Here is a 144,179-nt window from a genome sequence, read left to right as displayed (position 1 = left end):
AGGCCTGAAAAATTGCCAAAGAATCCAGCCACCCAAGTCATAGACTGTTCACTTTGTTACCGATCGTCAAACGGCACCGGAGCATCGGCTCTCGGACCAACAGCTTCTACCTCCAAGCCATAAGTTTAAATAGCCGGACTGCTAAATAGTACATCTATGGTCCCCAAACTATAAACACACACCGTAGACTATATACACACACCATATACACACACTCTGTAGATTATATATACACACCATATACACACTCACTAGACGATATATATACACCATACACACACACTCCGTAGACTATATACACACACACCATATACACACACTCTGTAGACTATATATACACACCATATACACATACTCTGTAGACTATATATACACACTATATACACACTCACTAAACTATATATACATACACCATATACACACACTCTGTAGACTATATATATACACACACTCACTAGACTATATGCAGTGCCTTGCAAAAATATTCACCCCCTTGGCATTTTTCCTACTTTGTTGCATTACAACCTGTAATTTAAATGGATTTTTATTTGGATTTCATGTAATAGACATACACAAAATAGTCCAAATTACTTCTAAAAAATAAAAAACTGAAAAGGGGTGCATGCATATCTAGTCACCCCCTTTGCTATGAAGCCCCTAAATAAGATCTGGTGCAACCAATTACCTTCAGAAGTCACATAATTAGTTAAATAAAGTCCACCTGTGTGCAATCTATGTGTCACATAATCTGACACATGATCTCAGTATATATACACCTGTTCTGAAAGGCCCCAGTGTTACGGTTTTCTTCTAACTCCTCCTCTGACGAAGAGGTGTAGCAAGGATCGGACCAAAATGTGGCATGGTAATTTTCATGCATGTTTAATGAACGAATAAACACGAACAATACAAAACAACAACATAACATGAAAACCTAAACAGCCTATCTGGTGACAACAAACACAGAGACAGGAACAATCACTGACGAAAGAACACTCAAAGAATATGGCTGTCTAAATATGGTTCCCAATCAGAGACAACGATAAACACCTGCCTGTGATTGAGAACCACTCCAGACAGCCATAGACTATGCTAGATACCCCCACTAAGCCACAAACCCAATACCTAACAAAACCCCAAGACAAAACACACCACAATAAACCCATGTCACACCCTGGCCTGACCAAATAAAAGAAGACAAAACCAATATACTTCGACCAGGGCGTGACACCCAGAGTCTGCAACACCACTAAGCAAGGGGCACAACCAAGCCAGCGGCACCATGAAGACCAAGGAACTCTCCAAACAGGTCAGGGATAAAGTTGTGGAGAAGTACAGATCAGGGTTGGGTTATAAAAAAATATCTGAAACTTTGAACAACCCATGGAGCACCATTAAATCCATAATTAAAAAATGGAAAGAATATGGCACCACAACAAACCTGCCAAGAGAGGGCCACCCACCAAAACTCACAGACCAGGCAAGAATGGCATTAGTCAGAGAGGCAACACAGAGACCAAAGATAACCCTGAAGGAGCTGCAAAGTTCCACAGCGGAGATTGGAGTATCTGTTCATAGGACCACTTTAAGCCATACACTCCACAGAGCTGGGCTTTACAGAAGAGTGACCAGACAAAAATTTGCAAACATGTTTGGTGTTTGCCAAAAGGCATGTGGGAGACTCCCCAAACATATGGTCAGATGAGACTAAAATGTAGCTTTTTGGCCATCAAGGAAAATGCTGTCTGGCGCAAAAGTGAAGCATGGTGACGGCAGCATCATGCTGTGGGGATGTTTTTCATTGGCAGGGACTGGGAAACTGGTCAGAATTGAAAGAATTATGGATGGTGCTAAATACAGGGAAATTCTTGAGGGAAACCTGTTTCAGTCTTCAGGAGATTTGAGACTGGGACGGAGGTTCACCTTCCAGCAGGACAATGACCCTAAGCATACTGCTAAAGCAAAACTCGAGTGGTTTAAGGGGAAACATTTAAATGTCTTGGAATGGCCTAGTCAAAGCCCAGACCTCAATCCAATTGAGAATCTGTGGTATGACTTAAAGATTGCTGTACACAAGAACCCATCCAACTTGAAGGAGTTGGAGCAGTTTTGTCTTGAAGAATGGGCAAAAATCCCAGTGGCTAGATGTGCCAAGCTTATAGAGACATACCCCAAGAGACTTGCAGCTGTATATGCTGCAAAAGGTGGCTCTACAAAGTATTGACTTTGGGGAGGTGAATAGTTATGCACGCTCAAGTTTTCCATTTTGTTTTTGTCTTATTTCTTGTTTGTTTCACCCCAAAAATGATTTTGCATCTTCAAAGTGGTAGGCATGTTGTGTAAATCAAATGACAAACCCCCCAAAAATCAATTTTAATTCCAGGTTGTAGGAATACTTTCGCAAGCCAATGTATGCACACCATATACACACACTCACTCACATCGCATTGAAGTTCTGGCCTGGTTTAGATCTTATCTGTCGGAAAGATATCAGTTTGTCTCTGTGGATAGTTTGTCCTCTGACAAATCAACTGTACATTTCAGTGTTCCTCCAGGCTCCATTTTATGACCACTATTGTTTTCACTACATATTTTACCTATTGGTGATGTCATTCGGAAACATAATGTTAACGTTCACTGCTATGTGGATGACACACAGCTGTACATTTCGATGAAACAGGTGAAGCCCCAAAATTGCCCTCCCTGGAAGCCTGTGTTTCAGAAAAAAGGAAGTGGATGGCGGCAAATGTTCTACTTTTAAACTCGGACAAAACAGAGATGCTAGTTCTAGGTCCCAAGAAACAAAGAGATTTTCTGTTGAATCTGACAATTAATCTTGATGGTTGTACAGACATCTAAAAAAAACTGTGAAGGACCTTGGCGTTACTCTGGACCTTGATCGCTCTTTTGACGAGCATATCAAGACTGTTTCAAGGACAGCTTTTTTCCATCTACATAACACTGCAAAAATCAGAAACCTTCTTTCCAAAAATGATGCAGAAAAATGTATCCATGCTGTTGTCACTTCTAGGTTAGACTACTGCAATGCTCTCCTTTCCAGCTACCCGGATAAAGCACTAAATAAACTTCAGTTAATTCTAAACACGGCAACCCAAAAATTGTATCATATTACTCCAGTGCTAGCCTCTCTACACTGGCTTCCTGTTAAGGTAAGGGCTGATTTCAAGGTTTTACTGATAACCTACAAAACATTACATGGGCTTGCTCCTACCTATCTTTCCGATTTGGTCCTGCCGTACATACCTACACGTATGCTCCGGTTACAAGACACAGTCCTCCTTACTGTCCCTAGAATTTCTAAGCAAAGGCTGGAGGTAGAGCCATTTTTATTGAATGGTCTGCCTATCCATGTGAGAGACGCAGACTCGGTCTTAACCTTTGAGTCTTTATACTCATCTCTTCAATAAATACTAATCTCTTCAATAGGTCCTATGATTGAGTGTCGTCTGGCCCAGGAGTGTGAAGGTGAAAGGAAAGGCACTGGAGCAACGAACCGCCATTGCTGTCTCTGCCTGGCCGGTTCCCCTCACTCCACTGGAATTCTCTGCCTCAAACCCTATTACAGGGGCTGAGTCACTGGCTTACTGGTACTCTTTCATGCAATCCCTAGGAGGGGTGCGTCACTTGAGTGGGTTGAGTCACTGACGCCCTCCCTTGGGTTGTGCCATGAGGGAGATCTTCGTGGGCTATACTCGGCCTTGTCAAAGGATGGTAAGTTGGTGGTTGAAGATATCCCTCTAGTGGTGTGGGGGCTGTGCTTTGGCAAAGTGGGTGGGGTTATATCCTGCCTGTTTGACCCTGTCCGGGGTTAATGTCGGACGGGGCTACTGTGTCTCCCGACCCCTCCTGTCTCAGCCTCCAGTATTTATGCTGAAAAAGTGTATGTGTCGGGGGGGATAGGGTCAGTCTGTTATATCTGGAGTATTTCCCCTGTCTTATCCGGTGTCCTGTGTGAATGTATGCTCTCTCTAATTCTCTCTTTTTTCTCTCTCTTTCTTTTCTCTCTTTCTTTCTTTCATTCTCTCTCTCTCTCTGAGGACCTGAGCCCTAGGACCATGCCTCAGGACTACCTGGCCTGATGACTCCTTGCTGTCCCCAGTCCACCTGGTCGTACTGCTGCTCCAGTTTCAACTGTTCTGCCTGCGGCTATGGAACCCTGACCTGTTCACCGGATGTGCTACCTGTCCCAGACCTGCTGTTTTCAACTCTCTAGAGACAGCAGGAGCGGTAGGGATACGCTGAATTATCGGCTATGAAAGTCAACTGACATTTACTCCTGAGGTGCTGACCTGTTGCACCCTCAACAACCACTGTGATTGTTATTATTTGACCCTGCTCTTCATCTATGAACATTTGAACATCTTGACCATGTTCTGTTATACTCTCCACCCGGCACAGCCAGAAGAGGACTGGCCACCCCTCATAGTCTGGTTCCTCTCAAGGTTTCTTCCTAGGTTCTGGCCGTTCTAGGGAGTTTTTCCTAGCCACCGTGCTTCTACACCTGCATTGCTTGCTGTTTGGGGTTTTAGGCTGGGTTTCTGTACAGCACTTTGTGACATTTGCTGATGTAAGTCGGGCTTAATAAATACATTTGATTGATTGGTTGACACTCACACATAACCTATACACATACACACACACACACACACACACACACACACACACACACACACACACACACATGCCGACACAACAAAAACACACATACATATGCACTTTTACACTCATCATTTGCTGCTGCTACTCTGTTCTTTCTTTGACTATTCCATGCGAGAAATTGCCAAGAAACTGGAGATCTTTACTTTAGGAATTCAAAAGTACTATTCTTGTCTCTCATGATTTGGTCCGATATACTTGGATGTGTAGTGTCAGCGTTTGTTGCTGGCATGTCATCCCTAAATTTGCTTATCTTGCCAATGAAAAAGTTATTTGAAGTAGTTTACAATATCAGTGGGCTTTGTGATGAATGAGCCATCTGATTCAATGAATGAAGGAGCCGAGTTAGCGTTTTTCACAAATATTTCATTTAAGGTACCCCAACGCTTTTTACTATCATTATTTATATAATTTATCTTTGTTTCATAGTGTAGTTTATTTTAATTTTAATTTTGTTTAGTCACAGATTTCTTAATTTGCAGTACGTTTGCCAATCATTTGGTCTGCCAGACTTAATTGCCATACCTTTTGCCTCATCCCTTTCAACCATAACATTTTTCAATTCCTCATCAATCCAAGGGGATTTAACAGTTATTACAGTCATTTTCTTTATGGCTTATTAGTAACTAAGTTGTATTTGGCGCATGTGACAAATACCATTTGATTTGATGTGTGCGTGCATTCTTTCTGGTTGCCTCAGTGGGGTCTTTACTCCACAGTGTGAGAGCTACTGCAAAGAGCTAATAGAGTCAGTGGACAGTTGTGTTCCCAGCCGTGTCTCCTGAGATGTGGGTGAGATGGTCACTACAGCAGAAGTGCAAAGGGCTCTGATTACTCCCTACTCCCCCATCTGCGTCACAGTTATGACAAGCTTGCTCTCTCTCTAGACCGTGAGACCCTAACTTCCTTCTCTCTGCGGGCCCGCAGGAGAAAAACAAAGGCTCTGAGAACCTATTACCCCCACAGAGAAGCCTTAGCAATCCTCATACAAAACGGTCAATACTTTGGTCACATAAGAGCAAAATAACAGAAAGACTATGCCAGATACTAGCAAGCCCATAAGACCACAAAAACATATTACCAAACACAATTCATACCATTCCACTTTTACATGTCTAACAATAAGTCAACTTTTCCAAATACGTGATGTCGAGCCAGGCAATTCAATTTGAGGTAAAGAACTTGTCCCCCTCCACCAACCCACTAGAGTGAGATAATCATTTATCAATCTGCCCTGATAGGCAGTCTCTTTCCAACTTTACATTAGGTTATTTGGTCAAAATGGGTAAATAGTTCCATTAGACCCACAGGGGAGGCATTTCTCAGGCTGCCTAATTGAGGAGTGACAGGGCAAATGACTCACGTCCTGTAAGGGGATCCCAGTGGTGCCGTTAACATCCTCATTACAGTTGGCAATGCTAAGTGTTTCAGTCCTTCGGTTCTGTAAGCATGTCCAACCTCTGCCCTGTTTACATGGGACATAAGGAGTTACCTTGTTGTTCACTTAGAGACATTCCTAATAGTACAGTAGGGTATAGTCAAGTCAAATATCGGTATGAGCAAACTGATATACTGTGTAGGCCTATTTGCTTGACGTTTGTAAATATATAAATCAATACTAAAAACAAGAAAATCAATACATGTCAAAAGCAGAAGCACGAGAGTTTCTCAACAGCTTTTACAGTTACCTGCACAGATACAAGACAAAAAACAAACACGAGAGGGAGTTAAAATCCTGTGAGAAGTAGAGATTATGGGGAGAGAGGGCGTGAGAGGAGGAGAGTCTCCTACTGTCTCACTGTTTCCAATGGGGGTTCATTCATCATTCTGAGAATCCACATGCTCAACACGTTAGTCGTGGAAATGTAGCCATGTCTGGATAGATCTTGATGGATTACCTGCATACTTCAGATCTGGTCCAAGCTGAGACAGTTCAGTGAACCCCGGCAGACCAGGCAAGCTTAATTATTGCAAATAGTATTTGAACCCAGGACTGTTCACCGGCAGTTGTGTTTCACTCAAAGTGTGAAAAACTCTCTGGACACACCCTGAATACACTGTTTCAGTAGGAATGTAGATATGCCATTAGTGAATACAGTTCTGGGATTCTATTATGGTAGCATTCTGTATTCTACTAAGCAACTAACCCATCAGTGTGCCTCATCGTAGGCTACCTCATACAAATACCCATACAATCACAATGTCTTTTAGTCAACATGTTCAATCAAACAAATCTTGACCAACAAAGTGCTGTTTATGCAAGAGTTTGACAGACGTGTGCTTGTGTTGTCCAACAAGCTTTTTACATGCCTGCAAGCACCACTTAAGTTATCTATAATAACAGTCAAGAGCTGTCATTACAATGGGCACTCAAGATCATGTGCTGTGAAAATCACAAGGGTGTGAGGTAATATACAAATCAAATGCTATTTGTCATATGCTCTGAATACAACAGGTGTAGTAGTCCTTACCTACAAGCCCTTAACCAACAATGCAGTTTTAAGAAAAATAAGAGTTGAAAATATTTACTAAATAAACTAAAGTTTAAAAAAATGTGTTTAAAGTAACAATAACGAGGCTATACTATATACAGGGGATATGTGAGGGGGTACTGGTTAGTCAAGGTAATATGTACATGTAGGTAGGGGTAAAGTTACTATGCATAGATAAACTGCGAGTAGCAGTAGCATAAATCTTGTTTTTTAAATCATTGATATGTTGGATTTACGTCTCTATCTCAACCAAGAATCAAAGTTAAAGAATATAATTAAATCAAATCAAACTTTATTTAAAGTGCATTTAAATTTTGATTTGATTTAGTCCTATTTTTTTACTCGGTTGAGATGGAGACATGAAACCAACATATAAATTATTAAGCTGTAGACAAACTGGAATTAAAGGCAGATTAAGTCACTGGCACAGATGGAACTATCCAAGCAGAAGATACAACACCTTCAAATGTTGATACTCGGCTGCGTGGACGACCAAACACAATTCAATATCCATTTAGTCTACAAATGAATATGTTGGATACGTGTCTCCAGCTACACCAAATATCAAAGTTAAAGACTAGGACTAAATCTAAGCAAACTTTAAATGCACTTTAATTAATTTAGTCCTATTATTTAACATAGATTCTTGGTTGTGATGGAGATGTGAATATAAAAGACTAACTTGAACTCAACCAAACCTTGAAACCCAAGGGCCTAAGCATATACAGTGCCTTCAGAAAGTATTCAGACCCCTTGACTTTTTCCACATTTTGTTAGGTTACAGCCTTATTCTGAAATGTATTTAAATAGTTTTCCCCCTCATCAATCTACACACAATATCCCATTATGACAAAGCAAAACCAGGTTGTTAGAAATATCACATTTACATAAGTATTCAGACCCTTTACTCAGTACTTTGTTGAAGCACCTGTTGGGTATGATGCTACAAGTTTGGCACACCTGTATTTGGGGAGTTCCTCCCATTCTTCTCTGCATATCCTCTCAAGCTCTGTCAGGTAGGATGGGTAGCGTTGCTGCACAGCTATTTTCAGGTCTCTTAAGAGATGTTCGATCGGGTTCAAGTCCTGGCTCTGGCTGGGCCACTCAAGGACATTCAGAGACTTGTCCCGAAGCCACATCTGTGCTGTCTTGGCTGTGTGCTTAGGGGTCCTTGTCCTGTTGGAAGGTAAACCTTCGACCCAGTCTGAGGTCCTGAGCGCTCTGGAGCAGGTTTTCATCAAGGATCTCTCTGTACTTTGCCCGTTCATCTTTGCCTCGATCCTGCCTCGATCCTGCCTCAATCCTGCTTCGATCCTGGCAACCCCGTAGGGATGGTGCCAGATTTCCTCCAGATGTGACGTTTGGCATTCAGGCCAAAGAGTTAAATCTTGGTTTCATCAGGCCAGATAATCTTGTTTCTCATGGTCTGAGAGTCTTTAGGTACCTTTTGGAAAACTCCAAGCGGGCTGTCATGGGCCTTTTACTGAGGAGTGACTTCCATCTGGCCACTCTACCATAAAGGCTTGATTGGTGGAGTACTGCAGAGATGGCTGTCTTTCTGGAAGGTTCTCCCATCTCCACAGAGCAACTCTAGAGCTCTGTCAGAGTGACCATCGGGTTCTTGGTCACCTACCTGACCAAGGCCCTTCTCCCCAATTGCTCAGTTTGGCCGGGTGCCAGTTCTAGGAAGAGTCTTGGTGGATCCAAACTTCTTCCAGTTATGAATGATGGAGGCCACTGTGTTCTTGGGGACCTTCAATGCTGCAGACATTTTTTGGAAACCTTTCCCAGATCTTTCCCTTGACACAATCCTGTTTTGGAGCTCTGCTACAATTCTTCGACCTCATGGCTTGGTTTTTGCTCTGACATGCACTGTCAACTGTGGGAACTTGTATAGACAGGTGTGTGCCTTTCCAAATCATGTTCAATCAATTGAATTTACTACAGGTGGACTCCAATCATGATCAATGGGAACAGGATGCACCAGAGCTCAATTTCGAGTCTCAGAGCAAAAGGTCTGAATACGTATGTAAATAAGGTATTTTTGTTTTTCTTTATGTTTAATACATTTGCACACAAAAAAACAACCACATTTTCACTTTGTCATTATGAAGTACTGTGTGTAAATTGCTGGGGATTTGTTTTCATTTAACCAGTTTTAGAATAAGGCTGTAACGGAACAAAATGTCGAAAAAGTCGAGGGGTCTTTCTGAAGGCACTGTATGTATTGTCTACTTGTAGTTGAACCTTGGATTTTTGTTTATTTTATTTTATTTCACCTTTATTTAACCAGGTAGGCAAGTTGAGAACAAGTTCTCATTTACAACTGCGACCTGGCCAAGATAAAGCAAAGCAGTTCGACACATATAACAACACAGAGTTTCACATGGAGTAAAACAAACATACAGTCAATAATACAGTAGAAAAATAAGTCTATATACAATGTGAGCAAATGAGGTGAGATAAGGGAGGTAAAGGCAATAAATAGGCCATGGTGGCGAAGTAAATACAATATAGCAATTAAAATACTGGAATAGTAGATTTGACAGTAGATGAGTGTGCAAAGTAGAAATACTGGGATGCAAAGGAGCAAAATAAATCAATAAATAAATACAGTAGGGGAAGAGGTAGTTGTTTGGGCTATTTATAGATGGGCTATGTACAGGTGCAGTGATCTGTGATCTGCTCTGACAGCTGGTGCTTAAAGCTGGTGAGGGAGATGTGTTTCCAGTTTCAGAGATTTTTGTAGTTCGTTCCAGTCATTGGCAGCAGAGAACTGGAAGGAGAGGCGGCCAAAGGAGGAATTGGCTTTGGGGGTGACATGGGAGATATACCTGCTGAAACGCGTGCTACGGGTGGGTGCAGCTATGGTGACCAGAGATAAGGCCGGACTTTACCTAGCAGGGTCTTGTAGATGACCTGGAGCCAGTGGGTTTGGCGACGAGTTTGAAGCGAGGGCCAGTCAACGAGAGCGTACAAATCAAATCAAATCAAATTTTATTTGTCACATACACATGGTTAGCAGATGTTAATGCGAGTGTAGCGAAATGCTTGTGCTTCTAGTTCCGACAATGCAGTAATAACCAACAAGTAATCTAACTAACAATTCCTAATCTACTGTCTCATACACAGTGTAAGGGGATAAAGAATATGTACATAAGGATATATGAATGAGTGATGATACAGAGCAGCATAGGCAAGATACAGTAGATGGTATCGAGTACAGTATATACATGTGAGATGAGTATGTAAACAAAGTGGCATAGTTAAAGTGGCTAGTGATACATGTATTACATAAGGATGCAGTCGATGATATAGAGTACAGTATATACATATGCATATGAGATGAATAATGTAGGGTAAGTAACATTATATAAGGTAGCATTGTTTAAAGTGGCTTGATATATTTACAACATTTCCCATCAATTCCCATTATTAAAGTGGTTGGAGTTGAGTCAGTGTCAGTGTGTAGGCAGCAGCCACTCAATGTTAGTGGTGGCTGTTTAACAGTCTGATGGCCTTGAGATAGAAGCTGTTTTTCAGTCTCTCTGTCCCAGGATGCACCTGTACTGACCTCGCCTTCTGGATGATAGCGGGGTGAACAGGCAGTGGCTCGGGTGGTAGATGTCCTTGATGATCTTTATGGCCTTCCTGTAACATCGGGTGGTGTAGGTGTCCTGGAGGGCAGGTAGTTTGCCCCCGATGATGCATTGTGCAGACCTCACTACCCTCTGGAGAGCCTTACGGTTGAGGGCGGAGCAGTTGCCGTACCAGGCGGTGATACAGCCCGCCAGGATGCTCTCGATTTGCCTCTGTAGAAGTTTGTGAGTGCTTTTGGTGACAAGCCAATTTCTTCAGCCTCCTGAGGTTGAAGAGGCGCTGCTTTCTTCACGATGCTGTCTGTGTGAGTGGACCAATTCAGTTTGTCTGTGATGTGTATGTTGAGGAACTTAAAACTTGGATTTTCCACTACTGTTCCATCGATGTGGATATTTTATGCTTTTCAAGTCCACAATCATCTCCTTAGTTTTGTTGACGTTGAGTGTGAGGCAATTTTCCTGACACCACACTCCGAGGGCCCTCACCTCCTCCCTGTAGGCCGTCTCAAATATGTCGTTGTTGGTAATCAAGCCTACCACTGTTGTGTCATCCGCAAACTTGATGATTGAGTTGGAGGCGTGCGTGGAAAAATAAGTCGTGGGTGAACAGGGAGTACAGGAGAGGGCTCATAAATAGTGGGGCCCCATGTTGAGGATCAGCGGGGAAGATGTTGTTAAAACCCTCACCACCTGGGGTGGCCCGTAGAAGTCCAGTACCCAGTTGCACAGGGCGGGGTAGACCCAGGGTGAGTGATGCAAAGCTAGAAATTATGGTGAATGCAAAGCTGTAGTCAAAATTCTCACATAAATATTCCTCTTGTCCAGATGGGTTAAGTGTGCAGTGTGGTTGAGTTGCATTTGTGGACCTATTTGATAAGAAATTGGAGTGGGTCTAGGGAGTCAGGTAGGGTGGAGGTGATATGGTCCTTTACTAGTCTCTCAAAGCACTTCATGATGACGGAAGTGAGTGCTACGGGCGGTAGTCGTTTAGCTCAGTTGCCTTAGCTTTCTTGGGAACAGGAACGATGGTGGCCCTCTTGAAGCATGTGGGAACAGCAGACTGGTATAGGGATTGATTGAATATGTCCGTAAACACACCAGCCAGCTGGTCTGCGCATGCTCTGAGGGCGCAGTCATGCCGTCTGGGCCTGCAGCCTTGCGAGGGTTAACACGTTTAAATGTTTTACTCACCTCGGCTGCAGTGAAGGAGAGACCGCATTTTTCCGTTGCAGGCAGTGTCAGTGGCACTGTATTGTCCTCAAAGTGGGCAAAAAAGTTATTTAGTCTGCCTGGGAGCAAGACATCCTGGTCCGTGACTGGGTGGATTTCAGCCTAGTCCGTGATTGACTGTAGACCCTGCCACATGCCTCTTGTGTCTGAGCCGTTGAATTGGGATTCTACTTTGTCTCTGTACTGACGCTTAGCTTGTTTGATAGCCTTTGGAGGGAATAGCTGCATTGTTTGTATTCAGTCATGTTACCAGACACCTTGCCCTGATTGAAAGCAGTGGTTCGCGCAGTGGTGGGTAGTATATGGGGCCTTGGTGACAAAACGGATGGCACTGTGATAGACTGCATCCAATTTGTTGAGTATGGTGTTGGAGGCTATTTTGTAAATGACATCTCCAAAGTCGAGGATCTGTAAGATGGTCAGTTTTACGAGGGTATGTTTGGCAGCATGAGTTGTTGCGAAATAGGAAGCCAATTCTAGATTTAACTTTGGATTGGAGATGCTTTATGTGTCTGGAAGGAGAGTTTACAGTCTATCCAGACACCTAGGTATTTGTAGTTGTCCACATATTCTAAGTCAGAACCATCCAGAGTAGTGATGCTGGACGGGCGGGCAGGTGCAGGCAGCGATCGGTTGAAGAGCATGCATTTAGTTTTACTTGTATTTAAGAGCAGTTGGTGGCCTGGACAAGGCCCTCAGATTTGACACACTGAACTCTGTCGGAGAAGTAGTTGGTGAACCAGGCGAGGCAATCATTTGAGAAACCAAGGCTGTTGAGTCTGCCGATGAGAATGTGGTGATTGACACTGTCAAAAGCCTTGGCCAGGTCAATGAATATGGCTGCACAGTATTGTTTCTTGTTTCTTCTTCTTCGATGGCGGTTAAGATATCGTTTAGAACCTTGAGAGTGGCTGAGGTGCACCCATGACCAGCTCTGAAACCAAATTGCATAGCGGAGAAGGTACGGTGAAATTCGAAATGGTCGGTGATCCGTTTGTTAACTTGGCTTTCGAAGACCTTAGAAAGACAGGGTAGGATAGATATAGGTCTGTAGCAGTTTGGGTCAAGAGTGTTCCCCCTTTGAAGAGGGGGATGACCGCAGCTGCTTTGCAATCTTTTGGAATCTCAGACGACACGAAAGAGAGGTTGAACAGGCTAGTAATAGGGGTTGCAACAATTTCAGAAGATAATTTTAGAAAGTAAGGGTCCAGATTGTCAAGCCAGGCTGATTTGTGGGGGTCCAGATTTTGCAGCTCTATCAGAACATCATCTGACTGGATTTGGGAGAAGGAGAAATGGGGAAGGCTTGGGCGAGTTGCTGTGGGGGGTGCAGTGCTGCTGACCGGGGCAGGTGTGGCCAGGTTGAAAGCATGGCCAGCCGTAGAAAAATGCTTATTGAAATTCTCAATTATAGTGGATTTATCGGTATGTGACAGAGTTTCCTATCCTCAGTTCAGTGGGCAGCTGGGAGGAGGTGTTCTTATTCTCCATGAACTTTACAATGTCCCAGAACTTTTTGAGTTTGTGTTGCAGGAAGCAAATTTCTGCTTGGAATAAGTTAGCCTTGGCTTTTCTAACTGCCTGTGTATATTGGTTGCTAACTTCCCTAAAAAGTTGCATTTCACGGGGGTTGTTCGATGAAAATTTAGAACGCCACAGGATGTTTTTGTGTTGGTTAAGGGCAGTCAGGTCTGGAGAGAACCAAGGGCTATATCTGTTCCTGGTTCTAAATTTCTTAAATGGGGCATGCGTATTTAAGATTGTGAGGAAGGCATTTAAAAAAAATATGGGATGAGGTCGATATCCTTCCAGGATACCCAGGCCAGGTGGATTAGAAAGGTCTGCTCGCTGAAGTGTTTCAGGGAGCGTTTGATAGTGATGAGTGGAGGTTGTTTGACCGCTGACCCATTACGGATGCAGGCAATGAGGCAGTGATCGCTGAGATCTTGGTTGAAAACAGCAGAGGTGTATTTAGAGGGCAAGTTGGTTAGGATGATATCCATGAGGGTGCCCGTGTTTACGGCATTGGGGTTGTACCTGGTAGGTTCATTGATCATTTTTGTGAGATTGAGGGCATCAAGCTTAGATTGTAGGATGGCCGGGGTGTTAAGCATGTCACAGTTTAGGTCACCTAGCAGCACGAGCACTGAAGATAGATAGGGGGCAATCAGTTCACATATGGTATCCAGAGCACAGCTGGGGGCATAGGGTGTTCTATAGCAGGCAGCAACGGTGAGAGACTTGTTTTTAGAGAGGTGGATTTTTAAAAGTAGAAGTTCAAATTGTTTGGGTGCAGACCTGGATAGTAGGACAGAACTCTGCAGGCTATCTCTGCAGTAAATTGCAACACTGCCCCCTTTGGCCGTTCTATCTTGTCTGAAAATGTTAGTTATTGGTGGTCTTCCTAAGCCAGGATTCAGACACGGCTAAGACATCCGGGTTGGCAGAGTGTGCTAAAGCAGTTAATAAAACATTAGAAGGAGGCTTCTAATGTTAACATGAATGAAACAAAGGCTTTTATGGTTACAGAAGTCATCAAAAGAGAGCGCCTGGGGAATAGGAGTGGAGCTAGGCACTGCAGGGCTTGGATTAATCTCTACATCGCCAGAGGAACAGAGGAGGAGTAGGATAAGGGTACGGCTAAAAGCCATGAGAATTGGACGTCTAGGATGTCCGGAACAGAGAGTAAAAGGAGCAGGTTTCTGAGGGCGATAAAATAGATTCAAGGTATAGTGTACAGACAAAGGTATGGTAGGATGTGAATATAGTGGAGGTAAACCTAGGCATTGAGTGATGATGAAAGAGATATTGTCTCCAGAAACATCATTGAAACCAGGTGATGTCATCGCTTGTGTGGGTGGTGGAACTGAAGGGCTGGATAAGGTATAATGAGCAGGGCTAGAGGCTCTACAGTGAAATAAGCCAATAAACACTAACCAGAACAGCAATGGACAAGGCATATTGACATTAAGGAGAGGCATGCTTAGCCGAGTGATCATAAAGGTCAAGTGAGTAGTGAGGTTGGTTGGGGACACGACGATTCAGACAGCTAGACAAGCCATGGGTAGCAAGCTAGCAGAAGATGGAGGTCTGTTTTTAGCCACCCGTGCATTTCCGTCGGTAGATTAGTGGGTTCCGTGTGGTAGAGGGAACCAATCCAATTGTCAAAATAGTTATAGTTATAGTGACCCAAGAAGATTGTTTGATAGACCTGTTCAGATAGCAGCCAATATGCTCAAGACAGCTAACGATTAGCGGGCCGCAGTTAGCAGATGGACATTCAGGTTACGTCGCGATGGACGGGCCAGTTGAATAACTCCCTCCGGCAGATAATGTTGGCATTCCAGTCGTGAAGGCCCGGTGGGGCTCCGCATCGGCAGTAAAACGGGTCTGGATAGGTGATTGTAGCCCAGTAGTGGCTGATGGAACTCTTCAGCTGGCTAGCTCCGGGATAATTGGAGTTTGCTCCGGAATCAACGTTAGCCAATAGTCACTCGGATAGCAGCTAGTTAGCTGCAAGATCCAAGTGTAAATGTCCAGAGCTTGTGGTAGAAATCCGGGGATATGGAGAGAAAATAGGTCCGGAATGCTCTGGTCTGAGTCGCGTTGTACAAAACTGGCGATAGCTTTCCGAGCTAAAGGATAGCTGATGACCGCTAGCTATGGTTAGCTGAATACTTATGTTGGCTAGTGTTTTGAAGTTGAGTTTCTAGAAAAAATATACAAAAAGATATGCAAAGAAAAAAACAAAAATAAATAAAATACATACACATGGGACAAGACGAGGACAAAGGACGTCTGACTGCTATGCCATCTTGGAAACCTTGAAGAAGCTATAGAAATAGAATATAAACGCAATAGAAGCGTTGTTTCTTGTACTATTGTCTCTTGTGTCTTTCGAGGACTGTTTCACTTTGATGTCCTTGTTCTTCTGTCCTTATTTTGTCTTTAATTTCTTCTGTTAACTAGATATTCTTTGTTATTCTTTGTTAGCTAGCTAGCAATAGGGTTGAATTGAAACAAAAGTTGTTGATGACTTGTAACTGCTATAGGCCTAAATAGTATAACTGATTATACATGACTTTTAAAGTATGGTTACATTTCATTTGCTCTGTTAAACCTACCCCTTGGAATGACTTCAGTAGCAAAGGGGAAAATATTGATTTTAGTAGCCCTTTCCTGCAGTCAAATGACCTAGTGGCCTTATGGATGGAATGTTAACATTTATCATAATTAATAAACAATTTATATGTTTTAAACGCTGGAAATCTGCTATCTGTTATATTTCAGTCTTCTGTGATGTGTAAATTGTAATGCAAACTGGGATGCAAACTCAAAATTGAATACATTTCAACTCTATATCTGGCATGGCACAGATTTATTTTTGTTAAGCCCATAACCATGTGTGTGGGGTGTATACTTTTGTTTCAAAGTAAATTTGTTTAAGACTACCAGGAAACACTCAGTGACCCTGGTTTAACCGACTGCAGTAAAAGGTTAAGAGATCTCGCAATAATCATTCTCATGATAGCAGATTGGTAGTAGTCAGTGAGAAATAACCAAACAAAGCAGGGCTTGGTTTAAACCTAGGATGAGAGACCAAGTGAATAGCTGTAGGTAGATCAACTCTCCAGTAGGAGGTGCTTCCCAGACTATTACATTTTCTTCCTGATAGTGGAAACAAAGTTGAAAATCTGATGTTGTTTTAAATGTACAAATTCAACACATTTTATACAAGGTACAGTACCATTCAAAAGTTTGTAGACACCTACTCATTGAAGGGTTTTTCTTTATTTGTACTATTTTCTACGTTGTAGAATAATAGTGAAGATATCATAACTATGAAATAACACATACGAATCATGTAGTAACCAAAAAAGTGTTAAACAAATTCAAATATATTTTATATTTGAGATTCTTACAAGTAGCCACCCGTTGACTTGATGACAGCTTTGCACACTCTTGGAATTCTCTCAACCAGCTTCACCTGGAATGCTTTTCCAACAGTCCTGAAGGAGTTCTCACATATACTGAGCACTTGTTGGCTGCTTTTCCTTCACTCTGCGGTCCAAATCATCCAAAATCATCTCAATTGGGTTGAGGTCGGGTGATTGTGGAGGCCAGGTCATCTGATGCAGCATTCCATCACTCTCCTTCTTGGTAAAATAGCCCTTACACAGCCTGGAGTTGTGTTGGGTCATTATCCTGTTGAAAAACAAATGATAGTCCTACTAAGCTCAAACCAGATGGGATGGCGTATAACTACGGAATGCTGTGGTAGCCATGCTGGTTAAGTGTGCCTTGAATTCTAAATAAATCACTGACAGTGTCACCAGCAAAGCACCCCCACACCATCACACCTCCTCCTCCATGCTTCACGGTGGAAACCACACATGCAGAGATTATCCGTTCACCTATTCTGAGTCTCACAAAGACCAAAAATTGCACATTTGGGCTCATCAGACCAAAGGACAGATATTCACCGGTCTAATGTCCATTGCTCGTATTTCTTGGCCCAAGCAAGTCTCTTCTTATTATTGGTGTCCTTTAGCCGTGGTTTCTTTGCAGCAATTAGACCATGACGGCCTGATTCACACAGTCTCCTCTGGATAATTGATGTTGAGATGTGTCTGTTACTTGAACTCCGTGAAGCATTTATTTGTGCTGCAATCTGAGGTGCATTTAACTCTAATGAACTTATCCTCTGCAGCAGAGGTAACTCTGGGTCTTCCTTTCCTCTGGCGGTCCTCATGAGAGCCAATTTCATCATAGCACTTGATAGTTTTTGCGACTGCACTTGAAGAAACTTTCAAAGTTATTGAAATTGTCCGCATTGACGGACCTTCATGTCTTAACGTAATGATGGATAATTGTTTCTCTTTGCTTGTTTGAGCTGTTCTTGCCATAATAAGGACTTGGTTTTTTACCAAATAGGGCTATATTCTGTATACCACCCCTACCCTGTCACAACACAACTGATTGGCTCAAACACATTGAGGAAAGAAATTCCACAAATTCACTTTTAACAAGGCACCCCTATTAATTGAAATGCATTCCAGGTGACTACATCATGAAGTTGGTTGAGAGAATGCCAAAAGTTTGCAAAGCTGTCAAGTTTAACACTTTTTTGGTTACTACATGATTCTATGTGTTATTTCGTAGTTTTGATGTTTTCACTAATATTCTACAATGTAGAAAATACAAAAAAATTAACAAAGACCCTTGAATGAGTAGGTATGTCCAAACTTTTGACTGGTAGTGTGTGTTGAAACCATGTTGATTCAACAAGTTTGTGCCCAGTGGGAATACTCTCAGGCCATTCGTAACCATGGTACCAACACACCAACACAGTCACTGCTGAAGTCATAGTACACAGAAACCTTGATTCTTCTATTATGAGATGAATATCAGTGTTCTCTGTGTGCTCTGTTTTAATCTCAATGTTATGTTTTGGTTTACAGGGATTGAGTCACCATAAAAGACTGGGCCTAAAGAGCTGTGGTCTTTGCTCAGCTCTTCAGTTGCTTAGAACAAAAACAAACATCTATGATGAAAACAAAACATTGACACGTACAGTATTTCATCACCCCCCCAAAAAAATGTGTCCCCTGAGACCGTCTATGACAAGACTGGCAGTCTACGAAGAGAGCTGTCAAGTGCAAAGGATGTAGACACTACGTTCTTCTGCAAGCTTGTGTGGTTATATTCTCAACACAACATTTGTTTTTGGAAGATGTCAAAGCATAGAAATCTCGTTGGTACTGATTGTTGAACCCAATAAACCAATGATTGGCAGTCTTGAGTTGCCAGTGCACATACATTAGGAATTTCTGAATTGTCTTGGTAATTTTGACATAATTAACTAATGGCAATCAACAGAGGAAAGGATATCTCTCGCAACCATATAAGAGGGAGCATAGCACCAATCATGATAAGGCATAGGCGGGGGTTAAAAAGCCAGGATTCTGTTTGAATGTGATTACGCAACAAGGAAATGAGCTGAATTCTACTGAATTTAAAAAATGATGGTGCATAATGCCACTGCTCATTAGAATGACTTCAGAGTGAGCTATGTCAACAAGGCTGCACACAATTGATGCCCAGATATGTATTTATTTTAAAGTGAATTTGGAACAAGCCTTGAGCTTCATCCCACATACAACATTCGCAGTCAGCAAGGCTGTGCCACAGACAGCAATGGGCAGGAAATGGAAGAGCAGCTTATGAATCATAGGGACTATACAGCCATATGACTATCTTTCATAGCATGTTCAGCCAATTAATTGGGACCTCGAGGCTCATCTCAAGAATGGGCTTTGATGCATGACCCTTTATGACCCTTTAAGGATCAAGTCATCATGAATACACTAATATTGTCACATGCAGTATTTTTCACATTTTGCATGTAAACGTATTGTTTTGCCGTTAAATCAGATATGGGTCAAAGATATGAATAGCTAAACTGTTAAGCTGTAGGTGTACTATTTGTGCCGCACATGTGCTCCAAATAAGCTCGACACCAATGACATCATACCAGAATGCCTGTGTTGCATCCCATATGGTTCCAACAAGGTTCTGCCCAAGAGCAAAGGGGTGTCACTTCATCCGATGGAGAAAGAAATATAGAAATATATTTTCTGTGAAATACATTTCCTGTGTTAGATTGTGTTAGTTCACCATTTCTATCAAATCTTAGGTCAATGTCTTGTAAATCTTCCACAATGAATATTTAATGTTAGTGTGACTTCCTTGAACTTGTGCAGACGAGAATGTGGCCTTCGTGTCTGGACATTATCCAAACATGCATGAGTGACCCCACCTGGTACCGCTTACAAGCCTTAAACCCAAACATGAATTTATAATTGGGTAGGCACTAACACCTGGCATAACCAGTTCAGCTTATAAACAGCAGGGGAGAACTAAGCGATCAGGTTTTTATTGCTAACACCTGCCCCTTATGTGCCAGAGGTGCAATAAAGCACAACACAATTAACCTGTGAAATATGAGCCCTGTTATGGCAACTATGTTACGACTCTGATAGCTCAGCTCCTCATTTGTGAGTAGATTCACTGTAATGTACAGTAGGTTCATTTTTCTTCTCAATAAAAAATGAAATATAACAAATTGACTTACTGTTTTATATGGTGCATTACTGTTAACTTAATCTAATCGATTGGTAAACACTATTTTATACATGATAGTACATTGATGTACTTCGGCAATTTCAATAAAATGACATAGTAAATGAGTGGTTTTTGTTATTATATACTGTATATACTGTATCAATGGAATGGGGCTGTCCTCAACTGAAGTACAGTACTATGTAACTAGACTGAGGACTCACACTAAATTCTTCAACTGCTCTGTCGCTCACTACACACTTTAATCTGAGACCATCATTGAAGTTATTTGTGGTGACGAGGGGCGTTGTACATAACAAAGTCATCAGCGATTGGATAGTCTAACCAATCAGAGCACCACGTGTGTTCTGGCTCTGGCCTAACTGCCAGGTCGCAGTTGTAAATGAGAACTTGTTCTCAACTGGCCTACCTGGTTACATTTTTTGGACCAGTCAGACGTCCCCGAATGTGTTCGCAATTCAGTGCAGGGACGGGGAGGTACACAGATCCATACTCATTGCAGAGAAGAAACTAATGTCTGTGGGTGTGGCGTAGCGTTGGCCAGAGTAAGGAGTCTGAGTAGCCAGGCAACTATCAAACAACATGTTAATACAAAACTGTTACAGTGCTAAAGTGTTACCCAATTACCATACCATGCACTTTCAGTCAGTCTTGGGGGGGGGGGGGGGGGATCTAAAGATAACCTCTTCTAACAAAGCTTCCTATCGTTACAGGGAGACACTACTTCTTCACTCTTAGGAAACATTTGCTATCTAGAACAGATAGGAGAACCTTTTGAAGAACCCTTTTTGGTTCCAAGTAGAACCCTACTGAGTTCCATGTAAAACCCCAGAGGGTTCTACATGGAACCCAAAAGAGTTCTACCTGGAACCGAAAATGATTTTTCAAAGGGTTCTCCTATGGGGACAGCCAAATAACCCTTTTGGAACCCTTGTTTTCTAAGAGTGTACTGCCAGAAGTGAGTGGCGAAAGGAAGGTAAAATGAATCATAGCTCGAGGCGAGGCCATTCTTAGACTTCACAGAACAGACATTGAGGGAGTGTGTGTGAGATTGATCCCAATTGCAAGCCTTAGCATACCTTTAGTGTTCAGTCAACAGTGAGAGCTCAGAATCCCACTGAGGCTGAGAGGAGGAAAGAGAAAAAAGGCTTTGGTTTCAAACAGTTTGTTAAAGGACGACTAGAGAATACACAACCTCACTGATTAACCAAGACAAGAGTTGTATTAGTGTGTATAGTCCCACTATGGTTCTTTAACGCTACAAAGCTTTAGTCTCTAGGTTTGAAGTACTGAATTCATCCAGGCCCAACATCAAAACCAGAACCATGTTTACAGAAGCACATTGCAATACAAATTCCAGGATATATCTATTGGTACAGTATGGTGAACAGAATATCATAAATTGTAAAGAGGGATAACATTATAAATAGGCCTATATGAATAGACACATATAATATGTTTTTTTCCAAATATATAGTATTCAACACACTCATAAGTGGAACATTATGAAAAAGGATAAGACAAACTTTTAAATTCAGACTGTAAACAAGATGTATCTTGGATGTTGAGGAGTATACTCTTAAAAAATGGTGCTATCTGAAACCTAAAAGGGTTGTTCAGCTGCCCCCATAGGATAACCCTTTGAAGAACCCTTTTTGGTTCCATGTAGAACCCTTTCCATTGAGGGTTCTACTTGGAACCCAAAAGGGTTATACCTGGAACCAAAAAGGGTTCTACTTGGAATCAAAAAGGGTTCTCCTATGAGGACAGCCGAAGAACCCTTTCGGAACCTTTTTTTCTAAGAATGTAGGCCAGTGGAACGTTTTAAAGACACAGCGATGACTCCAGTCGACACAGTTTCCACTCTGGGCTTTTCCATTTGAAGAGAACATGATAAATGGGTGGCATTTTGCAACACTTGGCCCATACATCACTGACAAAACTTATGTTACTGTATTTGAGTGTTACCTGAGTGTGGGCACGTTCAGGATGTTCCATCCCATTACTTTGAAAAGCTTCAACTTACATTTCTCAAAATGACAGTGCTGAGAGTGAGAAATGGTGTCCTGGAGCAGATCCAGAGGGAGTGTTGTTTCAGGCTGGTGGAATCTTACTGAACTGTGAAATGACGTACAGGGGTGTACATGCCTGATAGGACGTCACTGGTGGCCGAACTGTTAAAAACATTCACATAAATGGAACTAGCTCACAGGAGGCTCAATCAACATATTGGAGCCGAGACAATACTGAGAAATGTTCAACATTCCAGGATGCCCAAGTAATTTATCAAACCTGGTGAGCTGTTCATTTTAAATATGGGAATCTGAAATGTGTTTTCAAAGAGATGTGAGCACTTTGAAGATGATTTCATTACCATTGGAATTTGTTCCACGTCAGCAAAGATTTGAGGACTCAACAGGCCCTCACTTGCTGTACTCCACTGATACTCCACTGATACACTCACAGATTCCCATGTACTGTACTGTTTTGCTTACCAATAATCTTTCAATTCCTCTCCTCTGCGAACATGGGCCAGATCCACTGTCCGAGACAAACAATGTTCCATACAGAAATTAGATATTAGTTTGGCCTCCAAAGACAGTGTAATGTTGCTTACATCCCCATATGCCTGTCAAAAGTTGTCAAGGATCCCCTGGTATTGCTGCTCGTTCCCTTCATCAGCTCTGGAGGTCTACGTTACCAGCCTTCTAGGCGTCACTGAACTAGATTCATTACCACCAACCCCGGGCTGTCTTGTCTTATTACGCATACCTGGTTCCCATTCCCCCTGATTAGTATGTGTATATATGTGCCCTCTATTCCCTATTGTCGGTTATTGTTACCATGTCCGTTGGTCTTGGGAGCGTCTGTGCTGTTGTAGCGGCTTCCATGCCACGTGTAATTGTGCACTTGTTTTACGGGTTGCGTCCCGTGTATTATTTAAAGGTTTACACCTCGCTCTTGTGTTTGGGCAGATAATATAAAACCCCCTATTACATAGCATCAAGAGGACTGTCTCTCCAGACTCGGCAGTGCCATGGACAGCAACCATCCTGCATTTGGAGGGGAATATGAAGTCCCTCCAGTCTCCAGCACCAGTTCCGGGACCAGCCCCCACACCACTACCTGCCTCCGTCCCATCTGAGTCGGTCTGCAGAATACCCCTGTCTCTCCCGGGGGTTTTGATAGCGCACCAGTGAAATGCAAGGGATTCCTTCTGCAATACAACCTGTACCACGCTCGCTACGCCAAGGGTGTCTCAGGGAGAGACAGGATTGCCACCGTCATCTCAGGACTGACCGGACGGGCCCTGGACTGGGGTGCCACGGTCTGGGAAATGGGCGGACCCACGGTCGAGTCCTATGAACACTTCACCCTCCTCTTCCGCTCAATGTTTGATCATCCTGTGAAGGGCCGAGAGGAGGGTGAGCATCTACTCCGACTATGCCAGTGCTCTCGGACCGCCTCGGAGTTCGCTCTGGAGTTCTGGGCCATCGTGGCCTCCACGAGTCAGCTCTGGTCACCGTGTTCCGCAGTGGACTGCGGGAGGAGGGACAGATGGAGATAGGCTGCCGTGATGACAACCTGCTGGGTTGGTCGCAGGAGTGTCAGGGGAGGTGTTTTGCGGTGTCTATCAACACCACTACAGTGGAATGTTCGAACCACGCCCCTCAAGTGAAGTTATCGGATGAATACTAGGATCTGCATAGGGTTTTCTCTAAGACCCTGGATGGATGCCAACATATGGCAGGCCCTGCACACGGAACCCACACCTGCATAGTGCCCGGAGAACTGCACCTACATGCCCACGGGTGTGCGGGACCGCCTCCTTACCTGGGCAGATGGCGCCTGTGCCGGGTCATCCTGGGATAAGTCATACCATCGCCTTCCTGACTGAGTGGTACTGGTAGCCCACCTTGGTTAGGGATGCCTGGGTTTAAATCTCTTCCTGCTCCATCTGTGCCCAGTCAAAGACACCCAGACACATCCCTTATGGAAAGATCCTTCCCCTGCCGACTCCACAATGACCCTGGTCTCACCTCTCTGTGGACTTAGTCACTGACATTCCCGATTCCCAGGGGAACACCACCGTTCTCAAATCGCTGCCTGGGCTCCCATCGGCCATGCAAACAACGGAGGCTCTTTTTACGCACGTCTTCCAGCACTACGGGATCCCGGAAGACATTGTGTCAGATTGTGGCCCTCAGTTGACATCACGCATATGGAAAGTGTTCGTGGAATGCCTGGGGGTTTCTCACCTCTGGGTACCATCCTCAAGCTAATAGGTAGGTGGAGAGGGTCAATTAGGAAGTGGGCAGGTACCTTTATTATTCCTTCCTGTATTATTATTTGACCCTGCTGGTCATCTATGAATATTTGAACATCTTGGCCATGTTCTGTTATAATCTCCAACCAGCACCTCCAGAAGAGGACTGGCCATCCCTCATAGCCTGGTTCCTCTCTAGGTTTCTTCCTAGGTTCTGGCCTTTCTAGGGAGTTTTTCCTAGCCACCGTGCTTCTACACCTGCATTGCTTGCTGTTTGGGGTTTTAGGCTGGGTTTCTGTACAGCACTTTATGACATCAGCTGATGTAAGTCGGGCTTTATAAATACATTTGACTGATTGGTTCCTGAGATGTTACTGTCAGGATCGGCTGGGGGAGTGGGTGGATTTTATACCTTTGGCTGAGTACGCACAGAATTCCCTCTGCCACTCCTCCACTAACCACACTCCTTTTCAGTGCGTGTTGGGGTATCAGCCGGCCCTGACACCTTGGCATCTGAGCCAGACCGAGCCCCATGCAGTGGATTAGTGGTTTTGGCGTGCTGAGGAGACCTGGAACGCTGTACACTTGTCTCCAGCGGGCTGTGCGTCGGCACAAGGAACAGGCCGACCGCCACTGTGAGGCCCCTGTCTTCTCTCCAGGCAACCGGGTCTGGCTCTCCACCCGGAACCTGCCCCTCCGCATGCCCTGCCGGACGCTGAGACTGCAGTTTGTGGGGACGTTTAAAGTCCTGAGGAGTGTTAATGAGGTAAATTACAGTTTTCAACTCCCTACTGATTACAGCATTAACCAGACTTTTCATATGTCTCTTCTCAGGCCAGTGGTGCCTGGTTGCCACGCTGAGGCTGGACCCAGTGATGCCCCGCCTCCTCCTCTGGACATCGAAGGAGGTAAGGCGTACTCGGTCCGTGAAGTTCAGGATTCAAGGCATTGGGTGGGGCGTCTCCAGTATGAGCACCTTTTGATGTTGTAGCGGCTTCCATGCTACGTGTAATTGTGCACTTGTTTTATGGGTCTCGTCCCGTGTATTGGCCACCCCACATAGCCTGGTTCCTCTCAAGGTTTCTTCCTAGGTTTTGGCCTTTCTCTGGAGTTTTTTCTAGCCACCATGCTTCTACACCTGCATTGCTTGCTGTTTGGGGTTTTAGGCTGGGTTTCTGTACAGCACTTTGAGATATCAGCTGATGTACGAAGGGCTATATAAATACATTTGATTTGATATTATTTAGAGGTTTACACCTCACTCTTTTGTTTGGGTGGAGAAAATAAAAACCCCTATTATGTAGCATCAAGAGGACATTTTCTCCAGACTCGGCAGCGCCATGGACAGCGTGCTGGCAATCATCCTGCGTTTGGAGGGGAATAAAATATTACGTATTCCTGCGCTTGTCTCCTATCATTATACAGCATGACAAAAGTATTGCCGACAGTGCATTTGGAAAGTATTCAGTCCCCTTTGCTTTTTTACACATTTTGTTACCTCACCTATTCTAAAATGTATTAATGTTTTTCCCTCATCAATCTACACACAATTCCCCATTATGACAAAGCAAAAACAGGTTAGAATCTTTTGCAAATGTATTACAAATAAACTGAAATATCACCTTTACATACATATTCAGACTCTTTACTCAGTACTTTGTTAAAGCACATTTGGCAGCGATTACAGCTTCAAGTCTTCTTGGGTATGACGCTACAAGGTTGGCACACCCATTCTTCTCTGCAGATGATCTCATTCTCTGTCAGGTTGACTGGGGAGCATCGCTGCACAGCTATTTTCTATGTTCGATCGGGTTCCTGATACGGTTCTGGCTGGGCCACTCAAGGACATTCAGAGACTTGTCCCAAAACCACTCCTGCGTTGTCTTGGCTGTGTGCTTAGGGTCATTGTCCTGTTGGAAGGTGAACCTTCACCCCAGTCTGAGATCCTGAGCGCTCTGGAGCAGGTTTTCATCAATGATCTCCCTGTACTTTGCTTCGTTCATCTTTCCCTCGATTCTGACTAGTCTCCCAGTCCCTGCCAATGAAAAACATCCCCACTGCATGGTGGTGGAAGCATCGTAGGGATGGTATTGGCCAGGTCATGAGCAGTGCCTGGTTTCCTCCAGGCGCAATGCTTGGAATTCTGGTCAAAGAGTTCAATTTTGGTTTCATCAGACCAGAGAATCTGGTTTTTCATGGCACTTCTTCCCCGATTGCTCAGTTTGTCCGGAAGGCTAGCTCTAGGAAGAGTCTTGGTGGTTCCAAACCTCTTCCATTTATTAATGATGGAGGCCACTGTGTTCTTTGGGACCTTCAATGCTGCAGATATTTTTTGCTACCCTTCCCCAGATCGGTGCCTTCGACACAACCCTGTCTCGGAGCTCTACTACAATTCCTTCGACCTCATGGCTTGGTTGTTGCTCTGACATCCACTGTCAACCGTGGGACCTTATATGGACAGGTGTGTGCCGTTCCAAATCATGTCCAATCAATTAAATTTACCACTGGTGGACTTCCAATCAAGTTGTAGAAACATCTCAAGGATGATCAATGGTAACAATACACACCTGAGCTCAATTTCGAGTCTCATAGCAAAGGGTCTGAATACTAGGTTTTCAAAAAAATTAACTTTGTCATTATGGGGTGTTGTGTGTAGATTGAGAAATGTTTTATTTAATCGATTTTAAAAGGCTCTAAAGCAACAAAATGTGGAAAAGGTGAAGGGGTCTGAATACTTTCCGAATGCACTGTATGTACACCCACAATATTATGTGGTGGAGGTCCTGAATTCAAATCGACAAAACAGTTAATGATTCCCCAAAATAAACTTTAGTAACACTTTATTTTAGGTCAAAATGTTTAACCTTAACTAGGTTTACAGGCACAAAGAAAATATGAGTTATTCTGTCATAATATACTCACTGCCAACAAAAGGCCTTTCCCATTTTGCAGTTGTGGATGAGGTCATGAGTAAATGTAGTGGGGCATAAACTAATATTAACACTTTCTATTAACCAGCTGTGTAAAAAAAACACATAGCATCATAATAAAAATGTGTTTAATTGTATTGCAACACAGTATTGTAAGGTTCTGTATTTATTTTCTTAATCAACCATGTGTTCTGTTTCGGTGTATTCTTGAACGTAGCCTTGTTCCTTTGTGTTCTTGAACATAGCCCTGTCTTTCATTTATTTTCATTGATTTCACCTGTGTTAGTTACTCACCTGGTCTCATCAGCTCCTTATTTAGTTCAGTTCATGCTGTTTGTTCCTTTGTGAGGTGTTGTTCATTTTGACTCTACTAAGCCTTTTCCTAGCTCGTTTGTGAGAACCAGTTATAGCCTTCAGTCCTAGCTTTGATTCACGTGCCTGTTTGCCTACCTGTGTATGACAATTGCCTGCCTGTGTATGACCATTGCCTGCCTGTGACCACGATCCCTGCCTTTTGTGAAGGTAAAAAAACACCTGCCACGCTCTGCGAGTGAATCTACACATTTTTCTCCCTGAGTGTTCATTACAAGTATTCATATAATAAATACAATTTTTATACTTTGATATGTCTTCTCCATTAGTTTCAATTTCAACTGTGGAAAGTATCTACTATCCAGTGTCAAGGGGGTTAACCTGAGTGCCCTAGGAATGCTACACTAATACATGCAAGAAATTGGTGTATGGAGGAATGGTTTCTCTGTCCGCTATGAGATACAGAAGGTCTCAATAAATTAACTACATTCATTTACCCTAAATCCCCTTGCGTAAATATTGTAATACCCTCTGTCAAAATGTACCAGGAATAAGTACAGTTGAAGTCGGAAGTTTACATACACTTAGGTTGGAGTCATTAAAACTCATTTTTCAACCACTCCACAAAATTCTTGTTAACAAGCTATAGTTTTGGCAAGTCGGTTAATTGTGCATGACACAATTAATTTCCAACAATTGTTTAAAGACAGATTAGTTCACTTATAATTAAACAGCTTGTAAAATTCCAGAAAATGATGTCATGGCTATGATAGGCTAATTGACATGATTTGAGTCAATTGGAGGTGTACCTGTGGATGTATTTCAAGGCCTACCTTCAAACTCAGTGCCTCTTTGCTTGACATCATGGGAAAATCAAAAGAAATCAGCCAAGACCTCAGAAAATAAATTGTAGACCTCCACATGTCTGGTTCATCCTTGGGAGCAATTTCCAAACGCCTGAAGGTACCATGTTCATCTGTACAAACAATAGTATGCACGTTTAAACTACATGGGACCACGCAGCTGTCATAGCGCTCAGAAAGGAGATGTGTTCTGTCTCCTAGAGATGAACGTACTTTTGTGAGTAAAGTGCAAATCAATCCCAGAACAAGAATAAAGGACCTTGTGAAGATGCTGGAAGAAACAGATACAAAAGCATCTATAGCCACAGTAAAACAACTCCTATATCGACATAACCTGAAAGGCCGCTCAGCAAGGAAGAAGCCACTGCTCCAAAACCGTCATAAATAAAAGGCAGACTACGGTTTGCAACTGCACACTACTCTGGTCTGATGAAACAAAAATAGAACTTTTTGGCCATAATGACCATCGTTATGTTTGGAGGAAAAAGGGGGAGGCTTGCATGCCGAAGCACACCATCCAAATCGAGAAGCACAGGGGTGGCAGCATCATGTTGTGGGGGTGCTTTGCTGCAGGAAGGACTGGTGCACTTCACAAAATAGATGGCATCATGAGGAAGGACAATTATGTGGATATATTGAAGCAACATCTCAAGACATCTTTCAGGAAGTTAAAGCTTGGTCGCAAACGGGTCTTCCAAATGGATAATGACCCCAAGCATACTTCCAAAGTTGTGACAAAATTACTTAAGGACAACAAAGTCAAGGTATTGGAGTGGCCATTACAAAGCCCTGACCTAAATCATATAGAAGATTTGTGGGCAGAACTGAAAAAGCGTTTGCGAGCAAGGAGGCCTACAAACCTGACTCAGTTACACCAGCTCTGTCAGGAGGAATGGGACAAAATTCACCCAACTTATTGTGGGAAGCTTGTGGAAGGCTACCCAAATCGTTTGACCCAAGTTAAACAATTTATAGGCATTGCTACCAAATTTCTGACCCACTGGGAATGTGATGAAATAATAAAAAGCTGAAATAAATCATTCTCTCTACTATTATTCTGGCATTTCACGTTCTTAAAATAAAGTGGTGATCCTAACTGACCTAAAACAGGGAATTTTTACTAGTTTTACTCTGACTTCAACTGTATATCTGAAAACATTTTCGATGCTTGCACAATTCTGTGTCATACAGTACATTCAGAAAGTATTCATACCCCTTCCCTGTTTGCACATTTTGTTACATTACAGCCTTATTCTAAAATGGATGAATTTTATTTTAAAATCTTCAATCTACACACAATACATAATACACAATACATAAAATACAGACACATTATTTACATAAGTATTCATACCTTTTGCTACGGGACTCAAAATTGAGAATGTACTATTTGATCTAGTGAATTAAATACATTCTTACCCCATTGATTGGGTTATGCCCCACCAATATGCATTTCTGTGTGCTCTAATTAAGCAATAAGGCCCAAGGAGGTGTGGTATATGGCTAATATACCATGGCCAAGGGCTGTTCTTATGCAAGACGCAACGCAGAGCAGAGCCGTGGTATATTGGCCATATATCACAAAACCCAGAGGTGCCTTATTGCTATTATAAACTGGTTATCAGCGTAATTAGAGCAGTAAAAATAAATGGTTTGTCATACCCGTGGTACACGGTCTGATATACCACAGCTGTCAGCCAATCAGCACTCAGGGCTCAAACCACCCAATTTATGATGACAGATCCCTTATGTTTGATTACAACTCTTCAAGCTGATGTAAGAGTGAGAGGAGACCTTTCCTATTCTTTTCCCATTGGACGATATACTTAAGAGATAGGCTCTGTTAAAAAAAAAAAAATAATCCCCCCAAAGTATTAAAAGTGTGCTGTTGTACAACAATCAGCAAGCAACAAAAGTGAGATTTTCCTCCAACATACAATGTGTGATTATACAAAACACATAAGACTAAAAATATATATTTTTATTAAACAGACATCAGCGAAGCCAACCTGACTGCCAAAATGTGAAGATAATGCACTCTCTCTCCACTCAGATTGAAATACACAGTCACATTCATATTCATTTAAATCTCTCCCTCCAAATTGTAACAGCACGAGTGAAAATGCACTGTATATTATTCAAAATATCTAAGATCCAACTCAGCCTACAAACTTGTATTAGGAAACAGATGCTTACTAGCTGGAGAGATTTTCCACCAAACCCAGAAAAACACGGCCATGCCAACTCTTCTGCTCTGCTCAGTGAAATACAATGAATTCACTTCTGCCCATTGCAGGCCAGTCTATTTAGCTGTTCTGAGAAATCATTCTGTTGTGTCGTCAGCTGTTAGCCTGTTAGGGGTGCGTGACTGAAGGGTAGCAGAGAATTGGACGAGATGTACAAAGCTGCACTGTATGGTGCTTAACACTGCCAAGCCAATGTAGGCAAGTTAGAATTTGGGCAGCTACAAGAGAGATGAGAAAAGAGATGAGATGACCCTCCCTCTACAGACCACCATGGGCCATCGAAAACAGGTCATCTAGTCATTTGGGGAGGGCAGGAACATAATTCCGGTTGGATAAAAAAACAATTATTTAATTGTGGAAACATAGCGAAGAACAGCTTACATTAGCTCTCTAAATATATGCCTTGAAATCAAATATACAGAGTGTACTAAACATAAGGAACTCTTTCAATGACATAGACTGATCAGGTGAAAGCTATGATCCCTTATTGATGTCACTTGCTAAATCAACTTCAAACCGGGTAGATCAGTGGTCACCAACCTTTTCTGAGTCAAGATCACTTTCTGAGTCAAGATCACTTTCTGAGTCAAGATCACTTTCTGAGTCAAAATGCAAGCCGAGATCTACCGCTCAAAACGTAAGCCTTTGCAACATCAACCTATTAAAACCAGTACTGTAGCAATGAAGTTTCTGCAGTAGGCGATAGGCACAATATATTATCACCGCATCTTGGCTTTGCTTGAATTGCCCTTGTAGTTCGGACCATTTAAAAAAAACTATTTTTAAACATTTGTGGTAGCCTATATGATCACAAAGGTAATCACAAAGGTAATGGATCAGTTGTTGTATTACTTGTGAGCCACAGAGTGAGCATATATTTAAATTGTATTTTTATTTTACTGGGCTGATGGAGCCTACATCTGATGGTCAGTCTCAGCGAGGGAGAGAGCAGCAGACTGAGGGTCCGCCTCTTAACGTCCCTCCGCTCTCCCTTTCCTCCACTGACACTGACCAAAAGGGGACACAGTCTTCCAGCTGATGGAGAAACCTGAGTCGCACCGCATTGTTTCTGTTACTCCTATTAACAGAGAAAGTGAAATATTCTTCAATATTAAAAAAGACCCATGCCGCTAATAATAACAACACACGCCTATAGATAGACTTTCCTACTCATTCATTATATATGCAGTGCTGGTTGTAGCGCTGAGGGGAAGTAGGAAGAATGTGCCGTTTATGCCTTATAAAAGTGTTAAATAGAAAGTGTTGACAGTGGTGCATAAGAACTTAAACATGAACTCACTCAATAAAACAGTAGCTCTTTGCTGTATTTGTTGACAGTCTCTCTAGTCTCAACTATGTTACTCCAGACATGGTGATCTGAGCCATCCGATTGGCCAACGGTAGGCCTATAGTGCTGGTGTAGATGAAGGGAGGGGAGAGGTTAAAGAATATTTTTTAAGCTTTGAGACAATTGAGACTTGGATCGTGTATGTGTGCCATTCAGAGGGTGAATGGGCAAGACTAAAGTCCCTTTGACCGGGGTATGTGTTACATCTAGCTTAGCTATCAATCACTCTCTTGTTTAATGAGGTGCCACTCATTCTGACAACCCATTAATCCATAAAGCAGCTCACTGTCGTAAACCATAACAACATACAGTATGACAAACAGCACATTGTACCATACATAACACCCCCACCCTTTCCAAAACCAGGGACTGGTACCATATAGAAAAATGTCCATAGGGCAAGAACCTCGAGTGATATCTGTACGAAAGAAACATTAACCCTTAAAGGAAGAGGTAAATAACGACTCTCCGGGCCTCCCGGGTGGCGCAGTGGTCTCAGAGACTCTGGGTTCGAGCCCAGGCTCTGTCGCAGCCGGCTGCGACCGGGAGGTCCATGGGGCGACGCACAATTGGCTGGTAGGGATATCCTTGTCTCATCGCGCACTAGCGACTCCTGTGACGGGCCGGGCGCAATGCACTCTAACCAGGTCGCCAGGTGCACGGTGTTTCCTCCGACACATTGGTGCGGCTGGTTTCCGGGTTGGATGCCCGCTGTGTTAAGAAGCAGTGCGGCTTGGTTGGGTTGTGTATCAGAGGACGCATGGCTTTCGACCTTCGTCTCTCCCGAGCCCGTACGGGAGTTGTAGCGATAAGACAAGATAGTAACTACTAACAATTGGATACCACGAAATTGGGGAGAAAAGGGGGTAAAATTCAATAAATAAATAAAATAACAACTCTCCGTACTAGCCAGTTCAGTCCATTAACCTGGAGGTTGACTAAGATGTCTAACGGAGCCTAAGAATGAAAGGAGGTTAAGTAGTCCCCCAGATAAGCAGGGCGAGTTCGTGCCCTCATAGGCCGTTCTTCAGCCACCTCCGTTTGTGGCTCTGGCCCTTGGGGAGCCAGAGGCTGGGGCTCAGGTGGTAGTAGTGGAGGAGGTCCATCAGGAGGCATCTCTGGTCTGGAAGTCAGTTTTGTGGGCATTTGAATTGAGGATGTTCTGAGGGAAAAAGGGGTGCAACTCAATATTAGGAAGGTGTTCCGAATGTTTTGTACACTCAGTGTATGTGGGCTTTCTTTACGAGGTAAAACTGTATAGTTACCATTCCAAAAGTCCCCAAAAGAATCTCCTGCCAGCACTATGAGTCAATGGAACACTTGTTGCATAACGGGGTTGTGAAAGTGAATCCCATATGATGGCATGTGTAAATCAAATTATGATTTCAATGGCATCACCACTAAGAGTATGTAAAAATGTGCTCACCTCTAACCCTGACAAGCACATGGACTAAGTTATGAGAGAGGAGGATACATTGAAGCTATTGTGACGGAGGTGTTAAAAGGTAACTTCAATATTTTCAATGTTAACAAAGGGTGTCCTTTTGAATAGCGTTAAGACAGTGTATTTCAGTTTTACTCCAAGGGTTAATTGGGGTGAAAGGGTATTTATGATTTGTAAAAATGTAACTAAATGTATTGTATCATTCAAAACAAGTTTGTAAGGTTTCATGTGCTGAAGTCACAGAAATGTCTTCGTAAAGTCAACAGAAAGAAATCTACATGTTCTTGCATCAACTATTACAATACTAGTCATATACAGCAGTTCCTTGCTCATGGACTACATGCAGAGTTATTCAGATGGTCCACTTCTTTTTCCATGATAGATGTTTGTTCCACAACTCCACTCAGGTTCGCCCCTCCTATAGAATATCTCCTGGGTGGACCTGGAGGTGCCTGAGTGTCTGTCTGCCAGACACACTGAAGAGGAGTTTCAGACATCTTTTCTAGAACGGCTTAAAGTGAACTATTCATCAAGGAGGGGGGTGGGTTTTGGCAAAATGAGTGTTACCCACCAGATAGATATCAGGATCTGTGATGCAGCCTAATATAGATGCTGTTTACATGTAGGTCCTCAAGGCATCATTGTGTAATTGAGCACAGTTGGTGATATTCTGGGAAAAACCACAACTGTTTCCTCTCGTAAGTAGGAGCTCAATTGTTAATTTATTGCCGTATATTGTTTCGCTGGATGTCAACATATTACATCATTTGCGTTTTCTGAGGACTTTCTTTTGTATCATTGAAACAATTGAACATGTTACATCCACCAGATCTGTACGTTTTCTGCTGAAATTAGGAATTGAAAGAAGAAAACACTCAGACCATCAAACTTTACAAAATAATATGACAATGTTTTGGTCCTCTCAAGGATTGAAAGAGAGTGTCACACCCTTATCTGTTTCACCTGTCTTGTTATTGTCTCCACCCCCTCCAGGTGTCACCCATCTTCCCCATTATCCCCTTTGTATTTATACCTGTGTTCTATGTCTGTCTGTTGCCAGTTTGAATTTTTGTCAAGTCAACCAGCAGTTTTGTCTCAGCTCCTGCTTTTCCCAGTCTTTATTTTTCTCACCCTCCTGGGTTTGATCCTTGTCTACCCTGACCCTGTGCCCGCCTGCCGACCTGTACCTTTGCCCACCTCTGGATGATTGACCTCTGCCTACCCTGAGCCTCCCTGCCGTCCAGTACCGTTGCCCCACCTCTGGGTTACTGACCCCTGCCTGCCCCTGACCCTGAACCTGCCTGCCGACCTGTACCTTTGCCCCACCTTTGGATGATTGACCTCTGCCTACCCTGACCCTGAGCCCACCTGCCTGACCACTCTGCCTGCCCCTGACCCTGAGCCTGCCTGCCATCTGGTACCGTTGCCCCACCTCTGGGTTACTGCCTGCCTGCCTTGACCTGTCGATTGCCTGCCCCTGTTGGATTATTAAACCATTGCTAATTTGACGTTGTCTGCATCTGGGTCTTACTGTCATACCTGATAGAGAGCCACAGTAAATTGGCTACTGACTTAGATTAGCCCCAAAAAATCCAGAGACACCATTATCAGGCCTCAGAAATTGCAACAATAAGAGTTGTGGGAATCTTTTTTCATCAGATGTTGCCTCTGGTTGCCTCAGATGTTGATAGCTTACTGTTTTGTTCAAGTGTCATGCACCAAGTCAAAGACATATCCTGCTTGTGTGAAGACACACCAGCAAATCCCAAAGCTGAAACAGACATCCTTCATAGCTGAAGTGTCCAGTTTATTATATATTATATTTTCATGTCTTGATATTAATGGACAACAGAACCATACCAGGAATGTGTCCCAGTGGCCCTTGATTCCTTTATGGTAAATGATGTCACGTTGTGTGATAAACCTAGCAGATGCTGCTGCCTTTTCAAACCATTAAAACACTCCACTTTGCAGCTGTTCAAAGTATCAAATCTCAGAAAATATTGGCATTTTCTCACCATTTCACAAACACATTGAAGGCAAGTATAATTAAATTATGTGTTTATATGCACTTGAGACTAAGTAAATAATTGAGTGCATTAAAAAATAACAAGTTGTTCAACTTTCGGTTATCAAATCAAAGTTTATTTGTCACGTGCACCGAATACAACAGTGAAATGCTTACTTGCTCCTCCGTCGCGACGTTACCTGAACGTCCATCTGCGGCATGCTAACCGTTAGCTGTCTTATCGGCTGCTATCTGAATAGACAATCGGACAATTTCTTTATTTTTATTATTTATTTATTTTTCTTCTTGGGCCTCTATAACTATATCTATTGTTTTTATTTTTGTTGTTGTTGTGTGATTTGGATTAATCCCCTCTACCACACGGAACCCCACTACTCTACTGACGGAACGCAAGAGGTGGCTAATAACAGACCTCCATCCTATGCTAGCTTGCTACCAATGGCCTGGCTAGCTGTCTAAATCGCCGTGACCCCAACCAACCTCTCCACTCACCGGACCCTTTTGATCACTCGACTAAGCATGCCTCTCCTTAATGTCAATATGCCTTGTCCATTGCTGTTCTGGTTAGTGTTTATTGGCTTATTTCACTGTAGAGCCTTTAGTCCTGCTCACTATACCTTATCCAACCTATTAGTTCCACCACCCACACATGCAATGACATCTCCTGGTTTCAATGATGTTTCTAGAGACAATATCTCTCTCTTCATCACTCAATACCTAGGTTTACCTCCACTGTATTCACATTCTACCATACCTTTGTCTGTACATTATACCTTGATGCTATTTTATCGCCCCCAGAAACCTCCTTTTACTCTCTGTTCCAGACGTTCTAGACAACCAATTCTTATTGCTTTTAGCCGCACCCTTATTCTACTCCTCCTCTGTTCCTCTGGCGATGCAGAGGTGAATCCAGGCCCTGCAGTGCCTAGCTCCACTCCTATTCCCCAGGCGCTCTCTTTTGACAACTTCTGTAACCGTAATAGCCTTGGTTTCATGCATGTTAACATTAGAAGCCTCCTCCCTAAGTTTGTTCTATTCACTGCTTTAGCACACTCTGCCAACCCGGATGTTCTAGCTGTGTCTGAATCATGGCTTAGGAAGAGCACCAAAAATTCTGAAATTTTAATTCCAAACTACAACATTTTCAGACAAGATAGAACTGCCAAAGGGGGCGATGTTGCAATCTACTGCAAAGATAGCCTGCAGAGTTCTGTCCTACTATCCAGGTCTGTACCCAAACAATTTGAACTTGTACTTTTAAAAATCCACCTCTCTAAAAACAAGTCTCTCACCGTTGCAGTCTGCTATAGAACACCCTCTGCCCCCCAGCTGTGCTCTGGACACCATATGTGAACTGATTGCCCCCCATCTATCTTCAGAGCTCGTGCTGCTAGGCGACCTAAACTGGAACATGCTTAACACCCCAGACATCCTACAATCTAAACTTGATGCCCTCAATCTCACACAAATGATCAATGAACCTACCAGGTTCCTCCCCAAAGCCTTAAACACAGGCACCCTCATAGATATCATCCTAACCAACTTGCCCTCTAAATACACCTCTGCTGTCTTCAACCAAGATCTCAGCGATCACTGCCTCATTGCCTGCATCCGTAATGGGTCAGCGGTCAAACGACCTCCACTCATCACTGTAAAACGCTCCCTGAAACTCTTCAGCGAGCAGGCCTTTCTAATCGACCTGGCCGGGGTATCCTGGAAGGATATCGATCTCATCCCGTCAGTAGAGGATGCCTGGATATTTTTTTAAATGCCTTCCTAACCATTTTAAATAAACATGCCCCATTCAATAAATTTAGAACCAGGAACAGATATAGCCCTTGGTTCTCCCCAGACCTGACTGCCCTTAACCAACACAAAAACATCCTATGGCGTTCTGCATTAGCATCAAACAGCCCCCGTGATATGCAGCTGTTCAGGGAAGCTAGAAACCATTATACACAGGCAGTTAGAAAAGCCAAGGCTAGCTTTTTCGAGCAGAAATTTGCTTCCTGCAACACTAACTCAAAAAAGTTCTGGGACACTGTAAAGTCCATGGAGAATAAGAACACCTCCTCCCAGCTGCCCACTGCACTGAAGATAGGAAACACTGTCACCACTGATAAATAAGCATTTTTCTACGGCTGGCAATGCTTTCCACCTGGCTACTCCTACCCCGGTCAACAGCACTGCACCCCCCACAGCAACTCGCCCAAGCCTTCCCCATTTCTCCTTCTCCCAAATCCATTTAGCTGATGTTCTGAAAGAGCTGCAAAATCTGGACCCCTACAAATCAGCCGGGCTAGACATTCTGGACCCTTTCTTTCTAAAATTATCTGCCGAAATTGTTGCCACCCCTATTACTAGCCTGTTCAACCTCTCTTTTGTGTCATCTGAGATTCCCAAAGATTGGAAAGCAGCTGCGGCCATCCCCCTCTTTAAAGGGGGGGGCACTCTTGACCCAAACTGCTACAGACCTATATCTATCCTACCATGCCTTTCTAAGGTCTTCGAAAGCCAAGTCAACAAACAGATTACCGACCATTTTGAATCTCACCATACCTTCTCTGCTATGCAATCTGGTTTCAGAGCTGGTCATGGGTGCACTTCAGCCACACTCAAGGTCCTAAACGATATCTTAACCGCCATCGATAAGAAACTACTGTGCAGCCGTATTCATTGATCTGGCCAAGGCTTTCGACTCTGTCAATCACCACATCCTCATCGGCAGACTTGACAGCCTTGGTTTCTCAAATGATTGCCTCGCCTGGTTCACCAACTACTTCTCTGATAGAGTTCAGTGTGTCAAATCGGAGGGTCTGCTGTCCGGACCTCTGGCAGTCTCTATGGGGGTTCCACAGGGTTCAATTCTTGGACCGACTCTCTTCTCTGTATACATCAATGAGGTCGCTCTTGCTGCTGGTGAGGCTCGGATCCACCTCTGCGCAGACGACACCATTCTGTATACTTCTGGCCCTTCTTTGGACACTGTGTTAACAACCCTCCAGGCAAGCTTCAATGCCATACAACTCTCCTTCCGTGGCCTCCAATTGCTCTTAAATACAAGTAAAACCAAATGCATGCTCTTCTACCGATCGCTACCCGCACCTACCCGCCTGTCCAACATCACTACTCTGGACGACTCTGACTTAGAATACGTGGACAACTACAAATACTTAGGTGTCTGGTTAGACTGTAAACTCTCCTTCCAGACCCATATCAAACATCTCCAATCCAAAGTTAAATCTAGAATTGGCTTCCTATTTCGCAACAAAGCATCCTTCACTCATGCTGCCAAACATACCCTTGTAAAACTGACCATCCTACCAATCCTCGACTTTGGCGATGTCATTTACAAAATAGCCTCCAATACCCTACTCAACAAATTGGATGCAGTCAATCACAGTGCAATCCGTTTTGTCACCAAAGCCCCATATACTACCCACCATTGTGACCTGTACGCTCTCGTTGGCTGGCCCTCGCTTCATACTCGTCGCCAAACCCACTGGCTCCATGTCATCTACAAGACCCTGTTAGGTAAAGTCCCCCCTTATCTCAACTCGCTGGTCACCATAGCATCTCCCACCTGTAGCACACGCTCCAGCCGGTATATCTCTCTAGTCACCCCCAAAACCAATTCTTTCTTTGGCTTCCTCTTCTTCCAGTTCTCTGCTGCCAATGACTGGAACGAACTAGAAAAATCTCTGAAACTGGAAACACTTATCTCCCTCACTAGCTTTAAGCACCAACTGTCAGAGCAGCTCACAGATTACTGCACCTGTACATAGCCCACCTATAATTTAGCCCAAACAACTACCTCTTTCCCTACTGTATTTAATTAATTAATTTGCTCCTTTGCACCCCATTATTTTTAATTCTACTTTGCACATTCCATTGCAAATCTACCATTCCAGTGTTTTACTTGCTATATTATATTTACTTTGCCACCATGGCCTTTTTTTGCCTTTACCTCCCTTATCTCACCTCATTTGCTCACATCGTATATAGACTTGTTTATATGTATTATTGACTATATGTTTGTTTTACTCCATGTGTAACTCTGTGTCGTTGTATGTGTCTAACTGCTTTGCTTTATCTTGGCCAGGTCGCAATTGTAAATGAGAACTTGTTCTCAACTTGCCTACCTGGTTAAATAAAGGTGAAATAAAAAATAAACTTACAGGCCCAAACCAACATTGTGATTTTTAAGTAAAAAATAGGTATTAGGTGAATAATACACAAGTAAAGAAATAAAAACAACAGTAAAAAAGACAGTGAATAATAACAGTAGAGAGGCTATATACAGTATCGAGGCAATATACAGTATCGAGGCTATAACAGTAGAGAGGCTATATACAGTATCGAGGCTATATACAGTATCGAGGCTATAACAGTAGAGAGGCTATATACAGTATCGAGGCTATATACAGTAAAGAGGCTATATACAGTAGCGAGACTATATACAGTAGCGAGGCTATATACAGTAGCGAGGCTATATACAGTATCGAGGCGATAGCAGTAGAGAGGCTATATACAGTATCGAGGATATAGCATTAGAGAGGCTATATACAGAAGAGAGGCTATATACAGTAGCGAGGCTATATACAGTAGAGAGGCTATATACAGTAGTGAGGCCATATACAGTATCGAGGCTATATATAGTATTGAGGCGATAGGAGTAGAGAGGCTATATTCAGTATCGAGGCAATAGCAGTAGAGGGGATATATACAGTATCGAGGATATAGCAGTAGAGAGGCTATATACAGTAGAGAGGCTATATACAGTAGCGAGGCTATATACAGTATCGAGGCTATAACAGTAGAGAGGCTATATACAGTATCGAGATTATATACAGTACCGAGGCTATATACGGTAGAGAGGCTATATACACTATCGAGGCTATATACAGTAGCGAGGCTTTATACAGTATCGAGACTATATACAGTAAAGAGGCTATATACAGTATTGAGGCTATATACAGTATCGAGGCTATATACAGTAGAGAGGCTATATACAGTAGCGAGGCTATATACAGTTGCGAGGCTATATACAGTAGCGAGTCTATATACAGTAGTGAGGCTATATACAGTAGCGAGGCTATATACAGTAGCGAGGCTATATACAGTAGCGAGGCTCTATACAGCCACTGGTTAGTCGGGATACACTTAGGTCATTAAAACTAGTTTTTCAACCACTCCACAAATTTCTAGTAAACAAACTATAGTTTTGGCAAGTCGGTTAGGACATCTACTTTGTGCATGACAGAAGTTTTTCCACCAAATTTTTCCACCAATTGTTTACAGACAGATTATTTCACTTATAATTCACTGTATCACAATTCCAGTGAATCAGAAGTTTACATACACTAAGTTAACTGTGCCTTTAAACAGCTTGGAAAATTCCAGAAAATTATGTAATGGCTTTACAAGCTTCTGATAGGCTAATTGACATCATTTCAGTCAATTGGAGGTGTACATGTGGATGTATTTCAAGGCCTACCTTCAAACTCAGTGTCTCTTTGCTTGACATCATGGGAAAATCAAAAGAAATCAGCCAAGACCTCAGAAAAAAAGTTGTAGACCTCCACAAGTCTGGTTCATCCTTTGGAGCAATTTCCAAACCCTTGAAGGTACCATGTTCATCTGGACAAACAATAGCATGCAAGTATAAACACCATGGGACCACGCAGCCATCATAACGCTCAGGAAGGAGACGCGTCTCCTAGAGATGAACGTACTTTGGTTCGAAAAGTGCAAATCAATCCCAGAACAACAGCAAAGGACCTTGTGAAGATGCTGGAGGAAACAGGTACAAAAGTATCTATATCCACAGTAAAACCAGTCCTATATGGACATAACCTGAAAAGCCGCTCAGCAAGGAAGAAGCCACTGCTCCAAAACCGCCATTAAAAAGCCAGACTACGGTTTGCAACTGCACATGGGGACAAAGATCATACTTTTTGGAGAAATGTCCTCTGGTCATGAAGCCGAAGAACACCTTCCCAACCGTGAAGCACAGGGGTGGCAGCATCATGTTGTGGGGATATATTGAAGCAAAATCTCAAGACATCAGTCAGGATGTTAGAGCTTGGTCTCAAATGGGTCTTCCAAATGGACAATGACCCCAAGCATACTTCCAAAGTTGTGGCAAAATGACTTAAGGACAACAAAGTCAAGGTATTGGAGTGGCCATCACAAAGCCCTGACCTCAATCCCATAGAACATTTGTGGGCAGAACTGAAAAAGTGTGTGCGAGAAAGGAGGCCTATAAACCTGACTCAGTTACACCAGCTCTGTCAGGAAGAAGGGGCTAAAATTCACCCAACTTATTGTGGGAAGCTTGTGGAAGGCTACCTGAAACGTTTGACCCAAGTTAAACAATTTAAAGGCAATGCTACCAAACACTAATTGCGTGTATGTAAACTCCCCACTGGGAATGTGATGAAAGAAATAAAAGCTGAAATAAATCATTCTCTCTATTATTATTCTGACATTTAACATTCTTAAAATAAAGTGGTGGTCTTAACTGACCTAAAACAGGGAATTTGTACTAGGATGTATTTGGCTAAGATGTATGTAAACTTCCGACTTCAACTGTAGGTATGGTTAAAGTGACTATGCATATGTGATAAACAGAGAGTAGCAGCAGCGTGAAAGAGAGGGGAGGGGGACAATGCAAATAGTCCAGGTAGCCATTTGATTACTTGTTCAGGAGTCTTGGGGGTAAAAGCTGTTGAGAAGCCTTTTGGTCCTAGACTTGGTGTTCCGGTACCGCTTGCCATGCGGTAGTATAGAGAACATTCTATGACTGGGGTGGCTGATGTGCAGTGGATCCTTTGTGGTTGAATTGTGTTTTTTTAATTGTCAAATCAATACAAATTTGATGGTATTAAACTGAATGTTTCAGTGTGAATCAGATAAACGAAATGTGCCAATCATTGTGTAAGTGATTATTCAACATATGCCTTAATTTCTTTTACTGCTTATATGCAAAAGTGTTCTCGTTTTGACTTTTCAAAATACAAAAATGTATTAAACTATTAAAGAGAGTGCAAAAAAAAGATGTACTGTCTTTGGTACCCAGACCCAATACGTCAAGACTAAAGCATTGCTATTGACGTATGGAATTCCCTGACAGGCTCCTTCAAAATACAGCATGTGTTGAAACATGACCATGGCATCAGTCAAACTGCCGAGAATGGTCAAGCCATTTGTCTTAGAGCATACCATGTCATTTCACATGGATCCTGTATAGCTACATATCTCGGTCTAAGAATTTGAGATTGGTTAAATTTACCCAGCCCCATCCCTCACCACTCACATTAAGCATCTCCAATCAAAAATTAAATCTAGAATTGGCTTCCTATTTCGCAACAAAGCATCCTTCACTCATGCTGCCAAACATACCCTCATAAAACGGACTATCCTGCCGATCCTTGACTTTGGCGATGTCATTTACAAAATAGCCTCCAACACTCTACTCAGCAAATTGGATGCAGTCTATCACAGTGCCATCCGTTTTGTCACCAAGGCCCCATATACTACCCACCACTGCGACCTGTATGCTCTCGTTGGCCGGCCCTCTACAAGTCTTTGCTAGGTAAAGCCCTACCTTATCTCAGCTCACTGGTCACCATTGCAGCACCAACCCGTAGCACAACCTCCAGCAGTTATATTCCACCGGTCATCCCCAAAGCCAATTCCTCTTTTGGCCGCCTTTCCTTCTAGTTCTCTGCTGCCAATGACGGGAACGAATTGCAAAAATCATTGAAGCTGGAGACTCATATCTCCATCACTAATTTTAAACATAAGCTGTCAGAGCAGCTTACAGATCTTGCACCTGTACATAGCCCATCTGTAAATAGCCCACCCAACTACCTCATCCGCATATCCCCAATTATTTTGCTCCTTTGCACCCCAGTATCTCTACTTGCACATTCATCTTCTGCACATCTATCACTCCAATGTTTAATTGCTAAATTGTAATTATTTCACAACTATGGCCTATTTATTGCCTTACCTCCCTAATCTTATCTCATTTGCACACACTGTATATAGACTTTTCTACTGTTATTGACTGTACGTTTGTTTATTCCATGTGTAACTCTGTGTTGTTGTTTGTGCCACACTGCTTTGCTTTATCTTGGCCCGGTCGCAGTTGTAAATGAAAACTTGTTCTCAACTGGCCTACCTGGTTAAATAAAGGTGAAATATATATATATATATATATATATATATATATATATATATATATATATATATATATATATATTAAAGTTGTTATTCAAATCCCAGATTGCCCCTCAAACAGCTGACATAAATGATCAAAATATCCTGATATCTATGTTTATTTTGATGAAGTCAGTATAGTATGTGGATTCATCCATGCATATTATCAAGGTAAGAATGAAAATCTGTTCCACTTTATTTGTAAAACACATGTGAGAGTCACGTTTATCAGTTCATTAATTATTCATAGCTTAAAGCTGTATTTTTTTGAATATTACATGCATTTTAAATAGCCACTCTAATAGCCACTAAAGTACCAATGAGACATTATACCCTTGGGTAACTTTTAGAATGAACTAAACAGTCTTATTTGACAGTAAAGCTAATGTCCATGACTAAGTTTTGTCTAAAAAATACCATGCTGTTTTAGACCCTGTCAAGATCATATTGTTAGATTTATAGATGGAATGTTTGGATTTCGACCAAAGGCCTTTTTCCAACTAGTCACGACCTTGCTCACATGAACAACAAGGCTTCAAAATGTTATTGGCCATTTGCACTCTCTTGAATAACAGCTATGTTATTCACAAATGTATTTATTGCTGAACACATCCACAGATAAGTCAATGAGAAAATATATTCTCATGTAAGGTTCAATAATCGGTAGTCTTTTTGTTTCTCCACAAGTTATTCTTAGTTATTCTTAGAACATCCAAAAGAAAAAGCCACAATAGTCCGGATTTACAAACAATGTTCAAAACCTCAAACCCAATGGCTACATTTCTTTGAACTGAAAGAAATATTCTTTGAACTGAAAGAAATACATTCTTCTTAAGAATTCATGCCCAAAGTGAATACTGAGAATTTGTTTTTAGAAAATGTATTTTTTTCTCTCTTCACATTTTTGCCGAGGACTCTCAGGCCAGAGCACCCTCTTGTTTTGTCAACTGATAAGGATCAGTCAAAAGCAGCGGACCTGCCACCCTCTCTCCAACATAATAGGCTCCATGGAATGAGAGGTCAGAGAGCCACTGGGTGACTTTAAAACAGTGGGAAAAATCAGAAGATATCAGCAAATATCACATTGGTTCCACTCAAGGTGTTGTTAGAGTATGGAGAAGGAATTTGGAACTTAGGGTCTCACAATAACTTCATGAACTACAACTTATTTGTTAAAGTTGTCATCAGCACGTGTGCTTCACAAATCATCTACATAAAGCAAAGTCATGCTACATAAAGGATGATATGTAATGTCATTACATATGGTAGTTTGCCAAATCTGGCATAGCCCCATTGCCACCCATTGCATTTGCTTGTGAATGATTTCTCAAGCATCTAAATAGGTCTTATAAAGGGATTAGCAAGGCTTGCCTAAGCCTCAAAAGTTGTAATTTGTGTAAAAAAAAAAGTTTACAGTAGATAGATAGTTTTTCAAGAAATAAAACCGCTGACCTATGGCGATTGGTGATTCCACGTTAGTATAAAACTTTCATTCAGTTTCTCCAACCTTCAACCTCCTGAAGAAATTGGATGAAATTCCAGGGACTGTGAAAACAATTTCAGTGTCATAACCCTCAATGACCCCAATGAACATGTGTTTTCACAAGAGAGAGGAAAAGTATCTCCATTTACATGATTGGGGTGTGGTATTTCTGGGTCACTGTCCAGAAACCAAATCGTAAGCGTGCAAAAAAATCATTAAGACAAGACATCCATCTTCATCTAAATTACAGTGTCTACCACTAGCAGACATTCATTGACCGTCCCTGGAGGCTCCATTGACTTTTCCTCCTGATACTCACTGCACCATCTGCTACTCCTGAAGGAACATATTTTATGGGTTTGTGATCATTTCCCCAGGAGCCTCAAAGCCTACCAATTATCAAGAAAATAGTGTTCTCACTGTCTCACCTTCATCAGAGCTAAGCACCACACACCCTAAGTGCAGCCCAGTAAAAAACATGAAACAACTGGCTTGAACAATGCAAAGAAAATGAATCTGAATAAGCTTCTCTTCTCTATAAGCTTAAAGGCTGGAGCTATGGGATGCCTGGTTAGGGCGGACCTATTTCCCCTACAGTGTGTTGTCAATGTCATGGCTACTCACCATTCTAGAGGTTGGGGTTGGACACTTCTGCTGACAGTGGATGTCTTCAGAGGGAAACTGTGGAGAATTCAGTTAGTGTCTTCAGAGGGAAACTGTGGAGAATTCAGTTAGTAGGATAGATCAGCTGCCTTGCACACACAGGCTTTTTTACTCACAGCTTTCAGGGTAGAAGCTTGACATGTTACTACTGGACATTTATAAATGGAAATTTAACGTAGTTTGCACTCTTCAGCAAATTGTTTTCGGTTTTGGCCAATTTCGCACTTGTTGCTGAGGTGACGAAATAGAAGTAAAAGATGTTGTAGTTTATACTTTGAACAATAATAACCATATATTACAGAGTAGATGAAATGTCCTCACATTCATTTTGAAAAATAAACAGCCACCCGCCAACCTTGCCTGAATCTTTTCTAAATGATCTCACCCTTGTGGCATTTTTGTGGCAATTTTTTTCTAAGTCACTAAAACCAAAACCTCTGTCACTTGATACTTTATGAAATAACTTATAATGTTTTTCATAGATGTTCATAGTGGGGTTAATACGCATCTGGGTGTGGTAATGCAACAGTCATATCATGATGTCATCCGGGACAAATTTACTGGAGAACAAAATGTATTCAGAATTGTATTCCGATGTCTAATGCGCCAACAGCCTATAAATGTCTATAACGTGTTGTCAATTTAACAATAGCTTGCAGTTGAGTAAGACGAGCACTGTTGAAGAATTGTTGCAAGAAGTGTAAGCTGAGCAGGTGTGCTCTGTTGAGAAAATACCAATTGTACTGTTTGGTGTCATTCCTGCCATTCTATGTGTGTCCCCACTGGGCACAGACGTCAACTCAATGTCTATTCCACGTTGGTTCAACGTCATTTCTTTGAAATTATGTGGAAACAGCATTGATTTCAGCCAGTGTGTGCCCAGTGGGTCTCCTCAAGGGTCACGTAAAAGCATGGTAAGTAAGAGCAATTTAAGGATGTTTTCTGAAGCGCTTTTCTTTGGAGAGCTGTTTGTGGCTGACGTGTTAAATGAAGGTAATGCAGAAACGTTGTCATGGGGTGATTGACAAATGAAGACATGGTCACTAGTTGTACGCTAACCCCTTGTAACTGCCAACACATACGTAGTATGACTAATAGTTCAAAGAGGGGGGGGGGGGGGTCTTTGATCGTTGGAACCTCCCCTCTGTGAACGTGATGGATGGAGAGGAACATGTACAACACATCAAGAATAAACATGGACATGAATCACTTGATGTCAAGGGAACCTGTGGCTGAATCAAACTCACTCTTCCAGTTCTGTCTGGGACAACAAATTAATGCATGTGAGCATTTGTTTATTGAAACCAGTCATGGCTGGTAAGTTAATGGGAGGATATGTGGGAAACAAGGACTATTTTTTACAATGTTTTTGATTGTTTTTAATGTTTGAAAAATGCAGTGGTGTAAAGTACTTAAGTAAAAAATAATTTAAAGTATTTCTTAAGTAATATTTAGGGTGTCTGTACTTTACTATTTCTATTTTTACCAACTTTTACTTTTACTTCACTACATTCCTAAAGAAAATAATGAACATTTTACTCCATACATTTTCCCTGACACACAAAAGTACTCGTTACATTTTGACAATTCACACACTTATCAACATCCCTGGTCATCCCTACTACCTCTGATCTGGCAGACTCACTAAACACAAATGCTTTGTTTGTAAATTATGTCTGAGTGTTGGAGTGTTCCCCTGGCATTCCATCAATAAAAAATAAACAAAAAAATGGTGCCGTCTGGTTTATACTTTTAATATTTAATTACATTTGAGCAATTTCATTTACTTTTGATACTTGAGAACAAGTATTTGATACACTGCCGATTTTGCAGGTTTTCCTACTTACAAAGCATGTAGAGGTCTGTAATTTTTTATCATAGTTACACACACTTCAACTGTGAGAGACGGAATCTAAAAAATTGCATTTTATTGCATGACATAAGTATTTGATCACCTACCAACCAGTAAGAATTCCGTCTCTCACAGACCTGTTAGTTTTTCTTTAAGAAGCCCTCCTGTTCTCCACTCATTACCTGTATTAACTGTACCTGTTTGAACTCGTTGCCTGTATAAAAGACACCTGTCCACACACTCAATCAAACAGACTCCAACCTCTCCACAATGGCCAAGACCAGAGAGCTGTGTAAGGACATCAGGGATAAAATTGTAGACCTGCACAAGGCTTGGATGGGCTACAGGACAATAGGCAAGCAGTTTGGTGAGAAGGCAACGACTGTTGGCGCAATTATTAGAAAATGGAAGAAGTTCAATATGACGGTCAATCACCCTCGGTCTGGGGCTCCATGCAAGATCTCACCTCGTGGGGCATCAATGATCATGAGGAAGGTGAGGGATCAGCCCAGAACTACACGGCAGGACCTGGGCAATGACCTGAAGAGGGCTGGGACCACAGTATCAAATAAAACCATTAGTAACACACTAGGTCCCCCTGCTCAAACCAGCGCATGTCCAGGCCTGTCTGAAGTTTGCCGATGACCATCTGGATGATCCAGAGGAGGAATGGGAGAAGGTCTGATGAGATAAAAATATTTATTTTTGGTCTAAACTCCACTCGTCGTGTTTGGAGGAAGAAGAAGGATGAGTACAACCTCAAGAACACCATCCCAACCGTGACGCATGGAGATGGAAACATCATTCTTTGGGGATGCTTTTCTGCAAAGGGGACAGGACGACTGCACCATATTGAGGGGAGGATGGATGGGGCCATGTATCGCGAGATCTTGGCCAACAACCTCCTTCCCTCTGTAAGAGCATTGAAGATGGGTCGTGGCTGGGTCTTCCAGCTCTGACAACGACCCAAAACACACAGCCAGGGCAACTAAGGAGTGGCTCTGTAAGAAGCATCTCAAGGTCCTGGAGTGGCCTAGCCAGTCTCCAGACCTGAACCCAATAGAAAATCTGTGGAGGGAGCTGAAAGTCCGTATTGCCCAGCGACAGCCCCGAAACCTGAAGGATCTGGAGAAGGTCTGTATGGAGGAGTGGGCCAAAATCCCTGCTGCAGTGTGTGCAAACCTGGTCAAGAACTACAGGAAACGTATGATCTCTGTAATTGCAAAAAAAGGTTTCTGTACCAAATATTAAGTTCTGCTTTTCTGATGTATCAAATAATTATGTCATGCAATAAAATGCTAATGAATTACTTAAAAATCATACAATGTGATTTTCTGGATTTTTGTTTTAGATTCCGTCTCTCACAGTTGAAGTGCACCTATGATAAAAAATTACCGACCTCTACATGCTTTGTAAGTGGGAAAACCTGCAAAATCGGTAGTATATCAAATACTTGTTCTCCCCACTGTATATTTGTCACGAGTCCGACCGAGGGTGGTTCCCTTTCCCGGGCGGGTGGCGCTCGGCGGTCGTCGTCACTGGCCTATTAGCTGCCACTGATTGTCTTTCCTCCCCCTCCTTGTATGTTTAGTGGTAGCACCTGTTTATGTTTAATTAGTTTGTCTTTATTAGACAGCCGGCCCACCTGGTAGTTGTGCGGGATTATTTCAGTGTAACCTTCGGCTCTGTTGTAGAGGTACGTGTTAGTGCCTGGTCGTGATTTTTTCCGTTGTACATTTTGATTCCCTGTGTTTGGGAACGTAACTATTGTGAGCACCCTGTGGTGCGTTGGTGCTATTAAAGACGCACAGCATTGAACTCTCTGTCTCCTGCATTTGACTCCACACCCACGACACCCGGAGCATTACAGAATCCCGCACCACCAAATTGAATGGAGTCAGCAGGAGCAGCAGCCAACCCTCTCCCATCGATGGTGGGTTCTCCACCACACCACCGTCCTCCATCAGATCGGATCCGCGATGGATCAAGTGATGGAGAGAATGGACCGATGGGAGAGGAGTGGTCTCCTCTCTCCACCTTCGGCACCCACGGTTCCGGACTCCCCATCTCTCGACTCCAGCACCCTCCGTCTGACGCTACCGAGGGCTTATGATGGAGCGGCAGCGGGTTGCCAGGGGTTTCTGCTTCAGCTGGACTGGAGCTATACCTGGCACCATCAGACCCACTCCCTCAGGAGCAGAGAGGGTGAGTGTCCTCATCTCCTGCCTCACGGGTCGTGCTCTGGAGTGGGCGAACGCAGTCTGGAATGGCCCAGACTCAGCGCGGGAGCACTACCCAGAGTTTTCCCGCCGCTTCCGTGCCGTGTTTGATCACCCTCTAGACGGCTGAGCGGTGGGAGAACGACTATTGCATCTCAGGCAGGAGAGGAGGAGCGCCCAGGATTACGCGCTGGAGTTCCGGACCTTGGCAGCAGGATCCGGGTGGAACGACAGGGCCCTTATCGACCACTACCGGTGTAGTCTCCGAGAGGACGTCCGCCGGGAGTTAGCGTGTCGGGACACTACTCTGTCACTGGATCAGCTGATTGACATGTCCATTCGACTGGATAATCCGCTGGCTGCCCGCGGGCGTTCAGAGAGGGTCCTGTGCGTTCCACCACCCAGCCCCTCCGCTCCCATTCTGATGGAGTTGGGAGGGGCTGCGCCGAGGGGTACCGGAGGAGGAGGCCTTCCCTGCACCAACTGTGGTCGGAGAGGACACACGTCTGATCGGTGCTGGGGGGGTCCGTCTGGGAGTAGAGATGGCAGGCGGAACGCTTCTCGGTCACCCAAATCAAATCAAATCAAATTTATTTATATAGCCCTTCGTACATCAGCTGATATCTCAAAGTGCTGTACAGAAACCCAGCCTAAAACCCCAAACAGCAAGCAATGCAGGTGTAGAAGCACGGTGGCTAGGAAAAACTCCCTAGAAAAGCCAAAACCTAGGAAGAAACCTAGAGAGGAACCAGGCTATGTGGGGTGGCCAGTCCTCTTCTGGCTGTGCCGGGTAGAGATTATAACAGAACATGGCCAAGATGTTCAAATGTTCATAAATGACCAGCATGGTCGAATAATAATAAGGCAGAACAGTTGAAACTGGAGCAGCAGCACGGCCAGGTGGACTGGGGACAGCAAGGAGTCATCATGTCAAGTAGTCCTGGGGCATGGTCCTAGGGCCGCGGTTCAGTTGAAACTGGAGCAGCAGCACGGCCAGGTGGACTGGGGACAGCAAGGAGTCATCATGTCAGGTAGTCCTGGGGCATGGTCCTAGGGCTCAGGTCCTCCGAGAGAGAGAAGGAGAGAATTAGAGAACGCACACTTAGATTCACACAGGACACCGAATTGGACAGGAGAAGTACTCCAGATATAACAAACTGACCCCAGCCCCCTGACACATAAACTACTGCAGCATAAATACTGGAGGCTGAGACAGGAGGGGTCAGGAGACACTGTGGCCCCACCCGAGGACACCCCCCACAGGGCCAAACAGGAAGGATATAACCCCACCCACTATGCCAAAGCACAGCCCCCACACCACTGGAGGGATATCTTCAACCACCAACTTACCATCCTGAGACAAAGCTGAGTATAGCCCGCAAAGATCTCCGCCACGGCACAACCCAAGGGGGGCGCCAACCCAGACAGGATGACCACATCAGTGAATCAACCCACTCAGGTGACGCACCCCCTCCGGGGACGGCATGAGAGAGCCCCAGCAAGCCAGTGACTCAGCCCCTGTAATAGGGTTAGAGGCAGAGAATCCCAGTGGAAAGAGGGGAACCGGCCAGGCAGAGACAGCAAGGGTGGTTCGTTGCTCCAGAGCCTTTCCGTTCACCTTCCCACTCCTGGGCCAGACTACACTCAATCATATGACCCACTGAAGAGATGAGTCTTCAGTAAAGACTTAAAGGTTGAGACCGAGTTTGCGTCTCTGACATGGGTAGGCAGACCGTTCCATAAAAATGGAGCTCTATAGGAGAAAGCCCTGCCTCCAGCTGTTTGCTTAGAAATTCTAGGGACAATTAGGAGGCCTGCGTCTTGTGACCGTAGCGTACGTGTAGGTATGTACGGCAGGACCAAATCAGAGAGATAGGTAGGAGCAAGCCCATGCAATGCTTTGTAGGTTAGCAGTAAAACCTTGAAATCAGCCCTTGCTTTGACAGGAAGCCAGTGTAGGGAGGCTAGCACTGGAGTAATATGATCAAATTTTTTGGTTCTAGTCAGGATTCTAGCAGCCGTATTTAGCACTAACTGAAGTTTATTTAGTGCTTTATCCGGGTAGCCGGAAAGTAGAGCATTGCAGTAGTCTAACCTAGAAGTGACAAAAGCATGGATTAATTTTTCTGCATCATTTTTGGACAGAAAGTTTCTGATTTTTGCAATGTTACGTAGATGGAAAAAAGCTGTCCTTGAAATGGTCTTGATATGTTCTTCAAAAGAGAGATCAGGGTCCAGAGTAACGCCGAGGTCCTTCACAGTTTTATTTGAGATGACTGTACAACCATTAAGATTAATTGTCAGATTCAACAGAAGATCTCTTTGTTTCTTGGGACCTAGAACAAGCATCTCTGTTTTATCCGAGTTTAAAAGTAGAAAGTTTGCTGCCATCCACTTCCTTATGTCTGAAACACATGCTTCTAGCGAGGGCAATTTTGGGGCTTCACCATGTTTCATTGAAATGTACAGCTGTGTATCATCCGCATAGCAGTGAAAGTTAACATTATGTTTTCGAATAACATCCCCAAGAGGTAAAATATATAGTGAAAACAACAGCGGTCCTAAAACGGAACCTTGAGGAACACCGAAATTTACAGTTGATTTGTCAGAGGACAAACCATCCACAGAGACAAACTGATATCTTTCCGACAGATAAGATCTAAACCAGGCCAGAACTTGTCCGTGTAGACCAATTTGGGTTTCCAATCTCTCCAAAAGAATGTGGTGATCGATGGTATCAAAAGCAGCACTAAGGTCTAGGAGCACGAGGACAGATGCAGAGCCTCGGTCCGATGCCATTAAAATGTCATTTACCACCTTCACAAGTGCCGTCTCAGTGCTATGATGGGGTCTAAAACCAGACTGAAGCATTTCATATACATTGTTTGTCTTCAGGAAGGCAGTGAGTTGCTGAGCAACAGCCTTTTCTAAGATTTTTGAGAGGAATGGAAGATTCGATATAGGCCGATAGTTTTTTATATTTTCTGGGTCAAGGTTTGGCTTTTTCAAGAGAGGCTTTATTACTGCCACTTTTAGTGAGTTTGGTACACATCCGGTGGATAGAGAGCCGTTTATTATGTTCAACATAGGAGGGCCAAGCACAGGAAGCAGCTCTTTCAGTAGTTTAGTTGGAATAGGGTCCAGTAAGCAGCTTGAAGGTTTAGAGGTGAGTCAGCATCAAACTCACCCAGAACCCCCTGTTGGCCACATGTTTGTCTTAACTTTTTTCCTTCACTTTTTCCCTCTTCCCAGCATAGGGCGCTAGTCGATTCAGGCACAGCTGGAAACTTTATGGATTGCGGACTCGCCCTTAAGTTAGGGGTTCCGCTGGTGCCGATAGATTCTCCTTTCCCCGTGCACTCCCTAGATAGCCGGCCATTAGGGTCAGGGATGGTCAGGGAGACCACGGTCCCACTGGACATGGTGACGCAGGGGAATCATAGGGAGCGTATCAGTTTCTTTATTATTGATTCACCTGCGTTTCCAGTGGTGCTGGGGACTCCCTGGCTGGCCCGGCACAATCCTAAAATTTCGTGGAGACGGGGTTCTCCAGGGGTGGTCAGAGGAGTGTTCTGGAAGGTGTTTGGGAGTTTCCATCGGTGCCACGTCGGTGGAGAGTCCCGACCAGGGTTCCACGGTGTGCATTCCCCCCGAGTATGCCGATTTGGCAATCGCTTTCAGTAAAGTGAAAGTGACTAAATTACCACCTTATCGACCGGGAAGGGATTGTACGATAGATCTCCAGGTAGACGCTGCGCTGCCCAAGAGTCACGTGTACCCGCTGTCCCAGGAGGAGACGTTGGCAATGGAGACATATGTCACGGAGTCGCTGGGACAGGGGTACATTTGGCCCTCCATTTCACCCGTCTCCTCGAGTTTCTTTTTCGTGAGGAAAAAGGAGGGAGGTTTGCGTCCGTGTGTCAATTATAGAGGTCTAAACGCCATCACAGTGGGGTATAGTTACCCTCTACCTCTCATCGCTATGGCGGTGGAATCGTTCCATGGAGCGCAGTTCTTCACAAAACTGGATCTCAGGAGCGCATATAGTCTGGTGCGTATTCGGAAGGGAGACGAGTGGAAAACCGCATTTAGTACCACATTAGGCCACTATGAGTACCTCGTCATGCCGTATGGGTTAAAAAATGCTCCAGCCGTTTTTCAATCCTTTGTAGATGAGATTCTCAGGGACCTGTGCGGGCAGGGTGTGGTTGTTAATATCGATGACATTCTGATCTACTCGGCCACTCACACCGTGCATGTGTCTCTGGTGCGCAAGGTGCTTGGTAGACTGCTGGAGCATGACCTATACGTCAAGGCTGAGAAATTCGTGTTCTCTAAACGAGCCGTCTCTTTTCTGGGATATCGCATTTCCACCTCGGGGGTAGTGATGGAGGGCGACCGCATTAGGGCCGTGCGTAATTGGCCGACTCCGACCACGGTAAAGGAGGTGCAGCGGTTTTTGGGTTTTGCCAACTACTACCGGAGGTTTATCTGGGGTTTTGGCCAGATAGCGGCTCCCATCACCTCACTGCTGAAGGGGGGCCTGGTGCGGTTGCAGTGGTCAGTAGAGGCGGACGGAGCATTCAACAAGTTGAAGGCGCTGTTCACTGATGCGCCCGTGTTGGCGCATCCGGACCCCTCTCTAGCATTCATAGTGGAGGTGGACGCGTCCGAGGCTGGGGTGGGTGCCGTGCTATCACAGCGCTCGGGTACGCCACCAAAACTCCTCCCCCTGCGCTTTCTTCTCAAGGAAGCTCAGCCCAGCGGAGCGTAACTATGATGTGGGGGACCGGGAGTTGCTAGCGGTGGTTAGAGCTCTGAAGGTGTGGAGACACTGGCTTGAGGGGGCTAAGCACCCCTTTCTCATCTGGACCGACCACCAGAATCTGGAGTATATTCGGGCAGCTAGGAGACTTAACCCACGTCAGGCAAGGTGGGCCATATTCTTCAACCGGTTCCGGTTTACTTTGTCTTATAGACCGGGCTCCCAGAACGTAAAGGCTGACGGACTGTCCCGCCTTTACGACATGGAGGATGGGTCCACCGAACCTGCTCCCATCCTTCCCGCCTCAAAGCTGGTAGCACCAGTGGTATGGGAGGTGGACTCGGACATTGAGCGGGCATTACGGGCTGAACCTGCTCCTCCTCAGTGTCCAGCGGGGCGAAGGTACGTGCCGCTTGGTGTTCGGGACAAACTGATTCGGTGGGCTCACGTCCTACCCTCCTCGGGTCACCCTGGGGTGACGAGGACAGTGGGGAGCCTTCAGGGGAGGTATTGGTGGCCTACGTTGGCTAAGGACGTTAAGGGTTATGTCTCCTCCTGTTCAGTGTGCGCTCAGAGTAAGGCTCCTAGGCACCTTCCTAGAGGGAAGTTACAACCCCTCCCCGTTCCACAGCGGCCATGGTCACATCTGTCCATAGATTTTCTGACCGATCTTCCGCCGTCTCAGGGGAACACCACGGTTCTAGTGATTGTGGATCGGTTCTCTAAGTCCTGCCGTCTCCTACCGTTGCCCGGTATCCCTACAGCCCTACAGACTGCGGAGGCATTATTCACCCATGTCTTTCGGCACTACGGGGTGCCGGAGGACATCGTTTCTGATCGGGGCCCCCAATTCACGTCTCGGGTATGGAGAGCGTTCATGGAACGCTTGGGGGTCTCTGTCAGCCTGACCTCCGGTTATCACCCCGAGAGTAATGGGCAGGTGGAGAGAGTGAACCAGGAGGTGGGTAGGTTTCTGCGGTCGTATTGCCAGGATCGTACAGGGGAGTGGGCACGATACATTCCCTGGGCTGAAATGGCTCAGAACTCACTACGCCACTCCTCTACTAACGTGTCCCCTTTTCAGTGTGTGTTGGGGTACCAGCCGGTCCTGGCACCATGGCATCCGAGCCAGACCGAGGCTCCTGCGGTGGAGGAATGGGTACAGTGCTCCAAGGAGACCTGGAGGGCCGTCCAGGAATCTCTACGACAAGCGAGTGGACGGGGGACAGGGTCTGGCTCTCGAGCCGAAACCTACCTCTCCGCTTGCCCTGCCGGAAGCTGGGCCCGCAGTGTGTAGGGCCCTTTAAAGTCCTGACGAGAATAAACGAGGTGTGTTATCAATTACAACTCCCTTCCTATTATCGTATTAACCCCTTGTTTCATGTGTCTCTCCTCAGGCCGGTGGTAGCTGGTCCCCTGCAGGACAGTGAGGTGCCGGAGTTCTCTCCCCCCCTCTGGACATCGAGTGGTCCCCGGCGTACACGATCCGGGCCATTCTGGACTCAAGACGCCGGATGAGGGGCCTTGGATCCATCCATGTTAAGGGATTTCCATCGCCTCCATCCGGATCGCCCTGCACCTCGTCCTCTGGGGCAACCTCGAGGCCGGTGTCGGCGTGCTGCGGGAGCCGCGCGTCAGGGGGGGTACTGTCATGAGTCCGACCGAGAGTGGTTCCCTTTCCCGGGCGGGTGGTGCTCGGCGGTCGTCGTCACCGGCCTATTAGCTGCCACTGATTGTCTTTCCTCCCCCTCCTTGTATGTTTAGTGGTAGCACCTGTTTATGTTTAATTAGTTTGTCTTTATTAGACAGCCGGCCCGCCTGGTAGTTGTGCGGGATTATTTCAGTGTAACCTTCGGCTCTGTTGTAGAGGTACGTGTTAGTGCCTGGTCGTGATTTTTTACGTTGTACATTTTGATTCCCTGTGTTTGGGAACGTAACTATTGTGAGCACCCTGTGGTGCGTTGGTGCTATTAAAGACGCACAGCATTGAACTCTCTGTCTCCTGCATTTGACTCCACACCCACGACACCCAGAGGATTACAATATTTAAAACCAAATATTGTTAGACTTTTACTGAAATAGTATTTTACTTTTACTTGAGTAATTTCTATTAACATATATTTACTTTTACTCAAGTATGACAATTGAATACTTTTCCACCACTGAAAAAATTTGAGGAGGACTGTCTCCCTATTTTTCCCAGGTGGAGCCTTCACTAAATGAAACACATAAAATATGTGCTTTGTTTCCTAATCAGTTAAGTGAAAAATCTGATTAAGAGAAAGTTAAACAAATAAAATCTAGCTAAATAAATATATTTTGCACATGGCATCCACGCTTTGTCCACACGTAAAATATCGGCACAGAGGGAGAAGGCGTAGAAGACTGTAGAGAAATACAAGCCTTTCTCTGTATATCAACACCCACAATTAAAAAGCCATATCAAATCCGAGAGAACACAGTACATAGCTTCATCATGCTGTGTTGCATATTTGAGAGGAAATGTCACTCAATCAAAAAATTGCGCCAGACACAGCATTGTGATGTCTTTAGAATTTGCCAAGGAAAATGACTCACACAGGAACTGATCAAACATACAATAGAACGATGCCAAGCACTTTGCAGTGGTTGCATCAACAACAGAGACATCAGAACCACTGGAGATGAGGTCCCTGCAGTATTAAGGAATCTGAGTTTAGCTGTGGACTGTGGTGTAAACGTGATGGGCTGGTGTAAACAGTCCCCATGTGGTTCTGCAGCTGTGCAAACCAATCGCGCTACCATCTGTCCAACTCAGACAATCTCATGATGTCATCGCAGGTGAGGTCACTGCTGTCACAGAGCAGAGTGACCGGGAGTAGCGTGCTGTCAGTCAGGAGTGGACACAGGTGCGGGGACATGCTCAATGCTCCAGCCCAGCCGCCTCACTGCATTCTTTACCGACCGGCCAAAAGCAACAGCTCACGGCTGGTTGGGTTTTACTCTCAGTCAGACGTCCCCCCACCCACCGCTTTCCACAAAAAAAGCCAACATTTCCCCTTTCTGTGTCCCAGGTGAACAAATATCTGCACACAGGATTTAGTGGAAATTCGATTACCATGAAACAGTGGAGGAAAGAAGGGGTCATAGGTCAACGGCTCTTGTTCGCCCAATCATCACAAAGCGGTGTCATTATTACCATTCCATTATTTATCCTAAGATGTTCCCAGTTGAACGTGACATCAAAAATACATCATTGTGTTTGTAAACTGGTAAATAAGACATTATAGCTCACTTATTATAGATCACTTCTTTTTTCATGACGACATCAAGTCATGTTTCGGTTCTTACAGTTGAAGTCGGAAGTTTACATGCCTTCCAGGACCTCTATATCAGGCAGTGTCAGAGGAAGGCCTGAAAAATTGCCAAAGAATCCAGCCACGCAAGTCATAGACTGTTCACTTTGTTACCGATTGTCAAACGGCACCGGAGCATCGGCTCTCGGACCAACAGCTTCTACCTCCAAGCCATAAGTTTAAATAGCCGGACTGCTAAATAGTACATTTATGGTCCCCAAACTATCTGCACTGACTATATCTTGTACTGACCCTACACACACTCACTAGACTACATATATATACACACACCATATACACACACTCTGTAGACAATATACACACACCATATACACACACTCTGTAGACTATATATACACACCATATACACACTCACTAGACGATATATACAAACAACATACACACACTCACTAGACTACATATATATATATATACACACCATATACACACACACTCCGTAGACTATATACACACACCATATACACACACTCCGTAGACTATATACACACACTCACACGTAGATGGTCAGACCGGATATAAAGACGTATGTTTCTGGTCGCTAAAAAGACGTTAACAAAACTTCCTTTCCCAACTAATATACAACACGGCCTGGACTTCACAAAAACTGTCCTAATGACGTCATTGCAACCAGTTTGGCCCGCTAGGGTTAAAGTATGGGGGCAATATTCCTCAGCAGCTTTGCATTCCAGTTTGTCCCTCCCATACAAAACCAGTTGCTTCTCCTACGTAGTGATCACATCTTGTGTCGTTTCCAATACGCCAAGGGCTAAAGGAGACCCTGAGCAATCCGCCCCCGGCAACAGTGACTGTCAGCTCAAGACCTGTCAGCACACTTCCCGCTGCATGATCCCACAGCAAAGCATGCAGAGCCGCAGCCAGAGTCTGATCAGTCAGGGAGGAAACGTGACTGACTACTGAATTATCTCATCCTCCAGATGAAACTAACTGTACATGCATCTGAAAAGCTGATTTCTGAAGCCCAACAAGTACAGCAGATATTAATAGTCGAATCAGTGATCTTGTTGGAGGTTGGTTTGGAAGGCAGTCAGTTGAGAATGGCCAAACAGGCTGATGTCAACATTTAAGGTATATATTGTATTACGATAACCTGATTACCACTACTAATATTCAATGTTATGTACTGTAGCTACATTTCTATGAGCTGGGAGATTATTTACATTTACCCTCCTATATAAGAGTGTTGATAAGCAGCTATGAAGCTACATAAAGTACTAACCAGCGGCAGAGAGAGAGAGAGAGAGAGAGAGAGAGAGAGAGAGAGAGAGAGAGAGAGAGGAGACCTATTTATTTGTTTACTTTAATATCATAAGCCCCTGGGCCAGATACAGAATGTGCCGTGTTCAAAGAGGAGAGAGAGAGAGAGAGAGAGAGAATTGTTGAACTACTATTGAACTACAGTATACTGAACTAGTACTATTGAAAACCATACAATGAAAACATGTATGGGACACACACATTGCTTAGATGTGTCCACTGTGATATTCCCTCATACATTGAAATGATCCATGCTTCACATGTCTTGCTGTGTGTACCTCTTTTGATTGGAAATCAATATGACAATAACTGACCTGACCTTAAGTCCTTAACCCTTAAGTCCTCTAGGGACACTGACCAAATATACCAGCATTTTCCCACCATGCAGCTGAGGGCCCTCAGCAGGTGCAGCTGATTAACAAATCCTACTCTCTTAAGGATAGTTGTGAGAGGGAAAAACTCCTTTCCCACGGAGAACATTTGCTTATCGTCCATTTGGTTTGAATCCAGGAGGAATAGAGAGCTCAGCTCAGCTGGGTTGGACCCTATAAGTCATCTAACCTCCTGGCTCAACCAAAGAGGAAACTATACTTTTCATCACAAGCTGAAGAACTTTCAGCTAACTGAATTAGACAAGCTTTACCTATGGACTTTATCATACCATGACAAGTGTAATGTAAATGAGAAATGTTGAGCACACTACATATTTCAATTGAAACAGAGCTATGGAGTGTAATTCTAGTGTTAAAGCTCATGTTATGTAGCATAATGGTCAGATCTAGAATCCCATTGGAGAAGTATACTGTGTGTGCTAAGATGTTGTTGAAAATGATTTAACATTTCATTATGAACAAACGTGTATGCGGAATTGGTTGAATTCTGAGGTACTCAACAAATCCTCAACGAAAGAATGGTATAAACACTGCACGTGGACCCTAAATGTCTTGGTTAAGAGGGTGGTCTAGGCTGCTTATCTCTGTGGTCTGTTTTTAAAACCCTCTTTGGTTTAAAATATCTCTCTAGATCTCTGGAGATGGCCATTGCCACTCAAATGAAATGCTGATAGTTTCTGTAAGAAAAGACTGATAAAAGGGGAAGCCTTTTAGCTCAGCGCCACGTCCCAGAGCCTGTGTAAGAGAGCATTGCTAAATATTGAGAACATGCATTACACTCTCGGAAACACAAAATGGCATGACACATACAATGATTAAAGGGGCAATCTGCAATTGATACATCATTTTTTAAAACTTAAATGAATGACATGTACCCACTGATTCTTGATAACTTATAAATGGCTTATAAATGCCTCACGGGCTTAATTAGTTCAACTGTCGTACCCATCAGAACCCGAAATAGAAACTTGTTTAACTCGGATGTTTTTAAACAAAGTAAATGTAATGGTTAAAACTATCATTTTGATATCATGGATGGTCAGTGCTTACATCCATAACTCTGTTTATGTGGTTACATTTCTCCAGCGCCATCCCTCATCTTTTTACCGAAACCGGGGCGGAGAGATGCTTTGTTATTGATTCAACTGCTGATTGAGGCTTTACGGTGAGCAATTTGGCACGAGTATCAATATGAACGTATAATGTTATTTGACCCATTTATGGCAAATGGAATTATGATAATGTACTTTTTATCTATGTTGAGCATTGCCATATCTACAATCTATTGCCCAGCTGTCACAGCTACATTTTAGCTGATGCCTACAGTCTCTGACTCCTGTGAGACCATAGTTTAGTTATGAATGCGTATACATGTTGTAAGTAGCCTCTTCATTTCCTACTGCGTCCACCAATGGTAATACAGCAGCAGTCATCCTGATATAGGAAAAGTCCATGATATGACTTTTGACTCAATATCCTCTCCTTATTATGTAGGAAAGAGTTTGGGGGGGAAGCTTATGCTTCCTAAAGCTACGGCAGCTACAGTATGTGATGTGTATGGTGAAGTAGCTTGCTGGAGCCTTGTAGCGTTAGGTCAACTGACTTGGTGGAAAAGTCAGAGCATCACCTCATCAGATTGGGAAGCCAAAGGATCCAGTTTGTCTTGGCCCTGTATAGTCACAACTCAACTGCTAAGGAAAAACACTGCAAATATGGGCTGGATGACACAGAGTTACATTTCATGAATATTGGAGTAAATCCGCACACAATGGACAGATGCAGGAAAAAATGCTGGACACATGCTGGAAATACAGGATACAAGCATTTTGAAGAATCTTTATTGGCGCCTCCAAGCTAATAACTAGGCTTTGGCTTTGAGGGCTAAAAGAGACCATGGTTCGAACCCCAGTCATTCATACAAGGACACCCTGATTGACCTATTGAGTGAATATTCCAATAGTATTTCATTCCGTTTCACATTGACGTTTCTTTGAGATTACTAAGACTACAAAAAAAGCTTTTGCCATATTGTCTAATGAATGTATAGGATTTTGAATGATTATTTTAATGTCTTATTCTACGAGAATGACAAGAAAAACAGCACCTGTGACCTTGCAAATAACTATCTAATCAGTCTGCTACCCTGTCATTCATCAAGTGTAACAAGAGTTTAACTCTTTCTCTAAATACTTACCTCTTTCCCTGCATTATTGGCCCCATTATTTTTATTTATTTAACCTTTATTTAACTAGGCAAGTCAGTTAAGAACAAATTGTTATTTACAATGACGGCCTACCAAAAGGCCTCCTGCGGGGATGGGGGCCTGGGATTTAAAAATAATAATAAATACAATATACATACAAGGCAAAACACACATCACAACAAGAGAGACACAACACTACATAAAGAGAGACCTAAGACAACAACATAACAGCGAAACATGACAACACAGTAAATGGATCAGCTGTACTGTTTATGACACTAGAGCTGTCACCATTACAATCTCTCAAGCACATGTACTTTATCTACTGTAAATTGTACATGATTAGTGGTCATTCAACAGCTTTTCAGCTCTCCTCCAACTCAAACAAGCACCTCAAAACAGACCATCGATGATGTTGATGACTTTTGCTGTCGTTTTATTTTTTGTTCCTTTTTTCCCCCTCACACACGTCTCAAAATTAGCAGCAGTTCACATGACTGCCACTGTTGATGTGTCTAATGTGCCTGTGAACTGATCGGTTCACTTTCCCAGCGAAAACTGTCTCTCTGTGACTCATTGCCTCACTGGCCAACAATGTGATATGCAGGAGCTGTGATGGAGCAGCATCTGTTTAGGCCACTCAGGATTAGTAGGAGGGGGAGAGATCAAATTGTACTTGTCACATGCGCCGAATACAACAGGTGTAGACTTTACCGTGAAATGCTTTACGAGCCCTTCCCAACGATGCAGAGTTTTAAAAAATCTGACAAAATAAAATAGTAGCACAAAAGGAATAAAATACACAAGAATGAAACTATATACAGGGAGTACCAGTACCAGATCAATGTGGAGCTATATACAGGGAGTACCGGTACCAGATCAATGTGGAGCTATATACAGGGAGTACCGGTACCAGATCAATGTGGAGCTATATACAGGGAGTACCGGTACCAGATCAATGTGGAGCTATATACAGGGAGTACCGGTACCAGATCAATGTGGAGCTATATACAGGGAGTACCGGTACCAGATCAATGTGGAGCTATATACAGGGAGTACCGGTACCAGATCAATGTGGAGCTATATACAGGGAGTACCGGTACCAGATCAATGTGGAGCTATATACAGGGAGTACCGGTACCAGATCAATGTGGAGCTATATACAGGGAGTACCGGTACCAGATCAATGTGGAGCTATATACAGGGAGTACCGGTACCAGATCAATGTGGAGCTATATACAGGGAGTACCGGTACCAGATCAATGTGGAGCTATATACAGGGAGTACCGGTACCAGATCAATGTGGAGCTATATACAGGGAGTACCGGTACCAGATCAATGTGGAGCTATATACAGGGAGTACCGGTACCAGATCAATGTGGAGCTATATACAGGGAGTACCGGTACCAGATCAATGTGGAGCTATATACAGGGAGTACCGGTACCAGATCAATGTGGAGCTATATACAGGGAGTACCGGTACCAGATCAATATGGAGCTATATACAGGGAGTACCGGTACCAGATCAATGTGGAGCTATATACAGGGAGTACCGGTACCAGATCAATGTGGAGCTATATACAGGGAGTACCGGTACCAGATCAATGTGGAGCTATATACAGGGAGTACCGGTACCAGATCAATGTGGAGCTATATACAGGGAGTACCGGTACCAGATCAATGTGGAGCTATATACAGGGAGTACCAGTACCAGATTAATGTGGAGCTATATACAGGGAGTACCAGTACCAGATCAATGTGGAGCTATATACAGGGAGTACCAGTACCAGATCAATGTGGAGCTATATACAGGGAGTACCAGTACCAGATTAATGTGGAGCTATATACAGGGAGTACCAGTACCAGATCAATGTGGAGCTATATACAGGGAGTACCAGTACCAGATCAATGTGGAGCTATATACAGGGTAGCAGCAGCATATGATGAGTGTGAAAGTGTGTGCATGTGTGTGTCTGTATGTGTGTGTGTCTGTATGCCTATGTAGTGTGTGTGTGTGTGTGCTTATGTATTGTATGTGAATGTGTGAGTTTTGAGTGAGAGTGTAAGTGTGTGTGTGAGTGAATGTGTACATAGTGTGTACATATAGTTGTGTGAGTTTGCATCGAGTCAGTGCAAGACAGGGTTAATGCAGATCATCTGGGTAACCATTTAATGAACTATTTAGCACTCTTACGCCTATTTAGCAGTCTTATGGCTTGGGGGTAGAATCTGTCTCTGAGCTTGTTGGTCCAGGAGATGCTCTGGTACCATTTGAAGGACTGTAGCAGAGTGAACATTCTATGGCTTGGGTGGCTGAAGCCTTTGGCAATTTTTCGGGCCTTCCACTGACACAGCCTAATATATCGAGGTCCTGGATGACAGGGAGCTCGTATCCAGTGATGTACTGAGCACTCACCACCTGCTGTAGTGCTTTGCATTCGAGGGCAGTGCGTTTGCCGCACCAAGCAGTGATGTAGCCAGTCACAATGTTCTTGATGGTGTAGCTGTAAAACTTTGAGGAGCAGAGGGCTCGTGCCAAATCTTTTCAGCTTTCTGAAGGGGGAAAGGGGGTGTCATGCCCTCTTCACGACGGTGCGGGTGTGTGTGGATCATGTTGCCAAGGAACTTGAAGCTCTCGACCTGCTCCACAACAGCCCTGTCGATGTGGATGGGGTGTGCTCTCCTATAGCCCACGAACAGCTCCTTGGTCTTGCTGACGTTGAGGGAGAGGTTGTTGTCCTGGCACTACCCTGCCAAGTCTCTGACCTCCTCCCTGTATGCTGACTCATCGCCGTCGGCCTGCCACATCATTCCATCAGCAAACATGATGATGGTGTTGGAGTCGTTAGTGGCCACGCAGTCGTGGGTGAACAGGGAGTACAGGAGGGTACTATGCACACACCCATGAGGGGCCCCCTTGTTGAGGGTCAGCGTGGCGGAAGTGTTGTTGCCTACCCTCACTACCTGGGGCCGGCCCATCAGAAAGTCCAGGATCCAGTTGCAGAGGGAGGGGTTCAGTCCCAGGTTCCCTAGCTTGGTTATGAGGTTGGAGGGGACTGTGTTGAACGCTGAGCTATAGTCTATGAACAGCATTCTCACATAGTTATTTCCCCTCTTGTCCAGGTGGGAGAGGTCAGTGTGAAGTGCAATTGAGATTGCGTCGTCTGTGGATCTGTTGGGGCGGTATGCGAACTGGAGTGGGTCTAGGGTGTCTGGGATGATGGTGTTGATGTCTGTCATGACCAGCCTCTCAAAGCACTTCATAATTACAGATGTGAATGCTACAGGATGATAGTCATTTAGGGAGGTTACCTTGGAGCTCTTGGGAACAGGGACAATGGTTTGAAAGTTTTTGGGATTATAGACTTATTATAGATTATAGACGAGGAGAGTTTGAAAATATCAGTGAAGACACTTGCCAGCTGGTCTAAGCATGTTCAGAGAACCTGCTCTGGTATTCTCTCTCCTGGTGTTCAGAGAACCTGCTCTGGTATTCTCTCTCCTGGTGTTCAGAGAACCTGCTCTGGTATTCTCTCTCCTGGTGTTCAGAGACAAGGAGAGAGAAGGAGTGAGAAGGAGAGAGAAGGAGAGAGAGAAGGGAGGAAGAAGACACACACCAACACCCACAGTAGAAGGAGAAACAACTGGACAAGAGAAACAGACATCAGACATCCATCAGAACAGGGAGACAACTACACTTTATGACATCAGAGGGCTAGTATGGCTTGTTGACCAAACTTTCCCACGTAGGTGTGCCAGAGAAGAGAAGACATTATTCAGTTATCACTGAAACCTTTGCCCACGCCTCTTACTGTATATTCCCCCATAGAGAATATCACTGGCTTTTGACTGCTGAAAAACGAGCTAGTAAGCTAGGATGTATGGTACAACTTCCAAGCTGTTCAACATTGTGTTATTCCTGAAGTCTGTATTCCTACGTTTATCTATGATCATGATGATAGTACAACTACAAGTATCGTCAGGAGTGCAGTGAGTGTAATAACACTGGCAAGGTATACAGTTCGTAACGGCTTTGCTCATATTGTCTGAAGTACTGCTTTGGGTAACTGTCAGCTACATAATTCTCCAGCAAATAAAAGAGGGAAAGAAGGACAGATGAGGCTTCTGTTCAGGTTTTGTTTTCAGTTATGGGAAACTATCCAAGGGGAAGATTGGAAAACGTTATATTTAAACTGAAATATGAATCCCTGCCCATTATAGATCCAGAGATATATAACAGATATTACGTTAGACAACTGTCTTCATTCAACCTCAGGTCCAAACTGTGGGGGGAGAGAATGGAGTACTGCCCAGAATGGGTGGTCTGTCCATAGAAATAGACTACCCATTGGTCGAGACACAGTCTGAGGGGCTTTGTCCCTTCGAGTAATTATTTTCGAAGGGTCTGTTGCTCAACTGTCTCGACCAACGATGTATATAAACCCTAGATTGCTGAATCTTATGTATTGGCCATTGATACGCTTTGAAGCAGCTCTCCATAGGAATGAATGGAATTCTACAATATTTCAATTAAATGTTTCAAGGACAGAATTACATTTATTTAAGTATAATTTTGCTATAGTGGCAACAGTAGTAGACATGAGTCATCTCTAAATATTATACTTTAAGGATTTTTACCAAACATATTTTAAAAAAACGTCATTTGTATGTTTAGCTCACATAATATAATTTAAAGTATGCATTAAGGTGTCTGTAATAGAATACATGTTTCAAAAATGAATGTAGACATTAATAAATGCATTTCTATAGATTCCTAAATGTTTTTTACAATGGTGGGGGAGTGCCAAGATGGAGGCTTCGACACAGCGCCCCATACAGTCATCTAGTATATACATAAACCATTGGTCTCAACTCAATCTAACTTTAACATTTTAAATAAGGACCCAACACTTCCAATTATTTTCTGTGATTGAAACGCCTAGGCCAGCTGAGCCTGTCCTGACCTGTCTGTTAGAGAAGGATGATTGAAAAAGACAGCCGCTGCCGTTGAGAGACAAGTGAGTGGAATTAATCGGGAATTCAACAAACACATTGCAGACTCCTGAGAAGCAGCAACTCCACTCTTGCAGATGGTCTTGTCAGTGGCACGACTATACCCATTACAGTGATGTACCCTTTGGAAGTGGAGATCATTTAGCCTGGTCCCAGATATGTTTGTGCTGTCTTGCCATTGATCATGCCAGGAGTTGGCAAGACAGCACAAACAGAACTGGGACTAGTCTAGGTATAATCTTGGGGGTAAATGATGACTGATGCTTCGGGTGAATGGATACGGGTTACTTTGTAGGATGATATGGGAAGTAGAGTGGATTTCAATGCAGGAGGTCAGGTTTGATCAGACCATCTGTCACCAGAGGAAAGGCAGATGCAATACATGACTGTGCCTCGCTAGAGCTTTTGAACTGCCAGAACCAAATATTTCCCATTTTATTTCATCAATTCATCACTTCTGCCAAAAAGTGGCAGCATGCAATTTAATTTAATGTCTTTTTTTGTACTCCATCTGAGGGGGAAGATTTCTACCTTCTACAGAGTAAAATGTATTAACCTCTACATGAAAGTGTTTTTCCCCCTTATCGTGCAACTCAGAACAAAGTATCAATTGTACAAAATGCCACTGACTTATAAAGAAAGCACATCTTTGCTATTCTTCCATAACAACTCTGGACCAAGCACAGTATCATAGGATATAGCGTCTGCCTGAGGACATGCCAATAGGATTTCACTTGTGCAATAAACTCTTAACATGACAGCGCTGTGCAGTATCTGCTCTTTGTCGTCAATTGGCAGTTACCAGTTAACGCTCCGCTCAATCTCCCTTTAAATGGCCCTATGTAAATCTTTCCTGAGATCAAGCTGCAGCCTAATAGGGTCAAACAAGGTTCAGGCTTTGATCATTGACCAATCAGGAGCACCATAAAGTCAGTTGCCATCTAAGAAGTCTGATAGCCATCAGGTCTCCCAATAAAAGAGCCATTTTTATAGGAACAAATTCTATCCAAATAAATCCTGTTTTCTTTCTTTGGTTTGGCTCTGGGGTCAGAGTCATTTGGGGTCACGGTAATGGCACCAGTCATTCATGAATTAACCCCTTCTTTGCCTTCTACTACCCATGACATGATAGTTTGGCTTGGGGAGGAGCTGCACAGTGGAGCAAAGGTCACTACATTTTGGGAAATGGATGTCAATTTTGAGTCCGTGTGTGATCATTAATGTCTCCATTTTTTTTTATCCAAAAAGGTCCCTTGCGAGCAATAAAGAGATGGACCAGAGATGAAATGTATGAGTCTTCTCTAAGACAAATTAACTTGAATTGAGATGATCATTTGCCCAAGATTCCTATCATGGCTGATGCATTTCTCTTTTATTGACTAAAGAGCAACAGCTGAGACATCACGAGGAGTTAGATTGACGTGGTATCATAAATCAACAATTCACTTACCTTGATTTTAAGTGTTAGTACAAAGGCACAATAGTATAGGCAGTTACAATTGGATAATACCCTGAACGGAAGTTGTCACACAAATATGCAAACATCAGGCAATACTGTGTCAGTTCCAGCTCTATTCAATCTGATCTATGAAATTGTATCACATGTAAAGTTATGTTGTGTTATATCTCTAGCTAGCAATAGTGAACACTAAACTTGTCAGTTAGAGGACATTCTTCCAAAACTACCTCCGATGACTGACAAAAAAAATCAAATAACAGCTATAATGAAGACCCACAGATACCTACCTAGAACGAGCAGTCGCGGAATCCTGACACTGTATTCTTCCACTGTGTTGAGCTGCACATGAAGATAGCATTGATTGTGGGTTTCTGGACTGTCTTGACTTTTGCATAATTATTTTAATTTTTATTGGCTGCCATTTTGAATTTCCTATTTACTTGAGCAAACAACCCACTGGGCACACACCGGTTGAATGTCATTTCAAAGAAATTACTTTGAACCAAGGTGGAATAGACATTGAATGTATGTCTGTGCCCAGTGAGAAGCAACTTTATCAAAGAGGAAACTGTTGATTTCATGGGAAAGAAAGCAAAGTCTTACAATCTGAGTACAGCTGCACACTGGCTTTAAAAGTCTCTCGTGTGTAAAGTGTAACCACAAATACAAAGATGGATGAAATGAGTCAGGTACTTAGTTTTTCAGGAGAGCAGTAGGTTGACTAATGAGATGACTAATGAGCTGTATGATCATCGGCAAATACAAAGTTCTGTGATCTGTTTGGGCTTTTCTCAAACATGCATTGCATTCTATGCACCTGTTAGATTTGGCAGCAATAGTGATGGATTCCATACCAGACCAACACTGTTCAGTCAAACCTAATGACTGAAACTAAATTACCATCTAATGATCTGTTATGAAGGAATATTGAAATTGCGAATGGCATTTTCAATATCGCAGGCATTAGCTCTCTCATTTTGTTGGAGCAATCAAAACAAATATTGTCCATTCGAAAAGACAGGTGCAGTCAATTATGGGAAGAGAAGAGATTTTGGTCACAGCTGTGAGTGAGAGCATTTTCTCAGTCTATGATTTCTGGCCGCATTGCGACACAGTCAAATTGATATTTACATCTGAATCCTCTGAATGAAACGACTGCATTCCTCCCATCTCTCGGCATCAAATAAATTACAACATACAGAGTACAGTGATGCTTAGCTGATTTGTAGGCCCAAGGAGGGTAAAACTGCTTTCTGAACGGATTATGAGTATTTAAACATTCTAAAAGGAGGTAACTGACTGACTGATCGAAGAGATGAGAAAATAGGGTCCCAGGTGGATCCCAATGTTTTATGTTTTATGATACAGCCTCCCTGTTGTCATTCATAAGTCATGTGGAATTGCACTAAAACACAACTATTTGACCAGAGCTCCCCCTGGGGGAAAATGTGCTCACTTACAACCAAGAAAAATGATATGAACATAAAGAGGGGCATAGGTCATTTATTTTTGAGTAAAATATTGTGCAGGTGTACATAAAGGATGTTTAATATTTTTTTTAAACTTTTGTGATATCAGGGGAGAACTAGTGTTTCATTACTTACCAAGATAACTAACAAACCAGCACAGTACAAAGAATCACACCCTTCTGTATTTTGTAGTTGCAATGCAAACTAAGATACACTGATACTGGAAAAGATACACTGGATACTATCTGTGTAGCTACTACAACTACAATATAGAGCAGGGAGTTTGTCAATCGACATACTGTACCGTGGCAATCTGACAGGAAGATAACCACCAGAGGGCACTGTTGTACAGCAAAGTGACCCTCCTCACCATCTCCTACTGTCACATACTTAATGAACACACACCCCCGCCAGGGATCACATAAGTCAGAGTGTGTGGCTCAATAAAGACACAGTCATGGTCTCATGGATGACTGAAGTCAGGGATCTTTAAACTAATGGTATAGTGTGTTTCATCGACATTACAACAACATTTAGTAGGATAGGCGTGGTATGGTATGCAGCAGTGGTGTCTTGCGTTAACCATTTTATCTAAAAAGGAAATCACTTTTGATTATTTCACCAAGAATAAGAGGTAGGTTTAAAGGTAATATATATGCTAAACTATGTATACCCGTTTATATTATAGCATATATCATGCTCATAGATTCGATGTATGAAGTCACTATTACAATGAACAGGAGAGAGGTTTAAATAACAGCCGCAATGTGAGACACATTATACAGAAAAACATATAGGCTACAAATAAGTCCACCAATGTGGTATTACTAGTAAGCGAAGCAAGTTTAAAAGACTACCTCAAACGTCCTTGCTCTTCTTTCCCGTGAAATATCTGCCTGGCACGTGTGTCTACATAAGAACGAAAAGAAAACTAAAGAAAACAGGCACAGTGTGCCTTTCAACACTGCCAAAAACCCAAAGCGTGTCAAATAATGTTGGTGATTCAAGCTCTAGGGATTTCGTAACTTTCAGTGAGAACATATGTTGTCGATGTAATTGAGGACATGAAGACTGGTGGGGTTCCTGCTGATCTTAAACAAGTCTTTCTTCTCTTTACTCTATTACAACTCTATGCTGTGTGCCAACAACAAATACCTGTGGGCACCATCCATCTGGAGAGCCCCGTCCATGCATGCCTTGTATCAATGCTATGGCCTTAGTTGTGCCCAAAACCTGAGCAACTAACTATATGGAAGATCAAAAGTGATTTATTTATCAACTTACTGCTTGCTCACTTGGGGAAATAGCTGTCAGGGGTGAAATAACATAAAAGTCACCTTTGGAAATGACAGAATGAACCTTACAATTTGTATATATATATTTAAATGTAAAAATGGAGACATACTATTCTATATCCTCTCCTCTCTAAATTGTTGATGTATTCTCTCCACTCTCCTTTGTTTTTTCACTCTCTCGAGGAAGTTATTCCATGCTGGGAAAACAGACATGCATTTCCTACCCCAAATGTTCCAGCTATCAGCATAGCGAAAATCGGACACTTTTCAATATCCTTGCTTCCCTACTCAATGTCCCGCCACAGTAAAGGAGCTTCATCGATTCACTTGTTCTACTCTCCAGTGAAGAAGAAGCTTCTGTATGGTGGTGGGGGATGGGGAGGAGTTCACCCCAGCAACCACAGGCCTCGCTCTGGATATGTGAGAGAAGATAGATTGGCCTGAAAGCCTGCTTCCCGGGGCCTACATTTTACTGACATAGAAGTCTCTGACAGCTAAAAGCTGGAACCTTCTCAGTTGCCGCAGCGACCCAGGCCTGACAGTCTATAAATGTGAGGTTATGGTGGATCCATGAGTGTCTCCTTTCAGCCCAACACTGAGTCTGTGTCCTAATGGGTCATGGTCAAAAGTAGTGCACTAAATAGGGAATAGGGTGTCATTTGGGATGCAAAGCTGATTCTCTGCAACCAGTGCTCACAAGACAATACAAAATCAATCTCCTTTGTTGCACTCGGTTTCTGATTCAACAAGGCACAATTTTCCAAATTCTTTCTAAAGAGAGGGAGGCGTGGAAAAGTGCAGTCACTGTGACGTGTGGCCTGCAGAGGCATGTACTCTATGTACTGTAGATAGTCAAACTATTCCCTGGCTCACCGCCACATCACAGAGGCCCCCCACAGTTTGACAAAAGAGGACACTCAGAGGTTGCGTCCCAAATGGCACCCTATTCCCTATACAATGCTCTACTTTTGACCAGGGCCCGTAGACTGAACTATGTAGGGAATAGGGTGCCATTGGGGACACAACAAGCATATCTCTCCAGGAATAGCTGGCCAATTCAATAGGACAGGGCCTCTTAAGGCACAATCCAATTCAAATAGCTGCTACCTCGCATAAGATAGAGAGAATACCGAGATGTTAAGCCTACTCATTCATCATAATGTAGCAAACATTTACAGAGTGAAAATGTTAATATGACATCTTTATAACTACATGTAAAACCTTAACATAGTTCACATTGTTTGTTTGGACTGACACACACACACACACACACACACACACACACACACACACACACACACACACACACACACACACACACACACACACGTTGATTATGTTTGAATGAGGGAGAACTTCTTTCTGGGTCCTTTATGTCAGTTGGACAATCAGAACCCATTGGCTTGCATAACGCAGTTCAACCTTTACGTTGTATAATGCACAGTTATTTGCCTTTCTGCAAAAGTTAAACACGGGTTCTGCTTCAGTGAAGCCATGGTCAAGGTTAGCTAGGCTACACTAACCAGCTTTGTCTGTCTGTGACTATTGTGTAGGGGCTTGTCCACCCATTTGCGTCAGATCCTCACATGGGAGCTTTGAGTTTTGTGATGTCAGTACCCATATAGAAATATAATTATTATACCATGTCAGTCATATTGTGTGTACCCATTAGTGTTCCGGTCGCATTGCTGTGGTCTAAGGGTCATTGTCCCTTCTGGTAATCCTATTTCTATGCATACCACTTCCCCTGGTGTGTATAATATGTATAGTGTGATATACCACTAGATAGCCTCTGTGTATGTTTAAGGAGGCAAGCCAAGCCTTAATGGTTCAGAAAAGCGCCCTCTTTACCATAGTTCCAGACCAGAACTACTGTGTATAGCCTCGTCAGACAAAATGATTCCCCTTTTATCATCTCCACTTCACCCAGCTGTTACGTAACATTCAATCTAATCAAAGCTGTCACTGAAACGTTCACGAGAGGAGAGGGAGAGGGGAAAACTGTGGTAACACGATATAGATCAGTTGATGTGGATCCCAGGCACCTCATGGAAACATTGACAGAGAAAATATATCTAAACATTTGCCCTTGGTTGGATGGGAGACTTTCATGATAAACAAACCTAGAACGTAAGTGCCTGTTGGGGAAACATTTAGCTAATCTCCATGCTGGATAACAGGCGCAGAGATGACGATGATGATGGTCTTGGGTGAGGCTGGAGATGTGGGGAGTTGGCGGTAGTCAACTTGATTTGCCAGTTGTGTTTAGTATGTGTACTTTGAGAAAAGATCATTCATGCATGAAATAATCGTCTGACTTCTCATATTGGGCACTTCAAAGGAGGTACCTAAAAGACCATGTGACAATGACCCTGTTATTTATCAGGTTTGACTATAGATTTTAAGAGCAAATCCTTATTTTATCGCCATTGGATTATACTTCATGGTCATTTAATGCCATTCTGTAAAAAAATGTTTGGTATTATACAAGCAAGCAAAGAACAAATCGGTTCCCAAGGGTCTGTTCTGATTTTAATTATGATAGGTCTACAGATTTCATCCATTTTCCTTATTGCCATTGGAAGTGAACCATTTGTCTTCAGGGCACAGCGCGGAACCTGGCAAGGCGCTTTGGCAGATTTCTTTTTCTTTTTTCACACTGATCCATAAGAATAGAATTTTGAATAGTTGGATTTTTGGTTTCAAATGAATATGCAAACTTAAACTCTCCTTCTCACAGTGGGCCAGAAAGCTGTGTGTGTGTGTGTGTGTGTTTGTTTGCGTTTGTGTGACTGTTTGCATGCACGTGTTTGTTACAGCTATCGTTTTATAAGAGATTACTTGAGAACATGAGTGATGAGGCTGCGAGACTCACACCATAGGGTGAGTTTCTTTGGATTATTCAGTAAACATATTGGTCTAGTCACAGTGTTCGTGCAATGCTCCCCCAATGTAGTATAATATTAGATCGTGCTTTTAGACTCCAGAGTAGGCCATAAACATCAGAACACCGCAAATCTATACCAAAATATTTGGCTCTCATTGGTTGGTGGTTGTATGCATTTGGTTTTGTAACTTCAACAAAGGACCAATGCTAAGACCAGGGTCATGTGAAGTTGGCTGAAACTGGGAGGGACGACCTGGACTGAAGAGCGTCTGCTAAATCAATTACCTGTATGCCACCAAATTTCTATTTCCGTTGAAAAACTTTTTAAAAACTGTTTCAGATGCATGTCCCAATGAACACAGACCAGATTTGCATGTCCTAATTCAAATATTCCTTGATAACACTGCTATTTCACGTTTATGTGTTTTGGCAAAGCAGGCCCTGCACAGAATACCATTGTTCCCCGGTCAACCGGTGCTCCCCTCCTTGACTCACCATACGGCTTTGGCTAAAGATGGCGTCATCAGGATCAGGGACACCTTGCAGACAGTGTTTTCTCTCTTCACACCTGTGTTAATTTATGGTATAGCCTCTCGTTTGATCAACACAGAGAGACAAAGGCCAAACAAAGCTCTCAGGTACAGAGGCGATGACTGTGTTTGATGTTGCAGCTCTGGGCCATTGTTTAAAGGGGACGTGCTGGCTATATGGCTCTGAGTTATAAACGATTTAGTCAATGAAAACGCTCAAATCAAAATAAACTACTGGGCCTTAGGCTCAATGACCTCACTGTTACGGTCTGGAGAAAAAGTGTTTGCATTCATGTTCATGTTAATGCTGATGACACTAACGCTGAGAAATAGAATGCATTGTTATGTAGTTCTTGTGTATTGTACAGTTGTCATAAACATGCGTGAGCACCTTATAAAGTCTTATCATCTCACAACGATTCAAACTATTAACAACCATTTTGTGTCATCGAGGCAATCTCCTACAAAGAGAAACATAACGTATAATTAGGCTTATAAGATATAAAAGCACGTACATCAATTTTATTTTTTGCCTAGTTTGATATTGAACAACAAATGCTATACACTTCAGGCCATTTTATTGGTTTTGGAAATTATCAACACCAGCAAATGTAAAACCTTGTGATGGAGTCCAGTTATAACACACTGACAGAGTTACAAAGAGTCACATTCAAAGCATTAATATGTACAATTCCACACTCAAAAAGCCTTCACTGGTGTAAACTGAATTGGGATTGTAATGTCAAATCAGACATGTAATTAAGTGATAAATTGTATTTTCTCAATTCCCTCCACTCTGACCTTCTCCTCCAATGTGTTTTGAGAAGGAGGCAAGGTGATAGGACAAGAGGAATTGAGGAAAGACGATTGAGAAAGACATGAGGTGTTGAAAAAAGGGAAGTTAGGGAGAAATGGCGAGACTTCAATGGAATAGCAGCTAGCAGCCATTGCGTGCAGAACCCTTCTGACGAGAAATCAAATAAATGCCGAACAATACCACTTCTGTAAGCTAATTAGTCACTGATAACTTATTTTTATCATGGGGTAAACAAATGATTGTGTCTATAATGGCACCATACAGAGTACATTTGACAAACTTTTTTTGTTCAGTACTCAAACAACTAACAAAAAATCCACGTAACAAACTGACAGATTTGCAATGTGTTCCATGTGAAAATGGCACTCACAATTTTGTCAAATTAGTTGTGTTGAACATGTCATGTGATGTGATACATATTTTAGGACAGGACAACTGTCTTGCAAAACGCAAGCTACCCCTAATGTTCATCACAAAGGAGTCAACAGGAACAGAGGTAACAGCTAGGAACGTGTTCAGGAGGGAATAAACATTACAGTACACAACATTCAGCACAACATCAGAACACACCTTGTCACCGGGGTTTGCTACTACTTTGTGACACGATGTACAAAAGGCATGTCCACAGACTACATAGTAAAGACAGACGAGACCTCTTCCAACCAAGGCAATTTAAAAGCATTTCCTTCAGGTATTCATTCTCTTCGGTACCACTGGTATCCCTGTCAATCTTTTTGAGCAACACACATTTTCACAGAAAGCATCGTTACAATCGAACAAACAAGTTAGACACAATCAAATAAATCAATTACGTTAACAAGAATACAGAAATAAAGAATGACTGCAATATTATGTTCTTTTAAGACAGATGAGAGTGCAACGGATTGTGTAGGACACATTGGACCTCTGACGTACGCTACTATGCTGCCTGCATGAGCTTTACCTGGCGTCAGACCTACTGTACACATAAAGGCAATAACAAGCATCAGTAAGAGTGAGGAATGTCAAACACGGTGAACATCTTGTGTCACGGAATGCCAATGTTGAGAAGTCTTTGTGCCCGTTTCACAGACATAAGTTACGCATAGTTAGGCGATTGCACACCAGCATGATCCCAAAAATATTTGGGTCATCTCAGATTGTTCTGCCAATTCTCACATAAAAACTTAATTGGGAGTAAGGATGTTTCACATGCTTTTTTGAGAAAAGCCATTTTAGGCCCTTTTAAGACCTACCTATACATGCCTCCTGTAAGACCCTATGATCTGTGAACAGTATGTGGTACAGACATCTTGGTGTCATTATCCTCCTTATAGTGTGCTCTGAAATATGGAGTATGTCTAGATTTAAAAATAATAATAATCACATTAATTGTTTCAACATTAACAACATTATTATAAATATCTCAAAAAGTACCATTTTTGATTTCGCTTAGACATATTGTCTGGAACAACATGCTCTTAAAACACATCACATTTCCAGAGAGGGCTCTGCTACTTTCAAAGAAATTATCAACGATATACGTCGAAATGTACCGTACATTATAGGTCATTAACCAAATCACACCCTCCTGTAGGATTGCACATTCAGAAAATGGTTTCCCATTCACTATGTTTGTGATGCACTTAAAATGTATCATCATAACTTTAAATAGTAGCAGAGACCATTGAAAATTGGATGCACTTTTATAGTATATTACTTAAAACCACCATTTCAGGCCCGTGGGAAAAGCGGCCATCAAGAGCTTCAAAGTGCAGTGACCTTCATCATACAAGTTCAAAACAACACGAGTGACCACTTTAACAGAAACGTATCAGTGGACCATATCAGTAAGAGCCAGGCCTTAGGGAGGATCCCAGGAGTAAGGGAGTACAGTATTAATGCAACACAGCACATGTGCTGCTCGGTGTAGAGCCAAGGGGATCAAAAGGAATAGGGGCATATAACAGAGAACACAAAGGTAAGTCATCCCGAAAGGGCAAAGCACGACACAGTAAGCCTAAAGTGGGGGAAGAAATCTAATTGGACTTCTCCAAAACCACTAGCGATTCTAGTAAACTTCTAGCTCCAACCGGATACAGAAAGACCACGAGGGATAACGATGGTGTGAAGTCCATCTGAAATTAGTTTGGTACAAAGCTGGAGGTTTTAGGAAGCAGGAAAATGGGTGGATTTGGGAAGTTTGTTGTGTTGGGCTTTTGGAGATCAGAGAGGTATTCTGATCAAACAGAAAACAGGTGTTGGGTAATCAAAGCTGCTCCGGATGTGTTGCCGATGTTTGAGACCCACAGACGTCATGGACTAAATCGGAGACAGACCCGGATGTCCTCGGATCCAAAGTTTCAGCGGTGAAGGTGGCGACACATGAATAATGGAACTTATCCAGATGCGCCAGGCTGGACTTTCATCGGGGGCTATTCACTGACACAGTTGATTAAACGTGTGTGTGTGTGTGTGTGTGTGTGTGTGTGTGTGTGTGTGCGCGCGCGAGTATCTCTCCCACGACTGTTATGGTGGTAGTTTCTCTGCGTTTTTTGACAGACTTTGCAGCAGGGTTTTCTGAAAGTGCTCCTCAGATGTTTCAGGGACGAGGAACTCGAGGAGAAGGTCCCAGATACAGTAGACCAGGTGTCTGTACAGGGTAAGAGTCACAGGTTAAAGGTCAAGAGTATTCCAGAAATCTGCTGTCCAACAATTCCTCTCTCCAAAATTATACAAAATTTAATTCTGGCAAGTTACAGGTGGACATTTTAAGTTTGTTTAAAATGTTGAAAACTTCATTTGTGGCTAGCGAATTTTACAATGGGTCAAATTACAACCTGATATTTCTGCAATTGTGTTGCAATTTCCCCCATTTACGTCAAAGCATGATTTAGGCGAAAGCATACAGGCCAAGAGCATATACAGGCCAAAGATATGTTTTTTTCAAGGTTTTACTGCTAACCTACAAAGCATTACATGGGTTGCTCCTACCTATCTTTCTGATTTGGTCCTGCCGTACATACCTACACGTACGCTACGGTCACAAGACGCAGGCCTCCTAATTGTCCCTAGAATTTCTAAGCAAACAGCTGGAGGCAGGGCTTTCTCCTATAGAACTACATTTTTATGGAATGGTCTGCCTACCCATGTGAGAGACGCAGACTCAGTCTCAACCTTTAAGTCTTTACTGAAGACCTGTCTGGGTTGCCCCCCCCCCGGGTTGTGCCGTGGCAGAGATCTTTGTGGGCTATACTCGGCCTTGCCTCAGGATGGTAAGTTGGTGGTTGAAGACATCCCTCTAGTGGTGTGGGGGCTGTGCTTTGGCAAACTGGGTGGGGTTATATCCTTCTTGATTGGCCCTGTCCGGGGGTATCATCGGATGGGGCCACAGTGTCTCCTGACCCCTCCTGTCTCAGCCTCCAGTATTTATGCTGCAGTAGTTAATGTGTCGGGGGGCTAGGGTCAGTTTGTTAAATCTGGAGTACTTCTCCTGTCTTATCCGGTGTCCTGTGTGAATTTAAGTATGCTCTCTCTAATTCTTTCTTTCTCTCGGAGGAGGACCTGAGCCCTAGGACCATGCCTCAGGACTACCTGGCATGATGACTCCTTGCTGTCCCCAGTCCACCCCTCATAGCCTGGTTCCTCTCTAGGTTTCTTCCTAGGTTTTGGCCTTTCTAGGGAGTTTTTCCTAGCCACCGTGCTTTTTCACCTGCATTGCATTCTGTTTGGGGTTTTAGGCTGGGTTTCTGTACAGCACTTTGAGATATCAGCGGATGTACAAAGGGCTATATAAATACATTTGATTTGATCTGAAGAGGACCAAAACCTCCTACAAGGTTCAACGAGCCAAATTAGATCAGCAATGAAATCCTTACAATTGAGACAACTTTCTTGATGATTCTAACAGCATGTTTCAAACACTACAGGGACTTAGTTAAGTCGTAAATATATTACACTGTACCTTACGCACACACACCTTATTTGAACATTTCAATAAGAAGATTAATTGTGACACATGCTGCTATAATCAAAACGAACGTATCTTTAAGAACAAAGGGCTGGCAATGTAGAAATCATCAGCTTTATCCACTGGAAACGTGTCTGGAAAGAGGTATATAATATCAAACACGCTAGAAAACTTGGCTGATGCCCACTGATCCAAAACCAGCTCATCACGTGACTTTAGAACCCTTTATCAACACCTCATGTCATGTTCCTTCATAATCTATTGTAAGACCATGATGTCAGGCTCTTTAAATCATGGCCAGACAGGTAGTGTATGTTACTTTGTTGTGTGTGTGTGTGTGTGTGTGTGTGTGTGTGTGTGTGTGTGTGTGTCACCTGTTTATGTAAGGGTCCTGCAGAGATTCCAGTGCAGTCTGCCAGCTTAGTTGGTATTTGTCTGAGCCCAGCATATCTGAGAGAAGATCTGTAAACACAGAAGAGTACAAATATAGGACCGTGAGGCCACACAGGACTCAACAGGGATAAGCTAAAAACCATAGCTAGTTGGATATAGTAAGACCAGTAGTCCCTGAAATGGCTTCTTAGAAAGATCAATAGTTCGTTGAAATTATTGAATTTACATTAAAGCGATATCATAAGCAATATCTACGACTGTAATACTGATGAATTGGATGTTTGCAGAGCTCGATAGGAATGAGTGTGTATGGGCCAGGAGTTTTTCCTGATCATGTGCTGTACTGGACTCCAGACCAAAGTTATAACCTGGTTCCTTTTTCATGGTCAGGTCACAAGGTCAGGATAAACTCCTGGGTCATGTTTATTAGTAAAGTTCATGAAAAAAAATGTATACAAATAATAATTGGAACGGAAAAATGAGCGTTTCTTATTGAACAAGTCCATAATCCCCCGGTTTCAGTCCATTTCCTTCCATTTGGTGCCTAATGAACACGAGCCTGCCTCTTCATTAGTGATCCCTTACCTGGCAGTAGTCTCATGAGGCAGTGCAGAGACTGCTGCTTGGTGTCCTCCTTCTGTTGGTGGCTGCGCTCTGGGCGGGGCTGAGCTGGCAGGCTGCCCCCTGGCCACACAGCCTCCTGGAGCACCCGCAGGTAGATCACCCAGTACTGGGTACAGGTCAGGTTAGCCACGCTCACGTCAAGCCACCTGCAAGGGACAGAGAACACACACATCAGGGATGTGATCAGGACAACATATTATAGATAGTAAATCAGTAAAGATACAGTCTATTCGGAAAGTATTCAGACCCGTTGACTTATTCCACATCCTGTTATTTTACAGACTTATTCTAAAATTGATTTTTTTTAAATGTTATAAAAAAACTCCAATCTACATACAGTACCCCATAATAATTGTAAACATTTTCACAGAATGTATAAAAAATAAAACTGAAATATTACATTTACATAAGTATTCAGACCCTTTACTCAGATTTTATATTTTATATATATATATATATATATATATATATACACACATACACACATACACACACACAGTGCCTTGCGAAAGTATTCGGCCCCCTTGAACCTTGCGACATTTTGCCACATTTCAGGCTTCAAACAAAGATATAAAACTGTATTTTTTTGTGAAGAATCAACAACAAGTGGGACACAATCATGAAGTGGAACGACATTTATTGGATATGTCAAACTTTTTTAACAATTCAAAAACTGAAAAATTGGGCGTGCAAAATTATTCAGCCCCCTTAAGTTAATACTTTGTAGCGCCAACTTTTGCTGAGATTACAGCTGTAAGTCGCTTGGGGTATGTCTCTATCAGTTTTGCACATCGAGAGACTGAAATTGTTTCCCATTCCTCCTTGCAAAACAGCTCGAGCTCAGTGAGGTTGGATGGAGAGCATTTGTGAACAGCAGTTTTCAGCTCTTTCCACAGATTCTCAATTGGATTCAGGTCTGGACTTTGACTTGGCCATTCTAACACCTGGATATGTTTATTTTTGAACCATTCCATTGTAGATTTTGCTTTATGTTTGGGATCATTGTCTTGTTGGAAGACAAATCTCCGTCCCAGTCTCAGGTCTTTTGCAGACTCCATCAGGTTTTCCAGAATGATCCTGTATTTGGCTCCATACATCTTCCCATCAATTTTAACCATCTTCCCTGTCCCTGCTGAAGAAAAGCAGGCCCAAACCATGATGCTGCCACCACCATGTTTGACAGTGGGTATGGTGTGTTCAGGGTGATGACCTGTGTTGCTTTTACGCCAAACATATCGTTTTGCATTGTTGCCAAAAAGTTCAATTTTGGTTTCATCTGACCAGAGCACCTTCTTTCACATGTTTGGTGTGTCTCCCAGGTGGCGTGTGGCAAACTTTAAACAACACTTTTTATGGATATCTTTAAGAAATGGCTTTCTTCTTGCCACTCTTCCATAAAGGCCAGATTTGTGCAATATACGACTGATTGTTGTCCTATGGACAGAGTCTCCCACCTCAGCTGTAGATCGCTGCAGTTCATCCAGAGTGATCATGGGCCTCTTGGCTGCATCTCTGATCAGTCTTTTCCTTGTATGAGCTGAAAGTTTAGAGGGACGGCCAGGTCTTGGTAGATTTGCAATGGTCTGATACTCCTTCCATTTCAATATTATCGCTTGCACAGTGCTCCTTGGGATGTTTAAAGCTTGGGAAATCTTCTTGTATCCAAATCCGGCTTTAAACTTCTTCACAACAGTATCTCGGACCTGCCTGGTGTGTTCCTTGTTCTTCATGATGCCCTCTGCGCTTTTAACGGACCTCTGAGACGATCACAGTGCAGGTGCATTTATACGGAGACTTGATTACACAGGTGGATTGTATTTATCATCATTAGTCATTTAGGTCAACATTGGATCATTCAGAGATCCTCACTGAACTTCTGGAGAGAGTTTGCTGCACTGAAAGTAAAGGGGCTGAATAATTTTGCACACCCAATTTTTCAGTTTTTGATTTGTTAAAAAAGTTTGAAATATCCAATAAATGTCGTTCCACTTCATGATTGTGTCCCACTTGTTATTGATTCTTCACAAAAAAATACAGTTTTATATCTTTATGTTTAAAGCCTGAAATGTGGCAAAAGGTCGCAAAGTTCAAGGGGGCCGAATACTTTCGCAAGGCACTGTATATATAAATATGAAAGATGAACAGATCGGTCCTTGATGAAAACCTGCTCCAGAGCACTCAGGACCTCCGACTGGGTTCCTGAGCACAGACTTAAACCCTGAAATAGCTGTGCAGCGACGCTCCCCATCCAACCGGACAAGAGCTTGAAGGAATCTTCGGAGAAGTATGGAGAATATATATTGGGAGTTTTTCCCCATACTTCTCCGCAGATTCCTTCAAGTTCTGTCAGGTTGGATGGGGAGCGTCGCTGCATCGGTGCGTTTCCAGTCATACACACACAGGGAGAGAAGATTTGCTGGTGGTCTCTTGAGTAGGACTTAAGCAAAGAGAGAAAACAAAAAGTGGTTGTATCCAGACTGTATTCAATTGGATGAGAGACTTGATCAAAATCATGTAATAACACTCTGCAGATGTTACATAATACTGTAAAATGCCACTAAAATATGTTCAACAGAATATGTCCTTCAAGGCTAAATGTAATTTATCATTCATGGCACATTTGATGTTCATTTAATTGAGTTATTTAATGACAGGATCTTTCGTCCTGTGTTGCCACACACTGTTGAGGGACATGGACGGCCCTTGTTGTTCATTTTCTTTTCACTACCTTACACCTTCTCATTGTTAATATGTTTCATAACAGCGAGGCTGGCCTCCCAAACCAATGCATGATGACACCCTGACATCTGTGTGGAACCATGATGTGGGACTGTGAGATAATGTTACTATAAAGCCTATGAAGGATTGCCTGCTAAGAACCTCTGGCAAGATTGATGTGAGCAATTATTATCGTTGCACATATGTTGTATGCCTTGGAGGGAGAGAGAAGATAAGTTAATAGGAAAAATACATTCCAATGAGAGAACTTCTGAGTTCAACTAACAAATAACAATGACTAGGAGGTCTGAGAAAATACAAGTTACGTAACACAAGTAATATGGATTCCTTACAAAAATGTGTTGCACATTGAGCTCAATACTTCCTTGACTGAAGAAACTGTCATTTCTCACAGAGCAGCTATGAATTCTGGGAAGTGGACCTTGGCATTTGTTTGCCACGGATCTCCTACTCTTCTGAAGTTAACTCTGCAGTTTTATTTTAGCCCCCTCGGAAGGTGGACAATGATGAGTGTTCTGTTCAACGCCACATACAGTACCGACCGGAGGCAAGCGCATTAGCCTAAATCATGGTCGCTTACGACAACAAAACAGGGGAGGTGAGTCGAAAACACAAAGACGTGGGCACGAGCTGCCAAGGCCAAACATACTTTCTTTCAGTCAAACATCATTTTTTCCCCTCATTTGGGAAAATCTTTGGACATTGCGGCAGATCCTGCTGAAAGCATTGGGAACCTCCCAAGTCTCCCCAGTCTATAATGTCATGGGAGGGCTGGTCTGGTCTGGTCTGACATGCACGCGGTCGTGGTTTATGTTTTGGGGAAGGAGCAGTCACTCCAGCTCCTCCTATCCAGTCACTGGGGAGATTTATAGCAGCCCGACTGCACTATTTCATCAGGAAACACGGAGGCCCTGGAAACACTCCGAGCGGTGATGTCTTTCACAGTCGGCATCAGAGTAAGTCATGTTAACGTTGAAATAACCTCGCCCTGACTCGGTGCACCTGGTGAAGGTCTCCTGCCATGAGTAACCAAGCAGGGAAACCAACCGAATAAGTAAGTCTACACAGTGGGCGATGTTGTCTCTGGAAAAGATCGTGCATCTTGCTATATCGATGAACGGCACCCAATATCCCACCACCACATACTTTCTAAATATGTAATACAATACTTATTACAGTATCATTGATGAAAATGATGCAACACAAAGTGCAATAGCTAACCAGCCACTCAACATCAGCGTCGGTGGATGGAATGCAGGCCTCTCTGGGATAACAAGAAGACAAAAGCTGCACTGGTCCAGACAAACCATTTAAGGGCTGACGTTGGACCACAGCTAATGTAAGGAGATGGAACTAAAAAAAGCAAGTTGTTCGGAATCAACAGTAGTACATTTTATTCCACTGCTGACCCGTCGGGCCGTTTATGAAGTGCAGTTCATTTTGACTGGCGGCGGCTTTGACAGGGACACGCAGCATTAGCAGAGAATACATTTCTCCACCTCAGGAAGAATGGAAAAAAAGGGGTTACTAAAGCTCTCCCATAGCCAGCCATGTTTAAACAATCCTGTTTCAAATTCTAATAGGTGCCTTGATTTCTTCGGACACTGCAAAAACATCAACGTGACAACTATGTTTATTTTGAAGTGCCTAATTGACATGTGAAATTCTCTGGGAAAAATTGACACAGCCCACGACGTGGTGTTGTTTCGGGTGGGCGATGGAAAGGGGAGTGAGAAAGGCAGTTAATTCATCGTCTGTGACAGACAGAGACCGACCCTTTAATATCAGCAGATTTGGAGCATATTGGCTCTGCTAGTTGATTGTCATTTCTCCTCACTGGAGCCCATGTTGGAACTCGCTAGCTATTCGAAGTGAGATGATAGAAGTAATGGACCACTCTCTCACCTTCATTTAATACCTTGACACACACAGGGTTAATGAAAAAAAATGAATGGAAAAGCATCTCCTTGGCTTTTTTTTTAATGTAGACCAGGGGTGTCAAACTCATTCCGTGGAGGGCCTAGTGTCTGTGTTTTTTGGTTTTTCCTTTCAATTAAGACATGGACAACCAGGTGAGAGAATTTCTATACTAATTGGTGACCTTAATTCATCGATCGAGTACAAGGGAGGAGCGAAAACCTGCAGACACTGAGCCCTCCGTGGAATGAGTTTGACACGTGACGTAGACGATTATCAAAATGAGGACTTTAGGATTGAGAAGTCCATCATGAAGAAGGCCCTATAGCACTTGAGAACGAAGAACCTGTGCTTTATTGTTAGGGATATTCTGCCATGGCAGTGGGATGCGAGCCTGTCAAACCAGTTTAAAACGCGAGGCCTGTCTGGGTTCAGACTAACACTCATTCCATGTGATCTGTGTAAAACCATCCGGTGCCAATCACATAAACTGTAGTTGTTATTCTAAAGTCTTGGGTGAAAATAGCACAAGGACTTGGGACTCGGCAGCCAATAGTAAAAACACTTTTTCAAACAATAATGTAGAGGAAGACATGAGTGTTTTTATAGAGCTCAAACAAATGGGGAAAATAAAATTACTACTTTCTCTAACGTAGGACTCCAGCACAGCTGAACTAGCAGACATTGCATACTAATTTAGAAATAGCCGCTGGATTAAAAAACCCATTCAAATCCTGCATCACACTTCAGTTTAAATTACGACAACGCTTAAAAAAAAATGGAAATAAAAAAAGTAAAAAAAATAAATAAAAAAAAAATCGGCTAGATGACCTAAGAAAAATATTATGCATTTCCACTTCACTCAAGACTCAAAATTGCATTGAGTTAATTACCAGAATCAAAACATCGAACAAAAGTCAGAATGATGGATTTTAAGCATGTCCAGGGTGCAGGTGTTAGTGAATGAGGTGTACTGTGTGTGCACTGGGTAATTAAACAAAAAAAGGCCATCGTCCATCCGTCCATCCAACTGCTAGTTGAATTCCCACAATGCTGTTGCCAAACAGAGCAAGATGCCAAGGCAGCCAAAGAGCTGAATTCCATCAATCTATTTAGCTAGCAGAATAATCAAACTGGGAATGGAGGTCTGTAGCCAGCCTTTAAACAACTCATTACATGTTAACAGACTGTTCCACAAACTCAGAGGCACACTGGACTGAGACAAAGTGTTCCTCTTCAGTGCAACGTGTCTGCTTTAGCTCACAGTTATCATTAGCATCAACAATAGTAAAGCCTATGTCATACACAACAAGAGCATTTTACTCCTCAAACACCTAATACAAGGTCCAGGGAAAGATTCCAAGGGTCTTAAAGGGATACTTCAAGATTTTGGCAACAAGGCCCTTTATCTACTTCCCCAGAGTCAGAGGAACTCGTGCGATGCCATTTTCATGTGTCTGCGTGCAGTTTGAAGGAAGTTGTTAACTAGCTTTAGCTCAATGACTGGAAGTCCATGGGTATCTGCTAGCATGTAGATACCCTTAGACTTCCAATCATTGTGCTAACGTTAGTTTGTACTGGACACAGACATAAAAATAGTATCCACGAGTTCATCGGACTCTGGGGAAGTTCCAAAATCCCGAAGTATCCCTTTAATGGAGGACTCATTTGTTTGTAAAAAACGAAACAGCACAACCACACGGACGTAATAAAGAGTGAAAGACAAACAAACAAACAAGTATTTACAGTACGGCTGGTAATACGAGAGCGCAGTCTTTATCCGCCGGCTACATCCCCAAAGTGGCTCCAGATGGGCTGTGCTGCAAAAACTAGCTTTATAATGAACGAACATGGCCTTTAGCTACAGACCAACAACACTGGCTGGAGAGGGGGACAGCTGGGGATTACTTCTGACCAAAGGGACCACCATATCGTACAACAACAATATGCATGCTACTCCTCAGTCCAAAGACAATAGAAAATGGTATGGCTAGGCCACCGCTAACTGCCGATCACCTGAAACAATGCCATTCTGCATGTATCAGAGCGCTAATGAAACATCCACAAAACTTCTATTTGGAACTTTAACCATAAGCAAAAAGAAACAACTTAGGAGCTTGAGTTGGGATAAAAGGGAACAGAAATGTCTTCCGACAGACGTATGTCATCTCATCTGCGTGACGCCTTTCTTCCTCAACACTGGTAAAAGCACCTCTACTTCAGTCAGAGGCGCTGCGGCTGCATCTCGACCCTGATAACATCTCTGCACATCGATGTGAAGCCAAGAAATTGTGTACTCTGGGTCTCAATTAGTCTCAGCCCTCAAGGCCAAGTGCTACATCAGAAGTTTGTGTAAAGTACGAGAGGAGAGATCTCTGGCTTAAATCAAAGCCAAGCCAGAGTTTACATCTCCGAAAGAGGAGAACATTGGGCAGATGGCCTGAGCAATAAGGCGCATCATCGAGGGTCTGTCTCTGTCTGACGAGTCCTGTTGGATGTCTGCTAGAGGAAACTCAACTGTCTATATGTCCAGAAGAGGGGGGGGTTAAGGCTGATAGTTCTGTGTGATGAGGGGTGTGGGGGACAGGGGAATAATTTTCAACTTATAAACAGTCAGGATGTTGCACCCCCCCCCCATAAAAAAGCTGTGTCCTCTTCACTTGAGAGCTCACAGGGAAGAGCACATATTTTTTTCTTATGACCCAACATCTTGACTGTCCATAAATTGGAAAGGACTTACGGGAAGTCTGCCGCTGTATGACTCATGTTAATTACAGGCCCAGCAGAACCTCATAAGGAAGAGAGGTTGGGGGGCTGACAAATAATGACACAGCAGAGTGGGGGCTATTCAGTGGCAGTGCTGGGGCATCATTATGAAGAGCTTTAGCACTGCAGGCATACTATAGACACGCACTACTTGGCTCACTGCAGCTCACACTAAAAGGGGCTTAGGGGGCAATGTTAAAAATTCTCCTCTGGATCTGACAATGCCTTGGAGGGAGACTCATGAGACTGTTAAAAACCAGGGGTGGATATTGTGTGTGAAGTCCTGTGAACACCTGTGGTTGCACATAGGCCTGCCAGCACAGTGTGATCAGAGGGAGACTGATAGCTTGGTGAACACCTCAAATAATCCCTATTGACCTCAACAGAACACACTATGTTGTGCTTCTACGTTGGCCGATTAGGCAAGCTTAACAAATTGCTTTCAATCCGAATCTGTAGTAGAGACATGGAGAGCATTTCATTCGTTCTTTGCACACAAATGGTCAAGAGGTAAAAATACTAAATGAATAAGAAAAAGGATGGTAGAACAACATGTTAACAAAGATTCAGAAGCCTTTTGCGAAATATTTTCATTACAGAACCATAGACTATCAAGGGTTAACTATAACTTGATAACTATGGCATTTTAATAGCTCGAGCTATCTTGTTGCCAGAGAGTTCTTTAAGTTTCTTAAATTCATTATAATGGCAGTCTCCTCTGTGATTGTTCATGGAATGCATTCAATACACTTCCAGTGTTGATATTACAGCATAAAGTGCTTGGTAAAAAATAACCACGTGGCAGTCTTGAGCTGTGCTTACCGTAACCACCTCCAAGAGTGGGAAGTCATTTGGATGGGACAAAATAAGCAGTCGGCCAAATTGGCCAATGTTGTAATGAAGTGTTAGTAAAAGCCCCACTCTATACAGCCGACTTCCTGGTGAAGAATGGAGGAGTGTGATCATCTGGGGTGCATTTCATTTCAAATAGATCCATCTCCACTGTGGTCTTTATTCTGAAAACCTTGTATGGTGTCTGGTGTCCTAATCATTCTGGCATGCCTGGGTAAGTGAGGAGAGCACTGCATCAGAGAACTAGTGCTTACCAGACCTGGGTTCAAAAAGTATTTGAAATATTTTAAATACTTGTGTTTGCTTGAGCCTGCCTGGAATGTGCCAGATGGGTGGGGTTTGTACTCTTAGAACTATTTCAGTGGTCCCATTCCACCAGGCGAGCTCAATCAAGCACAGCTTAAGTATTGGAAAGATTTCAAGTACTATTTTTTTAAACCCAGGTCTTGTGCTAACATCTTCCGTTGAAACCTCTGTTGAGCCAATTAGCATCCAAAAGGTGTCTGGCAGACTGAGGCCTCCAGGCAGCCTTCAGACTCCAGGCGGATCGTGAGCCAGAAAGGCCAGCAGTAGCAGGAGCAGCACAGTATAGTAAAGTATTACCTAGTTCTCCTCTGGCCTCCACAGGCATGTGATGCGTCTGTTTCCACTGAGGCGCAGGCTGGCCTAGCCTAACCAGGTATGGTCTGGCATCAGATCACCGTCTATATCCACCATCTACCCCATCCGTGCTAGTCGGTGTATGTGTGTGTGCACGTTTTACTATACTTGTGAGTACCAGAAGACCACACAAGAAAAGTAAACCAACTCAAATTCAGAGAAGTGAGGAAATTTTGCTGTCCTCCCTTATACAAATACAATTTTGGGGTTTGGTTATGGTTATAATTAGGGGTTTGTGGTTAGGTTCAGAATTTGTGTTAGGTAAATAGGATTTTGAATGGGGATCAATTGTTGGTCCTCACAAATATAGTAAGACATATCTCTGCGTGTGTGCATCTGTGTGTGTCTTGTGTGTGTCAGGGGCTGTTTTTATTGGGAGTGTCATGGCACCGCATTTCATCGGCTGGTCAACACACTGACATCTAACGTTACCGACCTTGTGTGGCTGGGGCAGGTTTTCAGAAAGGCTGATTTCACAGTCTAGTGCATCGCGCCAGGGACAGTTAGGGGCTGTGTCTCTCCAAAATCCATCTCAAAGTGCCCTTTTCCTGCTAATAGTCTCTCAGACTGAAGATCATATCCCCCTTTGATTCACTTGCACATAAGGCAGACTTCCTTGAACCAATTTCTGGTAACAATGTAAGTCTATACCAACGATTGTGGTCTGGAGGACTACGGCATTTAAGCTACCATGAAAACCACCAGAATAATTCTCTCATTACAGACTATCTAAAAGATACTCAATTACAGGAAATGGGATAGAGTTGAGAAAGATTGGATACTGCAATACCGTGGAAACCAAAGTAAGTATAAGGAAAATGTTATACACCTAACATTCCAATAGGATTTGGGTACTGGCTTGACACCTAACACAGGCAACACAGCTCATAGAAGTCAGAAACAGTATTTGCATGCCTGTCGGATGAGTTACTTTGCCAATAGCTTGTTTCAATTCATCGTTGTCATTCGCAAACCCTTCACTTGCTTGCCAGGACAGAGCAATTTACGGCAGCAGGTGACATGTCATCCTGAAAAGAAAATCACCCAGCAGAATTTCCTTGTGGTCAGAGCGGCACACGACGAGAAGAATACCAGGAGCCATGAGCGACCGCCAGCCCAAGATAAGCACGAACCGAGAGAGGGTGATGGAGAGGAGCTGTACTCGCCAAGATCCCATCCTTACGAAAAAAGATTGCTGTCAGAGTGGATTGCAGTCAGAGTGTAGAATCACTGCAGTACGTGTCAGTATAACTGCAGTTAAGAGTCCAGTATAACTGCAGTATGCTGCATCTACAATACCACAGACCAACTTTGGGAAACACTGGTATAACCTACTAGGGTAATCCAACATTTCAATACACATGGCTCTCTAACTGAGCTTTAACTAACACATGGTTGTACCTTGCTCGTACTAACTAGCCTACAGTCTAATTTGACTTTAGAACTCAGATGCTACACATAATAAATGATTCAATACAAAGAAATACCAGTGAAGGCAATTACAATCAGAGCCCAATCAAAATAACTTTCACTTTTGAATTAATTAGTTTCAATTACTTAGTTTAAGAGAATATCGATTGAATGCTTGGCCAGGAATCAGTAATAAAGAAAACAGATGGCCAGTCAGTCTAGTATATGCATAAAAGATTGTGCCTGCAACTATTCATGTTGTTGACACTGGGCTGCATTGCTTTAGCTGAAGACTACCATTTTTGGTCAAAGGAGCATTGATCCGTTTGAACTAAAATTACCCAACAACTTTATGAGCCCGAGTCACTGCAGAACTATGCCTTTGGTTTGTCGTCACAGAGCACGTCGTCCCCATGCAGCTCAGGTGGAATAAAAAGGATAGCTGAAGTGTGAACAGAGGCATTAGACTATCGCTGACTTGTGTTGATCGCTTATCAGGGCTAATTTTACCCAGCCTCAGATCGTGTTGCTGGTTGTGCACTTTTCAGGAAACAAACAATATAGGTCCCCTGGACTTAGCGGTTTGGGACAGTGGCTAACTTTCGTAGAACCCATACAGGGAGTCCGGACACTTTCCGCCAGCCAAGCTGTTAACTAGTGGTGGGTAACGATGGAACCAATGCAGCCTGGTCCAAACCTGATTTCAACATGGTCACGAGGAACCTTCCCTCCGTCAATGGACTTTCCATTGGGTGCAAGTTCAACACTGATATTGCTCATTGTCTTTGTCTCGGACAGCATGATCACACTGTTGAAGAGGGTGCCGTGTCAGAACAGACTATTGGGGATGTCACACCTCCTCAACGGAACAACGAGTGATAAGGTTACATAACAGGGCTCTTTTCCATTCCTGCTCTGCCAAATCTGCTGGAAACCAATGGCCTGACCACCAGTGTAGTGGACTCAAACAAAAGTTGGGCGCCTGCAATGGGGTCTTCCTCCACCCCTCCTTCACTGCTGGGTGAACGACTCCTAACTCAGAGTATGAAGCAGAGGAAGATCCTCTGTGCAATGAAACTAACCAGCACCACTGTTAGAAACCACCACCTCTGAAGGATGCTTATTTTGGGGCCAATTATTTAGGCTGAACAGCTGAACTCGCCCTGGCTGTCAATGAAAAGCATTCACCATTAAAGAACAACAAGGCCTCACACTTAACTCTGGATAAAAAAAAAATAATTAAAATCAGCTTTGACACCTCCCCAAAAAGACAGCTAATGAAAAATGTAAGTTGGGAGAAATAAAAAGTCAATACGGGGACAAGGCGGAATCCAGAACAGGACACCAACAGAAAAACATTGCCTTGAAACAGCTGGTGTTTTTTTAGGTGCTAAATAAAAATAATTCAAGCAAACTATTGGGTAACAGTAATACACATCTGTAACATTTTGGGCCTGTCCACCAGTATACTGGCAGGACCCATCATTCCATCTTTCCCCCTCCGAAAATGGATGTCAGCTGTGGAGTTGGCGGGAAGCCCTGCTGTAGGTGCTTCTACACCTGCATTGCTTGCTGATTGGGGTTTTAGGCTGGGTTTCTGTACAGCACTTTGAGATATCAGCTGATGTACGAAGGGCTATATAAATAAATTTGATTTGATCTGTACACTACAGTGCATTTGACATTACCCATTTGACATGGCAAAACATGTCACCGCACAGATCTGCTCCACACATGACAGCAGAGCTGGAGAGCCGGGCTGTACACGCTGTGGTCAGACTGGTCCTCAACTGGGTTAAAGATGTAAAACGTACAGTAGAGTTGTTTGCCACCTCACCTCCACCATGAACAAGTGTTCCATTCAACATCCTGAGAAAGAAGGCAGTGTGGTGATGAAGTCGTAGGGTATTTCGGGTGCCACTCCAGCAGGGAACACCTGTACTTTGTCTATTCTGTCAAGAGTCATACTTGGCTTGCTGTCGATTCATTACCCAAATATTAAGTATTTTCTGGACTTGGGGAGCAAAATGTTCCACACTGGAATATGTTATCAACTGTTGAGGCAAAAGGTTGCACCGAAGTTAAGCTACTTCATTCAACTTGACTACTGGGAGGTTTCAATCATCACTTCACGTACCACCGTTATGTCATGCCAGTAAGACTGACATTGGATGCTAGAACAACAGTCCAGTACTATATAGGCATGCCCCTGTCTCAAACTAAAACTGCAGGTGTCAGAAGTGGGATCCAAAATGACAAAAAATAGGAAACTATCATTCTATTGAACTGATAATAAGACAGGGGCTAAAGGGTGAAAATGAAAGAATGAGAAAACGGTACAGACGATGTGATACAAAACAGTGGAGAAGGACACAGACACCTCTTTCTCAACACCTCTTCTCACTTTGGAAATGCATCTGGACACATTTGAGAGCCATGTCGTGCAAAACAGATCTCAGATTCCCTTGGCTTAAGATGGTCCCTTAAGTACACTGATGGCTGAAGGATACTGCACATAACAAAACAAGCATATCATCACCCTGTGGGACCACCTTATGGGGAAATGTGGCATATTTAACACTTACGACGTTACCCACTGTTCAGAAACCAGACAGAGTGAAAGGACTGTTTGTGTGAAGTTCATATCTGTGTATATGAAATTGTTGTTATTCACAAAGCCTAAAGATCATTTTGCTGCTGTACCCTGTGAGGCCACAGTATATATATGTCTCTTAGAAGATTATTTTATCCAAAGAGAGTTATAAAACAGTGCATAAATTGAGTATGTGTGTATGTGATCCCTGCAGGAACTTAACCCATGACCTTGGTGTTGCTAGCAACACACTCCTACCAAATGTACCGGACAGTATATGAGGCATATTGTTCAATGCTATAAGATTGTCAGTCATTCCTTCGATGCCGTTCCTCTGAAGATTGTGCTTGCTTCATGTACAGACAAAAAGACACAAATCTGGCCTCGAGTGGATTTTCCAGACTTCTGTCTAAGGGTGAATATTTTCATCTTAGATTGTCCCAGTTTCCAGTCTATAAAATTATGCATCTCCCTAACCAATGCCTTGGACCCCATTTACGAGAGCATGTCTCCAGCCAAATTCATCACACAGACGTTGTGTGTTGGAGGCCGGGCTCCATCCACTCGCGGTTCTTGATTAAAGCAGAGCAGACATGCAAGCGGTGCCGGTGACAGTCATGGACCGGGTTTCCATAGCCTGCATCTCCTTTGCTTTTTACTAAAAGCTTATGTCATATTAAATAGGTTTTAGCGCTGGTTTCTTGGCGTTTCAATTTTGTAACTGCAAGTAAACAACTCAAAAACTCTGAAGTCATCGATGCACTGCACTGAGAAGTACTGCGAACCTTTAATCAAATTTGGTAGTGTCTAGAAAACCTGAACAGATAGACAGTACAGTCAACAGTAGCCAAAGCTATATGCCTAGTAACTGTTTAGCCTAGCTAACCTTTCCTTTGTTAGAGAATTTAAAGAGTGAAATAATTGAAACGTGTTTTCCTCTACTGCTATCTCCAGAGGCTCTTAGGCCTGTCTGTTAGGGTATAGCTAGCATAGCTGAGCAACATGTAAAAAGATGAGAGGACTAGTCGCCAGTGAGAACAGTCTCTGCTGACAAACTGATGCTTTAAATAGCTTGGACCAACAACACAGGGGCCACTAATACAGGGCCCTCTGTCTTTAGGGAGGGTTAGGTGACTTAGATCAAACAAACCCAGGAACGTTGTATGCATGTTGAGTTTACTGCTACAGGGTCAGCTATACCCGTCTATGACCGAACCTCTGTGAAGTTGTTGCTGACGGCATTCTCAGAGAAGGGAAGCCAACCAGAGGTACCTTGACGACACCAGAAGTACCTCTCTTTCCATTCAAGAAAATAAGTTTAATGAGCCTAAACTCAAAATGTCAACCTCAAAACTACCTTCTCGAAAAAGCAACATTCATTACATTAATCAAAATCCTTCTATTAATCTTAAAGAGAAACAGTTTTTCCTCATAGAATTAGAATGAAGACTAGGAAGCGTCGACTTCATAAACAGGATTGGTCTTGCACATGGCCAATCACATCCCAGTCTGGCTGAGGCTCAGCTCACACATCAAGGCCCAGGGGCCCCTGTGATACGATACTTTCCGATGCTCCTGTCGAAACGGAAACCCTCGTAAAAGTCGTCAGAGCGGCAAGAGTCAGAGGAGAAAATCTCATTAGGAAAACAAGTTAGCCTAAGCATTATCACAGCATCACCAATATTTATTTTGAATGGAACTAGGTCAAGCGTTTATACACCATCCAGTATGCTTAATCTCAGAGTAGGAGTGTTAGTGCTGATATAGGATCAGTTTAGCCTTTTTGATCAGAATGAATATTTTACCTTTATTTAACTAGGCAAGTCAGTTAAGAACCAATTCTTATTTTCAATGAAGGCCTAGGAACAGTGGGTTAACTGCCTGTTCAGGGGCAGAACGACAGATTTATACCTTGTCAGCTCGGGGGTTTGAACTTGCAACCTTCCGGTTACTAGTCCAACGCTCTGCCGCCACAGAATGAATATGATTATATGGATGGGGGGGGACCTGATCCTAGATCAGCTCTGCTACTCTGAGACGCTTTGTGAATACAGGCAGAGTTCTCCAAACTGCTTCTAATACACAAGGACTCCAGAAATACATGTTGTCAATTAAGATGAAATGCATTATCAAGATACTATCATTAGGGTCTATCAAGCTTCAGGATAACTTGGTAGGCCTACTGATCATAGCAGACAAGAACCTACTGCTTCAAAAGCAGTTTTCCCACAAAGAAATGGAAACAGAAGCAACTAATTGCATAACACATAACTTTCCACAGAGGCACTGTGGAAAGGTATAGAACAGCAGGTTGAGGAAATAATTGATTTTCAAAGTGATTAATACAGTGGGGCAAAAAAGTATTTAGTCAGCCACCAATTGTGCAAGTTCTCCCACTTAAAAAGATGAGGCCTGTAATTTTCATCATAGGTACACTTTCAACTATGACAGACAAAATCAGAAAAAAAAATCCAGAAAATCACATTGTAGGATTTTTAATGAATTTATTTGCAAATTATGGTGGAACATAAGTATTTGGTCAATAAACTTTTGTTATCTCAATACTTTGTTATATACCCTTTGTTGGCAATGACAGAGGTCAAATGTTTTCTGTAAGTCTTCACAAGGTTTTCACACACTGTTGCTGGTATTTTGGCCCATTACTCCATGCAGATCTCCTCTAGAGCAGTGATGTTTTGGGGCTGTTGCAGGGCAACACAGACTTTCAACTCCCTCCAAAGATTTTCTATGGGGTTGAGATCTGGAGACTGGCTAGGCCACTCTAGCACCTTGAAATGCTTCTTACGAAGCCACTCCTCCGTTGCCCGGGCGGTGTGTTTGGGATCATTGTCATGCTGAAAGACCCAGCCACGTTTCATCTTCAATGCCCTTGCTGATGGAAGGAGGTTTTCACTCAAAATCTCACGATGCATGGCCCCATTCATTCTTTCCTTTACACGGATCAGTCGTCCTGGTCCCTTTGCAGAAAAACAGCCCCAAAGCATGATGTTTCCACCCCCATGCTTCACAGTAGGTATGGTGTTCTTTGGATGCAACTCAGCATTCTTTGTCCTCCAAACACGACGAGTTGAGTTTACCAAAAAGTTCTATTTTGGTTTCATCTGACCATATGACATTCTCCCAATCTTCTTCTGGATCATCCAAATGCTCTCTAGCAAACTTCAGACGGGCCTGGACATGTACTGGCTTAAGCAGGGGGACACGTCTGACACTGCAGGATTTGAGTCACTGGCGGCGTAGTATGTTATTGATGGTAGGCTTTGTTACTTTGGTCCCAGCTCTCTGCAGGTCATTCACTAGGTCCCCCCGTGTGGTTCTGGGATTTTTGCTCACCGATCTTGTGATCATTTTGATATTGCGTGGAGCACCAGATCGAGAAATTCATAGAAAATCTTTGGAGGGAGATGAAAGTCTGTGTTGCCCAGTAACAGCCCCAAAACATCACTGCTCTAGAGGAGATCTGCATGGAGGAATGGGCCAAAATACCAGCAACAGTGTGTGAAAACCTTGTGAAGACTTACAGAAAACATTTGACCTCTGTCATTGCCAAAGGGTATATAACAAAGTATTGAGATAAACTTTTGTTATTGACCAAATACTTATTTTCCACCAAAATTTGAAAATAAATTCATTAAAAATCCTACAATGTGATTTTCTGGATGTTCTTCTCTCATTTTGTCTGTCATAGTTGAAGTGTACCTATGATGAAAATTATAGGCCTCCCTCATCTTTTTAAGTGGGAGAACTTGCACAATTGGTGGCTGACTAAATACTTTTTTGCCCCACTGTATATCTTCCAAATCACTGTAAACTTGCAACGTGAAATAAATAACGGGACTCTGTGAAATGTGAAGAAAACATCTGTCTCGGAGCAAAAGGAAAAACATTCCTTTAAAATACGAGCTCCTGACAGATGGTATTATTGTGAAGCCATTTGAAGGGACCATGACAGACACGTTTATAACGTGCGTGTGTGTGTATATTGCTATCCTTGTGGGTACCGGAAATGTGTGTGTGTCTGTGCGTCTAGCCCTGAGTGAGAGCATGTCGGACTCGGAAAGTGGGGAGAGGCGAGAGGTCATTGGAGAATTTAGAGAAAAATCTCCCTTTGCTTGAGATTACCCTTTCAAAAAAATGACCGTGACACACAGAGGCATGCAAAGTGACAGGCTACTTGACCGCCAAAATAACGATTACCCTCCGAAGAGCCAACATACCTGTCCCATATGTGCGAGGAGAGGAGCGTGACCAATTTGACTGGAGCGTGGAGCGAGTTCCCCAAAAGTTGGAGCAGCGGACTTCTCTCCCACTCCAATTTCGCTCACTTCACGAGCTCAGGACATGCCCAGCCCAGCATGCATCTGTAGTCTACTTGTGTGCTGCTACAGCCCCTTGCTTTAGCTACTGTCATGGAGTTCACTAAATATTTTCATAAAGAAACTTATGAAACACTCCGGTGCAAAATCAAGGTGACTTCCAAAGATCAGGAGGACCAAGAGCAAGAGAGGGAGTGCGGTGATGTGGTGTCCACAACTAAAGAACCATTATGGAATCTGAAAAGACATGCATCTCGAAAGCATGATGGTGTACTTACTATGTGCACTTGCTAACGGAAAGGAATGAGGTGGGTAGCTAGCAAAGTGTCATTATAGCAAAGTATTTATAATCAAAAAAATCTGATCTCGTAAAAGTTTGGTTGATTTTGGTTATTTTATCTATAGAATAGGATATCATTGATTCTGGCCCAATAGGCCTGACATATACCCTTTTTCAAGGAGCTTTCTGTTTTGATTGGGTTATTTTGCCTAAAAACCTTTCGGCATATATATATATGTGTGTATGTGTGTATGTGTGTGTGTGTATATATTGCTATCCTTGTGGGTACCGGAAATATATATATTATTATTTTTTTACTCTGCATCCCTGCCCAGCCTGGCAAGTGGCCCAAAGGGTGTTTAGCATCCCTAGTGGCTCTGCAAGCGCGGAGAAGGTAAGAAGGCAAGCTCTCCCGGCACCATCGCATCAGCCACAGACTCTGGCCAAATTCATGTTTCTAAAAGTGAATAGGCCTAAGACATGCTTCATTTTATTTACTTGTAAGTAAGTCATAGCCTTTATGCACAATTTATAGACTATAATAATTGAATACAAAGAATTGTTTAAATGCTGAGTGCTTAATGTTCATGCCAGCCTAGCATTTCTCACTCACAAATGCTTCACCATTTATTTATTTGGAGGCTATAACCTTGAAATAATAATAATAAAGTTTTAATAATTCATTTTCGTTCCTTCTGAACGATGCTTCTTAGGCTCCCTGTCTGGCTCCTGACCTATTTAGAGTGTTTATATGCTGTTTAATATGACATGTAGCCTATTTGAAATGATGAGTGTTTTTTACTGTCACCTTTTCTTGTTTATTAAAATACGTTTCATTCAAATCATATGGTTTGGTTTCAATACTTCAAATCTAAATGATAGGTCCAGGTAATCACAAAATTGGTTAAACTGTGATTTTAATGAATGAAGCGAATCTGGAGCAGCTTTTTTTTAGCGGGGCCGTTGTAAAGGACGTGAGGCGCCGGAGTGGAGCACAAGCATCGTTCAGTGAGCGATGAGCGGGACTTCTGACCGCACAACTTCGCACACATGCTCTGGTCCCAGTACACAACATCGCTGAGGTGCAAATTCTTTACGAGCTCAGAGATTGTACTCTTGCACATTAGAGGAACAGTTTCCAGTTATTCAGCAGAAACCACAACAACAACCACGTTGGCCCTTTTTATAAACTCCTTGAGATATTCAAAACACATTACTTGTTTGACAAAATAATACTGGAACAATACTGTATCCACATAAGCCTTTTGCTAAATGCTTAATTATAATAAGAGTTTGGGTGCACAGTAAGTCACACAGTCAATCTTCTGAAAAGGTCCATTTTGAAATGGCAGGTTCCTGATTTCCAGATGTTCTGATATACAGTACTAGATATGGTTGGTCACTACCTGACTGGTAAGTTGTGACAGATGTCAACTAGTTTTGGAGGACATGTGCTCTACGGCTGTCCATGCCATAGAAATAGAATGGAGTAGAGTAATAATTATATTTCTATGGTCCATGCATCAGTACAGTACCTGTCAATGAGGGTTCCAAATAGCAGCCGGATAGTCTTCCGGATGTTGTCGGTGCACAGCCAGCTCCACTGGTCCTTCATTAGCAGACACATGATGTCTAGGGCCACGTCAGCCAGGGCCGTCTCCGCCACTGTGGACAGTGCCACAAAACACACATCAAATACACACACACACACACACACACACACATATGCACACTTTACAAAGTAGCCCACATTCTTGAAACAAGCACAATAAACACCATAGGTTTGAAGCCTATTTACCATGCATTAGCAATGGTCCAAAGTAAAATAATTTAGAGAAAGCAACTGCATCTCAGTTTTCAACCAAATATATTAAATAACATTCTGGCTATGAAATATGAAAATCACAAAACACTAAAGCCTCACGTAAGAGTTGGATATCTACTGTATGTCAACATTATTGGCAAAATTTGTCAGAGGAAATCTGTAAAAAGGAAAAAAACCTATGATACACACAATGTCAAACATTGACATTAACAAACAGTAACCTCTTGCTCCTGGACAGATTTCTCAGCATAGACAAAAAAATACCCCAACAAATGTTTGCCAATACTTCCTTCTAGTGGTGACATTATAGTACTGCATGGGTATGCTGGTCACATCATTCAGGTTAACTTTTCAACCTTGAAATGTTCAGGAGTGATCTGGATGTTTCAGACCTGTCTGGTCAGTGATTGAACCAGACGGCTCACCATGAAAGTCTGGCCCACATCTGAAACGCATCCCCTTCAGACAAGACAATGAGCAGACGTTAAACATGGAAGCCCTAGCAATTTGGATTCAATTCAAAAGGAACATGCTCATTCCAATGTCGAATCGTGGGAGATAGTTTCCATATGAAGTCAATGAGATCACCATTTCTTTCTAAGGCCATTCACTGGATCGGAGACATACAATAGACTGCTGGTCTTCCATGTGTGGAGATAGAAGTAAGAGGCAAGATCAGTTAGAGGACCTAAACCTTCGGTCCACATTCTAAAACACTGAATATTCATAGACCGGGCCAGAAACTGAACTTAAACCAAGTAAGAAAAGTAGCAAATCCTGTTTTTATGTACAGTAAAAACATCATTTCACAATGAATGAGTCAAGCTCAGTCTGGAGTGGAAGATGTGGGCGGAATTGTGCTTCCCCTGACTTCACAGTCACGCCACTCTGTCCGTCTGTCTGTCCACACAATAAGAAGCATGCATTCACGCACATACAAACAGACACTGCCGGGATGAACAGAAAGCGGTCATAACGTAAAGATCCAATATCACAAGCCAAGATTTTTGCATGAACTTAGTTCCTGTATTGAACTAATGGGGCATTGAACAATATTGTGAGAGGTGTCATTGTGTAAGTTTACGCACCCACAACTTCTAAAATATCCACATTCTCTGCACAGTCCTTACCAGAGTCTTGAATGGATGCACCTGGTAAATTATTCCGCGTGCACCCACAGCCTCCAACTTCTCCTTTGAGGCCTGGACAGCCTTCCCTCTCAGCCTCTGCGTCACACATCACCGCTAGTTCCTGCTCCTTAATAAAGGCCTCTAGACCAGCAACCGACAGGCCGTTAAACCCCTGCAAAAAGAGAAGCATAACAAACATTCATGTGTTTAAGGATTAAAAACTCTTATAACAAAATGTCATGCAACAATCGCCACTGTAGACGATAGACCACAGTACAGTTAAGTACTTACTGTGCTCCCCTCATCTAAGCAGTATAGCACTTTAGGCCTCATGTCAGACACATTAAGGACTGGGGTGATTTTGCTGGAAAACCTTAGCCGGGACCTGTAAACAGACACACATATCAAACTTTATAGCAATTCATTTCACAAAATTATATATATATAATGAAATATATATATATATACATACATATACACACATACACACATACATATACACACACACACACACACACCTATCCAGCCACCCGCCCACACCGAGTGTACAAAACATTAAGAACAACTTCCTCAAATTGAGTTGCACCCCCTTTTGCCCTCAGAACAGCCTCAATTCCTCAGGGTATGATCTCTACAAGATGTTGAAAGCGTTCCACAGGAATGCTGGCCCATGTTGACTCCAATGCTTCCCACAGTTGTGTCAAGTTGGCTGGATGTCCTTTGGGTGGTAGATCATTCTTGATACACACGGGAAACTGTTGAGCGTGACAAACCCAGCAGCGTTGCAGTTCTTGACACACTCAAACCGGTGTGCCTGGCACCTACTACCAAGGCACTTCACCCTCTGAATGACATTTTACCCTCTGAATGGCACACATACACAATCCTTGTCACAATTGTCTCAGAGCTTAAAAATCCTTCTTAAACCTGTCTCCTCCCCTTCATCTACACTCATTGAAGTGGATTTAACAGGTGACATCAATAAGGGATCATAGCTTTCACCTGGTCAGTCTGTCATTGAAAGAGCAGGTGTTCATAATGGTTTGTACACTCAGTGTATATATTCAGGGTTGGACAGATTACTTGAAAAATTTAAATACAGATGACATGACAATAACTGTCATTTGTAAAATAATCCATTGGATTAATCAAATTGAATAATGTAAACTGATTACTTTTGGATTAACGCCTTGGTAAATCAGCATCTGCCTCGTAAGTTTATCTTGCAGAACAATCAGTTCCCTCTAAAGCTTACTGTAAACTTCCCAGTCTAAACATTTCGAGAATATATTATGACAATATTTTGGGACGTTTTGGTGTTCAGCAGAAGTTTTTTGGGCTGTTTGAACACACAAAATGTTGTCTTGAAGCTTGTCGAAGTTCGGTAGCCGAAGTCTTCGCCCCTTTGTCAGTGATTGGTCAACACTAGGGATTCTTCAATGAAGTGTAGATGCAGATGACTAGTTTTCATGCAAATCTTTTCAGCTGAGAAATACTGCACCAAACATCTTAGCTAGATGTACAATTGTTTGACTAAGACCTCCAAGGCAAAAACATCAAAATGATTTACAAATGTATTGAGTTATCTTAGATTAATTTAGACTATTTTGAGGAAGTGTACTGGCTATATTGTTGATACAGCATCTCAAGAGGGACAAAAGCAAAGGAATTTTAACGGAGGATGCGAGCAGACGTTCACTTCGCCTAGCCGAGCTCTGCTAGGAGCAAACTGACCTTATATATGCAGACACCTTTACTCTGCCCACTCAACCCCAGAATCCTTGGGAAAGTGCTAGCTCAACTTTTTAATGCATCTTCTTGATGAAATGGCATCACTCGGTGTTACTGTCAAGTTCCAGGAAAAGCTTTTCCAATCATTCTTTGATTGTAAAATTATGGGCCTACATCCTCCCACGAAATGGTCATGTCTGGCCCACCCTTCATGTAAAAGTCTGGTATGACTTCCTAGACAGACAGATAGTGTACTCATTTCATTTCCACTGAAACTTGAGATTTAGCAGTAAGTAGCAGTTTGTCATATCTGTCATGCCAGTTCTTGGGAAGTGAAAAGGGTGTTGACTCATCAAAAATGAACTTTATACACAAACTTTTTTGTGACTTTTTTGGGGGTGAAAAACATTTCTGTGAAACGAAACTAGGCAGATTTCAAAATAGATTAGAGCAGAAAGGAAAAGCTTCCATTCCCACTGAAAAGTGACTTCTAAGCAGTGGGGCTCAAAACAGCTTTCAAAGATCTGCCATTTCTGTGTGTTTGAGGCAAACACTTACAGCCCACATCTTGATATTAGAAGAAGTAGTGCAATCAGCTGTTTTTAAGAATGTCACTGTAATCCAATTACACATTTAAAAAATGTAATCTGGCCTGATTACAGTTACATAAACATTTGTATGTGATTACCTAATACATGTAATCCATTACTTCCAACTCTGACTCTATTATTGAGACACCATTTATTGTATTGTTCTACAGAAGGGGGAGTTCATTTGACTTACTTGTTTTTCTTATCTGAGGAAGGCTTTCCCTCAGAGTCTCCGTCCATGTCTTCTGTAGGGCTCTGTAGCTCTGAGCGAGGAAACGCCGTCTTCAAGGTGTCCACAATCTACAGAGCCATTTGTTCACACAGTTACATTCCCCTATGTATTTACTGTATTTGGACAGTGAAACAAAAACTTTTCATTTGGCTCTATATTCCAGCATTTTAGATTTGAGATCCAATGTATTATATGAAGCGACAGTGCATAATGTCACCTTTTATCTGAGGGTATTTTCATACATATGTGTTTAACCGTTTAGAAATGAACACACTTTATGTATTTAGTCCCCCTATTATAGTGTATTAAATTGAGTAAAAAGTTTAGTATTTTTGTCTCATATTCCGACCTCGCAATGACTATATTAAACTTGTGACCCCGCAAACTTGTTGGATGCATCTGTAGTTTGTTTTGGTTATGTTTCAGAATATTTTGTGCCCAATAGAAATGAATGGTAAATCATGTATTGTGTCATTATGGAGTGACTTTTACTGTAAATAAAATATGATGTTTCTGAGCACTTCTACACTGTTGTGGATGCTACCATGATTACGCATAATCGGGAATGGAACGTGAATATTGAAAAAACATTCTAACTTCTCACCATTATCATTTACAGGGGAGGTCAAATGTTTGGGAGTGCGTTATTGATGCCTCTTAAGTTCCTCACTCTCCGCATTGAGGTTTTCTGTACAGCATCTCCTTGTTTCTAATGCATACAGGCCTAGTTAATTAAAGTGATTATCAACAACACATACCTTGTCTATGTGTGATACGATGAACGGCTTCTTGACAAAGGCAATTCTTGCATCTGTATTAAGAGCAAGGAACTCCTGCATTTCTTCACTGTTGGCAGTTTCGGGTATAGCACAAAGTTGCTGAAAAATAGGGGAGATGAGTGTTAGTTTTCAAGTAACAATAAAATAACATTTTATTTGTCACATTCTTCGTAAACAACAGGTGTAGGTAGACTAATAGTGCAATGCTTGCTTTCCGTGAGTCTACACCTGTTGTTTACGAAGCACGTGATGAATAAAATAGTATTTGATTTTGTAATGTCATGAACACTATGTTAATTCATCCAAATAAATTTCACTCAGATCTACAGTTGAAGTGTGAAGTTTACACACACTTAGGTTGGAGTCATTAAAACATGTTTTTTAACCACTCCACAAATGTCTTGTTAACAAACTATAGTTTTGGCAAGTCGGTTAGGACATCTACTTTGTGCATGACACAAGTCATTTTCCAGCAATTGTTTACAGACAGATTATATCACTTATAATTCACTGTATCACAATTCCAGTGGGTCAGAAGTTTACATACACTAAGTTGACTGTGCCTTCAAACAGAAAATGATGTCATGGCTTTTGAAGCTTCTAATAGGCTAATTGACATAATTTGAGTCAATTGGAGGTGTACCTGTGGATGTATTTCAAGGCCTACATTAAAACTTAGTGCCTCTTTGCTTGACATCCTGGGGAAATCTAAAGAAATCAGCCAAGACCTCAGAAATAAAATGTGTACCTCCACAAGTCTGGTTCATCATTGGGAGCAATTTCCAAACGCCTGAAGGTACCACGTTCATCTGTACAAACAATAGTATGCAAGTATAAACACCATGGGACCACGCAGCCGTCATGCCGCTCAGGAAGGAGACACATTCTGTCTCCTAGAGATGAACGTACTTTGGTGCAAAAAGTGCAAATCAATCCCAGAACAACAGCAAAGGACCTTGTGAAGATGCTGGAGGAAACGGGTACAAAGGTATCTATAGCCACAGTAAAACGAGTCCTATATGAACATAACCTGAAAGGCCACTCAGCAAGGAAGAAGCCACTGCTCCAAAACCGCCATAAAAAAGCCAAACTACGGTTTGCAACTGAACATGGGGACAAAGACTGTACTTCTTCGATAAATGTCCTCTGGTCTGATGAAATAAAAATAAAACTGTTTGGCCATAATGACCATCGTTATGTTTGGAGGAAAAAGGGGGAGGCTTGCAAGCCGGAGAACACCATCCCAACCGTGAAGCACGGGGGTGGCAGCATCATGTTGTGGGGGTGCTTTGCTGCAGGAGGGACTGGTGCACTTCACAAAAAAAGATGGCAATATGAGGATGAAAAATTATGTGGATATATTGAAGAAACATCTCAAGACATCAGTCAGGAAGTTAAAGCTTGGTCGCAAATGGGTCTTCCAAATGGACAATGACCCCAAGCATACTTTCAAAGTTGTGAAAAATGGCTTAAGAACAACAAAGTCAAGGTATTGGAGTGGCCATCACAAAGCCCTGACCTCAATCCCATAGAAAACTTGTGGGCTGAACTGAAAAAGTGTGTGCGAGCAAGGAGGCCTACAAACCTGACTCAGTTACATCAGCTCTGTCAGGAGGAATGGGCCAAAATTCATCCAACTTATTGTAGGAAGCTTGTGGAAGGCTACCCGAAACACTTGACCCAAGTTAAACAATTTAAAGGCAATTCTACCAAATACTAATTGAGTGTATGTAAACTTCTGACGCACTGGGAATGTGATGAAAGAAGTAAAAGCTGAAATAAATTTCTCTCTCTACTATTATTCTGACATTTCACATTCTAAAATAAAGTGGTGATCCTAACTGACCTAAGACAGGGAATCTTTACTAGGATTAAATGTCAGGAATTGTGAAAAACTGAGTTTACATGTATTTGGCTAAGGTGTATGTAAACTTACGACTTCAACTGTATATGGCAATGAGAAATATTACATTAAAGTGTATAATACATGCAGTTTACAAAGTACAAAACAAACAAAAAAATATTGTTTTAATTCCCAAGGCTTGAGTTAAGATGTTACCAACCTTGAGGAAAGTCTCGAGCAGCCCTTTCCTGGCCTCAACTTTGTCACTGTCCATGTTACCAAAGGGCAAGTCTGGAAATATTTTCTTTGGTCCTTTCACATCTAAACCATGTTAGTGAGATCAGTTAGAAGCTGTAAGAAAGACACCCAGTCTAGTTCCACATGACGCATGGAACTAAAACGCCTGAAAACGCCTGTCATTGTTCAGATAACCATACTCACTTTTGATGAGTTTTCGCAAGTCTGATTTCTCCTCCAAGCGGGTCTGTAGGTTGAGAAACTCACTATATCGCCGGTTGACCGTGTGATAGGCAACTGGCTGGATAGACCCTGGGATATTAGAGTCCATTGCTGTTTCATACTGAAAGACATATGTTTTAGCACAAAACAAACTAGATTAATATAGACAAAAATAACCCCGAAACTTCCCTTTCCACTACTTACCTTTTCTTTCCTCTACTCGGTGTTCTGGCCTTAAAACCACACACCTCATCAATGATCAGAATAAGTTGTTTTATCAGCGTATATGAAGACACATATGTAACCTAACATGTAATGTTCTCCATACTGTTCTCCAAACATTAAACAACAAACAAATTCACCTTGCAATAATAACTCACCTTGACCGTGTAGAGAGTGTACGGGTGTGAGCCGGTGCCACGGTGCTCCTTGGCCGTGATGGTCCCGGGGATTCGAAGGTTCTGGATGATGATTGGGCCTTCAGGGCTGCTGAGGGGCTCGAAGCTGAAGGAGGGCAGGGGAGCCATGGGGGAGGAGGTCTGCAGAGGGCCACTCACCGACGCCGTCAGCCCGTTGGAGTGGCAGCCCACCGCCAGGTCTACGCTCAGCAGCTCTCTCTCTGGGCTAGTGCCGCTGTCCCTCATCTCCAGGTCCTGGAGGCTGCTGAAACTCGAGGGAACGTCCTCGGTCGTGGTGCACAACACGTTAGCGAAGGCTTCGGGGTGACCCTGTTGTTCAGAGACCGGGACTTTGGGGGACGAAGTGACCTCGGCTAGACCAGGGTAAACCCGGAGGTCATCCTCCAGATCCATGACGCTGCTGATGTCAGTGGGCGTGGCACACTCTCGAAACCGATCTGACAGCGCTTCCTCTGCACCAATCAGAACCAGGGACTCCATTGAGCTCCTCTTGAAATCTGTCAGAGGAGAGTCCAGGTCTGAGTCGGTCTCTTGGTAGAACGGGTTGGATTTGACTGGTCTCAGGTAGTCCATTGGGCAGATACCAATGTACTGTCTAGCCTGTCGAGGCTCTTCTTCCTCTATATTATTCTGAGGGCAGTACAATTCTGCCGAGTCGATGATATCGTAAGCAGCCAACTCGGGTGTGGCAGCCTCTGTGTCGTTCGGTGTTTCTGATAGGATCCTTAAGGGTAAAGAGCAAGGGACCTGAACGTCTTGCTGGGGCTGATCCTGCTCTAAGACAGTGAGATGTGGCAGTGATGGTGTTTTTGGTGGTTCTGAGGCTTTGGGGGCTTGCATACTTGACTTGGTGAAAATGGAAACGATTAACAGGTTCAGCCAGTCTGGATCCGATAGTTTCGTTATGAAGGGGAGAAGGACATTGCAAGTGATGAGCTCTCCGACCACAAACCTTCCCGTTCGGGTTTCCAGGTGAGGCAGTGGGACAAGGACATGCAGCAGCAGGTCAACAATAGCCCTGGCGTAGTTCACCTCCATGGCCGAGCTCTTCACCGCAGGGTGAGGTGTGCAGACCCGGGAGTATGTTTTCCAGAGGCTGTTCTCTCCATCCGGTTGCCTCTTCAGCTCGGCCATGACTTCTTTGGCTCTCAGGTAGCTCTGAAGGTGGCCACCACACAGGTCCAAAACCCTATGAGTCAGGACCTTCCTGTCCACTCTTCTTGACCGATTCTTCAGCTCCATCGCCATGGAGTACATGGCACTTTGCACCTCGACCTCAAAGTGCCGCTCCGAGGACACTATGCAGTACCAGGAGGACACAAAGTCTCTGATTATCTTGCGCACTGTGGTCTGTATCTCGTGGTCTAGCTGCCGCTCACTCTCAGGCAAAGGAGGGACCCTTTCCAATGTGATGAACCGCTCTAGGTGAACAACTCTGTTGGAGTCCAGGACAGCCTGAGATCCCAGCCAGCCTCCCATGACCACCAGGAGGCTGGTGAAGACACACAGCAGCCATACATTCACCAGTAAATGGAAGAGAATCAGCCATGTCAGAAGAGCTCCAAAGCCCAGTAGGCTCCTCTGACCCAGTAGCTCCGCCATGGTCCACTGAATTGGGCCAACAGTCTCGGACTGAGTGTGAGACATGGCTCTTCATATGACTTTTATATTCAGTGTCTACAAAAAATAAATAAGTTACGTTAGATTCCTTTTACATTATCTACCTGGCAACACAGACATAGCTAGTGAATTTATTATCTGTGATAAATTACATTTCTTCTCTGAAACCTACAGGAAGAATTGGTATTATTGCCTGGTTAGCTGAGTAGCTCTGGCGAGTAGCGGAGTGTGGAGTGGACCTAGCTAACGTTAGCTACTGTACTAAACTAACTAACGTTAGCTTGTTGCCATGTAAAAGTGACAATCCACATAGCTAGCTTCATCTAACGATTTTGTAATGACACATTGACTTTACAATTAACTGATGATATATTATATTATTGATATGACGAGATGTCTGGTTATTCATGGTGGGGGTGGGAAGCTACTGTTAGTTTGCTAGCCGGGTCGTCTTTCCTTTCGTTAGCTTGCTACAGTAACGTTAGCTAGCTAGCCAAGCTAAATTACCCTTGCTAAATTTACCTTCGTCAAATGTACCCCTAGCTTGATGTTCCGGAAAGTACGACAAGTAAAATGATACAAGCAGTCATGGCAACTGTATCACTTGCAAGAAGCTGGCAACGTCTTGTTTTCTTTTTTTGACAGCTCCATCAGTTTGTTTACTTCCCGTATCTCTTGACCAGGGTTGCCAGGTCTACAAAATTCTAGCCAATAACCCCTAAACTGATGCAAATTTTTCTCTTCACAGCAAGAGAGTTGCCACATTAATCCAATAAACCCTTTTTCCATAACGCTATGGAGCGAATTAAGGAATGTCGACGTAATTTGTAACTACGTAGGCTAAAATGCAAAATTCGGTTTTCCACCCAAATAAGAATTATTCCGAGTTTAAATATACAGTACCAGTCAAAAGTTTGAACAAGCCTTATCATTCAAGGGTTTTTCTTCATTTGTACTATTTTCTACATTGTAGAATAATAGTGAAAACATCAACAATATGAAATAACACATATGGAATCATGTGGTAACCAAAAAGGTGTCAAACAAATCCAAATATATGTCATATTTGAGATTCTTCAAAGTAGCCTCCCTTTGCCTTGATGACAGTGTTGCACACTCTTATTCTCTCAGCCAGCTTCACGAGGAATGCTTTTCCAACAGTCTTTAAGGAGTTCCCACAAATGCTAAGCACTTGTTGGCTGTTTTTCCTTCACTTTGAGGTCCAACTCATCCCAAACCATCTCAATTGGGTTAAGGTCAACCCCCTTTAAGGGATCCTTGAAGAACCTGTTGACCTTGGGGTTCATTTTTTTAACTAAACCCCCGCATAACAATAGAACAATAATTTAGTTGTCAGTGTTCTTCATGATTTTATTGGCAAAGCAGAATAAAAAATCAAAATAATGAAGTAAACTCCCAGCAGAGCCCCAAGTCCAATTGGTATATCCTCTTCCGTGTTGATGTAAATGTTTTGATGTTCTCCGTATCCATAGCCAGAATGATTATGCAGTGTATGGTGATCTAACTGGTTTCCTGTTATATCCTCAGAGGTGTAGGGAGGGGCTGAAGTCTGTCAATCCAAAAAGTAGTAATTGTACAGATGTTTAACAAAACATGCACACGACAGTATTCATACCTTGGTTTTTGTGGTAAATGTGGATGAAAAAAAACTGTTTTGATAATGGTTTTCATACACATACCTTGTCCATAATGTAGAGGCCTATGTGATTTTCATTGAAGAGGTAAGGGAGGAGGACGGCATATGATCTGCATAACATACCAATACCAATTGATATACCTTTGTATGCTTCCTCATCTGTATACCTGCAGACACAAACACAAAAGTGAGCAATTCAGTCATCGGCACCCAATACAGCTAGCCTTCAACATTTTCTTATAGCATACATATTCTTTCCTCTTTGTTGATTGATATCCATAAAATTGTGTCCATTTCCTATTGTATAAAGATTTACACAAATATGAAAAGATAGATGGTATTATCACAAAACAATATCAATTTAGATCATATAAGGGATAACCCTTACCTTAAATTGAGGAGATCTTTACATTTTTCATTTAAATGCCTGCACCTGCACCCCCTTCAAATCCAAATCTTTCAGTTGGGCAGTTAGGTTCCTGCCAGAACCCCCACCAACTAAGGAGGTTAATCGATGAACCCCACCTCCTATGGGATTCTTGGAAGAACCTTTTTAGGGCAATTTTCAGTGCCAAGAACCCTACGGTTCTTTGAAGGACTTTGAGGATCTTACAAGAACCCTTGTTGAACACCTCATGTTTAGAGTGTAGTATAGTTCTTAATTTATTTAGAATGATATCATGTTGGGGGTTAAGACAATGGGATGATTCTGTATTCTGGAAAGCACATTTTCAGAATGTGTCACACTTGACCAATACCCACACTACCTGACGCATGAAAAGGTCCGGACTGATGGAAACATGAAATGCCGGTACAATTTTATAAATGCTGACAGACTATTTGTTATTACAACATGGTGTGATATTTTTGTGTCGGTAAAATTAATTATGCAAGAAATGGCGGTGGAAACACCGTTATGCGCCACTATTGACATAATAACCCTCATATCGAAGTAAACGTGGAGTCAGTCACACGATGATATGTTATGTGGTCCTCCCACTATGACAACGCAAAGCATGCAGTTTATTGGGCTACAGATTAAATACATTATGACGAGCTTCACAGGGTGGTGAATGTGCAAGTAATGTGCAAGGTGATGAGCTTGATGCTCTTTTGCAATTAATATCGAGGGTCTTATTCTGGTGACATGATGGTCGATGCTTGACTGCCTTTTAATCTTATAATGTAGGTAGTCTACTCGCACTGTATGTGAGAGCTGTTGGCTAGAGCACGTGTGCCAAGACAACGCAACAGTTTTGTGACAAAACCATCAGTAGAGTTGAAAATGCGATGGAATCCCATTTAACTTGTATTTTTTATTTGGTACATGAGAATTTTAGGGACAAGTTAATTTTATGTGCACTACGTCACCACCACGTACAGCCTTTTATCCGCATAAAGACCGTTTGATTGACACATCTCTATTGGGAAAATGCGCATATTATTGTATGGAGATTTTAGTATATTCGAATGAAAATCTGGAAGGAAACCTTTCTACTGTCAGCTTTTTTCATGTTTAGGCTACACAACACCGTCACTGAGCGTGCATTCACATTCTCTCAGGATGCTGAAAGAAATAAATCATATTTCTCTATTCCTGTTCCCGAGACAAAATTAACATTTGGTGTATACTTTTATTGCAAATAACACTTCATTCTGTAGGAGTTCATATTGTAAGAGGCTACATTTGAGGCCTACAGTCAGTGTCCAGACTTCAGTCACTATTCCAACGATTAGGCCGAGCTGTTCCCATCTGAACTTCAAAGGTGTGCAAACCAGGGTGTCATATATTGTGATTGGCTAGTCTTTTACTGGTACGGCGCCTGATTATTATATTTTCCACCTCGACGACAGGATCAGCTAACCACATCGTATGTTAAAGCAATCTGACAGTCGATGACGCGGCACGCAGCCATTGGTTGATGAATGCAACGTCTGAACAGGGGAACGCAACCAAATTCTTTAGTCATAATGATGATAAATTAAATGCATTTTATCTGCGACTGCCACAACTGGTCATAGCTGCATCTGAATAAACATGATTGATGTCACTGCTTGGTCAGGTCACTATATGAAAATTGTTATTGTTTTGTCAGATATCCAAGATGATTCGATAATAATACTTTATTTAAAAACAGTCAAAGAAACAGTCATAATTAAACTGATATTCCACGTGTTTGGGTTAGGTATAGAGAGGCAATTGAGTGTGCATGGTAGGCTACACTGTTAAGGTAGCCTGGGCCCTGTAGCATTGGGATGACATTGTTTACATTACATAATCTATTCTATTGCTATACTAATGTCCTTTAGCAATGTTCAGTTGTTCAGAGGCTGCTCAGATTACCTGAGAAAATATGCTACACAGGAAATCAATGTGGCACAATGAAGTGTGGAAAATGTCTATGAACTCAAATGCTAAGCTGTCGACTATACCCACAGCCAGTAAAAAGCCATCCAGGCAAATGTCAAGGTTTTAATCATGAATCAGTCAAGGCAGGTTTTTGCTCATTGTTCAAATAACCACATGGTGACTTATTACAGTATGTGAAGAATGTGAGCAATATTGTTGTGTAACTTTCAGCTACCCACAACAATGAGGTCCTTTAAAAAAATTAAATGAAGCCATCTGTTTGAGCCAATCAGTTGTGTTGTGACAATGTAGGGGTGGTATAAAGAAGATAGTCCTATTTGGTAAAAGACCAAGATCATATTATGGCAAGAACAGTTTAAAATAGAAAAGCAAAACAACAGTCCATCATTACTTTAAGAGATGAAGGTCAGTCAATACGGAACATTTCAAGAACTTTGCAAGTTTCATCAAGCACTATGATGAAACTAGCTATCATGAGGAACACCACAGGAAGACCCAGATTTACCTCTGCTGCAGAGGATAAATTCATTAGAGTTAACTGCACCTCAGATTGCAGGCCAAATAAATGCTTCACTGAGTAACAGACACATCTCAACATCAATTGTTCAGAGGAGACTGTGTGAATCAGGCCTTCATGGTCGAATTGCTGCAAAGGAACCACTACTAAAGGACACCAATAATAAGAAGAGACTTGCTTAGGCCAAGAAACATGAGCAATGGACATTAGACCGGTGGAAATCTGTCCTTTGGTCTGAGATTAGGTATTCAACCTCTGTGTCTTTGTAAGATGCACAGTAGGTGAAAGGATGATCTCCGCATGTGTGCTTGCCACCGTGAAGCATGGAGGAGGAGGTGTGATGGTGTGGGGTCGCTTTGCTGGTGACACTGTCAGTGATTTATTTAGAATTCAAGGTACTCTTAATCAGCATGGCTACCACAGCATTCTGCAGCGATATGCCATCCCATCTGGTTTGCGCTTAGTGGGACTATCATTTGTCATTTGGACAATGACCCAAATCACACCTCCAGGATATGTCAATCAATCAAATGTATTTATAAAACCCTTTTTACATCAGCCGATGTCACAAAGTGCTATGCAGAAACCCGGTGTCATGCCCTGACCTTAGAGATCCTTTATTCTCTATTTTGGTTAGGTCGGGGTGTGACTAGGGTGGGCATTCTAGTTTCTTTATTTCTAGGTTGGCCTGGTATGGTTCCCAATCAGAGGCAGCTGTCTATCGTTGTCTCTGATTGGGGATCATACTTAGGCAGCCTTTTCCCACCTGTTTGTTGTGGGATCTTGTTTGTGTATAGTTGCCTTGAGCACTGCATAGCTTCACGTTCGTGCATTGCCGGTTCACGTAATAAAGATGATGAACCCAAACAACGCTGCATTTTGGTCCGATTCTTACAACAATGTTCGGGACTCAGCCTTAAACCCCAAACAGCAAGCAATGCTGATGTAGAAAAACAGTGGCTAGGAAAAACTCCCTAGAAAGGCAGGAACCTAGGGAGAAACCGAGAGAGGAACCAGGCTCTGAGGGGTGGCCAGTCCTCTTCTGGCTGTGCCGGGTGGAGATTATAACAGTACATGGCCAAGAAGTTCAAACGTTCAGCAGGGTCAAATAATAATAATCACAGTGATTGTAGAGGGTGCAACAAGTCAGCATCTCAGGAGTAAATGTCAGTTGGCTTCTCATAGCCGATCATTCAGTGTCAGAGACAGCAGGTGCGGTAGAGAGAGAGAGAGAGAGAGAGAGTCTAAAACAGCAGGTCTGGGACAAGGTAGAGCGTCCGGTGAACAGGTCAGGGTTCCATAGCCGCAGACAGAACAGTTGAAACTGGAGCAGCAGCAGGTGGACTGGGGTGGACTGAGGACAGCAGGTGGACTGGGGACATCAAAGAGTCGTTAGGCCAGGTAGTCCTGAGGCATGGTCCTAGGGCTCAGGTCCTCAGAGAGAAGAGAGAAAAGAGAGAAAGAAAGAGTTAGAGGGAACATACTTAAATTCACACAGGGCACCGGATAAGACAGGAGAAATACTCCAGATATAGCAGACTGATCCTAGCCCCCCCGACACATAAACTACTCCAGCATAAATACAGGAGGCTGAGACAGGAGGGGTCACTATGACCCCGTCCGACGATACCCCCGGACAGGGCCAACCAGGCAGGATATAACCCCACCCACTTTGCCAAAGCACAGCCCCCACACCACTAGTGGGATATGTTCAAATCACCAACTTACTACTCTGAGACAAGGCCGAGTATAGAGCACGAAGATCACCCCCATAGCACCCGAGGGGGGCGCCAACCCGGACAGGAAGATTACGTCAGTGACTCAACCCACTCAAGAGTCGCACCCCTCCTAGGGACGGCATGGAAGAGCACCAGTAAGCCAGTGACTCAGCCCCCATAATAGAGTTAGAGGCAGAAAAGCTCAATGGAGAGGGGAACCGGCCAGGTAGAGACAGCAAGGGCGGTTCGTCGCTCCAGTGCCTTTCCGTTCACCTTCACACCCCTGGGCCAGACTACACTCAATCATAGGACCTACTGAAGTGATGAGTCTTCAATAAAGACTTAAAGGTCAAGACCGAGTCTGCATCTCTCACATTGATAGGCAGACCATTCCATAAAAATTGAGCCTTATAAGAGAAAGCCCTGCCTCCAGCTGTTCTAATTCTAGGAACAATAAAGTTGCCTGCGTCTTGTGACCGTAGTGTACGTGTAGGACAAACCATGCCCAGAGACAAACTGATATCTTTCCGACAGATAAGATCTAAACTAGGCCCGAACTTGTCTGTGTAGACCAATTTGGTTTTCCAATCTCTCCAAAAGAATGTGGTGATCGATGGTATCAAAAGCAACACTAAGGTCTAGGGGCACAAGGACAGATGCAGAGCCTTGGTCTGACACCATTGAAAGGTAATTTACCACCACGAGTGCAATCTCAGTGCTATGATGAGGTCTAAAACCAGACTGAATCGTTTTGTATACATTGTTTGTCTTCAGGAAGGCAATGAGTTGCTACGCAACAGCTTTGTTCCCAAAACAATTGAGAGGAATGGGAGATTCGATATAGGCAAATAGGTTTTTATATTTTCTGGGTCAAGGTTTGGCTTTGTCAAGAGAGGCTTTATTATTCACACTTTTAGTGAGTTTGATACACATCCGGTGGATAGCGAGGCATTAATTATGTTCAACATAGGACGGCCAAGCACAGGAAGCAGCTCTTTCAGTAGTTTAGTTGGAATAATTCAGTAGTTTAGTTTAGTTGGAATGCAGCTTGAAGGTTTAGAGGCCATTATTATTTTCATCAATGTGTCAAGAGATATAGTATTAAAAAACTTGAGTGTCTCCCTTGATCCTAGGTCCTGGCAGAGTTGTGCAGGCTCAGGACAACTGAGCTTTGGAGAAATACGCAGATTTAAAGAGGAGTCCGTAATTTGCTTTCTAATGATCATGATATTTTCATCAAAGAAGTTCATGAATTTATCACTGCTGGAGTGAAAGCCATCCTCTCTTGGGGAATGCTGCTTTTTAGTTAGCTTTGCGACAATATCAAAAATACATTTGGGATCATTCTTATTCTCCTCAATTAAGTTGGAAAAATAGGATGATCGAGCAGCAGTGGGAGCTCTTCGATATTGCACGGTACTTCCAGTTAGGTGTAGCGACATTTCAGTTCCAATTTTCTGGAATCTTGCTTCAGGTATTCAGGTATTTTCTGTATACCAGGGAGCTAGTTTCTTATGACAAATGTTTTTGTTTTTTAGTAGTGCGACTGCATTATGGTATTATGCAAGGGTATTATGCAAGGTTAAATTTAGTTCCTTGGTTATCCAATTTTTGTCCCCTGACATCCTTGGGACTCTGGAAGGACATCTAGGAATCTTTGGGTTGTCCGAGAATTTATAGCACGGCTTTTGATGATCCTTGATAGGGGTCTTAGCAGATTATTTGTTGCGATTGCAAACGTAATAAAATGGTGGTCCGATAGTCCAGGATTATGAGGAAAAACATTAAGATCCACAATATTTATTCCACTGGACAAAACTAGGTCCAGATTATGACGGTGGCAGTGAGGAGGTCTGGAGACATGTTGGACAAAACCCCCCACTGAGTCACTGATGGAGGAAGTCTTTATTCCAGTGAGATTGCTCGAGCAAACACTGCCATGTTTAGTTTTGCCCAACCTAGATCAAGGCACAGACATGGTCTCAATGGGGATAGCTGAGCTGACTACACTGACTGTGCTAACAGCCTGCTGCCTGGCCTGCACCCTATCTCATTGTGGATCTAGAGTAGTTAGTGCCCTGTAAGGGCTATTTGACCAAGGAAAGTGATGGAGTGCTACATCAGATGACCTGGCCTGCACAATCACCCGACCTCAACCCAATTGAGATGGTTTGGGATGAGTTGGACCGCAGAGTGAAGGAAAAGCAGCCAACAAGTGCTCAGCATATGTGGGAACTCCATCAAGACAGTTGAAAAAGCATTCCTCTTGAAGCTAGTTGAGATAATTCCAAGAGTGTGCAAAGCTGCCATCAAGGCAATGGGTGGCTACTTTGAAGAATATACAATATATTTTGATTTGTTTAACACTTTTTTGGTTACTGCATGATTCCATATGTGTTATTTCATAGTTGTGATGTCTTCACTATTATTCTACAATGTAGAAAATAGTAAAAATAAATAAAAACCTGTGAATGAGTAGGTGTGTCCAAACTTTTAACTGGTACTTGTGTGCTCAGCCCCCTACTGTACTTCCTGTGCACCCATGACTGCGTGGCCACACATGACTCCAACACCATCAATATGTTTGCCGAAAACAAGACGGGGTTGGGCCTGATCGTCGACGGGGACGAGACAGCCTACAGGGAGGAGGTTACAGCCATGGCACAGTGGTGCCAGGAAAACAGCCTCTCCCTCAACGTCTGCAAAACCAAGGAGCTGATAGTGGACTACAGGAAACATGGGGAAGAGGAGTCCCCTATTGACATCGACTGGGCTTCAGTGGAGAAAGTCAAAAGCTTAAAGTTCCTCGGTGTGCACTTCACAGAGAACATGACATGGTCCAATCACACCACGTGGTGAAGAAGATGCAGCAGGCACCTGAAGAAATTTGGCCCTCGGACCCTAAACCAGTTCTAAAGCTGCACAATCAAGAGCATCTTCACAGGCTCCATCATCACCTGGTACGGAAACTAATCTGCCCTCAACCAGAAGGCCCTAATGAGGGTTGTAGATAGATTACTGGGGGTGAACTCCCTGCCCTCTAGAACATCTACACCAGGCAGTGTCTGAGGAAGGCATGAAAGATCATCAAGGAATCCAGTCACCCAAGCCACATATTTTTCACTCTGTTACCATCTGGCAAGCGGTATTGGAATATCAGGTTTTTGACCAAAAGGCTCTGTGACAGCTTCAGCCACCCGGCCATCAGACTGCAGAAAAGCAAAACCTAGCTGTCTCCCTGCACAGACCTGCACCTTAGAGACGGCACTCCTAGAAAAAAGGGTTCCAAAAAGGGTTTTTCAGCTTTCGCTGAAACCCTTTTGGGTTCCATGTAGAATCCTCTGTGGAAAGGGATTCTACATCGAACCCCAAATGGTTAACCTGGAACTAAAAAGGTTCTTCATAGGGTTATGGGGACAACCCTTTAGGTTCTAGAGAGCTCATTTTTTTCTAAGAGTGTATATGCATCTTAGAAATTGTTTTCACTGACTACACACAAATTTACACACACACACACACACACACACACACACACACACACACACACACACACACACATAGTCAACGCTGCTGTTCTAATATATACTATTGATTCCACTACCCAATTTATATTTGTAAGTACAGTGTAAATCCAGTCCATTATTACTACGCACACTACCTCTTATATTACTTCTACTACATCTTATTTTTGACTTGACTCTTTTCATTGTTATTATTGATTATTGATAAATGTATGTACTGCACTGTTGAGGGAACTAGCACATAATAATTTTGCTGCACCTTTTATACCTGCTGTAAACTGTGTTTGTGAAGAATACATTTGATATGACTCATGTGGCTCTACTTCCGCTGTTGAAATAAACTACTCTAGAGGTTAATTGGCTGCTCAGATGACCTTAAAAAAGACACCACAAAGAACATCAATGTGGCACAATGTAGCGTGGGAAAGGCTTAAAGCTAGAATCCTTAAAACCTACATCATAATATTATATGATTCTTGAAGAATATAATCTAAAAATAAAACCTAAATTCCTCATGTGCTTAGTTCAATTCTCATACCCAATCAGAACCCCAAATATAAGCTTGTTTTACTGAAATGTTTGTAAACTATGTGAATTTAAACAAACCCTGTAATGCACATAATGCATAATGGTCAGTCCATGCATCCATACTGACGGGAAAAATCTGACGGGAAGTGAACTGACAACTGGAGGGTTGCTGGTATCAAATCTTAGATGCCATTGCCTGCCGTTGTGCCCTTGAGCAAGGCAAGAACAGCTCCCCGGTGCCTACTAAAGCAGCCCCCCCGCACCTCTCCAAAACCTGTATGTGTGTCTTTCGGAGGGGTTGGGTTAAAAGCAGAAGACAAATGTCAGTAGGACCTTGTGTGCAATTAACCAATAAGTGATATTAATACGTTTGAGAGTGGTGATAGTTCTCCAGGCCCATTGCTCAGCTTTTTACTAACACAGAGGCAGTGTGTCCACTTTGTTATTGTTTCAATTAAGGATTCTAGCTTTAAACAGGCTCCAATGCCAATCTGTCTACAACACCAAATAGAATAAAATCCAAGTGAACGGCAAAGTTATGTGCATCCCAAATGACACCCTTTTCCAAATGACACCCTTTTCCCTTTGCAGTACACTACTTTTGACCAGGACTCATAGGGCAATGTGGGGAATAGGGTGCCATTGGGACGCACATAATGGAGGCAAGGGAGTACAAACATTTGGGGAGATATATTTTCATCTTGTTTTTTTTCTGTTCATCATGACCATTTTTGTTATAAAGAGTAATATAAAGAAAACATAGCAATCAAGATATTGTGCATGGTGAAAGGTGCATTGTGGAGCACATTCATTGCATTATCACAGTTAATGTGTTGCTGAATGTTTACATCACATCATTTAAAAGGCTTATCAAGTCCTTCTTGATATGTATCCAATTCTCAATTTACGTAAATAAAGGAATTCAAATGATGCAACCCTTTTGAAACGTTCGCGTTTGCTTTCGATTGCACTCTTCCTGCACTATAAAAGAAGACAGGCTTATCAATTGACATCACAGTAAGGTGAGTAGACGTTCCGATTTATTTAACCTAACCTTCAATGTATGTATCCAATTAAATGACTAACTATAGAATCTTATCTTCGAATCTTAAAATATAATTTCTCTATCTCAGGTTAGGTAAGGCAAGGTGGACTTCAGGAGACACTAAAATGCACTATAAAACATATATTATGTTGGTGGGAAGGGGGAAATGAGGTATGCTGGTGAATAGTAAACCTCACTAATCTAATTTGTTCAGTGTGGTTGAATCTCGAGCCGGTGTGGGAAAATATTCCTTTCCGACCTCAGAAGCCCAAATAGGTCCCTCATTAAAATAAGTTGGGTGCAATTTCACACATACCATGTGTGATTTCCAGTCTAGTCATTCATGGTAAGACGCCAACTTGTAAGAATCATAGAAAAGATTTAGGCGAAGGAAAATAGCTAAGCTTCATAGCTCCGAGATATTTTTTCATTCATGCATATTGCTTTTGAGAAGTTACCATTGATGAAGGTGAGTAGTTTCCCATGAATGTAGCCTACCTGTATCTCAGTTTAAGGGTGTAGGTCTAATGAGTTATACATACATGAATAGGTGTTTAAATGTAAGTCGTTATGCATGATTCGCAAATTAATGTTCTTAATTTAATTCGCAACGAAAACGAATGTGTAACTAGATTTTGCTGGGTTTTGGGGAGTGTGGACTTTCAATGTTATATAACATTCATAATATTAATTTAATTTAGTAAAACAAAGTCAATCACATTATCTAGGCTACAGTACTCGCCTCCACGTTTCGCTTTAGGTTTCTATTTCTCCGGTGGGCGTCAGCATCACTAGAAAAGGGAAGGCAAGGACTCTGGGCTTAGGAGTCAAGATGATACCCTATGTGGCGTTGTGCAAATATTGTAAGTATTTTCCTTTTTCTTCATCTGACTTTAGCTTAGTTATAATGACAAATTGACTTGCGATCAAAGTTTATAGCCTATATTTTTGTTTATTTGAAGAATTTGTAAACATGCATTGTGTCAGAGAGTCCAGAAATACATTGGGACTACTGTCAGAACAACAAGTAGTGCTTCACCTTATGGGCAGTGGTGGAAAAAGTACTCAATTGTCATACTTGAGTAAAAGTAAAGATACCTTAATAGAAAAGGACTAAAATAAAAGTGAAAGTCACCCAGTAAAATACTACTTGAGTAAAAGTCTGAAAGTATTTGGTTTTAAATATACTTAATTATTAAAAGTAAAATTATAAATAATTTCAAATAACTTATGTTAATCAAAACAGACGGCACGATTTTTTATTTTTATTTTTTAATGCACGGATAGCCAGGGGCACACAATCACTCAGACATAATTTACAAAACAAAGCATTTGTGTGTAGTGAATCACGCCAGATCAGATGCAGTGGGGATGACCAGAGAAGCATTCAAGATGTAACGAGTACTTTTGGGTGTCAGGGAAAATGTATGGAGTAGAAAGTACATTATTTTTAGGAATGTAGTGGAGTAAAAGTAAAAGTTGTCAAAAAAATATAAATAGTAAAAGTATAGTAAAGATAACGAAAAAACGACTTAAGTAGTACTTGAAAGTCTTTTAAATTAAGTACTTTACACCACTGCTTATGGGGAATTCCAAATACAATAAATTACTTTTGGAAAAACTTTTTGTTTAATTCCAACAACTTATTGGGAAGTAGAAAAGGGGATGTTGTTCAGGAACATTCTAAAAATCATTCTAAATCTAGTTTTGTGATTTTGGGTGAAAACAAGAATAGCCCCACAGACTGCATGCCATCCATGTATATTGCATATACTTTAAAAACATAAATCCCTCTGTAGCCCTTTTTAAAATACATTTTTACATGTTTCTTATATTTTAAGCCTGTAGGCCTATTAAACAATTACTTATTTCTTTTCCAGTTCCTGTCGCTATAGTTGTGGTCATAGTTTTCAGTGTCAATGGATACATTGAAGATCCTCTTTTTGACTGCCTGCAAGATTCAGACTATGCCGAACTCCATGAAATTGTGAACAGAGGTCTTCCCTTCACAAAGACACCTCATCGTATTGCCATCGTCGGTGGTGGTATTGCTGGACTGACTGCAGCAAAGTTTCTGGAGGACGCAGGGCACAAGGTACATAACATTTACTGTATCAATGTCAACACAATGAATTACATTGACATATGCTAATTTACGTATGATTGACATACTCAGAAATGAATTTAGTGTCAGTATTGTAATTATCTGGTTATGACTAATAATAAGCCTACAGTGTAAAAGGGGGACATTTATATATTTGTTTTGGACAAGGTGACTTTAATAGAGGCAAGTGGTCGAATTGGAGGACGGGTGGAGACCTACAGAAATAGAAGAGAGGGATGGTATGCAGAACTGGGTGCTATGAGGATCCCTAGCTTTCACAAGTGAGTTAGGCCTATTGTCCTACCACATGAAATAGGTAGCGATCTCTTATCCCCTCTCTTCATATGTTATTGTTGAAAAGAGGTCAAGCATCCTCTCAAATGAATCATGATCTGATACAGGTGCATGTCCTATAGATTTGCATAAGAATGATAACAGGTGTTTACTTTAACCATCAAAACAAAGTTAACTATGGCATTTTTCATTCAACAGAATTCTTTTATCATTTGCATTAAAAATGGGCCTTGGACTGAATCCATTTATCCAGGATGACATCAACACATACTACTATGTAAACGGGTTGCTACAGAAAACATATACGGTTAAAGAGAACCCAGACGTGCTGAACTATCCCTTGACTGACAAGGAAAGGGGAAAATCGGCTGGTCAGCTCTTCGACTTGGCCCTGTGGAAGGTGTGTGCAAAGGGACGGGGGCTCCAAACACAGCATTAGACTCCTGTGGTGGAACACTGTGTAATGTTAACTGTTATTTTATATACAGGTACAGTGTGTCACATAACACAGTTATAACAAATATGTTTTACAAATGATTTGTTGTAGATAAGGGATGATATCAAGACAGCTGGCTGCGAGGCCATGTTGAGAAAATATGACTCGTACTCAGTCAAGGTAAGAAAACACTTGGTTGTTTATAGGTAACCATCAAACAAGATGCAGGATTATTGTTATAGGCTAAATTGGTATGCACTTTGCCTTATTTCAGCAATTTTAATAAGTGTTGTTTTCTGATAGGAGTATCTCGTGAAGGAGGGGAACCTGAGTCGTGGTGCCATGCGCATGATTGGAGATATCCTGAATGAGAACAGCCTCTTTTACGCATCACTTACTGAGATGCTGTATATTCAGTCAGATATTAACGACAACACTGTGTAAGAACAGCATTATGCACATATAACCAAATTAGACACCCCGCCCTACATCTAGTGTTTGTTAAGTAGTGTATTAAAGTAGTGGAATGTTCTCTGTTTTTCAGCTATTACGAGATCACTGATGGGTTTGACCATTTACCGAGGGCATTTTACCAGGCCCTCAACAGTACCATTCTTCTCAACTCCAAGGTCCGACTCATCAGTCAAACCAGCAGCAACGTAACCGTATCCTACCAGGACTGGCGCAATCCATCCTCCCTGACCAACCTTACAGTAGACTATGCCCTGGTGACAGCTACAGCGAAGGCTACCCTCTTCATGGATTTCCAACCCCCGCTGTCACCCCAGAAGATGGAGGCCCTGCGGTCCGTGCACTACGCCAGCTCCACCAAGGTGGTCCTCAGCTTCAGTGAGCGATTCTGGGAAAAGGAGGGCATCAAAGGGGGGAAGAGCATCACAGATCTCCCCTCTCGTTTCATCTACTACCCTAGCCACAGCTTCCCAGGCACGGCTGGGGGGGCTCTTCTGGCATCCTACACCTGCTCCGATGACTCCACTCTGTTCCAGGGGGTCAGCGAGGATGAACTGAAGGCTTTGGTGCTGGATGACCTGGTAAAGATCCATGGGGAGGCTATACGACCTCTCTGCACTGGAGGGTTGGTGAAGAAGTGGGGGCTGGATCCCTTCAGCCTGGGGGCTTTTGCCATTTACACACCTTACCAGCAGACGGACTACGCCTCGGACCTGTTCAGGAATGAGAGCAGAGTCCACTTTGCTGGGGAGCATACGGCCCTACCTCACGCTTGGATCGAGACTGCCATGAAATCTGCACTAAGGGCAGCCAGGAACATAAGTAACCTGGCATGATAGACATCTGGGGCCTGGGGACATCGATTGTATTTTGAATAGCTTGAGAAGCCATGATTAAAGGTTGAATGTTGACAAACGAAATGATGAAATTCAATGGCCAAACCAAAAACAATACAATTTTGTGACATTTTTTAGTACTGTCTGATGATGCATTCGCTAGTATACATGTGTTCTGCTTTACTCAATATGAATGGCACAACATGAGATGAGTGTGGATGAAATTAAACAGAACTGAACATGTTTACTGGCCTATTTACAAGTACACTTCAGGGCATATTGTTCATACCTTTTCCCCTTTCTAAACTTTATTATTTTTGTGTGTACTGTTTTAAAATGGCAATTTTGTTACACATACTAAAGTATTGTAGGAAAGAAAACTATGTCAAATGATGATGTCACACATACATTACATAGATGTAATGAGCAGCATGGTGTAGGTGTAGTTATTGGGACTACTTTTTAAAAATGTTATTTTAATAAAGCTGTATTGCAACCAAAAACTTTGTGATTCTATATCATGTCCAATTTAGGCCTACCTCTTTAATAATTGTACTGTGGCATATCAGCATATTAGGCAATGGTGTTAGGGGTTCGAGACATAAAGGAAACATAATGCAGTTCTTTTACAAAATAAAACGCAGTTCTTTTACAAAATAAAACAGAGTCCATTTCCCATAGTCTAGCTCCCATCAATGGGCACCCTTCTGCACCATCTGCGTGAACCGGTTGGTTATAGACAAGGTAGTGTCAATGAAGCGGTCAACACAGTTCACGAGGCAAGTCTCTGTCCGTGAATCCAGTTTTGAACTCGGGCTCCCCTCCATGCACTTGTCCCAGCAGACATCTGTGAAGTTATGCACCTTCAAAAGAAGCAATGAATCAGCTAACGTCAAGTCAATTTCCGTATGGAGGTCTCAAAACAGAAATATATGATTTCGTAATCAACTCGCAATTTGGTTTGTCCATTCTGAGAACACGTTTGATGGTGTAATAAAATAACACATGCAGGACACAGTTCAAGATACAGTTAATGTAGCTAGCGTTAGCTAGCTAACTCCGTAGCATAGCTGCTGCTGTGTGTAGCTAAACTACCTACCTGGGCCTGAAACTGCGCTTTCTGTTGTTCAATTGCGATCATCCTTTGGAGCTCTGAAGCATCAGCCTTTTCTGACGAATTTAAATCAAAGCCGTCCATTGCAGTAACAGGGATGGGTTAATTCAACCAGTAGAGCGGAGAATGACCTCTGTAGGCTCGTGCGTTTTTTGCTCAGTGATTTGTTGTAGTTTGCTCCGTTAGCAAGATAGTTGACTAACACACGAGTCATGACTCTCCAATAATTTCAATGTTCAGCCTTTTCTTTAAGTAAGGCCAACCCATTTTTTTTAAAGCCACTATATGTAATTTTTTAGGCGACTTGACCAAATTCACATATAATTGTGAGATAAAGATCTGTCATTCTCGTTGAAATCAATTCTAAGAAGCGGCAGATCTGTTCTTTGTGCGATATTTCTATGCTTCCCCTTCTAATGTTTTGTTTTGGCATCTTTTACTTTAATTTTTGTATACCAGTTTCAAATAGCTGAAAATACAATATATTTCACAACGGTTTAGATGATACTATACTTCTACACTATACTTGCTTGTTTTGTCACAAACTGAAATGAGCCAAATAATTCAATTTTTTAGGAAATGGCGGAGTGGTTTCTGCATATTGCACCTTTAAAACAATCTAATGGATAGATTATGTTAAGGGGTAGTTCTCCCAAATTACATATTGGTTTCCTTACCCTGTAAGCAAGTATATGGACAAGGTATGGCATTTGAGGCACAAATCCAATGCAAGTCAATGGTACCTATAGTATATTAGCATTTTCACAGTGGTTGAAAAAGTACCCAATTGTAATACTTGAGTAAAAGTAAAAGATACCTTAATAGAAAATGACTCAAGTAAAAGTGAAAGTTACCCAGTAAAATACTACTTGAGTAAAAGTTTAAAAGTATTTGGTTTTAAATATACTTAAGTATAGAATTCCTTATATTCAGCAAACCAGATGGCACTATTGTATTTTCTATTTATTTAAGGAAAGCCAGGGGCACACTCCAACACTCAGACCTCATTTTACAAATGAAGAATTTGTGTTTAGTTAGTTCGCCAGATTGGAGGCAGCAGGGATGACCAGGGATGTTCTCTTGATAGGTGCGTGAATTGGACCATTTTCCTGTTCTGCTAAGTACTTTTTGGGTGTCAGGGAAAATGTATGGAGTAAAAAGTACAGTATTTCCTTTAGGAATGTAGTGAAGTAAAAGTAAACATTTTCTAAAATATAAATAGTAAAATACAGATATGCCAAAAAACAACTTAAGTGGTACTTTAAAGAAATTGAATTAAGTATTCACACCACAGCATTTTCGCGCACCAACCTAAAGTATCTCGAAATGGATTCTGTATGGTGTGTGTGTGGCAGGCTTACAATGATTGCAAAAAAACAACATTTGAGAGTGCGCTGACCCTGGTGCTGGAGGGGGTACGCAGCTGGAGGTTGAATGTTTGAAGTGTTTTGCGGGATAACAAAAAGTTTGGGAACCTCTGGTGTAACTCAATTAAGTTACTTATAGATGATTTTGATATGAAGTACGGAAATGCAAAAATAGGTACCATTGACTTGCATTGGATTTGTGCCACAAAAGCTTTTATTTTTTATTGAAACATTGGCCAGGTAAACAAAATCAAAGCATTGATTGCTGTCGTACTTTATCCATAGACTGTTTAAATGGTAAAGAAACCAATATGTCATTGTGTAATTTGGGTGAACCATCCCTTTAATATAATCACTGCTATCTATTCAGATTAAAGGGGTAATCTGCAGTTGCTATATCCATTTTTGGATTTATAAATTAATGATGTACGGTGGTATATCCATAGATATTTTTTAAATAATATAATTTACACATGCCTATTGAGCATAGTTCAACTGTTGTACCCCATCAGAACCCAAAATATGAACTTATTTTACTCCAATGTTTGTAAACAAAGTAAATGTAATCAAACATTGTAGAGCCTCAAAACATAATTCGAACTATACCTTTGATATCATGGATGGTCACTCCCTGCAACCTTGCTCCGTCTATTAATTTGAGAGTGGTTAATATCTCTAGCCCCATCCCTAAGGTTTTTACAGAGGCAGGGATTTAGCTTTGTTGTCGTTTCAACTAAGGATTGCCACTTTAAGATTGACCATTGCACATTTTTTAAAACCTTACTTCATTATTAGTACTACCCGGGGATATAGTCTTGTAAAACAGGATTTAGCCTAGTTCTTATTTATTAAATCCAGAATTCAAAATGTATTTCGGGAGTCATGTTTAGTATTATCCTCAGGTAGTATAAGTGTTTATCATCTTACTTGAATGCTGACTTTCTACAGGAGTTGTTAATGTCTGGGACCAGATGCAGACCTTGTGGTCAACATATTGCAATGTGCAGTCTTCTCTTTTTGCAGATCAACATTGTCCATAAAGTTTGCTAAAAATGTATATGTTTCTTATACATTTATTGGAAAAAGCCTATTAAACCAAGATAAAGCAAACATTTTATAATTGTTTGGATTAAAATGCAGTTTATGTGGCATATGCAAAGAAGACGAAGAAGCATCCGCAGTCGACTATCACCCAGTGCTTAAAAACTCTTGGTCGGCAGTGGACAAAACAGCAACTACATCCGGGTAAGATTTGTGTGACCTTGGTTGGGTAATCGTCATGGCGGCCATCGTCAGGATAAGTTCAGTCTGCCACAGAGGTGTCAAACGTAAGTGTCTTTCATATCGTTGTTCTTGATAATTACATTTTTTTTTGTCCAAAGTAACGTTGTACATACATATCGTAACTTGCTAGTATCTAGCCAGCTAACGTTAATTATAGCTGATGGATGAGCAAAGCAACGACTTTTCAAGTTCATAGTGGTTCGGGGATTCGAACCAGTGATATTTTGGTTACTTGCACAACGCTCTAGCCGGCTTCACTCTGCATTGAATCAGATCCGTTTACGGATCTCGTAAAGTATCCTGAAGCAGCTAAAATGACCAACCTCGATTCTAAACACTTCATATCAGTTTTAGGCCTCATGCTTGGTAGGAACTAAGGGTTATGGTTAACATAATCTATCACTTTTCAAAATATTCTATATACATTTTAGGCTATTCTAATCCCTATCAATCCCACATACTGTGGCATTAATCCAATTCATCCCTACTCCTATGTCATTGGCTGCCTATGCTTCAGTTCCTCGAATAGTTGCCATTACCTTATGTGACTGCTAGTTGTAGATATGCTACTTTAAGCAACTACCAAGACACAAGATGCACACAAACAAGTTACCCTAAAAAACAGAAACCAGATAGGCTACCCCTGATTGCTGACAACCACATAACACATGGAATGGTTTATTTTAATGATACACATCCTCTGATTTATAAAGACCTATGTGAATTAATATTCACATTTTGTAACTGAGCCATGTGTGAACAATTGACATTACATTATAGCTTAAGCCATATTGTTTTTTGTTGTTGCTTTGTCTTATTTTATAGCCAACTTATAATTGAACAGTAAATATTGTGATTTAGTTGAAATATTGTCATAGTTCGTGACACTGATGTCTTCTCCCTACAGTTTTGTTTTATCGCAGCTCTCTGCTCGCACGACCCTTGGTCACACAGCAAAAGGACCAAGACCGGTCCTACCTGTTGACGGCTAGGATTCATGGATCCTCATCTCTCCGTGGTTTGTTGTTCCCACGATAAGAGTTTTGCTGATAGCCTACAGTTTGCCTGTAGCACTCAAAGATTAATAATGGGCTATATGTGTTGCCTAAGAGGAATACCAGTCTTACCAGAACACTGTGGCCATTGTGTGATTTTTATGACTCCTTAAAGTAATCAATGTTCAGGTTAGGCTACATGTTATGTAAGGTGAGTGGTAGGCCTATATTATGATTAGAGCCTACAGCCCTACACCTAAGGGGATTCAAGTATTTTCTTCCTTTCTCTTGTACACTGAATAGTCATGTAAGAAGGACTTGAGAGAGAGGGGGGGTCATTTGTCAGGGAGCCGGTTAGTGATGTCACCACTGGCATGTTGTTTGTGTGGTTGGTACTAGTGATGCACCGATATGACATTTTTGACCGATATCCAATATTTTAGTTGCCAAAAAACCCTGATACTGATATTTAACATTTTAGCGGCCTTTTAAGCATTCTAGTACGGTTAAATAGTTAACACATGGATGCAGTGGTCTAAGGCACTGCATCTCAGTGCAAGAGGCATCACTATAGTCCCTGGTTCGAATTCAGGCTGTATCACATCTGGCCTTGATTGGGAGTCCCATAGGGCGGCGCACAAATTGGCCCAACGTCATCTGGGTTTGGCCAGGTAGGCCATCATTGTAAATAAGAATTTGTTCTTAACTGACTTGCCTAGATTAAATAAAAAGTTTACACACACACCACACTGACCAAAAAGTTATTTTGTTGGCATTTACGTATGTCCCCATTACCAGTAAAACATAATCAAAACCTATTTCTTTCACTTACTTACTGTTCTATTCCGTTGTTTCATTCTCAACCAGGATTTCATCATGCATGTCAAACAGTGAAGTTTCATCTCTGTTCATGACGCCTCTTCCTCGGTGCGCACAGTCAGTCTTTTTTTCATCTTGTCCAGCTGTGTATGTAACATTTCATGTAAACTCTGTTTCTTGTCTGCATTGAAGTAGCGGTCCTTGTACATAGCATCGAGCATGGAATCAATTGTTCACAGCCTGTGTGGGCAGTTTTGTTGAGCAGACGTTTCAATCCCATGACGGAGGGTATCACGTCTGCTGCAGGTGCAGTTGAGGAGCTTATTTCTCGAGTCAGTTGTTCGACAAATGGAGCTAGCCGGTGTGTTCAAGTTTCAAACATGTTCTCAGTACTTTCCTCAGCACGAAATCCTTGATGACCCACTGTGCTGTCACTCAGCATGCTCATGGGGCTGATATCGCTGGTCCAAATGTCAGTCGTGACGCTTTTACTGTGTTGCTCCGGGAGGGCAACATCTGAAAAATAGCGCACTTGTTAGTGTGTACCGGTGCTCGACCAGTCGGCGAAAGCCAACATCACCCGACAACAGAGAACGATTGATTGTCAAGGGCAATGAATACCGTTGTCTTGGCGTTTAATGGATTTTTCTTTTGAGTTGTCTTGCTGAAATGTTCATACTCTTTCAAATGACTGCTTGGTCCACACCACAGACCTTGTGGGTTGGGTTAGGAAAGCTTTCAGCGAGACAACGGAAGCATGCACAGGAGCACCGGCTGTTCTGGATGACTGGGTGATAACGCTCTCGGTTTAAACAGGTCAACATTCACAAGGCCACGGGGCCAGATGGACGATCAGGGCGTGTACTCAAAGCATGTGCGGACCAACTGGCAAGTGTCTTCACTGACATTTTCAACCTCTCCCTGACCGAGTCTAATACCTACATGTTTCAAACAGACCACCATAGTCCCTGTGCCCAAGGAAGCGACGGTAACCTGCCTAAATTATTATTAGCCCGTAGCACTCACGTTGGTAGACATGAAGTGCTTTGAAAGGCTGGTCATGTCTCACAACAGCATCCACCCGGATACCCTAGGCCCACTCCAATTCGCATTCCGCCCCAACCTCAATCACACTCCACACTGCCCTTTCCCACCTGAACAAAAGGAACACCTGTGAGAGAATGCTGTTCATTGCCTACAGCTCAGCGTTCAACACCATAGTGCCCATGAAGCTCATCACTAAGCTAAGGACCCTGGGACTAAACACCTCCCTCTGCAACTGGATCCTGGACTTCCTGACGGGCCTCCCCCAGGTGGTAAGGGTAGGCAACAACACATCTGTCACACTGATCTTCAACACTGGGGCCCCTCGGGGGTGTGTACTTAGTCCCCTCCTGTACTCCCTGTTCAACCACAACTGCATTGCCAAACACGACTCCAACACTATCATTAAGTTTGCCGACGACACAACAGTGGTAGGCCTGATCACCGACAACAATGAGACAGCTGATAGGGAGGAGGTCAGAGACCTGGCAGTATGACAACCTCACCCTCAACGTGAGCAAGACAAAGGAGATTATTGTGGACTACAGGAAAAGGAGGGCCGAACAGCCCCGTTTTTGTGAATGGGGGCGTGAGGTGGAGCAGGTCGCGAGCTCCAAGTTCCTTGGTGTCCACATCACCAATGAACTATCATGGTCCAAACGCACCAAGACTGTTGTGAAAAGGGTACGACAAAACCTTTTACCCCACAGGGGACTGAAAAGATTTGGCATGGGTTCCCAGATCCTCAAAGTTATGTAGCTGCACCATCTAGAGCATCCTGACCGGTTGCATCAACGCCTGGTATGGCAGCTGCTCGGCATCTGACCGTAAGGAGCTGCAGAGGGTAGTGAGTACGGCCCAGTACATCACTGGGGCCAAGCTTCCTGCAATTCAGGACCTATATCATAGGCGGTGTCAGAGGAAAGCCCATAAAATTGTCAGACTCCAGTCACCCAAGTCATAAACCTTTCTCTGCCACCGCACGTCAAGCAGTACCGGAGTGCCAAGTCTAGGACCAAAAAGCCCCTTAACAGCTTCTACTCCCAAGCCATGAGACTGAACAGTTAATCCCCCCCCCTCCATTTTATTTTCTACACTGCTGCTACTCGCTGTGTATCTATACATAGTCACTTCACCCCTACCTACATGTACAAATTAGAGGTCGACCGATTTATGATTTTAATGCCGATACCGATTATTGGAGGACTAAAAAAAGGCCGATGCTGATTAATCGGACTAATTTTTATTTTATTTTTTATAGTAATGACAATTACAACTACTGAATGAACACTTATTTTAACTTAATACATACATAAAATCTATTTAGTCTCAAATAAATAGTGAAACATGTTCAATTTTTGGTTTAAATAATGCAACAACAGTGTTGGCGAACTTAAAACTTAACGTTTAAGTTCCTTGCTCAGAACATGAGAACATATGAAAGCTGGTGGTTCAATATTCCCAGTTAAGAAGTTTTAGGTTGTAGTTATTATTGGAATTGAGACATTGACTTTCTCTCTATACCATTTGTAATTCATATACCTTTGACTATTGGATGTCCTAATAGACACTTTAGTATTGCCAGCCTCGGGAGTTGATAGGCATGAAGTCAAACAGCTCTGTGCTTTAAGCATTAAGAGCTGCTGGCAAACGCAGTAAAGTGCTGTTTGAATAAATGCTTTACACGCCTGCTGCTGCTCAGTCAGACTGCTATATCAAATCACAGACTTAATTATAATAAAACACATACGAGCCTTTGGTCATTAATATGGTCAAATCCGGAAACTACCATTTCGAAAACAAAATGTTTATTCTTTCAGCAAAATACGGAACCATTCCGTATTTTATCTAACGAGTGGCATCCATAAGTCTAAATATTGCTGTTACATTACACAACCTTCAATGTTATGTCATAATTGTGTAAAATTCTGGCAAATGAGTTCACCGTTCGGCAGGCGGCCCAAACTGCTGCATATACCCTGAATCTGCTTGCACTGAAAGCAAGAGAAGTGACAAATTCCCTTGTTAATATTGCCTGCTAACATGAATTTCTTAACTAAATATGCAGGTTTAAAAAATATATACTTCTGTATATTGATTTTAAGAAAGGCATTGATGTTTATGGTTAGGTACATTTGTGCAAGGATGGCGCTTTTGTTAAATCATCACCCGTTTGGCGAATTAGGCTGTGGTTCGATGATAAATTAACAGGCACCGTATTGATTATATGCAACGCAGGACAAGCTAGTTGATGATACTACTAGGTTAACTAGTGATTATGTGAAGATTAAACTTATCTTATAAAAAACAATCAATGCTAGCTTGCAACTTAAATTGGCTCCTTGCAGCCACAAGGTCCTTTTGACGCTGCACTCGTAACAGGTGGTCAGCCTACCACGCAGTTTCCTTGTGGATTGAAATGTAATCGTCATCCAAAAAGGCCAATTACCGATTGTTATGAAATCTTAAATCAGCGCTGATTAATCGGTCGACCTCTAGTACAAATTACCACAACTAACATGTACCCCCACTATATACTTTAGTTTATTTCTTAACTCTTCTTGAACTGCACTGTTGATTTAAGGGCTTGTAAGTAAGCATTTCATGGCAAGGTCTGCACTTGTTGTATTCGGCGCATGTGACAACGTTTGATTTGTGTAGCGCAAATTTTTTTCCATGGCGTCATTACATAATGTACCTACGTTATAGGTATGCACGTCAGTTTTGCACATCGGCGTTAAACTAGACATCGTGCTGATGTCGACGTTGGCATTTTTAGCTAATATTGGCCGATTTCCGAACCGATATATTGTGCATCAATAGTTGGTACATAATTAGTTCCCCAAGTGGCAGGCCAGTGACATTTAACAGGTTCACTGACCTGTGAAAGAGGTTAGTTGGTCACGGCATTCTGAGGGGGCTATATGGTGTTTTAGTACAATAACATCCATTATTTAGGTTAGCTAACACATTGCATGATGTTTGAACTGTGAAACTTGAGAACCTAAGCAACAGCTGGCCACGGGAGGTTGGTGGCACCTTAATTGAGGAGGATGGGCTCGTGGTAATGGCTGGAGCGGAATCAGTGGAATGGTATCATACATCACATGGTTTCCAGGTGTTTGATTCCATTTGCTCCGTTCCACCTATTTATTATGAGCCATCCTACCCTCTACAATCTCCGCTGGTGTGTATAATAGAACCGGAAAGATATAAACTTCAACTGACTGGGATAATTGTTAAACGCAAAAACATCTTTAGGCAAACAGACAAACCTAATTGTTTATGTGCTAAAAACATGTTAGATTTATAGTAGGCCTTTACCTGCCTTGTTCAGCGGCAGAACGCCAGATTTTTACCTTGTCAGCTCGGGGATTCAATCCAGCAACCTTTCGGCTAGTAGCTACTCGCTCTAACCACTAGGCTACCTGTCGCCCCTCAATGATGAGTCTGTTTAAATGATGACCCCTCTCTCTCCACAATAGGTTAGTTCTGCATGTGGATGTATGATTGAATGTTTTGTTATTTGCCCTTTTGCAGCCGGCTCGGTGTCCAAAGCTGCCTCTCTGCATTGGACAGGAGAGCGTGTGGTGAGCGTACTGCTGCTGGCCTTGGGGCCTGCTGCCTACTACTTCCCCGGACCTGCTGTTGACTACTCACTGGCTGCTGCCCTCACCCTGCATGGCCACTGGTAAGACAAGCTTCCCCTCTATAAATGTTCATTGGTTTAAAGGGCACTGGTCAGCTGTCTCTTCCTTATTCTGGTTAGATGGTTTTCCTTTCATATTTCCACTTAAACGATCATTTCCGGACAAAATTGTTGCACATGTTCCGAATAAGCTCAGACCATAGTTTCAGTTTGAAATGTACTTGTGTTGTGACTACAGTCGGACGCTTTTATGGAGGACAATGGTGAACAGAGTAGGCAAGTGGTTGGGATAACCAATCAAGTCCATGTCTACTACATTTCTGCTCATGCAAAAACAGTTTTGTTCTTAGCATTTATTTTGCTTTCATTTACGAGAGCTTTTTGATTTTTGAAGAGGTGGGCTTAATGTCGCCGTGGGGCACTATGCCATTGCTAGACCACTGACTAAATGAAAGTGGCAGGTTTAAAGCACAAATCCTAGTCATGTGTGGTGTTAATACCCCTTAGGTTTTAGTTTGGGGTACTTGGATATCCTCAAGGCATGTCCCTCTAATGAAGACCAGCTAATTGTCAAACTTGTCACTGAGGAGTTGAAATGCACGCTCATATATATTCTTTTGAACATCAAGATGACGCGTAAGAATGCTGGTCATGTGTGCTACTTTTGTGAAGTATGCAGACATTTTTAAAACCACGCTCCACATATGTTCCAGGAGATCAGTACCATTTAACTTCGCCTTACTTGCTAAGGCTGTGTGAGTGCCGCTATTTGAGCTGGAGTCATCAAATACCACCATTGTCCAGTTAACTGAGGAACACTGAGCACGCCTACGAAGCTCTGTCCTCCGAGACCATTGCTAAGCCAATCTTTTTTACATCTCTCTTTAGGCACTATTCAAGGATTTCACTATTCCTTAATGCTTACAGTTCTGTTTGTTCTCAATGTAATTGTATTGCTTCTGTCCCTATCCTTACCCCAACCTGGGCTCGAACCAGGGACCCTCCGAACACATCAACAACAGTCACCCACAAAGCCTCGTTAACTGTCGCTCCACACAAGCTGCAGCCCTTGCAGAGCAAAGGAAACGACTACTTCGAGGTCTCAGAGCGACGTCATTGATTGAACACTACTAGCGCGCACTGCTAACTAGCCATTTCACATTGGCTACATAAACAGGACGAGACACCCCACCCTGGAGTCTAAACAAAGAATAACCTAACTAAGATCACATGATGGTGCCTTGAGCTGTTGGTGTGTTCTCTCCAAATTATGCATTTGTCCAATTCCCTCTCCCAAACATTACGCTGGGGAAGCCAATGAAGTCAGGACTGTGTCCTGTCAGGATGGCTATGACAAGTGGCGTAGGAGGGTTAACGCCAATGTTCCCTCTAAGCTGTGCAGCTCCACCAGAGCGAAGCATGAGATTAAACAACACTTAACTTTGTAGAGCAGTTGTCACCAACTGGTTGATTGTGATCGCCTGGTCGCTCTCCAAGGCATTCCTATTTGATTGCCAAACATTTCTGTTTAAAAAAAGCACCGGTAAAGCCTTGTGTTCCTTTATTTTTTTGGTCTTGAGCTGTTGGTGGTAGGTGCACCCGATTCAGCTGTCCTGCGTGCAGGACATGTTGCCATTTTGAACCATTTCATGTCTGAAGGTACAAAATCTGCCTTTCCGGCTGGCTGGGAGAGCAAATCAAGTGCACTATAGGCCTACTACTGGTCAATCGGCTGGATCAGATTACCGCGTCTGCAGTAATGTAGGTTTAAACTTCCGGCGCCGACAGAGATGGCCGCCTCGCTTCGCGTTCCTAGGAAACTATGCAGTTTTTTTTTTTACGTGTTATTTCTTACATTAGTACCCCAGGTCATCTTAGGTTTCATTACATACAGTCGAGAAGAACTACTGTATATAAGATCAGCGTCAACTCACCATCAGTACGACCAAGAATATGTTTTTCGCGACGCGGATCCTGTGTTCTGCCTTACAAACAGGACAACGGAATGGATCGCATGCAGCAACCAAAAAAAACGACTCCGAAAAAGAGGGAAACGTGGCGGTATTCTGGTCAGACTACGGAGACGGGCACATCGTGCCCCACTTCCTAGCATTCTTCTTGCCAATGTCCAGTCTCTTGACAACAAGGTTGATGAAATCCGAGCAAGGGTAGCATTCCAGAGGGACAGAGACTGTAACGTTCTGTGCTTCACGGAAACATGGCTCACTGGAGAGACGCTATCCGAAGCGGTGCAGCCAACGGGTTTCTCCACGCATCGCACCGACAGAAACAAACACCTTTCTGGTAAGAAGAGGGGTGGGGGTGTATGCCTTATGGCTAACGAGGCATGGTGCGATGAAAGAAACATACAGGAACTCAAATCCTTCTGTTCACCTGATTTAGAATTCCTCACAATCAAATATAGACTGCATTATCTACCAAGAGAATTCTCTTCGATTATAATCACAGCCGTATATATCCCCCCCAAGCAGACACATCGATGGCTCTGAACAAACTTTATTTAACTCTTTGCAAACTGGAAACCATTTATCCGGAGGCTGCACTCATTGTTGTCGGGGATTTTAACAAGGCTAATCTGAAAACAAGACTCCCTAAATTTTATCAGCATATCGATTTTGCAACTAGGGGCGGAAAAACCTTGGATCACTGTTACTCTAACTTCCGCGACGCATATAAGGCCCTGCCCCGCCCCCCCTTTCGGAAAAGCTGACCACGACTCCATTTTGCTGATACCTGCCTACAGACAAAGGTTTAAAAAAGAAGCTCCCACGCTGAGGTCTGTCCAACGCTGGTCCGACCAAGCTGACTCCACACTCCAAGACTGCTTCCACCATGTGGACTGGGACATGTTTCGTATTGCGTCAAATAACAACATTGACGAATACGCTGATTCGGTGTGCGAGTTCATTAGAACTTGCGTTGAAGATGTCGTTCCCATAGCAACGATTAAAACATTCCCTAACCAGAAACCTTGGATTGATGGCAGCATTCGCGTGAAACTGAAAGCGCGAACCACTGCTTTCAATCAGGGCAAGGTGTCTGGTAACATGACTGAATACAAACAATGCAGCTATTCCCTCCGTAAGGCTATCAAACAAGCTAAGCGTCAGTACAGAGACAAAGTAGAATCCCAATTCAACGGCTCAGACACAAGAGGCATGTGGCAGGGTCTACAGTCAATCACGGACTACAGGAAGAAATCCATCCCAGTCACGGACCAGGATCTCTTGCTCCCAGGCAGACTAAATAACTTTTTTGCCCGCTTTGAGGACAATACAGTGCCACTGACACTGCCTACAACGGAAAAATGCGGTCTCTCCTTCACTGCAGCCGAGGTGAGTAAAACATTTAAACGTGTTAACCCTCGCAAGGCTGCAGGCCCAAACGGCATCCCCAGCCGCGCCCTCAGAGCATGCGCAGACCAGCTGGCTGGTGTGTTTACGGACATATTCAATCAATCCCTATACCAGTCTGCTGTTCCCACATGCTTCAAGAGGGCCACCATTGTTCCTGTTCCCAAGAAAGCTAAGGTAACTGAGCTAAACGACTACCGCCCGTAGCACTCACTTCCGTCATCATGAAGTGCTTTGAGAGACTAGTCAAGGACCATATCACCTCCACCCTACCTGACACCCTAGACCCACTCCAATTTGCTTACCGCTCAAATAGGTCCACAGACGATGCAATCTCAACCACACTGCACACTGCCCTAACCCATCTGGACAAGAGGAATACCTGTGTGAGAATGCTGTTCATCGACTACAGCTCGGCATTCAACACCATAGTACCCTCGTCATCAAGCTCGAGACCCTGGGTCTCGACCCCGCCCTGTGCAACTGGGTACTGGACTTCCTGACGGGCCGCCCCAGGTGGTGAGGGTAGGTAACCATCTCCTCCCCGCTGATCCTCAACACTGGGGCCCCACAAGGGTGCGTTCTGAGCCCTCTCCTGTACTCCCTGTTCACCCACGACTGCGTGGCCACGCACGCCTCCAACTCAATCATCAAGTTTGCGGACGACACAACAGTGGTAGGCTTGATTACCAACAACGACGAGACGGCCTACAGGGAGGAGGTGAGGGCCCTCGGAGTGTGGTGTCAGGAAAATAACCTCACACTCAACGTCAACAAAACTAAGGAGATGATTGTGGACTTCAGGAAACAGCAGAGGGAACACCCCCCTATCCACATCGATGGAACAGTAGTGGAGAGAGTAGCAAGTTTTAAGTTCCTCGGCATACACATCACAGACAAACTGAATTGGTCCACTCACACAGACAGCATCGTGAAGAAGGCGCAGCAGCGCCTCTTCAACCTCAGGAGGCTGAAGAAATTCGGCTTGTCACCAAAAGCATTCACAAACTTCTACAGATGCACAATAGAGAGCATCCTGGCGGGCTGTATCACCGCCTGGTACGGCAACTGCTCCGCCCTCAACCGTAAGGCTCTCCAGAGGGTAGTGAGGTCTGCACAACGCATCACCGGGGGCAAACTACCTGCCCTCCAGGACACCTACACCACCCGATGTTACAGGAAGGCCATAAAGATCATCAAGGACATCAACCACCCGAGCCACTGCCTGTTCACCCCGCTATCATCCAGAAGGCGAGGTCAGTACAGGTGCATCAAAGCTGGGACCGAGAGACTGAAAAACAGCTTCTATCTCAAGGCCATCAGACTGTTAAACAGCCACCACTAACATTGAGTGGCTGCTGCCAACACACTGACACTGACTCAACTCCAGCCACTTTAATAATGGGAATTGATGGGAAATGATGTAAATATATCACTAGCCACTTTAAACAATGCTACCTTATATAATGTTACTTACCCTACATTATGAATCTCATATGCATACGTATATACTGTACTCTATATCATCGACTGCATCCTTATGTAATACATGTATCACTAGCCACTTTAACTATGCCACTTTGTTTACATACTCATCTCATATGTATATACTGTACTCGATACCATCTACTGTATCTTGCCTATGCTGCTCTGTACCATCACTCATTCATATATCCTTATGTACATATTCTTTATCCCCTTACACTGTGTATAAGACAGTAGTTTAGGAATTGTTAGTTAGATTACTTGTTGGTTATTACTGCATTGTCGGAACTAGAAGCACAAGCATTTCGCTACACTCGCATTAACATCTGCTAACCATGTGTATGTGACAAATAAAATTTGATTTGATTTGATTTAAAAAAATTAAGCCTGCTATCGCAAAGTTGTTACTGTGAGACTTCAAAACCATGACGAGAGAGACTGTCAACAAATACAGCTGTTTTTATGAGTGAGTTCATGTTTACGTTCTTACTCAGGACTTTGTATTCAACACTTTGCGTGTTCTTCCTATTTCCACTCAGCGCTACAACAAGCACTGATGCAGTAATGAATCAGTAGGAAAGTAGATCTATAGGCTTGTGTTACTATTAGCAGCTTAGGTCTTTTATTTGTTATAATGAAGGAATATTTAACTTTCTCTTCATAGGAGTAACGACATGAATTTGTCAATGAGAAATAATGCGATGCGACTCGATTTTTGCCATCAGCTGGAAGGCTGTGTTCCTTTGGTCAGTGTCAGTGAAGAGCGGAGGGATGTTGAGGCGGACCCTCAGTCCGCTGAGACTGACCATCAGAAGCAGGCACCATCAGCTGAGTAAAATTAAAAGCAAAATAGCTGCACTCAGCTGTGCCTCAAGTAATACAGCAACATATCTATTATTGGTATGATCATATAGCCGACCTCAATTTAAAAAATAAATTAAAGTCCCGAACAACAATGCATTGGCAATGCCAATATGCAGTGATAATGTATTGGGCCTATAGCTTGCTGCACAAACCTAATTGCTACAGTACTGTTTTTAATTGGTTAAAGTTGCATAGGCTTACGCTTTGAGTCCTGTCTATTTTTAATCTAATCGGTAGATCTCGGCATGCATTTTGACTGACCCGCTGTTCTGTTTTCCCTGTTAACGCTATCAGCGTTTCTCTTTTACTGTGGCAATTGTGATCAAATCAACGTAATATTAGCCACTTTCAATGCAACACACTGAAACAAAATGAACTATGCAAAATATTGTTTTAGGCAGAATGCATCAGAGTAGGATTCTATTGCATTGACACGCGCTACTTAGCCCGGTGCTGCATAAACAATTAGAGCTGCAGTAGACCTGCATGCAAATAGCCCATTGCCATATCTGGACTGTGTTTACAGCATGAGCGGTCATGAGTAGGTGTGCTTGTTTTGAGATCAAAGCGAGAGGCTAGCATAATTTGTCTGCTTCTCTGTAATAATGGTATGGGAATAATGCATTTTATTTAACTGGTTTCTTGCATCAAACAACATTCTAAGCCACCTTGTCTAAAGGACAAGTGGATAAACAGGTTCATGGCAAGCCCTGCGTGTTTTTTTTTTTTCAACCAAAAGTCTCATGGAATGTAGGCCTACATTGCACACTACACATTGGCTGCTACTGTAGGCTGAATGGTAGAACATATTTCAATGTTATGGGATGCATTTTCTACATTGTTTTTGATGGTAGGCAACTCTGATAGGCCTACATTATGATCAAGTAGCCTACTTGGCCACTTAACTGTAACTTTAAAGCGGGTACAGCCTCCGTGTTCACAGTACACGCGTGCTGAAAGTTGCACAGACTTTTCTTTAAGTTTGCGCTCAGACCTGGAATTTGTTCAGTGCCCCAAAACATTTGAGAACAATGGTTAAATGATTAGCCACTTTAATTTTGCCTTTGTTTACCAAAAATTGTATAGGGGGTGTTACTTAGCCTTTTTTAGCACTAAATCACTGGCTATTCAGTAATATTGTGGTTCTAAGCAGTCTCATACATTTCTTGTATTGTCTTACCTCCCCAGGGGGATTGGACAAGTCTTAACGGACTATGTTCATGGAGAACCGAAGATCAAGATGGCCAACGCAGGCCTCTTCCTGTTGTCGACTGTCACCTTTGCCGGTCTCTGCTATTTCAACTACAATGATGTAGGCATTTGTAAAGCGGTGGCCCTATTATGGAGCAAATGAATGGACTGAGGTTTGGGATGGGGGGGCGTGGGCACTGGGACATCGGCCATCTTGTTCTGGTATGATTGTAAACATTCAAGGGATTATGTACATTTCTATAAATATATAATTTCACAAGTGTTGTAATTCATGTTGAGGTTTGTGTTGTGCTTCAACAGGCCTGTTAATGATCTGCTCCGAACTAAACTAAATATAAGTTGTCCTTCTGACCCCAATCAAACATGCGCACACAGTGTATGCTGCCGTTTAGTGAAATGTTATACGGTTAACTACCTGAGGCCTGTTAGAGGGTGCAATTTTACAGAACGCTTTGATAGAAATGCATTTTGTAGATAGAATAGGGAATTGTTAGGTTTATTCAATGAATTTCTAGCTTCCTCTCACTGAGTTCACTCCTGTTATCAAACTGCTATATTCCAAATACTTTGTGTAATGCTTATGAGGAAGTATCCAGTGATTTACATATGTTCTTAATTTCAGATCTACTATGGCAAATGATTTAATCTCTTCTGTAATAAATTAATTTAGTACAGAAGAGATTATGTAGACATTGCATTCTTATTTGTGGTATGTTTTGTGTCCGTCACCAATCTGTAAATACCAGCTAGTGCCCTTCAAGACCATTGCAGTCAGCTTAGTGCCACACACTTAGTCTGTTTGACCTTGCAGTCTGATTTGATTGACAAGAGCAAATGGGTGTGACCACTAGCAGTATTTTAAACCCCATAGCCATACTGTTCTGAACTTTATGGGTCTGTTCAGAAAGGGTGTGATGTTAGAAAACGTTCAGATAGATATGCATTTTGTAGAACGTTTGTCATGCAGAATTGGGCATTACCACAGCGTTCTAAACATTTCACCTCACTGAGCACATCCCAGGTTGAGCATGTAGAAAAGTAGGCATACTGATCTGTACACCATTGCGCTTCCACTTGTACCAACCCTGTTTGTTGTCAGTCAAATGACAATATCCTGGTTTATGTGCATAATTTACTTACACAGCTGTGCCTGGCATCACTCTTGCTTAGTGTATAAATGTTATGTTGGCAGGAATTAAATGTTCCATTTATCTGATCATTCGTATGTATGAACAGTTGCTAAGCGTCAACAAGTCAAGTACGACGTTAAGTCATGAGTGCATATGCACTTGGTCAAAATGGCATCCTTTTATTTTGTACTGTTGGGAGTGTCGGCTGAAACGCATAGAAGTTGTCCTGGTTAAACAGCCAATAAACATGAAGGTCTTGGTCCTACTACTACGCATGTCTGAAAGCTTAAATGGCTTTGGAAAATCAACTGTTTTGTCTTTCTATTAGGTCTCGATTTATACATGTCACCAATCCGTTTGGTCAGATTGTTATGCACAAATTGGCTTTGGGAAGAATGCACCTTAAACCTCTTCAGAATAAATGGATATTATGGATTGTGTTTGACAAGATTGCAGAAGACTGTGTTGGGTGGATGGTGAACTACACACATGTAGAACGTGTTCTTTCTGTGAAGAAGTATTCTGATGAATTATTAACATTTATTATTAGTAATTTGAACGACGTGTACACCGACTTAAAGTACTGCAGATATTAGTGTAATCATTAAACTAAGCAATCATAAGCTGTTTATACTCATTTATAATGGGTATTTAGGCATTAACACACATGGTCCCTCATTGTAAAAATAACTTTCTATGCACTGCTGATGAGTTCAGTTGCTTAATTAACAAAAGTACCATAAACTGTCATATTCCAGGATTTTGTAAATCCATACAGGCACCTCCCTGAGGACTGAGTGTTTAACTTCATGAGCTCTGCATCTGGTCCAGCCTCAAAGCTCAAGTAGCACGGACCCGACCTGACTGAAATCTGCGGTTAGTTGTACCAAGAATTAGTTCCATGAAGAGCACAGCCTCATGTGAACAGCCAAAGATTGCTCCTGGAGGAAAATAGGGAAGGTTTTTTTTTGGTTACCTTTGTCTTGTCAGTGTGAAGTGTGTTTGTGCAAATAGCTGGTATGAAGGTACCGTAATTATCACACCTGGGTCGTGTTCAATTGGGAGAAACTGTGAAATGGTCTTGTCTCATAAGGGAAACACAGATGTTTTTTCTTGAACTGCTGAACCCAACTCAGTTGTCAACCCAAAGGCTAAAGAAACTTTTCAGTGTTGTGTTTGTTGCTTTGTGGGAAGTTCAGCTGGACAATAAAGCCATACATTACATGTAACAGAGATGTAAGCACTGTTAATTTCAAAATGAATGCAAATGTCTGTTTTCAAAATGTATATGCTGACCAGTGGTTTGGCAGAAACTCCTTTTTGGTTCCAATTATTACAGCACACCATATAAGTTTGCTTAAAAGGTGATGACACAGTCAGAGAGAGTAACAGCCCTTCCGATGGGCATGTCATTGTTTCTATAGAATTGGATATTGAACCGGCAATCGTCTAGAAACCAGAAAACAAGACACGATATGCATTCAACAAAAGGGAAATGCTATATATCTTGCAGCAGTATACATACAAAAGTACTTTTGCATGTTTTTGTCACATGATCTTCCCTGGTGTATGTGGTTGTGTTATGCAGGAGCCTGATCTCTATCCAGGGTTGGGGAGTAACGGAATACAAAAATTGTAACTGTAATCCGTTAAATTACCAGCAAAAATATTGTAATCAGATTACAGATACTTTTGACAAACTGGAGGATTACT

The 144,179-nt window shown here is 42.7% G+C and overlaps 4 protein-coding genes across 5 annotated transcripts; 2 read left to right on the top strand and 2 right to left on the bottom strand.

Moving 5' to 3' along the window:
- Window positions 1–75,227: 75,227 nt before the first annotated feature.
- Window positions 75,228–109,367, bottom strand: snx19b (sorting nexin 19b). The gene is made up of 12 exons (XM_064974639.1): window positions 109,154–109,367; window positions 106,973–108,688; window positions 106,575–106,713; window positions 106,354–106,454; window positions 104,270–104,389; window positions 103,473–103,579; window positions 101,250–101,343; window positions 100,959–101,130; window positions 99,539–99,668; window positions 80,411–80,595; window positions 79,807–79,894; window positions 75,228–78,115 (listed from the first exon to the last, which is right to left on the bottom strand). The coding sequence occupies exons 2-12, from the start codon at window positions 108,656–108,658 to the stop codon at window positions 77,992–77,994; spliced, it is 2,946 nt and encodes a 981-aa protein (XP_064830711.1). The 5' UTR covers window positions 108,659–108,688; window positions 109,154–109,367; the 3' UTR covers window positions 75,228–77,991.
- Window positions 109,368–119,241: 9,874 nt separating this feature from the next.
- Window positions 119,242–124,129, top strand: il4i1 (interleukin 4 induced 1). Of its 2 annotated transcripts, none has more exons than XM_064974637.1 (8): window positions 119,242–119,965; window positions 120,749–120,851; window positions 121,869–122,083; window positions 122,261–122,373; window positions 122,585–122,786; window positions 122,934–123,002; window positions 123,126–123,262; window positions 123,367–124,129. In XM_064974637.1, the coding sequence occupies exons 2-8, from the start codon at window positions 120,821–120,823 to the stop codon at window positions 124,127–124,129; spliced, it is 1,530 nt and encodes a 509-aa protein (XP_064830709.1). In that variant the 5' UTR covers window positions 119,242–119,965; window positions 120,749–120,820. The 2 variants fall into 2 exon arrangements, with proteins under 2 accessions (XP_064830709.1, XP_064830708.1); XM_064974636.1 differs by lacking the exon at window positions 119,242–119,965 and adding an exon at window positions 119,974–120,457.
- Window positions 123,004–125,448, bottom strand: LOC135546307 (mitochondrial import inner membrane translocase subunit Tim8 A-like). The gene is made up of 2 exons (XM_064974638.1): window positions 125,229–125,448; window positions 123,004–124,992 (listed from the first exon to the last, which is right to left on the bottom strand). Exons 1-2 carry the CDS (start codon window positions 125,325–125,327, stop codon window positions 124,822–124,824), a joined length of 270 nt encoding a protein of 89 aa, XP_064830710.1. The 5' UTR covers window positions 125,328–125,448; the 3' UTR covers window positions 123,004–124,821.
- A 2,418-nt stretch (window positions 125,449–127,866) lies between these two features.
- LOC135546305 (succinate dehydrogenase [ubiquinone] cytochrome b small subunit B, mitochondrial-like) lies at window positions 127,867–143,695 on the top strand. Its single transcript, XM_064974635.1, has 4 exons — window positions 127,867–127,938; window positions 128,802–128,912; window positions 134,293–134,443; window positions 141,313–143,695. The coding sequence occupies exons 1-4, from the start codon at window positions 127,890–127,892 to the stop codon at window positions 141,476–141,478; spliced, it is 477 nt and encodes a 158-aa protein (XP_064830707.1). The 5' UTR covers window positions 127,867–127,889; the 3' UTR covers window positions 141,479–143,695.
- Window positions 143,696–144,179: the final 484 nt, after the last annotated feature.

The sequence above is a fragment of the Oncorhynchus masou genome, chromosome 9, assembly GCF_036934945.1.
Source record: "Oncorhynchus masou masou isolate Uvic2021 chromosome 9, UVic_Omas_1.1, whole genome shotgun sequence".
Taxonomy (NCBI): domain Eukaryota; kingdom Metazoa; phylum Chordata; class Actinopteri; order Salmoniformes; family Salmonidae; genus Oncorhynchus; species Oncorhynchus masou.
This window is presented reverse-complemented; position numbering and strand designations above follow the sequence as displayed.

Coding starts and splice junctions, on each gene's coding strand:
- snx19b (XM_064974639.1), bottom strand. CDS start 108,658: ATGTCTCACACTCAGTCCGAGACTGTTGGCCCAATTCAGTGGACCATG. Junction 104,390..106,353: donor TGCTCGAGACTTTCCTCAAG/GTTGGTAACATC, acceptor CCTATTTTTCAG/CAACTTTGTGCTATACCCGA. Junction 103,580..104,269: donor TCGTATCACACATAGACAAG/GTATGTGTTGTT, acceptor ATGGCTCTGTAG/ATTGTGGACACCTTGAAGAC.
- il4i1 (XM_064974636.1), top strand. CDS start 120,422: ATGCATATTGCTTTTGAGAAGTTACCATTGATGAAG. Junction 122,374..122,584: donor AGGATCCCTAGCTTTCACAA/GTGAGTTAGGCC, acceptor TTCATTCAACAG/AATTCTTTTATCATTTGCAT. Junction 123,263..123,366: donor GATATTAACGACAACACTGT/GTAAGAACAGCA, acceptor TCTGTTTTTCAG/CTATTACGAGATCACTGATG.
- LOC135546307 (XM_064974638.1), bottom strand. CDS start 125,327: ATGGACGGCTTTGATTTAAATTCGTCAGAAAAGGCTGATGCTTCAGAG. Junction 124,993..125,228: donor AAGCGCAGTTTCAGGCCCAG/GTAGGTAGTTTA, acceptor CTTCTTTTGAAG/GTGCATAACTTCACAGATGT.
- LOC135546305 (XM_064974635.1), top strand. CDS start 127,890: ATGGCGGCCATCGTCAGGATAAGTTCAGTCTGCCACAGAGGTGTCAAA. Junction 128,913..134,292: donor TGGATCCTCATCTCTCCGTG/GTTTGTTGTTCC, acceptor GCCCTTTTGCAG/CCGGCTCGGTGTCCAAAGCT. Junction 134,444..141,312: donor CTCACCCTGCATGGCCACTG/GTAAGACAAGCT, acceptor TTACCTCCCCAG/GGGGATTGGACAAGTCTTAA.